At 44.2% G+C, this 117,274-nt stretch overlaps 2 protein-coding genes and 2 pseudogenes across 12 annotated transcripts; 1 reads left to right on the top strand and 3 right to left on the bottom strand.

The window, feature by feature from the left end:
• Positions 1 to 2,963: 2,963 nt before the first annotated feature.
• Positions 2,964 to 19,733, bottom strand: Itga2b (integrin subunit alpha 2b). The gene is given in 31 exon segments (XM_028882606.2): positions 2,964 to 3,196; positions 4,799 to 4,915; positions 5,092 to 5,193; positions 5,355 to 5,471; positions 5,976 to 6,098; positions 6,213 to 6,365; positions 6,466 to 6,565; positions 6,767 to 6,847; positions 7,124 to 7,203; positions 7,412 to 7,504; positions 9,129 to 9,276; positions 9,400 to 9,467; positions 9,804 to 9,929; positions 10,067 to 10,218; positions 10,311 to 10,366; positions 10,455 to 10,559; positions 10,652 to 10,697; positions 10,955 to 11,137; positions 14,449 to 14,660; positions 14,813 to 14,865; positions 15,010 to 15,063; positions 15,222 to 15,265; positions 15,400 to 15,447; positions 15,767 to 15,895; positions 15,990 to 16,035; positions 16,426 to 16,475; positions 16,707 to 16,869; positions 16,974 to 17,071; positions 17,159 to 17,280; positions 19,416 to 19,473; positions 19,476 to 19,733. Coding segments are annotated over 31 exon segments (3,108 nt in total). The 5' UTR covers positions 19,603 to 19,733; the 3' UTR covers positions 2,964 to 3,142.
• Positions 19,734 to 27,936: 8,203 nt separating this feature from the next.
• On the bottom strand, positions 27,937 to 101,687 carry Gpatch8 (G-patch domain containing 8). 11 transcript variants are annotated; one of them, XM_037201041.1, is made up of 11 exons: positions 101,484 to 101,509; positions 82,297 to 83,448; positions 75,754 to 75,771; positions 72,739 to 72,811; positions 64,725 to 64,796; positions 52,958 to 53,002; positions 51,059 to 51,126; positions 50,390 to 50,476; positions 47,169 to 47,312; positions 38,919 to 39,049; positions 27,937 to 34,130 (listed from the first exon to the last, which is right to left on the bottom strand). In XM_037201041.1, exons 7-11 carry the CDS (start codon positions 51,083 to 51,085, stop codon positions 30,248 to 30,250), a joined length of 4,272 nt encoding a protein of 1,423 aa, XP_037056936.1. In that variant the 5' UTR covers positions 51,086 to 51,126; positions 52,958 to 53,002; positions 64,725 to 64,796; positions 72,739 to 72,811; positions 75,754 to 75,771; positions 82,297 to 83,448; positions 101,484 to 101,509; the 3' UTR covers positions 27,937 to 30,247. The 11 variants fall into 11 exon arrangements, with proteins under 11 accessions (XP_037056936.1, XP_028738450.1, XP_028738452.1 ...); XM_028882617.1 differs by lacking the exon at positions 64,725 to 64,796 and adding an exon at positions 53,295 to 53,367; XM_028882619.1 differs by lacking the exon at positions 52,958 to 53,002.
• LOC114702238 lies at positions 57,848 to 58,445 on the bottom strand (annotated as a pseudogene).
• Positions 87,270 to 87,722, top strand: LOC114702237 (annotated as a pseudogene).
• Positions 101,688 to 117,274: the final 15,587 nt, after the last annotated feature.

Genomic DNA, 117,274 nt, shown 5'->3' with positions numbered 1-117,274 from the left:
GTATCAGCACCATTACCACCGCAGCCAGGAGCCATCTGTGGGGCAGAGAGGCTTCGGCCACCTCCGTTCAAGGAACTCCTGACATCTGCAGGCAACCCAGGGTTGAGATGGAGCTGGGACATCCCCGAAAGGACCACCGCCCCCATTTTACCAGACTCAGTCAGGCCCAAACCCCAGCCACTACAATCCTGCTCACGTTTCTCTTGTTTGTAAGGAACAAATGCCGAGCGAGCGCTGTGCTGATCAAGATAGGTGGTCTGGACCAGTCAGTTGCAATGATTGACTTGAGAGGCAGTTTGGCTGGCATTCAATGGTCGCAGCTTAATCTTTACTTAAATAGTCACAGTCACGCACCTAGAAACCTGTTCTGGAACTCGACATGCATGGATGTCAACTCGTTGTTTTCAGAATTTACCATTTACCCCTCTGGGTATGATGGAGTATCGGCTCTTGTGAGGTCAATCTATTCACCCATGGCTTCCCTGGACACCTGACACTTCGTGTTCAAGGCACAGCTGTGAGGTGTGTCTGCTCACCGGCCACCCCTTCCTCTCTCCAGCAGACATGTGCCCCAGGGCCATGCCCAGCCAGGCGCAGCCCCAGCCCCAGTGACCAGCCTCCTCGCCAGAACTTGTCACCAGCAGAAGGTTCCGTTCTGGACCCTCTACCCCATGCACCAGTGTGGCTCACTCATTCCCCGGCTCAGCTGTCAGAGACCCCTCCCTAACTACCTACGTACCCTTCAACTAAACTTTGGAAAGAGGCGACTCTGCCAGCGCTCTGTCCTCTCCTCCCTCCTCCCCTCCCCTCCCCCTTCTCCTCCCCGCTCCTCTTTCTGTCTCTCTCCCTACCCTCAGCACTGATGGCTGAACCCAGGGTCTAGAACACACTAGGCATCTGCTCTACCACTGAACTCAGCTTTTCTTTTTCTTACTTTTTTTTTTTTTAATGTGATGGAAATGGTGACCTTTATTTAAAAAAAAAAAAATGGGGGTGGGGGGTTTGGGAAGATGGCTCCTGGCTGCAGTGGTGGTTAAGCACACTGGCTGCTTTTCCAGAGGTCCTGTGTTCAATTCCCAGCACCCACAATGGCAGCTCACAACTGTCTGTAACTCCAGTTCCAGGGGATCTGGCACCCTCACACAGACGTACATGCAAGCAAAACACCAATGCACATAAAACAAAAGGAAGAAAGAAAGAGACGTGAGACAGTACACCGTGAATAGGCAAACACTCAAAGCCTCTCCTTTGAGACAGAGTCTAATGTAACCCAGGCTGGCCTCAAACTCTCAACCCCACCATGTTGTTGAAGATGACCTTACACTTCTGATCCTCCTGTCTCCACCTTATGAGTTCTGGTATACCCTGCATGTGCTATCACTCTTGCTATACACAGGGCCATGGACTGAACCTGACCAGGGCTTCTTGTATTCTAGGTAAACACCTTGTGCACAGAGCTGCATCTCTAACCATATGATAATAATAATAATAACAATAAATATTTAATAATATATAATAATATTATTATTACTTTTTTTGTTTTTGTTTTTCCAGACAGGGTTTTTCTCTGTGTAGTTTTGGTGCCTGTCCTGGAACTCATTCTGTAGACCAGGCTTGGCTTCGAACTCACAGAGACCCACTTGCCTCTGCCTCCTGAGTGCTGGGATTAAAGGCGTGTGCTGCTGCTGCTGCTGCTGCTGCTGCTGCCGCTGCCGCCGCCGCCGCCGCCGCCGCGCCGCCGCCGCCGCCGCCACCGCCACCACCACCACCGCCACCCAACTATTATTATTTTTTGAGACATCATCTCAAAGTAAGTTGCTGAGGCAGGCTGTGAACTTGTGATCTTCCTGTCTCTACCTCCAGAATAGCTGAGATTACAAGACTGGCCCCTTCCTTCTATTTTCATTCACAGCCGTGGACATCAATGGCTACTCTTTTATTTCTTGGTTTATTTCATTCATCTTCTTGAATATAAGTCCCATGGGATAGAGACTAGCTTTGTTTACTGCTCAGCCCTCAGCCCGCTTTGGAATAGTTCTGTTATTTGCTCAGAAACCATTCCTGGCCAGGCAGTGGCACATGCCTTTAATCCTAGCACTTGGGAGGCAGAGCCAGGCGGATCTCTGTGAGTTCAAGGCCAGCCTGGTCTACAGAGCAAGTTCCAGGACAGCCAGGGCTACACAGAGAAACCCTGTCTCGAAAAACAAAACAAAGCAAAAAACCCCAAACATGTCTGGAACATGTGAATCAACAAACCCCTAGAGGACAGCCTGACCCAACCCTGTCCCCCACTCCAGTCCCCACAGCTGCCTTCTACCCCTCACCCCCTTTCCTGGCAGAAGACCTGTTTCCTCAGAAGGAAGGGCATCAGGATGACTGCAGGGGACATCTGCTGTCCCCCCTGGTGAGACACTGCTCTCCTCAAGCTGAGCTCAGCCAGCTCTCAGCTGCCCCTCTGCCTCCAGAAGATCTCTTTAAAGGAAGGCAGGAATGCCATGTCCCAAGTCTTGGACTATTTTGAGGTTTGTCCCTCCAAAGTTATGCAAAACGCACAGCTTACAGCTGCCCACCAGGGAGCCAGGCATGATGGCTCATGTCTTTAATTCCAACACCTGGGAAGTTGAAATAGATTGATCTCTTCGGGTTCGAGGCCAGCCTGGTCTACACAGTGAGCTCCAGACAAGCCAGGGCTACATAGTGAGATTCTGTCTCAAAAACGAAAGAGATGCAAAACTGCCTACCAGAAACCCAGGCTTCCTTCTCTGGTGCTCCCACCCTCCGTCTCGCTGCCCACTGAGTCTCATGGGAGGCCCTTCCTTCATTCCTTCCCGCTCCCTCCACCCGCTACCCTACTCTCTACTCCATTTGCTACCTTGTTGGTAGAGACTCATTCTGCTCCAACTCTCAGTCCCCACAAACGTCCCTTCACTTCCCCACTTTATCCTCAGATCCAAGGCAGCATGGTGGCTACTGATATCAACCTCTTTATTAGGCAGTAGGAAAGGGGATGTGCCTGCTCTGCTGGGAAGGGAAGACCCCGGGGGAGAGTTTGAACCCGTGGAGTTCTGAGCAGGGCCAAGCGGTGGGAAACAGGAGGTGAAGCAGGCACCCAGCTTCCCCCCATGACTGAGCACTGGTGTCCTCACTCCTGGTCATCTTCCTCCAGAGGTGGTCGATTCCGCTTGAAGAAGCCAGCCTGGAGGGGAGGGGCACAGGAACTGGAGTCAGGCAGAGACTGGCTACACACCCCAGGCAACCACTGAAGACGGCTGCTAGGAACCAGCTGCCTAGAACCCGTGCAATGGAGCTGCAGCCCCAGCATGAGAATGGGGATTTTTTAAATTGGGAGATGTTTCCCCCATAAATTAAAAAAAAAAATCACATTTTATTTATTGATGTGTGTGTATCCTTGGGGGTCAAGAGTAACTTTCAAGAATTGGTTCTCTCCTTCTACTGTATGGATCCCAGGGTTAGAACTCGGGTCCTTAGACTTGTTGGCAAGCACCTTTATCCCCTGAGCTGTCTCAGCAGCCTCCGTTGTGTTTGTTTGTTTGTTTGTTTGTTTGTTTGTTTGAGATAAGATCTCCTTAATTGAAAATTTTCCTAGGTCAGCTGGGCCTGGTGGCACATGCCTTTAAACTCAGCTCTCTGAAGGCAGAGGCAGGGTGATCTCTAAGTCTGAGTCTAGCCTAGTCTACAGAGCTAGTTCAAGAACACTCAGGACTACACAGAGAAATCCCGCCTCAAAAAACAAACCAATTACCCAGGTCAGACTGGCCTGTAGCCAAGCCTTTGAAGCAGTTTCCTTTTTGAAAAATTAATTCTCAAGATGGAGAAGAAAGGAATATAGAGCAATGATTTCCTAAGTACAGAATCTGTTTTGTGTGAGGGAAAAGCCCCACAAATGGACTGCAGTATCAGGACGTAATATCATGAATGTAATAAATCAATACAATTAATGTAATTAATGAATATCATAAATATAGTTATTGAATGAATACTGTGAGTGTAATCAATGAATACCACAAATGTAATATCATGAGTGTAATTAATGAATATCATGAGTGTAACTAAAAAAAGAAAATAAATAAATAAAAATAAAAAAATTAATTATTTTTATTTTATGTGTATGGGCATTTTGAGTTTGCCTGCATGCATGCCTGGCACTAAGGAAACATGAAGAAGCTGTCAGATCCCCTGGCACTGGAGTTACACAGGGTTGTGGCCATGTGGGCGCTGGAACCGCACACTGGTCCGCTGGCAGAGAAGCCAGTACTCAGCCCACTCATCCTTACAGCCCCTGTGAGACATTTTCTTAATTGCTAATTGATGTAGGGGACCCAGCCATCTGTGGGTGGTGCCATGCCGGGGCAGTTGGGCCAAGAAAGGTAGGTAAGGAAGTAAGCCTGTAAGCAGCTGTCCTTCAAGGTTTCGACTTCAGTTCCACTGTGAAGTGTCCGATGAATAAACCCTTTCCTCCCCAAGTTTCTTTTGGTCATGGTATTGTTATCACTGCAACAGAAACCCCAGCTGGGAGCCCCGCCCATAGCAGTCAGGGAGTTCTGATTCTGAGGGCAGGTCTCAGTTTCCTCGGACTCCCTGACAGTGTGGGAGGGGTCTGAAGACCTGAGGATTTCAGGCGTCCTGCTTGTGGGGATGGGAGGGATGGTACGTGCCCAGCACAAGTCCTCAGAAAAATGACGTCCTAATAATGGACATGTAGATGAGACAGGTCCCGTATCCCTGGTCACCTAGCTTGTGACCACCTAGGAACGCTGAGCCCCGATTCCAGCCTCACCTTCCACATGGCCAAAACCAGCAGGGTGAGCAGCAGCAGACCGCCCAGGACTCCCACCAGCACCCACCAGATAGGAATGGCCCTGTCCTCCAAGGCCCGAAGCAGCAGGGTCTGCACCTGAGAGCAAACTGGATGTCACTTCAGGGGGGCTGTGACCAGGGAGGAGGATGCCCAGCCAAGCCATCTCCTAGTAACCATACCTCAGTCCTACTGAGAGCCCGCCCCTCAACCTCAGACAGACTTCCCGCCCCTCGGCCCTGGGCGCGGACAGCGAGAGATCTAGGGTCGCTCACCAGAGCTTGTCCGCTGGGCAAGCTGAGCACCGGCACCGAGTAGGGTAGGGAGGAGACGTTGAACCAGGCGTGCGACTGCAGCATAAACTGGTCCAGCGGCCTCTGTCGGGGGCGGGGTGACAGACGCTTACCGCAGCCACTCCAGTCCAGGAGGTGGCAGCAATCCAAGCCCGGGACTCCCAGCTTCGGAGTTGCCCGGGTTTTGCCCCGCCCCGCCCCGCCCCCGCCCCCACGGGCCCCGCCCGCCAGCGTCCAACCCCCACCTGGCGGAGGCTGGGCAGCGCCAGCATGGCACGCACTGTGACCATGGCTCGTTGCCCGCGCACCATCTCCCGCAGCTCACATTCCACCACCGTACAGGGCGCTGAGTCGTTGCAGCTCTGAGGGAGACGGGTGGTAAGTCCCCAGGCCCTCCTGTCAATCATCCGCCATCAATCAAGGACTCAACACAGAGAGCCAGGAGGGTCAGGGAGCGCCGGTCTCTGGCCAAGCTTCAGATAGTTTCTCTACATACTCTTTGCTCAACTTTCCCAGGGATACTTAGACGAGGCCCGAAGGCAGGGGTCACCCATAGCCTGCAGTGTTCAGTATTTTTGTGATATTGCTTTGGCATTTTTTTTTCCCCGAGACAGGGTTTCTCTGTGTAACATCCCTGGCTGTCTTGGATCTCGCTCTGTAGACCAGGCTGGCCTCGAACTCAAAGAGATCCGCCTGCCTCTGCTGGGATTAAAAGCATGCGCCACCAGGCCTGGCTTGCTTTGGCATTTCTTTAGAAGAAAACTTAAAAAAACAAACACCCACGTGTTCCCCCAGCCCATTCTGCCAAGCGCCAGTCCAGCATCACACCCGCACCACCACCCCTGCCTCCCGCCGAGTCTTCTCACCACCAGAACTGGGTCCTGCTGCCCCAGCGGCTTGGGTCCCTGCAGGAACGCCTGTCTGCGCTCGCGCTTGTGATGGACCGGGCGAATGGGGGAAGGGCTGGGAGTGCGCAGCGTCCAGTCCAGCTGGGGGGACAGGGGTGCAGTGAATTCGCTTCCAGGGTCTGCGTCCACACCCAGACCCTGTTCTGGCTGTTGATCTGTCCCCCTCACGGCTCCCTCCCTTGCCCAGAGCCTCACCTCAAGGGGCTTAGGGGTCGGCTGTGAGGAGCAAAGGAGACCACCTTGGGGCTGCACATCCAGGATGTAGAGCAGGTCCGAGGGCTGGGACTGGCTGGGGAAGTGGATGACAAGTCGGAGGCCATTCACAGCGCCGGGGCCGTTGTTGTGGAGCTGGGGGGTGTGGAGACAGTGGGGTACTGGTGGCTCCGTGGCCAGCCTGCAGCTCCCAGGACCTCCCTCACCCCACTCTTACCCAGAGGCTCCTCCTTACCTCATAGGTGTGTTCCACCCTGGGGATCCAGCTGTCCAAGCCAGGCTGCTCCCTGTCATCTTCTGCTGCTGCCACCACCAGGGAGGCAGGGATGGAATTCCTGCAAGTGCCCAAGCCCCCAGAGTGGGGTGATCCTCCAGGACCCCTCAAACTTAACCCTTTTGTTTTACAAGATCCTGGGGGTGGGACCCAGGGTCTTCCATGTGCTAATCTTGAACTGTACCCACAAACTACACCCCACCTCCTCCTGGGAGCAACATTGCCCCTCTGCCCTGTCCCCTTCCCACGCATGGTCTCTCACCCTCGAAGCTCCACGGTGGCCTCTGCTTGGACTGCCACAGGAAGCAGCAGAGCCTGACTGTTTGGATTCTGGCTGTTCTTGCTGGAGGGGAGAAGGGGAGAAGAAGAAATTGAGGGACACCAGCCCTTTGAAGTGGAGCCAGAATTTTAGACAGCTCAGGGGGAGTTAATTCCACCCCCAACAGCATGCTATACTGAAGTTAGATCGAGAAAGAATGTCCTCTAGGGCCCCGAGACGCAGAAACAAGTCACGGAGGAAGAAAGGGGACAGACTTGGGAAGGCCTTTCCGTTCGGAAGGGTTTCCGCACGAGGGGCAGCTGGAAGGGTGGTGGACAGCCATGTTGCCCAGCTCAGTACCTCCTGATCTGGAGCTGGAAGGACACATACTGTCCAGCCTCTTCCAGGTTCTCCACACTCACCAACATGGTGATTCCTATCTGGAAGAGGGAATCACTGAAGTCACTACCCCAGTGTCCACTCTGGGTCCAGTCCTCCCCCGCCAGAGCCACCATTATTATCCCCCTCCACACCCCCAGGAGCCCACCTACCCTAGGATGTAACTAGAGTTGGAAGACCTCCCGACTCCCACCTGAGAGCCCACACACACACCAGGCTGTCTCCAGGCCCACATCATGGAGGCCTTACCCGGGTGTCCTTCTTCATGGGGTTGCCCAGCTCACACAGTGTCACCTTGGTTTCATTCTCCTTCTTCTGGGTGCAGGTGAGCCTCTCAAAGCCCTGGGGAAGAGATTCACAGTTGGAAGAGAGTAGCCATGGGGGCAGGATGCCCAATATGTCTGCTATAAATGACATTAACAAAATCAAACCAGGCATGGTGACACACAGCCTTCATTACCACTTGGGAGACAGAGGCAGGTGGATCTCTTGAGTTCAAGGCTAGCCTGGTCTACAGAGCAAGTTCCAGGACAGCCAGAGCTACACAGAGAAACCCTGTCTCAAAACAAACCAAATCAAAACAAACCAAACAAAAATCTGTTCAGGGCTGTCAAGATGGCTCAGTTGGTTAAAGGGGCTTTGCCACCAACCCTGACCACCTCGGTTCAATTCCTGGAACCCACATGATAGAAGAAGACAACTGACTCCCGTGGGTTGTCCTCTGACCCCTCTACATGCTCACTGTGGTGAAAGCATGTATGCACGCGCACACACACACACACACACAATGTGTGTATATATAATAAGTGTATATGTATATATACATACATAGTACACACACACATATACATTATACATATGTGTGTGTGGTGGCTCATGCCTACAATTCCAATACTGGGAAGGCTGAGGCAGAAGTATCAAGAGTTCAAGGCTGTCCTGGACTAAGTAGTGAGTTCCAGGCCAGTCTTGGCTTCAGAGTGAGACTCTTTCTCAGAAGATGAAAACCCTGGGCTGAGGAGCTGGCTCAGTGGGTAAGTACCTGCTGCGTGAGCAATGGGACCTGAGTCTGGTCCCCAGAACCCACGGGAAAAGCGGGTGTGGGGGCACATGCCTGTCATCTCCGCGCCAGGGCGGTGGAGAGAGGAGGGTCCCTGGGCTCCTGACCAGCCAGTCTAGCTGAATCTGGGAGTTTCGGGTGCAGACAGTGAGAGACTTGTCTCAAAAAACCAGCAAGCAAGCAAACAAAAACAAAGTGAATGACACCTAAGGCCGAACTCTGGCTTCCACAGGCATGTGCACACACACATCACACATCCTCTTGCACACTGTGCACACACATGCACGCACAAACATTGAATTTAACTTAATTTTAGCAATTTCTGTGTAAGTGCCTGCCATCATTATGGGAAAAGACTAAGTCAGCAAATGTGTGTGTGTGTGTGTGTGTGTGTGTGTGTGTGTGTATGTGTGTGTATATGAGGAGACCAGAGTCTGATATTGGTATTTCCCCCAGTAGTTCTCTATGTTTATTTATTGAGACAGGGTCTCAGGGATGTGGCTAGCCTGCCTGGCCAATGAGCTTTAGGGTTACCCATCATTAAATCCCCAGCACTAGGGTTCCAGGACCACACTGCCATACCCATGGGAATCCAAACCCAGGTTCTCTGCTTGGGTGGCTGGAACCTTCCCAACTGAGCCATCACCCCAGCTCCCCAGTGGATGTTAAAGGGGTTCTAATTAACACTGGCTTCCTGAGCCTTTGGGTGGCTTTGTAACAGGGTTCTTCAGATTTGTACCATTAGCCAGCATTTCTCATCTGCCCGTCGTCACACCGACGCGCATTGCATCTAAAAGCTGAAAACATCTTTATAGGCGAGCAGAGGAGCAGCGAGGATTTGGGTGGGAGGCCGGAGTCAAGGCTCTCACGCCGGCTGCCTGCTGGCTGTGCCCCGGGGCAGCACCTCACCTCAATGTTGCTGAGAGCCCGCATGTAGTGGGCACCGGGAGGTAGGTGCACAGCCAGCTCTGCCTCATAGGCTCCCTCACCCTCATTGGTTGCATCAATCTTCAGCTCCAACACGTTCTCAGCACCAATCAGAAGTGGGGAGTGCCCCCTGTGTGTGGAGGGAGTGCCTGGTTTAGGACTAGAGGCCAGGAGGAGGAGAGGGGACTCAGGGAAGGCGTGGGTCCCCTGGGGCATGGAGGGACAGGGTGGGTAGAGTGGGAGACCCTCTCACACAGTGGCTGTGAGCTGGAGCTGCGGCACACACACGTCGTCTTCCCCACAGTCCAGGATGATCCGGGTCTAGGGAACACAATGGGATGTGTGGGTAAGCGGAGGGCTTGTGGGTCTAGGGATCACCTCAGAGCTCAGAGAACAGCAGTGGTTCCAGGGGTCCCTTCAGACTTTAGGGAGTATGGGATGGAGTGTGTATAAAGGTTTGGAACGATGACCACGTTCTGGGATAGCAGGGTTTACCAATCTACGACAATGTTTGGGGGTCACTGAGATTCGGAGAATTACATCAGGATTTGGGGGTGACTTCAAGGTTTGGGATTCATGGTTACAACCTCTTCCCTAATCTTAATCCCCTACCAGGGATCTTGCCCCGCCCGTTCTTGCTTGTCCCGCTGACCCTACCTGCTCCTGGACATGGGTTTCTCCGTGCAGCACCAGAGCAGGGCCTACTCCAGTCTCTCCTGGGGGCAGCGACACGTTGAGGCTCAGCACAATGGGGCTCAGCTTGTCCCGGAAGTCGGCCTCATCCTAGCAGACGGCAAGAGTCGGGCTAGCCTGCTCCTGCGCCCGCCCACACCCTCTGCTTGAGTCCTCGGCCTGTTTGAACTGCCTGCGGGGAGAACCCTGCACACCCAGCTCCGCCCGTTCTAGCCTGATGAGCATACTCGAAGGAAAGCCGTGGTGGTGTGGCAGACAGTTCTGTTTTTTCCACCCAGGTCCAGGCTCAGGGTGAGGCTCGCCTGCTGAGAGGCCAGCAGCAGGACTCGGCGGGCCTGGCGGGGCTTGTTCAGGTCCAGCTGCAACTCTGCCGTCAGCTCTGCAGGGCAGGCGAGCAGGGAGGATCTAGGTCTCCCTCTAGTGGGCACAGCCAGACCTTGCTTCCTCCAACCCTCCCTCCGGGCCACTCACGCAGCTTCTGAGGAATGTTGTGCCCGGTGGCGCCCACACACATCTGGATGTTGAAGCTGTAAAAGACGAGAGCGGGTTTGGGGGGTGGGTGGGGCCTCTCTGAGGTCCCAAACCCTGCCAAGTCTGTGACTTCCACCTCCTCACCAGCTGACTGGCGTCTGGGTCTGTTCCAGCACGCAGTTCTTCACGGTGGGATTCAGGGAGTCTTGAACCAGCAGCTGGACAGTGGCCATCACCACAGCCTGAGCTCTGATGGGATCAGAGGAGGCTCACCACTGTGTCCCTCCTGACCCAGCCTCCTCTGATGATGTATGTGGTCCTTCCCCCTAGCCAGTGCTCACCTGTACACAGCAACTTTGCTAGCCCCATAGGCTCCCACTATCAGGTCTATAGACATGGGGAGAAGGGTTAAAAGTGGCCATTAGAGCAGACATAGAGTCTTTATCTTCCAAAAAGTTCTCCACATCATCACTGCCCCCCCCCCCCCCCCCCGGAGGTTCTGCCCCAAACCCAGCATCCCAGCCACACAGACAAGTTAGAGCCCACAGCTGGTGTCAGGTCAGACATGAAGCTCCAGCTGCTGGTCTCTCCCCATTCCCAGCAAGTGCTCCAAGGCCTGTCTTGACTGGCTGGATGCAACACACCTGGGTATCCATTGTCATCGACGTCTACGGCGCCGCGGAGGGAGAAACCAAAGCCGGAGCCTGTGGGGAAGGGGCTGTCCAGGACCTGGGAGGGGCGTGGACTCAGCCCCTCGCTCTGACCCAGGAACACCAGCACTTGGCCCTGCCCACTGGGACCCCCATAGGGGGCAGCCACAGCAACATCTGGAAGGAGAGAAAGAGTGTGGCTGTTTGTGATGGCGTCTCCCCAGGGGATGCTGCCAGTCTCTCTTGAGTCTTCTCTAGGGAGGCCCGGGGAGACCAGGAGGGTACAAAGTCCGTATGGAGGAGGCAGGAGAGAGATCAGTCAAGTGTTAACAATTGGTATTAAAGCTCTGACACTCCTCACTGTCCCCACATCAAGGAAATGCACTAAGACTCCATTTACTCCTGACAATTAGGAGTATTATTATTGTTAATTTGAGACAGGTTTTGGTTTTTGTTTGTTTGGTTGTTTGGTTTTTCTGAGATAGGGTCTCTCTGTGTATCCCTGGCTGTTCTGAACCTTGCTATAAAGACCAGGCTGGCCTTAAACCCACAGAGATCTGCCTGCCTCTGCCTCTGCCTCCCTGTGCTGGGATTAAAGGTGTTTGATAGCGTGCCCGTGAGACTGGGTGGTATGTGTCACAAACTGGCCTCTAATTATTCACGTAGCTGAGGATGACCTTGAACTTCTGGTCCTCCTGCCTCCACCTCCTCCGTGCTGGGAGGACTGGTACTGGCGCCACCACACCTGGTTTATGCTGGGTTGAGGCCTCATGCCTGTGAGGCAAGCTATTAGCTCAGCTACAACCCTGCCCTTAATTCCCATTCTAGAAGATTAAATAACTGAGCCCAGACCAGGCCAGCAAACTTCTTAGTTTGTGTGAGGTCCTAGATTTAATTCCCAGTAATGGAAGGAAAAAAAAAAAGCAGGCCTGGTGTGCTAGCGCACATTTTTAATATCAACATTCACGAGGCAGAGGTAGGCAGATCTCTCTGAGTTCAAGGCCAGCTTAATGTACATACTGAGTTCCAAGCCAGCTAGGGCTACATAATGAGACCCCATCTCAAAACACAAAACCAAACTGAAAAACAAATAAAAACTAGCTGAGCCAGGCGGTGGTGGCGCACGCCTTTAATCCCAGCACTCGGGAGGCAGAGACAGGCTGATCTCTGTGAGTTCGAGGCCAGCCTGGGCTACCAAGTGAGCTCCAGGAAAGGTGCAAAGCTACGCAGAGAAACCCTGTCTCGAAAAACCAAAAAAAAAAAAAAAAAAAAAAAAAAAAACTAGCTGAAACCTGTTTTCCAGACGGTAACTCTGTTTCACCTTCACCATGCAAACAAACTCACAGCCACATCATAGTTTATCAACACCAGTGCCTTTAAGACCCTCCTTGAGAGTGTATCTGCTAGCAGCCTCATGACTTTATGAGCTCTTTTCATATGTAACTAACTTAGATCACACGTCTGTGTGTTTTAACTGTCTCCCCTTTATCTTCTGATTTTGTTTACAAAATCAAGGTCTTGATCACCAGAATCATAATTCAAACAAAAGTGTTTAACCCCAGCCTTCAGGACACAGAGGCAGGTGGATCTCTGTGAGTTTGAGGCCAGCCTGATCTACATGGAGAGTTCCAGGCCAGCCAAGGTTACACAGTGAGACCTTGTCTCAAAAAGCAAACAGAGGCCTCTGATCACAATGGTGTCCTGGAGTCCAGGGCCCTGTCTCTGTCCTGGTCTTGGTCTTCATGGATTTACTGACCATTTGATTCACTGTTAATTTTTGCAGCCTTCTTGTCCCATGGCCAGTTTTGGGTCCTCCTGGCCAGATTCTATCCAGAGCTAATTCAGCTCAGGGTTGCAGGAGACAGAGCAGAAGGGTACTGTGGCCTCTGAATCCCCAGCCTTCCTTGGGACCCTTGGGGCCTCTCAACAATCTTGTGGATTTCCCCACAGCACCTGTTTCTGTCTCCTGTTTGCTGCCTGGCTGTCAGCCCTGTTTCCTTCGGTAAGGGACCCACTGTCTTCCTGCTTTCTCCAGGGGACCTTCGAATTGGTATCTCCTGCCTCTGGATGGAGTGTCTGCATCCCCAGGCATCATAGGGACCCTCAGCTGGCTGACCCCTCCAGTTCCCAACATGACTCTTTTTCCTTTGTATTATTACATTCCCAGCTCTTCCTAAATAAAATGATCTTCCCATGGTCCCCATCCTCAGTCCATGATGGCTCCCCTTTCCACAGTCAAATTGGTGAGAGAGTTGTCTGTATTGCCTGCTGAGTGCTTTACTGCTATTCATGCCCTGGACCTGGCCCCAGCAATCTTCTGGGCCCTATGCTGCCCTTCTTCAGTTTTTTTTTTTTTTTTAAGATTTATTTATTTATTATGTATACAGTATTCTGCCTGCATGTGTCCCTGCAGGCCAGAAGAGGGCACCAGATCTCATTACAGATGGTTGTGAGCCACCATGTGGTTGCTGGGAATTGAACTCAGGACCTCTGGAAGAACAGTCGGTGCTCTTAACCACTGACCACTGAGCCATCTCTCCAGCCCTGTTTTTTTTTTTTTTTTTTTTTTGACAGAGAGTTTTTATGTATCCCAGGCTGCCTGCTCTCCAGTCTCTTAGGTAGCAGAGGGTGATCTCTGTTTCTCCTGCCTCCACTTCCTGGGTGGTAGGATTACTGGTACACACCACCATACTCGCCTGGGTTGATCCTTGACACCGCCGCCAAGGAGCTCACCCTTGCTAAAGCCCATGATGTTTTCCCCGTCCCATCTAACTGTACCTTTCAGGAGTGAGGGGGCCACTCGGTCCATCCCTCCCTCCTGCTTAAAGCACTCTCTTAGTTTTGGGCCACCAATCTCCTGATTTCTCTCCCACCTGTCTGAACACTGTTTCCCAGAGCCACCTTCTCAGGGTGTTCCCTGAATGCTCTTTCGCTTCCCAGGCTTCTACACTGGGCCTCCTCTTAACTCCCAGGCTCCGGATCCTATCCACGCTTCCCGGGTCTCCATCTCGCCCTTAGCCCTCTGGAGCGGAAGTGTGCAAAGTCAATTGCGACAGTTCTCGGTTCTCACCATATTTCCGCCCAGTAGTCCCAAGCCCTTCAAAACCAGCTAAGCCAGAACAGAACCACGGACCTCCTTGCTTCCCACTTCCACTCAACTCCCTTCTCATCCTGACTCCATATTCCATTTCCCATCCAGCCCTAATAGTCCAAGCCCTGAATATCTGTGAAGTCACCACATCTTTAACTCCATTCTCCAAATCTGCATGCAGGGGTCATCGTGTTGGGACCTAGACAAACCGGCCTAATTGGATTCCTTGAGCCCTGGTATCCACTTTCCAATCAGCAGTCAAGCCTTTCCTGGCTCCTGCTGCCCAAGGTCTCAGCCTCTCTTGTACTGGGATTACAGGTGTACTCCGCCTTAAATTCATCTTTTTGTTAGGGCTTCTGACCCTCTTAAGGCCAAACACAGCAGCTTTTCCACTCACCATTATAGCCATCCCGGTTGAGGTCACCCAAGGGTGCAATGGCGGATCCAAATCTCCCATAGAGCTGAGTGCCAGTCAGCAGGAGAGTGGGTGTGCCCAGAACATAGGGGCCCTGAGGCTGCAGAAACAAATACACACGGCCCACCTCGGCCAGCTTGCGATCCGCCCTGTGGTCCATAAACAATGGAGCCCCCACCAGCAGGTCGTGCCTCCTGTGGACCAGATGGGCAAGGTTAGGTGCCATTGAGCTAGGAAGGTACTAGGAACGAGGGCAGTTCTGGGCTATCCTTGGCACAGGACGAGGGTAACTCCTGCTGCTGGCAATCGAGGACCCAACTGGGTAAGGGGCATTCCCTCTTCTCACCCATCCCCGTTGACGTCAGTGACTGCCACTGAATGCCCGAAATACGAAGCCACCTATAAGATGAAGAGAATTTTAGTCCGTGCTTCTGAGCTCAGCGTCCTCTGTTAGACATCACCCTCAGATCCTATGAACTATTTTGGGGGTGTGTCTTAATTCCCTGACTTTGGCCACTCCCGTGGGGCCACCGCTGCCCCCACCTGCTCTCCAAGCAGCCGGTGCAGCTTCTGGTAGTAGGAGTCCAGAATTTCCACCTGCACGGAGAAACATACCCAAGTGCGTCACTCATGCTCCCTCTGTGACTTCCCACTCTCATTGAGAAAGGGCAGGGCATTGGCGAGTGTGTGGGGTAAACAAGAGTTCTGGTGTCAGGGGGTTCTGAATGTCAAGCGGTGGGAGAGCCGTCACTCACCGCTCCCAAGGTCCAGCTCCAAGTGGGGGCCCCGAATACGTACTCTGGGAAGAGCAAGGCTCGGCAAATCAGATCCTCAGAAACCACTTACTCCATCCTCACATAGGGACCCAGGGGAAATTGTGCGGAGGTGCTCCTGCCCCAGGGCTCCCCACCCGCCCCGAACTGAACTCCTTACCTGTAGTGCTCAGATCCCCATCGAACTCGCCCACGGCCACCGAGTACCCTGAAAACAGCACAGTGTAGCGTTTAAAGCAAGGAGGAAGACCTCGGTCAGGAAAGGAGGGTCACGAGGACTGACGTTATCAGTACAAACTGCGTTGTGCAGGTGGGAAAACAGGCGTGCTCGAGGTCTTACTTGAGTCCAAGGAGAGAAGGGCTAGCCAATGTGGATGGGAGCTGGACAGGTGTGGGGGAAGAGGCGGGAACCGGGGGCGTGGTGCTTTTGCGCTGGGGACTAGTTAAGATTGGCAAAACACCTCGGACAGGGGTGGGACCTGACTTTTAGGGTTCTGGGAAGCCTAGAAAGGAGATGCCAAGGTTACCCCGGTAGCCGTCGAAGTACACCGAGCTGCCATAGTCAAAGGTGAAGCGCTGGTTGGGAACATGCCACAAAAGGGTACCCGGTTGGTAACTAGAGATGATATTCGCAATTGGAACTCGAACCAGGAGACCTGGGAAGGGCACAGGGACAGGAGGTGTAGGGCCCAGACGCCTGGGTCTCCCCAAATCACGAGACGAGACTGGGTTGGATTACTGGGCACATACCTAAAAAATAGTAGCCGCCAGGAGCCCCAAGCACTAGCTCGCCATCCTGAAAGGGAAGTCCTGGTTGTGAGAGAACCCCCTATTCTGGAACAACCCTAAATCACTTTGCCTGCATGACGTTCTTTTGTTTGTTTTTCGAGACACAGTTTCTCTGTGTAGCCGTAGCTGTCCTGAAACTCACTCTGTAGACCAGACTGGCCTCAAACTCAAGAGATTCTCCTGACTGCCTTCTGAGTGTTGGGACGGAAGGTGTGCGCCACCATCGCCTGCCGGACTGCACGATATTCTCATATTCATCCATTCTCATTCTCCCCGCCACCCCGTCTCCTTTTAAGAGGAGTCTCACTTTGTAGCTCAGGCTGGCTTCAAACTCGCGATCCCCCTGCCTCAGCCTCCAGGCCGAGCTCTCTATTGATTGCTCTTGCCTGCTACTTGCCTGGGTCACCGCAGAGCTGAAGCCGGCCTCACAGTATCGCTTGTCTGGGCCTACAAGAGGCAAGTGGGGGTCAGCCAAGGGTCGGCTCCGGGAGCTCGCTCTTGAGCCAGGAATCCCGCGTGGGCAAGCAAAACTATGCGGGGCGGGTGCGGGGCGGGCCTGGAGGCGGGACCCCAGGGGGCGGGGCGTAGCCGAGGGCCGGGCTCCCAGGGCGCGAGGTCGGCGGCGGGGCGGGGTTTGCAGCTATCAGAGGGCGGAGCCAGAGGCGGAACAGCGCTTACCAAAAATTTCTGCGTAAGCCGAGCTCATGATGTTGGTGCGACAGGGCGAGTACTCTGCGCGGCCGCCGTTTTGTAGCTGAGCCACGAAGCAGCCACCCACTGGCGTCTTCTCTGCCTCGTCGTCCTTTTCTAGGACATTCCAGTGCTGCCAGGGGGCGCAGGCCTAGAGCAGAGTCACAGGAGAATGGGGAAGGGCGCGATATTCGGGCTTCCCCCATCGTGTCGCTGGCCTGGATTTGATCCCTGTGACCTGTCCACAGTGCCTACCACAACGACGTCATTCCAGCTGACGACCGATGCCCCAAGTCCTTGCCCGGTCCTGAAGGTTTGGAAAGACTGCAAGCCTACGTGACGGGTCTCATCCCCTGGAGGACACAGAAAGGGTGGATTTCTGGAGCCCCGCCATCCACTCCCACCTGGCTCCCCCTTTCCCTTTCATGCCGGAGACTCACTCAGTTCGAAGGCCAGTGAGGTGCACTCGCCGCCACTGGCCTTCCAGGGGCACAGGAACACGCCACCGGTCTCCTCCTGACTTGCGCTTAGCGCTCTGGGGGCGCCCACCACGATGGACACGCTGTGTAGGCAAGCTGGGTGAGCAGGGCTCAGGGTCTTTCTATCCTGCCCGGTGCCCGCCACCCACCACCCCAGTACCACCAGGAAGAGGTGTGGCATAGGTCTCCTATGGACCATCTTTCCTCACAGATACCCCATTAAGGCCAACCTCTTCATTGTAGGGGCAGCTGAAACTGTATTCTTAGGAAATTCACCTAGGACTAAACCGGTTGGTTTGTTTTGGACAGGAAGGGTTTAATAATCCTTACTGAAGCCGGGTGGTGGTGGGGCACGACTTTAATCCCAGCATTCGGGAGGCAGAGCCTGGTGGATCTCTGTGAGTTCGAGGCCAGCCTGATCTACAGAGCGAGATCCAGGACAGGCACCAAAGCTACACAGAGAAACCTTGTCTCGCCGGGTGGTGGTGGCGCACGCCTTTAATCCCAGCACTCTGCTGGGAGGCAGAGGCCGGCCTGGGCGGCCGGCCTGGGCTACCAAGTGAGTTCCAGGAAAGGCGCAAAGCTACACAGAGAAACCCTGTCTCGAAAAACCAAACAACAACAAAACCAACAAAATCCTTACTGAAAACACCCGCTATGCTTCATACACTGATGTCCCCCCCCCCACTCCCTCCCAACAAGAACCAGACAAACCGTTTGCCTTGTCTAACTTAATGGATCCCTCAGTGAGAACTTTTTTTTTTTTTTTTTTTTTTGGTTTTCGAGACAGGGTTTCTCTGTGTAGCTTTGTGCCTTTCCTGGCGCTTACTTGGTAGCCCAGGCTGGCCTCGAACTCACAGAGATCCGCCTGGCTCTGCCTTCCGAGTGCTGGGATTAAAGGCGTGCGCCACCCACCGCCCGGCGAGAACTGTTTTGAATGGTGAAGGATGCTGCAGCCTCAGGTGGGGATGTGTGGTGCTGACAGTGTTGAGGATCCTAGCAGACCTAAGTTTCAGTCAGTTCTGCCGTTTGTAAAGTAGGGATAGTATCAAGCAATTATGCTGTTGGAAGAGTAGATGCAATAAATGTATCAGAGGTATTCAGTACGCCCTCAGCCGCATGCTTTTGTGAGCGTGTGTGTTAATAAACAACAGGATGCTTATTAAATTGTGCCCATAGGACCCAAACTTGGGGAAAGGAGTTGAACTGAGCGTCAGGCCCTGTGTGAACACTCAACAGCTCCAAAGACAGGAGATTTTTGTTTATTTGGTTGGTTCATTGGTGTGTGTCCCCCCCCCACCCCCCACCCCCCGAGACAGGGTTTCACTATGTAGCTCTGGCTGTCCTGGAACTCACTATGTAGATGAGGTTGGCCTTGAACTCACAGGGATCTGCCTGCCTCTGCCTCCTATTAAAGGGGAATAAAGGCCTGTGCCACCACACCCAGCTCAGGAGTTTTTCTTTCTTTATTTGACAGGTTCTTGCTATGTGTCCCTGGCTATTTAACTTGTGGTAACAGCCCTGCTTCAGCCTCCCTGGGTTCACAAGCATGTGCCACCACACTCAGCTACAGAATCGTCAGAGTTGAGGCAACCCCACATCCCTTTCCCTTCATGGACAGTCTCTGGATGCAAGCCATCTTGGTTGGGAAGGGGGCCTGGCTTTTGTTGAAATGGCTCTTTTAGGCAGAGGAGATGATTCCTTACACCTGTCCTTGAGAGCAGTCATTACTATTCCCCAGACACTGGGCATTCCAGTGTCCATCACAATAAGTCACTCAGGCTAAACACAGCTGTGAAGATGAGCCAGGAATTTTAGCAGTTTGATCTCAAAGCCTGATCAATGCTGTTAGTGATTTATTACTTCTTTTCAAATATCTGTAATTTGGAAGGAGATGAGGTTCAAAATGGAGAAAAGTGGGCACTTGTATTCCGGCCAGTCAGTTTTGGATGACTGGCTGAGGGTAAAGTGAGTCATATCACTGACCCTAGGGGACAAAGAAGACATAAGCTTTTACCTTTTCTGTTCAGTGTTCATCTTCCCATTGGTATCCTTCCTCGGCACCCTCACTGGAACCTGTCCCTCCCCAGCATTCCTGACAAGAGCTGGACCCAAACAGACACTAGACTCCACCTCGCTCAGCAAGGGAAGGAGAGGCCACAGAGGCAATGATCGGAGGCAGTCTTCTCTCAACACCTGTTTTTCCCCTGGTACTCACCTCCCATGGTTGTCCTTGTGAAAGTCCACAGAAAATCCAAAGTGGCTGCCATTGGGCCTGCATAGATAGTGAGCGTCACAGGGTCCAGGTTCAAGGCCCAGGCTGGAGGAGCAAGACTAGGTCCCAAGAACAGTGGTGTCCACTGCAGGAGCCACAGGGCATGCCATGTACACGAAGCTCTAGCCATCCTCCTCCCCAAACCTCCTAAACAGGAATGGGCCAGCTCTTTCCTCTTCCCTAAAGCTCCCACCACAGGAAGTTTCGGCTTATCAAACTGGAACTCAAAGTAACTGCTGAGCAGCAGGCATGGCAGAGGGCAATAACCCCTAAATCGAATGGTCTGTAGGATTACCAGAAAGGGGGAGGGGCCACTCTGGGGATGGATCTTAGTGCTGAAAGCCATTGCTCACCCTTTTTTTTTTTTCTAGGATAGCTCATCTCCAAGCCTGCTTCATGGATGCATCCCTTGAAATCCTTTATTTCTTCTTTTTATTTATTTATTTATTTATTTATTTATTTATTTATTTATTTTGGTTTTTTGAGACAGGGTTTCTCTGTGTAGCTTTGGAGCCTGTCCTGGAACTCACTCTGTAGACCAGGCTGGCCTCAAACTCACAGAGATCCGCCTGCCTCTGCCTCCCGAGTGCTGGGATTAAAGGTGTGCGCCACCACTGCCTGGCCTTGTTTTTGGTTTTATTTTTATTTATTTATTTATTTTTTTTTTTTTTTTTTTTTTTTTTTTTTTTTTTTTTTTTTTTTTCTTTAGTTACATAATAGCACAGATTCCCTGTCTCCCCTCCCCCCCCCCCCCCCCCCCCCCCCCCCCCCCTCCTCCAGTCAGTCCCCCCGGACCTCGACCTTAGACCAGTCCAGCCAGACCAGTCCCCCCCCCCCCACCTTCCCTGCATATGTCCCATTCCACCACTCATCCACCCAGGACCCGCCCACACCGCCTCCCACAGATCACCAAATGACTGTCTCACCGTTCAGGCCTGATGCAGTTGGGCCTCAGCTTTGTTCATAGATCCTGTTTCCATTCGTTTGGCTATTTGTCCTGTGCTTTATCAACCTGTTTCAATTCTCGCTCATATAACCCTTTTTTTCTATTTAGATATGCTACCAGGGCCAGCTGTTTCATCATTTAGACTTTGGATGTTTATGACTCGGTTTTTTTTTTAGAGAGTTTCTCCATTTAGCCTTGGCTGTCCTGGTACTCACTCTGTAGACCAGGCTGGCCTTGAACTGAGAGACCCACCTGCTTCTGCCTCCCGAGCTCTGGGATTAAAGGTGTGCGCCGCCACTGCCCGTCTTTGGAAACCCTTTCCATCTCCCCGTCACGGTCTCCATGTCACCATGCCAGGCCAACCACTGTGCCCTGCTCCCTGGGACAGTGCGACTGTGAACTGGTCTGTTCTACTTCACCACGGCCCAGAGCGGAACAGCTCTTTCCTCCCCCACTTGACTGTCCTGCCCTTGAACACTATGACTTGGCCAGAGATGGAGGAAGGATTGAGGAAGCTGCTCTCTCCTGATAAGACCTGAGGTGGCCATCATCCTGAGTGTGGTGTTTATCCACTTCCTCCTCCCGGAGCCTTTGGACAGCCTCAGCCAGCAGTATTGGGGTCCATCAGTTCCCGACTTCTTCACCTCGAATCAAGTCTTTGTGTGGCCACACGGATGCCTTCAATATCGGGGAAAGGTGGTGAACGGATCTTGGCCTAAGCGGGGAGGAGATGGGCTAAAATGACATCATCCCAGGGTGTGCTGTTCACAGCCCCTGAAATGAAGCACCAGCTGTTCAAACGGACAGCTTCACTCCTTCTCGGGTGACAGTTGGTATCTAAACATAAACAACTGATTCTGAGCCGAGTGGTGGCGTCACATGCCTTTAGTCCCAGCTCTCAGGAGGCAGAGACCGGAGGATCTCTGTGAGTTCTGGGCCAGCCTGGTCTACAAATCAAGCTCCAGGACAGCCAGGGCTACACAGAGAAACCCTGTCTTGAAAAATAAAGAGACAAGCAAAAGAAGAATTGATTCTGGATGGTGCCCTCCGGTTGGCATCTTGACACACACACACACACACACACACACACACACACACACACACACACACACGGGTACAGCACTGGATGGCCGCGACGATCCTTTTACTGGACTGAGTATTTGAATCCTTTGAGAGCGAGGGTCCTTTCTGCCGTCCCAGGGCCTAGCCAGAGGCCCAGTGTGTGGTGGTGCTGAAGTCTTCCTGAAGAGTGGAAGAAGTGAAGAGCGAGAGAGCGGGAAGGGCCAGATTCTGGTAGAAGGGTCCTTTTCTGTGGACCAGGGAAGCAGAAGAGCACCACACCCTGTGGTCTTGCATGCCTTGGCCCCAAAGCAAAGGAGTCAAGGATCATAGTCACACCCTCCTTTTAGTCTGTATTCCCTCACTCCCCACCCTACCCTGCTCGCAGTACTAGGAATAGCCTCACGCATATAAGACAAGTGCTCTATTACTGAGCCATGTACCCCGGTCTTGATCTTTATTTCTGATTAAATTAACCACTGCCTTATCTTACTTGGCCACCCTACCCCATTTTTGAAGTCCTTTTAACCCCCCCCCCCCCCCCCCCCCCCCCCCCCCCCCCCCGCTTCCTCTCATACTTCATCACCTCAGCAAACAGCTAAAATTTTTATCCTTCACTAAGCAAAAAGCTCCCTGGATTTTATTCAGGGCTTTCTTCACTGGTGTGTTCTCAGTGCCAAATTCATGGTAAGTAAGCAATGCATGCATCAGAATGAATCCTTAACAAGGCCTCTTTCTGCTGACGCTCTGCCTTCCCACTGTTCCCAACTGAGTAGTTCCTGCACTGCTGCTGTATTCCGGGTAGCCTAATTATATCAACTCACATCACATTGTAGTTGTTTTGCTTTAACTTTGTTGTGTTTTGTTTTTTTGAGACAGGGTTTCTCTGTGTAGCCCTGGCTGTCCTGGAACTTGCTCTGTAGTCCAGGCTGGCCTTGAACTCACAGACGTCTGCCTCTGCCTCCCGAGTGTTGGGATTAAAGGCTTGCATTACCACCTGCTTTTTTCTTCTTCAAAAACAGTCTAAAATCTATGGTGTGTGTGAGTGTGGGCTTGTGTACTGAAGCATGAGTGTGGAGGTAGGGAGTAGGACTTTTCTTCTACCATGTGGGTCTCAGGAACTGACCTCCAGGTATCAGGTTTGGCAGCCAAATGCCTTTGCACATTGAGCCTTCTCACTGGGCTTATTTTCCACCCACAACATCCCTTTTGGGCCTCTTTTAAAATCAGGGTCTCATTCAGCCCAGGCTGCCCTTAAACTTTTGGTCTTCCTGCCCCCATTTCTGGAGTGCTGATATTACAGGAATTCCATCACTAACCCTAGTTTATGTGCTAGAATAGTTTTTTTTTTTTTCAAACTTTTTTTTTTTTTCTGAGACAGGGTTTCTCTGTGTAGTTTTTGGTGCCTGTCTTGGATCTCACTCTGTAGACCAGGCTGGCCTCGAACTCAGAGAGCTGCCTGGCTCTGCCTCCCGAGTGCTGGGACTAAAGGCGTGCACCACTGCCTGGCTTTAAAAAAAAAAACTTTTTCAAAAAAGATTTAATTATGTATAGTGTTCTGCCTGCATGCCAGAAGAGGGCATCAGATCTCATATAGATATCATAGATGGTTGTGAGCCACCTTGTGGATGCTGGAAATTGAACCCAGGACCTCTGGAAGAGCAGTCAGTGCTCTTAACCTCTGAGCCGTCTCTCCAGCCTGTTTTGTTTTTCAAGACAGGATTTCGCCGGGCGGTGGGTGGCGCACGCCTTTAATCCCAGCACTCGGGAGGCAGAGCCAGGCGGATCTCTGTGGGGCTACCAAGTGAGTTCCAGGAAAGGCACAAAACTACGCAGAGAAACCCTGTCTTGAAAAACAAAACAAACAAATAAACAAACAAAAAGGACAGGATTTCTTTGTGTAAATCTGGAACTTACTGTGTAGACCAGGTTAATCTCAACTCAAGAGATCTGCCAGCCTCTGCTTCCCAAGTGCTGGGATTAAAAAATCATGCACCACCAAGATTTTTTTTTTGTTATTGTTAACTGTGTTCTTCATGTGTGTGTGTGTGCTTATCTGCATCATGTGTGTCAAGTGCCCATGAAGGCAGGAGGGTTTTGGAACTCCTGGAACTGGAGTTACAAGCAGTTGTGACATGGATGTAGACAACTGAACTGGGGCCTCTGCAAGGGTGGTAAATGCTCTTAACTGCTGAGCCGTCTCTCCAGTCCCATGCACAGGAGGTTAGTCTTGTTTTTTTCACCATGTAGCCCTGGCTGTCCTGGAAACAGCTCTGTAGACCAGGCTGGCCTCAAACTCCCAAGAGATCCACTTCTTCCTCCTGAGTGCTGCGATTAAAGATGTGTGCCACCACACCCAGCTCCCACGCACTAGTTTTAAAAAAGTACTTACTTCCTGTTTGATGTATAGAAGCTACAAAGACAACAGTCAAGGATCCTCAACTTAGTCCAGAGACAGCAAAGCCCAGGACACTCAGGACTGCCACCGGGTGACAGCAAGTGACCTTGGGAAACAGAAACGAGGAAGCAACTCTACGAAACGGATATGCTAGGACTATTTCATAAGGGCAGAGTTCTGGGTAAAATGGAGAATGTCAATGGGCAACAAAAGTAGGATTCAAACCCAGGTTCCCTTGTCCTGCTGATGCTGGTAACAGTGTAAGCAACCAGGGCAGGAGAGGGGTCAGGAATGAGGAAAGGTTCGTAGAGGGCTAAGTGAAGGGCGTCTATTGAAGGGTGCTTAAAGGGGCAGGTGGGCACGAGGGCAGGAAAGGCAGGCAGGGACTCAGATCACTGGAGGGCACTTGAATGCCACACTAAAGGAATTTGAACTTTGGCCCATCGGAGATGGAGAATCCTAAAGATTTTTCATTTTGGTTTTGAGACAGGGTCTTGATATGTAGACCAGTTTGGTCTGGAATTCAAGAGATCTGCCTGCCTTTGTCTCCTTGTGCTAGGATTAAAGGTGTGTGTCAACATGTCCAGTTGTCTAAAGATTTTAAAAGTAAGAGATCAAATCAGTTTTAGCAAGTTAGCTCAATAGGGGAAGAGGCAATTGCTTTCAAGCTTAACGATGTGCATTCCATCCTCAGGTTGTACAAGGTCCTAAGAGACCAACTCCTCTGACCTCCACATGCTTGCTAGCATTTAAACACAAAATAAATTAAGAAGAGATTGTGCTGGCTAGTTTTATGTCAACTTTACATAGACTAAAGTCATCTAAGAGGAGGGAACCTCAACTGAGAAAATGCCTCCAAGCCAGGTGGTGGTGGCACACAACCTTTAATCCAAGTACTGGGGAGGCAGAACCAGGCAGAGTCCAGCCTGGTCTACACAGCCAATTCCAGAACAGCCAGGGCTGTGGTGGTATTGTGTCCCCCAGAATATTGTGTGTGTACCCTAAGAAACTTATCTGGGGTCAGAGAACAGAAAAGCCACTAGATACTTAGGATAGGCAGTGGTAGCACACACCTTTAATCCTAGCATTCCAGAGGCAGAAATCCATCTGTTCATGGACACAGCCAAGCATGGTGACTCACGCCTTTAATCCCAGAAAACAAGCCTTTAATCTCAGGGAGTGATGGTAGAAAGCAGAAAGGTATATAAGGTGTGAGGACCAGAAATTAGAAGCATTTGGCTGGTTAAGCATTCAAGCTTTTAGGTTTTGAGCAGAAGAGTTCAGCTGAGAGCCATTCAGATATGAGGACACAGAGGCTTCCAGTCTGAGGAAACAGGATCAGCTGAGAAGTTGGCCAGGTGAGGTTAGCTGTGGCTTGTTCTGTCTCTCTGATTTTCCAGCATTCACCCCAATACCTGGCTCAGGTTTGATTTTATTAATAAAACCTTCTAAGATTCCTGCTACACAGGGCTATATGGAGAAACCTTGTCTTGAAAAACAAACAAACCAAAACACCAACCAAACAAAAGAATATGCATCTATAAGATCAGGTTGCAGGCAGGCCTGTAAGGCATTTTCTTAACAGTGATTGATGAGGAAGGGCCCAGCCCATTGTGGGTGGTGCCATCCCTGGGCTTGTGGTCCTGGGTTCTATAAGAAAGCAGGTTGAGCAAGCCAATAAGCAGCACCCCTCCATGGCCTCTGCATCAGCTCCTGCCTCCAGGTCCCTGCTCTGACTTCCTTTGATGATGAACTGTGATGTCTAAGCTTAAAAACCCCGTTCCTCCCCAAGTTGCTTTCGTCATGGTGTTTCATTGAAGGAGCAGAAATCCTAAGACAGAGAGTCAATGATGAACTGTGCTCCAATTTAGAATACGACACTGGCTGCCTGTGGCTACAACAGACTGGAGCAGGGTCATTGTGGAAAGACCAGCTGAGTAGGTCAGCATTCTGGGTTAAAGGTGGTGATGCCTGAACCAGGTACTGGTGGGAAGAAAGAGACAGCAGAGATGGGCACAGTGACACAAGACTATAACCCAGCAGGATGAGGCAGGAAGAGATACATCAAGTCTGAGGTTAGCCTGGGCCATACAGCAAGTCACCAAGGCCATCCAAGGCTACACAGCAATGCTCTGTCTCCAAAAACCAAGAAAGCAGCAGCAGCTAAGGACAGACTCAGGAGTTGAAGTGGCCAAAGGTAATCCAAAGGTTTGGTCCCCAGTTAGCTGGTGGACTATGATAGTCATTAAAAGCAGAAACCTGAGGAGGGAAGGTAAGATCTGGGCCAGGGAGAGGACTGCAGACTGCATTCCTTTGGTGTCAGAACTGGGTTATCTCCCTGCTGAAAGTGGATAGAGGACTGGCAATATTCTCACTTTCTTATTCCATCAGTCTGAGGTCCCAAAATCCCTCAATGAACCTACCTCTGTTTCGGCTTCATTTAGTCAGCAACCATCAAGCTTCTATCATGGTTTGGCATTGAGCAAGGTAACAGAGAATGCCTGAAGGAGTTTTGTTTGTTTTAAAGGAGCTATAAGAATTAGCTTATCTTCTCAGAGCTCACAATTATACTGGACACAGTAAATATAAAATGAATGGTACTCAGGTTCTGAAAAGCTGATAAACGTACTTGGGGCAGAGTGTTAGATCCTAGTCAGGGAAGTCAGCCAGGAAAAAGCTGCAATAATCAGATAGGAGCTGGTATGGGTGAGGTGGAATTTTCTGTGGCAACAAGAATAGAAATGGTTGACAAGGTCTGGATTAGTCATCAAGGGTGTAAAAGAGGGAGTACTTTCATGTTTCAAGCCTAGATGGCTGAGCCCTTATCAGAACAAAACAATTGACTTCACACAGCACAGGCTACCCAGGCAGGCAGACTGACTCCACACAGCACAGGCTACCCAGGCAGGCCGACTGACTCCACACAGCACAGGCTACCCAGGCAGGCCGACTGACTCCACACAGCACAGGCTACCCAGGCAGGCAGACTGACTCCACACAGCACAGGCTACCCAGGCAGGCAGTCTGACTTCACACAGCACAGGCTACCCAGGCAGGCAGACTGACTTCACACAGCACAGGCTACCCAGGCAGGCAGGCAGACTGACTTCACACAGCACAGGCTACCCAGGCAGGCAGACTGACTCCACACAGCACAGGCTACCCAGGCAGGCAGACTGACTTCACACAGCACAGGCTACCAGCAGCACTGACTCCACACACACACCAGCACAGCGACTTCACACAGCACAGGCTACCCAGGCAGGCAGACTGACTCCACACAGCACAGGCTACCCAGGCAGGCAGACTGACTTCACACAGCACAGGCTAGGCAGCCCTGTCTCTTCTGCTTGCTGCCTTCCTTGCTCTCAGAAATTCACTTCATTAAAAAAAAAAAAATTAGATTTGTATTTACAATTTTTATGTGTATGAGTGTTCTGCATGCAAGTATGTCCGTGTACCACATGGGTGTATGCCTCAAGCCCGAGGCGGTGGTGAGCCTCCATGTGGGTGCTAGGACTGAAGCCAGTCCTTTGTAACAACAGGTACTCTTAACCACCGAGCCAACTCTCCAGCCCTTTTCACTCTAACGTCCTTTCTCAGAACACAGAGCTTCACTATTTCAAACAGTTCTGAGCACTCAGCTAGAGTGCTAGAGATCACACAACTACATAAAAGGAAGGAGACAGCCATCACCCAACTCTGAAAGGCTGAGGAAGCGGAAAACTGTCACTGCCAGGCACACCTTCCAAGGCTCTCCTGAGGTGACTTCCTGGTGTGAGGTGGTCAGGGGCTGAGGACAGTAATTCAAGCCTGGTAATTCAGTTACACCTGGAGGGCAAAGGCCAGAGGAATCTTGTAAAGAAGTGCACATCGGCAGTCATCTGGCTACGACTGGGCAGAACACACACGTCAGACCCTCAGGCAACCCAAGCTCCCAGAAGCACAATTCCAAGTATCTCCACCTGGTTTAGAAGGATCTATTATTTAATTCCTTCCAACCCACATCTCCAACCTGCCCCAGCCTGAGTGGAAGTGGGAACAATGACAACGGACTCTGCTAATTTTCCACAAAGCATTGGTTTATTAGAAAGTTCCTTCCCTCATTTTACAGCATATATATCTCTATCATATGTGATAAAGTTAAATACAATCTGTTATGCTTGTAAGTAAGGATAGGTTATTTTGTTTTTCCTTTTTTTTTTTCTGAAGTTTTAAAACTACTATTCTGGAAGTTAAAGAGAACTGCCTCCAGGAAGGCAGAGGCGGCCAGAGTGCAGCGCCATCTACAACCTAATGGGAAGCAGCACAAAAATGTTAACACTGTATTGTTTGTTTCAATATTTACATGGGCTGAAAGCAAGGAAAGTGAGTCCCTTCACTTCAAATCCATGATTTCATTTTTCCAGGGCTGGTTATCCAAAAAGTGAGACTTCTGAACCAGGCGAGGCCTGAGCAGGCCGGAGGGGCTCAGCCAAGCGCCTCGTTCGCCCAGCACTTGCTTCTCACAAACTCAAAACCTCTCCCTACTGGGGACTCTAGAAAGCATGACTAGAGAAGCTTGGCCGAGGCAAGTCGGGTTGTTCACCTTGTCAGCTGACTGCTTACCCAGTTCTAGTCCCAAGAAGAACACTAACAACAGAGGAGATGAGACCTGCATGACAAGCACCTTTGGGTCAGAGTGGTACCTAGGGCTGAGAGCCTGGGTGAAGGGAAGGCAAGAGGGAAGAGGGACTGATGCACTCCCGGTCAGTGTCACGGGAGAAAAGAAAAAGGAGCCTCTACTGCTGAAACCGAGCTGGGCAGACGGCACACAACCGCAAAGCCAAAGACCTCCAAGTCCCTGTAAACGCGCTCACCTCCCAACAGAAGGAGGAGAAAACTGTCCCAACTCTATGTATTATCCTCTGGTCTACTTCTATTTTAGTTTCTAGCCAACCCAAAAGGCACATTAAAAAAATTGTCAGAGGGGGCTAAATACTAGGAAGGCAAACAGACTGTCCAGAACCAGGTCCCAAGGGGAACCAAGGGACCTCTCTCAGACAATCACCGAGTGTCACTGCTGCCAGAGAATAAAGCTGTTGAATCAATCTTCCCCTTCTCACGGAGTCCACTGTTTCTCTGTATAACAAAGCATATCAGGGAGACCACTGAAACTGAGCATCCTCCTGATGCCTGCAGCTGCTTGCTGCCCATTATCTCAAAAATCCCAGTGCAGGATGAACCAATTACTGCAAATTACTTAACACTTGTCCCAGCAAAAAAAAAAAAAAAAAAAAAAAAAAAAGTCATAACATTTTTATAGTTCATAACTTCAAAAAATACAGGAGCTTGATAAAATATACATGCTTAGTCATTTTTGCATCTAGCAGAAAACAAATACTTTATTTTTTTTTTAACTTTATAACCTTTAAAGTTTCTTAATTCAACTAGGGCAAACATATTTACAGAAAGCCACCAGAACAAGGATCACTTAAAGAGCTGGATGTAAAAAATATTATTGCAGTATACTACAAATACGGAACCTTTTTAATATGGGCTACAAAAAGCAGCATTTACGTTTATAGAGTTCAGTGCAATTTTACATTAAAAAATCCTATAAATTAAGAAGAAAAACATCAACATAACAGAAGAAAATATACCCTCCGGACATGAGCTCCTTTCTGGGAAGCACATGGTGACTCTCTGTTCCGCATAGCTTCTACTCATGATAGGATCTTCTTTTCTGGGATATGTAGATGCCTCTTCTGAGACGAGGGGCAATGAGGACAGTAGTGCCCAATGCGCGGCTCCGTTTGTAAGGAAAGTAATTAAATTGCAGCCTGAGTTGCTTTTGGTTCTAGGTTAGACTCCCTCTTCCACCTCACCTGGGATGACGTCACCAAACGCTGTTCAAAGACACTGCCCAAAGTGGCGGAGTTTCCACCGCTGAAGAGACAGCCTGGCCTTCCTCGTGGCACTGAGGAGGGCAAGGCCAGATGGGCCCAGGGCAGGCAGGTGCTTTGGTGACAACCCATCAGAGGAGGAAAATGTTTTAAACTTACAGAGGGAAGAGCAGAGGACTAGAAAGTAGAGGGAGGCAGGAAGTATCTATACTTGACAGTCTGCTGCAGAGGAGTGTGGGTAGCACTTACTGGTGTTCCCTAGCGTAGAAACAAGGGAGGGAGGAACTAATAGAAAGGGGAAAATATCCCTGATAGTAAACCCAAAGCAAACCTCGAATCTAAATCCATCCCTGCAAGCCAAAACTCATTTCTTTGGCTGTCAAGACACTGCCCATTCCAGCTTTGACTTGCTGGAATAAATGGCTCAACACCCCCAGGGAAGAATAGGTCACCTTCCCTAGCCCAACTGAAGCTTACAAATTCCCACTCAAGTACCATGGCTGGGAGGGTGCTGCAGGTCCTGACCTGAGAAGATGGGGTGAAGAAGAGGGTGAAGATGGAGGGCAGTGGCAGCTGCTGCAGCAGGCCGTGGTGCAAGCAGGGTAGGGTAGAGGGCAGCGTGTGGGACAGGGTGGAAAGTGAAGGGCCCGGGATGGATGGCTGAAGCAGGGATTATATGGATAGGGTGGCTAGCAAGAAAGGTGGCAGGGTGGCCAGGGATGATCGAGTGAGTGAGATGGGACAAGGAAATAGGGGTCAGATGGGGCTGGGGAATATGATGTACTTGGGCAAGTGGCTGGGGGTGAGGATGAGGGTGAATGCCAATGGCAGCGGCAGCAGCCGCAGCATGGTGCTGTAGGATGGCATGCTGAACAGTTGTGATGGAGGTGGCAGAGGCTGTGGCTGGCTGCTGAATGTGAATCGGCTGCAGGGCTGGTGTGGCCGGGGCCAGGGCTGCTGAGGTTGGGAAGGCCTTTACTTGTTTGGCCAGAAGCTGCTGCTGGATGTGCTGCTGTGCAGCCTGCTGGAGCTTGCTGTACTTCTCCATCTCCTCAGGGGTGAAGGTGATGGGCTGGCTCTCTAGAGGAGCCAAGGAAGCATCCTCAGTCCCATCTGTCGACTCAACACTAGGTTCTCCACTGGGAGGCGCGTAACTGGGGAAGTGCTCAAGGTCTGGGGCTATAGGTAGCAAGCTGGATTCCACAGGGCCTGGTTGACTGCCACTATCCAGAGACTCCAGGGTATCTCCATCACTGGGGTCAGGGAGGTAGTTATGGGAGATGGCTGGATCCCCAGGGTAGCAGTCAGTGTGTGCTGGGGTGCCTAGCGGAGCCGCAGAGTGATCAGCAGTAGCTTCTTCAGACTTTGGCTCTTCCGGAGGAGGGTCTGATAAGGGACCACCTGTTGCCTCTGAGAACTGATGCCCAAATGGAGCATCACTACTCCCTGGGGACTCTTCTTCTGGCTCAGACTGCTCCTGCTCTTCACCCCTTTCCAAGCTAGACTCTTCACATTTCTTACTGGGCTTCCGGGTAGCTGGAAGCTTCCCTATCAGTGGAAGGACAGGCTTATTACCAAGAGAAGGGGGGAGCTTAGGCCCGAAGTAACCTTGTGGGGGGTTCTTGTATTTGAGCCCAGCCTTATTAGGGGTGGCCAGCACCTCCTCACACATATTGGGTTTCCTCTCCACTTTCCTGGACTGGATCTTCTCTAGCAGCAGCCGGGCAGTGACAGAGTTCTTATCTTCAGGGCTGCAGTCACTTCCTGTGCCGGTACTGCTGTTCTGGGAGGGCAGGCCTGCTCCCTTACTGTCATCTCCTCGGCCATCGTCTTTCTTCCCAGGTCCTTCTCCCCGACCTGATCGGAAATAGTGGGGAGACTGAGAGCGGTAGATCTTTGAGCGAATGAAGTCCCGTCGGCCAGAGCGCCTCTCCTCCGGGCTCTCATGACCCCACGACCCCTTCCTGGAGCCTGACCTCTGGGAAGGACTCCTGGTGCTGCGGCTGCGGTCCCGGCTGTAGCTCCGGCTCCGCTGCCAGCTGTGGGCTGTGGTGCTGCGACTTCTCCTCTTGCTTCGGCTGCGACTACAGCTGCTGCTGCGGCTCCGGTCCCGGGATCTTGAGCGCTCCCTAGTATGACTCCGAGATCGGCTCCGGGACTGGCTGCAACTGAGGCTATAGTCATCATCGGAGGATGAGTATTTGTGTCGTTTGGACCTGTGTTTGGAGCTGGCATAGTCTGAATCATCTGAATCATGAGAGCGCTTGGAGTGCCTTCGGGACCGGTCGCTATAGTCACTGTAGCTGTCGTCGGAGTAGCTGTGCTGTCGACTGTAGCAGCTCTGGTCTGAGGAAGCATCCGAGCTGCTCGAGTAAGAACGCCGGGAGGATCGGTGTGAGGAATGGCGACGGCCAGATCGAGAGCGGCTACGAGAATGCTCACTGCCCGAGTCTTCATCTTCCTCCTCCTCTTCCTCTTCTTCTTCTTCCTCCTCCTCACTGTACTGGGATGGAGACTGCTGGTGCAGCCTGTGAGAAGAGGCCTCATCACTCTCCTCATCCCCACTGCTGGGCTGGCTCCGATGGCTGGAGCGGCTGCTCCGTTTGCCGCCAGCTCTCCGACGGCAGGATGGAGCTGGAGGTTCCCCTTTGTGTTTCCTTCCACTGTGCTCTTGGGAACTGCTCCCACCTCCCCCATCATCCTTCCTGCCACTGTTTCCTTCTTCAGCAGGAAGGGACCGTCGCTGGGAATCATCTTGAGCACGGCGGCGTCTTCTTGGTGGTGCAGGGCTACCACTCCCAGGGGGTTCCGGTTTGGGTCCTCGTTCAGAATCAGGTGGGGCTGATGACTTGTTCTTCTTTCGTTTTCGTTTTTTGCGCTTCTTAGATTTCTCTCCAGACTCTGCCTTAGAACTTTTCTCTTCCAAGTCTGCCTTGTGTTTCCGTTTGTGTTTACTGGATTTTTTGTGTTTCTTTTTCTTTTTGTGTCTGTGGGACTTGCCTGATGGTTCTTTCTTGCTAGGATGGCTTCTTCCTGTGTCTTCAGTCTCTGACCCATGGCTACCACCAGGTTCCTGCTTGTTCAGGCTGCTACAGGCAGCCCCTGAAGCAGGTTCATCCCCTCTGCCTTCTGAGGAGTGCACTACATCCTGGTCCCCGTCCTTGCTTTTACTCAGCTCTCTAGGATCAAGGCCCTGGAGGTGATCCTTTGAGGAGCCTGCACCATCTTTTGGTTTTTCTGTCCCCTTAGCTCTGGCATCTCTGTTTCTGGAAAGTTTAAAGTCAAAGTATAAGGGGTTACAACTGTAGGAAACGGAGGGTTCTGCTTTGGTGAAAATTAATAGTTCCGATGGCCACTGGAGGGCAGTGCTCTCATCCTTGCTCAACACAGGAAAGAACGGACCAGTGGGATGTTTGGGTCCTTGGCCTGCTATTGCTGCAGAGGTGGCCTGAGAAACTTCTTTTGGATTGGATTCATGCATCTGGCTCTCTGAAGTCTCCTGACTCTCCATACTTTGCTCACCTATAACCCCTCCTGAGCCCTTCTTCGTCTCAGTTTTGTCTCCAGGTTCTGAAGGCTCAGCCACAGTGGTTTCCTTTTGTGGCTCAGAGACTTCCCTAACTGTCTTTTCTGCTCCGTGGCTTGCTGCTGCCTTACTGCAACCTTTAGGCTTGGGAGAATTGCTTTTTTTGTTGTCTGCAACATTCTTTGAGTGTGTACTATGATCGCCTTCCATTTGTTCACTGGCTCTCATAAAGAGTAAGAAGGGAAAATTAGGTTTGACTTTGCAGTGTGCTGGGGGGATGTAGTGGTAATATTCTGGCTCTGTAGCTCCAGTTCCTTCTTCCCGCTTCATCCTTTTTAACTTGGACAGTGTTGAGGCAAGGGACCCTCCATCTGGAGGATCTTCATCTTCTTTCTTTCCATCAAGATTTCCACTCCCATCAGTATCTCCCACCTTCTGTACCCCTTGGTCAGAACTCTTCTCATCAGCTTTTGTTCCATCTTCAGAGGTCCCTTCCTCTGCATGGTCCTTGAAAACAGATGCTATCGATTCAAGTTTGACGGGAGCCTTTTTGGCAAAGGAAAACGAAACTCCCAATTTCTGCAGTGGGGGCCCCAGATTATTCTTAATGCCAAAGCTGATACCTTGGGAGGCCGACCCAGGAGCCTGTGCCAGTCCAGTGGTACTGGTGATCTGTACTGCAGTGAAGGAGCCCCCTTTGTCTGTGGGGAAGTCAGGTCCAAGGCCACAAGAAGAGACAGCACTTGCACCACTGTTTGCGGACGACTCGTCTTTATCCTCATCGCCACCGTCTTCATCTACGGCCACTGTGGTTGGTCTGAACATGGGGCCGCTTCCAGGTGCACTATACAGTGGTTCAGAAAGTGAAAAAATAAGAGTTATGATATATCTTGTAAAACAGTCATCTTCTTTGTCCTTCCATTCATCATAGGTAGGTCTCAAAGATTCAGAGTAGCTGGTCCCTACCAATGTGCTGACGAATGGAACCTGTTGAGCATAGCTGGTTGATTAAAGTACCACACTAAATTACCACGGCCAGTTAGTTATTTTCATCTCTTAAGCTATCAGCCCTACAAAAAGGCTTATCTCACAACTCAAATTCTTTTTAAAACAATTTAATTTTATGTGCGTTATTGTTTTGCCTACATGTATGTCTGGGAGGGTGCTCCATCCCCTAGAGCTGGAAATATAGGTAATTGTGAGCTGCCATGTGGGTGTTGGGAATTGAACCCAAGTCCTCTGGAAAAGCAACCAGTGTTCTTAATCTCTGAGGCATCTCTCCAGTGCCCCCAACTCAAATTCTTTACCAATACCTTCTCACAGATTCGGCTTTAACCTGTTACCAACCTTTTTTTTTTTTAATTATAATTTTAATTTTCATTTTATGTGTATATTTTGCTTGTATGTGTATGCCTGTGAACTGTATGTGTACAGTGCCTTTGAAGGTCAGAAGAGGGCATCAGAATGTCCTGGGATTAGAGTTATAGAAGATTGTGAGCCATCATGTGGGAGCTAGAAACTGAATCCAGGTCCTATGGAAGAGCATCTAGTGCTTTTAACCACTGAGCAACCTTTTTAGCCCCTCTACTTTTAAGATTACGATTATTTATTTACTGTAGGGGGTGGGGGGAGGTGCATGCCAATGGCCTGTAAAGAGAGGTTGGAGCTGGTGCTCTCTATCTACCATGTAGATTCTGGGGTTTGAACTTAAGTCATTAGTCCCAGTGGCAAGAACAAACTTTACCCACTGAGCCATCTCACTGGTCCTTCCCATCTTCCTCCCCGCCTTCTTCCTTTCTTTCTTCTAGACAGGGTCTCTCTGTCTATCACTGGCTGTCCTGGAACTCAGAGATCTGCCTGCCTCTGCCTCTCAAGTGCTGGGATTACCTCCCGCTCCAAACATATTTCTTAATGTATCTTCCTACCAACTGGCATACAATCAAATATATGAATGTACAACTATCCCAAAGGGTTATTCCACAGGGCATGGTGGCTTAAGCCTGTAAGCACAGTACTTAGGGGAGAGAGACAGGAGAATTACTACTGAATTCAAGGTTGGCCTGAGCTATTCAGGGAGTTCAAGGCCACACGAGGAAACGAAGTAAGACCCTGTTTTACCTCTCACCACAGAAAAAAAAAAGGACTATATTTCATTTAGTTGTAGAAAAAGCTTTAGGACTGGAGAGATGGCTCATCAGTTAAGAGCACTGGCTGTTCTTCCAGAGGATCTGAGTTCAATTCCCAGCACCCACATGGCAGCTCACAACTGTCTGTAATTCCAAGATCTGACACCCTCACAGAGACATACATGCAGACAAAACACCAATGCACATTTAAAAAAAATAAATTTAGAAAAAGAAGGAAAAAGCTTTCATTTCCTCTGTACTTTCAAATTTACATGAAAAAACTCTCTTCTGCATGCATGTGTGTGTTTATTTGTGCCATGTAGGGGTCAGAACCTGAGAGTGGGTTATTTCCTTTCATGTAGAGTTGGTGGCCAAGTGTCTCAAATTTATTTTATTTTTTGAGACAGGGTCTCACTATGTAGCATCACTGGCCTAGAACTCACTATGTATACTAGGCTGGCCTTCAACTAAGAGATCTGCCTGAACGTTAGGATTAAAGGTGTATACCACCATACTCGGCTCAAATTTCATTAAAAAAAAAAAAAAATGTACATATTGGTTTGTTGTTTGTTTTGAGAATCTAGTTATGTAGCCCAGATTGGCCTTGAACCTATGTGGCAATCCTAGTTCCTTGGCCTCCAGAAGGCTGGTATTACAAATATATGCAGCAGTATATATTCTAAATTAAACATAGCCGGAAACCTCCATTGGATTACTCTGTGGTTATAGCTGTCTTAGAAATTAAAAAGTCTGCCTTATGTCTTGGGCACCACATCTAAATTCATGCTTTGTTTCTGTGATGTGTTAGCATTCTCTTTAGTCACATGGTAGATATTTATAGACCACAAGTGGATACATGATATTGTAGATTGTACTGAAACTCCCACCCCCCACCCCACCCCCAGCACATTATGATTAATTTATAAATTTATAATTAATTTATAAATTGACACACCAAGAGATTAACCACAAGAACAGAGGAGTTATTACAATGTACTATAATGCAAGTTATGGGAATATATATCCCTTCTGCCCTTAAAATGGATGGGGAGCATGGACATACTAAATAAAGGGATGATTCATGTTTCAGGCATTATAACACACATCTAGCATACAACTTAAAACTTACTAATTACTTCCATAATTTTTGTTTGTTTTCTTTTTCAAGAGAGGGTTTCTCTGTGTAGCCCTGGCTGTCCTAGAATTCTTTCTGTAGCCCAGGCTGGCCTCCAACTCACAGAGATCCACCTGTCTCTGCCTCTCAAGTGATTAAAGGCGTGTGCCACCACACCCAACTATAATTTTCTTTTTAATGTATTTCTTGTTCCATTTTATGGTGTGTGTATATACATACAAGCCATGGTACATGTGTCACAGTCAGAGAACAACTGTAGAACTGGTTCTCTCCTTCCACTGTGTGGGTTCTGGGGACTCTGCTGAAGCACCCTCTGGCCCCCTTTTAATATTTTCATATCACAGCTAATTGAGTAAGTGAAGGCACAGAAAACAAATCCACAGGAACTATTATACTTTCTGGGTGCCCAGAACAATAAATACCTGTGACAAGCAACCTTCCAGCTCCCACAACAGGACTAGAGAAGAGCTTTAAAGCCTGTGTTTACTACATAGCCTTGTCAACAATTTTCAGTGTGGGGCATTTCTTGAATTCTGAACTCAATAACTAAAGACACTTAATAATATATTCACTAGCTGTAAGCTGTTCTGAACTTGGGAGTCAAAAAACCCAGATACCATGGTATCTAGATTTTGCTGTGCATGCTGCTGCTGTTCAAAGATGGAATCTAAGCAGATATGGAGAGTAAGACATATTTATATTGTGTTAGTCTACGTCACACTAACAAATGATGGTGCTTGTCAGGGTGAGTGCCAAACCAGTGCCCTACACAACTATCATCCCTACTTGGTCATCTTTTAACTGGTAATTTATAAAATGATAACTAAAAGACGCTTCTGAAGAAAAAGATGTTATTATAATATGTCCTGAAACAGAAAGTAGCCTGATGTGCATCTTCCAAGGAGATATTCTTGGAACATGCCCAAGAGAGAGCTGTCGACACTATGAAGAGTTGCAAGCTGGGTTGGTGAGGTGGTTCAGTGGGTAAAGGTTTGCCTTGCAAGCCTAGTGAACCCATGTAAAGGAGGATGAAGAGAACAGACCCCACAGAACTGCCCTCTGTCTTCCATATGTATTCACATGTGTGCGAGCACACACACACTCACACAGCAAATAAAATTTAAAACTCTATCAGATAAGTAATTTCAATCATTTTATAAGTAGTTTAATTCAACATTAGCGCTCATGGGTTCTTTAAGTGCTTTTTTTCTTTCCCAATTCTCACTTATTTTTGGCTCCTTTTCAGTACAGAAAAAGAAAAGCCAAACAAAATAAACACAAAGTAGAAATTTCAAGTCTAGGACAACAGCAAACCGAGGGTATATGGGGGCAGGATGGCAAGAGCAACTGTCCCCTCCTCTAGGGAGTGACCAAACACTCAGATGCACACCTATCTCCTGTGCCAGGACTGTCACACTTCTGAAGGTAAGAGTAGACGTTCACAAGCCAAGGCTCTGTCCTCTCTCCTCATTTTGTTTCCTCTTTTGATGTTTTGGGAAAGGATTTCTCTGTAGTCCTGGCTGTCCTCGAACTCACGGAAATCTGCCTGCCTCTGCCTCTCTGAGAGCTGGGATTATAGGTGTGTGCCACCACCACCTGGTTCTCCTTTTTTTTTTTTTTTTTTTTAAAAAGACAAGTTCTCAGGTGTATCAGGCTGACTTCAGACTCATTACTCAACCATGGATGGCCCTGTATTTCCTGAGTGCTAGGATTATAGCTATGTGTCAACACGCTTATATGGTACTGGGGATCAAACCTAGGGCTTTATACATCCTTAGGTAAGCATTGAGGTACACACCGAGTCCAATTTAAAAATTGTTTTAAAGATTTTTTTTTTTATCTATGTGTCTGTGTGAGTGTACGCCATGTGAGTGCCAGTGCCCCTGGAGGCCTGATAAGGACACTGGGTCCCCTGGAGTTGCAGATGGTTGTGAGCCACTGACATGAGTCCTGGGAAGTGAACTCGAGACCTCTGGAAGAGCAGTAAGTGCCCCTAATTTAAATATTTTTTTTTTGAGATGGTCTCACACTGTAGTTCAGGTTGGTTTCAATCTTACAGTAATTCTCTTGCCTCGGGCTCCCAAGTGCTAGGTTTATAGGCATGAGCTACCACATCCAGTGTTTGAATTATAATTTTAAATCTATAAACTTAAATCTTAAGGATTTTGTTGTTGTTTGGCTTTTCCAGATAGGGTTTCTGTGTAACAGCCCTAGCTGTCCTGGATCTCACTCTATAGACCAGGCTGGCCTCAAACTCACAGAGATCCGCCTGCCTCTGCCTCCCCAGTACTGGGATCAAAGGCTTGAGCCACCACCACCCGGCCTAAGGATTCTATTTAACCACAAAACACTTAACATGAAACTTCCCTACCATTCAGCTTGTTTTCTCTGCTCTGCCAACTCATGGAGCCTCCGAAGGGCTTTCTCTTGCTTCTTTTCATCTTTGCGGGATCTTGAAGAGACATTTCGAGCAAACTCTCTCTGCTTGAGATCTTTTAATCTCTGAGTTAACAGAAAGGAAGAAACAGAGGGTGAGTAATTTTAAATGACATACAGATGTGAAGGAAACACCTTTAAAATATTTACCCTCAACTAATGTTATAATACTAGTGTGGAATACACTATTATATTTATATAGTACCCAGAAACAAAATGGCTAATTACTTTGAGTATGACACTTGAATATGAGCATTTGTAATTAGGATATAGCATGGCATTTGTCTTATTGTACAAAACAAAATGATTTCAGAAGCAACAGGCAAATTTTAGAGTATTGGGAAGAAAGAAGAGAGACCAATCACCTGCTCTTCCAGGATGCAGAACCAGACAAACAAATGTGAGATACATTGTAGCAACACAGGCCGAAGAGACCAGAAAGGGGTTAGGCTGGTACAGAAAATCACCCAAGGTGTAAGATTTTAAAAAGCAATGTACAGCTTACATGGGGGGAGGTGAGTAAATCAAAATCAGAACAAAATACTTTTTTCCCCACCATAAAATAAAAGGTGTGGGTTTTGTTTGGTTTCAGCACTAACAGGTTTCCTGTAACTCTTAAAGCCAAGGGAGGTTTCTAACCATAGCATGCTTAGAACTCAGCCTGACCACTTTCACCCAGCCAGTCTGCTGAAACGAATTTCATTCCTTCGCAGCCCTGAGAGGAACACCAGGGATGAAGAAGGAGAACAAAGGAAAGAAAGATTTTGTTACTTAAACTTCAAGTAACAGAATGGGTCTTTTGTTTCCAGATGCTACTGCGTAATTTTCCTCAAAACAAAAGAAACGAACACTAAAGAAAGGCTTGTCATGAGACAGGCTGGTGACAGAGTCCAGACATACCCATCTGCAATGAAGACAGTGTGACATAATAATATAAAAAGTGAAGCAAGGCCTACCCATTAGCCTGTGCTTTTCCAACAGTTTAGGAAAAGGGAGTTGACCCAATATAAAGTGGACATTGCTTTAGAAAGGCATGGTGTTCAACAGACAGGAATTTTCTTACCTAATATTTATGAAATGTGTTTCAAATCTTTTAGAATTGGGAGGGGAAGGGAAGAAAGACATACACACAAAAAAGATAGACAGCTAAAGACACTATAGAAAAACTCACTCTTGTGATCTGGGCTCCCAAATTAGAAGGATTTGCTTTCAAAACATCAGCTGAAAATGTCACATCACAAAGAGGAAAAAAAAAGTAAAAAATAAACAAGAGTGGAAGAGAAAAAAAATAAGGCAAGCATTACTACATAAGCTCTCAGTGAATCTACAAACGATTATACTGAACAATCAGGGACAAAACCATACACTCTACTAGGACTGGGGAGAAGCAAAGAGCCTGAAAACACACGTGTGTACACACACAGACAAACATAGTAATCACTTCTAGATAAATGAAACCATCCTTCTTTTTTCTGTAATCATTTCCATTTCCTCAAGAGAAATGATTGTAGAACTTCGGGGATGACTGCACGGCCTAAAAGTAGGGTCTGTGCTCAGTTATCTTTACTTTGGAGAACTTCAATTAATCAGCAGCTAACAACAATTACTGGTGTAGGTCCTGCACACATTTTTATAAATTCTCTCTTCAGTGCTAAACTTTTCTTTTTAGCTTGAACTTAGGGTCTCACAAAAAGCAAATAGGTGCTATACCACTGAGCTATCTGTATATCCCAACCCTCTTCTATTTTCAGTAACCTGCCTGGACTCACCTTAGTATGTGGCTCAAGCAAGCCTTGAACTCCTGCTGCAGCCTTCCAAATAGTATTACATGCCTGCACCACCAGGCTCAGCAAGGATCAACTATTTTAAGCAAATATAAATTCCAACTTTTTCCTTTTGAGAGCAAGTGGGCAGAAAGGATCCACTATGACCATTACACCATTTTTAATGGATAAATCTTTTTTCCTTCTAAACACGTAATAGGCTCTCTTGCCAAATCTAAAAAGAATGTGATTTTTCCCCCCAAATTTGCCATCTTTTCCCTATATACCTCATTAAGTTCTTCTATGCACAGTCATCTCTTTACTTCTTATAAACATTTCATCACTTTCAGCAGACATTTGTTGAACTACAGGACATTGTTCAAAACAATGATCATTTTTATCAAAGCTGGAGCCTCCACACTGCCTCAGATAAGGATTAGGTTTTCTTCCCCCCTCTTTTGTTGTTTTTTGAAACAAAGTATCATTATGTAGCCTTGGCTGGCCTAGAACTAAGAGATCCACTGCCTCTGCCTCCTGAGTGCTGGGATTAAAGGCGTGCGCCAACACGCTTGGCTCTGTCCATTCTTGGAAGATGAAGGAACAGAATCAAGCCCACAGCATTCTCAACACAGTCTACTCAAAAGTCTCGCCACAGGTATAAAGACAGAGAGAGACACAACAAAATGTTGTCAAGGCAACAAATCTAAATTGCAAGTGTCCTTCTACGTAAAACCTACCTGGGTACTCTATAAAGTCCAGCAAATATTCCTTCATACCCTTACAAACTTCAGTCAAGCCTGGAGTCTTAGGGTAGAAATTAGACCTTCACAAGTCTAAGACACACCTGAGAGACAGTGTATAACCACCCCAAACCCAGCACACACAGAGCTACCTTTCAGATGGTGACATTCTGACAGGAACGGAAAAGCATGGCCTTTTTTCTTTAAGACAAACGTTTATGTATGTATTTATTATGCCTTGGTGTGTATAGGCCTCGGCATGACTTGGCTCTGCCCTTCCTCCTATGGGGTCCCAGGGACTGACTGTGTCATAACCCTGGGCAGCAGCCCCTTATCTGCTGAGTCACCTCACTGGCTCCAAGACGTAGGTTAAGACTCATACTTTCCTTACATGACTCCAAGACTCTCTTCCCCACTTGAGGTTAAAGAATTCCTTTCCCCAAGTCTCTGCTGGCCCCTCCTCCTCCTGAGACCCAGACCAGCCCTCCCCACTGCCAGCACCTTGTCCTAGTTCTCATCTGTGACGGTCAGATGCTGTTCTCAATACAGCTGCTCCTGTCTTTCAGAAAGGTGCAAGTGTAAAACCTCAGTAAGGGCCGGGCGGCGGCGGCACACCCCTTTAATCCCAGCACTCGGAGGCAGAGCCAGGCGGATCTCTGTGAGTTCGAGGCCAGCTTGGGCTACCAAGTGAGTTCCAGGAAAGGCGCAAAGCTACACAGAGAAACCCTGTCTCAAAACACCAAAAAACAAAAACAAAAACAAAAAAAAACAAAAACACTTCAGTAAGGAAAACCTAGGTCAATCCACGAATCACTAGTCAACTGAGTTTCTATCTCAGAGCCTCAGCTGTCATCATTATAAAATTACAATGACGTATCAACAGGTTTATGAGATTAATTGTCAAAATAACCTTTTCCCTTTCAGTATTTGACCTCAAGGCTTCACTCATGATGGGTTAAGTGCTCTACAACTGAGTAGTTGTGTCTGCGGCCTTCTTTTTGCTTTTTGAGAGAGGATCAAAACCAGGCTGGCTTTGAATTTACTCACTACTTTCTCAGTCACGAAGAAGCATCTAGTAGGTCACAACTGTTTATACTGCTTCTCTTCTGCTTACCTTTAAAAAAATTATTCTTCTATTTTATATGGATGTGTTTTTGCCTGTGTATGTGCACCATGTGTGTGTAGTGGAAACTTGGAGGCCAGAAGAGGGCTCTGGGTCCCCTAAAATTGGAGTTGTGTGTGGTTGTAAACTGCCTGATGAGGGTGCTAGAAAGCAAACCTGGGTCCCATGCAAGGTTGTTCTGAGTTTGAGGCCAGTCTGGGCTATAAAATAAGACACTGTCTCAAACAATTTTCTTTCTTTTTTTTTTTTTAAATTTATTTTTATTTTATGCGTGTTGATGTTTTTCCTGCATGAATGTGTAAGTGAGGGTGTTGAGTCCCCTGAAACTGGAGTTACAGACGGTTGTAAGCTGCCATGTGGGGGCAGGGAATTCTTAACTGCTGAACCATCTCTCCAGCCTCATTCCCCAGCCCACCACCCCCTCAAAACAGGGTCTCACTATGCAGTCTTGGCTGGCCTGGAACACACTATGAAGAACAAGCTAGCCTTGTACTCACAGAGATCTACTGCTTCTACCATGCTACCAAGTCTGGCAAAACAGTAATTTTTAAAAAGACATAGGCCTTCATCAGTCAGGTTTTCCAAAACTCAGGTATTACCCAATGGATTATCAGGCTTGGCTCATTTGCCACTACATGCTCATATGAAATTCTCTTTGTGAACTTTATTTGTTCCTTTCCCTTAAATTCTAAAGAGGAGCACAATTTTACAAAAAAAAAAATAAAGGAGCAACATACCTGAAACTCAGAAAAAAAAAAAAAAAAGAGTTTTTGTGAGAAAACCAAGAAAATGCAGATAGGCCTTCACTGCAAACTCTTGTCAAGGACTTTGCAAAGTCTACGCTGCACAAAAATCCAATATAGACTCCCAGCTGGGAGATACATTGTAACCACATGGATATACTGGATCATTTAAAGTGACTCAAAAGCATGCTTTACCTCTCAAAATTATAAAGTATATCTTCTGAAGAACTGAAAATAAGGTAGGTTATTTTGCTGAACTACTAATATTCACAGAAATTCAAGCCACATTCCTTATTTAGTGAAAAATATTTTAATTGAATGAAAGAAAGAAAAAACCCAACAACTGAATGCTACATTAGTTCTCAAAATGAAAGGTTCATGTACAGTGGTATGTGTCTACAGCCCCAGCTCTCTAGAGTTCAGCAAGAGTAATAAAAAGAACAAAATGATGGAAAGAAAGTAGGGAAGGGGAAGGAGACAGGAAGAAGGAAGAAGGGAGGGAGGGAAGGATGATTTGAAGATCTTGTTTTCCTAAAACAATGGTAGTAATTTTTCAAAGTGTGCATTTGCAGCCCAGTACAGAACACAAGAGACATTTTCTGTTGACTATTACATGGCTGGCCTTTCCCTTAAACTTCCTGAAACACCTGTGCAGGGAAGCCCTCAATGATGAGCCAGTAGTTGAAGACCAACTAAATTAACTGTACTTCTCTGGGTTAAAGGCTTTTCTAATGAAAACGCTACTATAGTCCTTACAAAGAAGCTTCAGAGAAAACCCTATTCCGTCTGAAGGTGTGGAGGCTGCTGCTTCAGTATGCCTGGTGTCAGTCAGAACTGGGAACATAGGAAGGAAGCGAGGAAGCCTGAGTCACAACCTCAAGTGTTTCAAGAAGTCTGAGTAACATGACTCACAGACTGTAAAAGATGATGTGAAGCCCACAGCTACTGGAGAGTGAGCAAGAGACACCAACTACTTGGCTGTAATCAAGGTTTGTTGAAATATAAACTCAATGTCATCAGATAGTCCAAGACAAGCCAACAGTTGACTTACTGAGCAGTTGTAGGTATTTTAAGAGGTGGGCTTTAAAGCATGGTGGGTTCATATCTGTAATCCCAGCAGAAGGATCAGAAGTTCAACTACATAGCCAGAACTCTGTCTAATTAAATAACAGCAACAACAGAACAACTAATACACAAATCAAACAGAAACCTGGAAGAGGCCTTACTGCCAGGCTGCTGTCCCCAAGTTTCTGCATCAGTAACTACAAGTGTGTGCACATGACTCAGACTTTTTTCAGTTGAGAAAAACCTACACCAGAAAGACTAAGCCCAACAGTCTGTGGAGATTAAGTTGTAATCTTCAGCTCACTGTATTCTAAGGCACCCTGGTGACGCAAATAGAGGGTAAGATGGGGAATCCCAAGCAGGTTAAGGAAAAGCGTGTGACAGTGAGAGACTTGACTTTTGTTGTTTGTCGGCAGCACTGAAGAGCAAACAGAGGGCTCTGGACACAACACTTGCACTGGGCTGCCCTCCACCCCATTGATCACTAGTGAGGCGCTGCTACAGACTCACTCTGGGAAGAAGATCCCTTGCAGTCCAAATTTGAGGTTTTACATCTATTAGCAGACAAACATTTTTAAAAGATATGTAAAATAATTAAAAGGGCAAGGAAGGGGGGCTGGAAAAATCTCTAGTTTTGAATTTAACTGTAGCTTGCAACTAAAACATCGAGGCTCAGACATGATCAGTGTTGATGTTTCTTGAGCACTCAAACATGCCAGAACTTTTTTTTCTTTTCTCCTCCTCTTTTTTTTTTTTTAGATTTATTTATTTAAGCTGGGCGGTGGTGGTGCACGCCTTTAATCCCAGCACTCGAGAGGCAGAGCCAGGTGGATCTCTGTGAGTTCGAGGCCAGCCTGGGCTACCAAGTGAGTCCCAGGAAAGGCGCAAAGCTACACAGAGAAACCCTGTCTCGGGGGAAAAAAAATATTTATTATATATACAGTGTTCTGCATGTATGCCTGCACGCCAGAAGAGGGCACCAAATCTCATTACAGATGGTTGTGAGCCACCATGTGGTTGCTGGGAATTGAACTCAGAACCTCTGGAAGGAGCAGCCTGTGCTTTTAACCTCTGAGCCATCTCTCCAGCCGCGCATGTCAGAACTTAATAAGTAATCATATATTGGGTTATTTCTTCAAGGATGGCTGGCTTCATCACTGGAGATTTCAAAGGTGATAAAACAGAGCACGAGAATTAGAATCACAATGCCTAACTTTTACATGTAGAAATTTTAAGCAGAGTCTCAACATTTATGTACATCACAAAATCTTAGAAAATTTGAGAAGAGCTAGCCAACAGAGGCATTTAACACCTCCTCTTCCATTCCTTAAAAAAGATCACAAATGAGAGTAATCATGCCTTTTCTTTTTTTAGAAATTGGACCTTACGAAAGGTTAAAGCGGGGTTGAGGATTTAGCTCAGTGGTAGGTGCTTGCCTAGCAAGGTCAAGGCCCTAGGTTTGGTCCTCAGCTCCGAGGGGGGAAAAAAAGGTAAAAGTATTTCCCAGGACCTGCCTATTTTAGTTCACCATTAATAAAGCTTTTCTCCAAAGTTTTAATAGTGAAAATTTGATAGAAGATGCAAGCTAGGAAAAATTAATATGGAGTAAAGTACTTACCTTTGACCTCAGCGTTATAACAATCCTGTGTCTTGCTGGAAGGCAACAAAGGGTGCCTTTATAATTTTAGAGCACCAATTTGTAAAAACGCAGGCCCAATTGTAAGCTCATGCCCACTAAGGAGGAACAGAATGCAAGATCCTATCTCCTATCAGGGGTTATTTAGCTGGGCTGTACCAAAGTCAACTAATAGTTCTTTACAAAGTTTAAATACAGGTCAGGCAAGGCAAGGTAAGCCTTTAACCACAGCACTCTAGAGGCTGAAACAAGAGGATCACAAGTTCAAGGCCAGCATTGTTTTACACAGTTAACACCCTCTCTCAAAAAGAGAGAAAAGGAAGGAAGGAAGGAAGGAAGGAAGGAAGGAAGGAAGGAAGGAAGGAAGGAAGGAAGGACGGACTTGAGTAGAGAACAGCTGGAATTATAAAATAAAAATTTAAGAAACTCTAATTAAGACGAGGGTTTGCTATCTAATTTTATTATTCTTCAGGATTTAGTCACTTTCCAAGGTATATGGAATAACAAAATGACTTACTGACAAAAAATAGTAGCCATTAAAACTTGAACTATTTATTTATTTATTTATTTGTTTATTTGTTATTTATTTATTTATTATGTGCATTGGTGTTTCTGCTTATGGAACTGGAACTAGAGTCACAGACAGCTGTGAGCTGTCATATGGGTGCTGGGGATTGAACTCAGGTCCTCTGGAATAGCAGTCCATGCTCTTAACCACTGAGCCATCTCTCCAGCCCCCAAATTTGAACTCTTACATTCAGAGGTTCAGAAGACCACCAGTTTAACATGTTGAGAAAAGGAGAGAAACTGACATAAAGCTCTTTCAGTGGTCCTCAGCTCAACCGCCTTATTAAAAAAAAATCTGAAATTGATCAAAGTCACAAATATTACCTAAGGTTTAAGAAACTCACAATTGATTATTCTACTGAAAAGGGTGATGGAGTGGCAGGGAGAAGAGGGAGTCTAGGTTGGGATAGTTCCCATGGGAAAAAAACCTAGTGTATCAGGTGGCCAAAAATAAGGACTGGCTGACACAAGAAACCAGTCACACTCATAAGCATCAAGTTATAACCATTAAGAATTTTTTTTCTTGGTACCAAGTAGTTATCCCTTACCTGCTTGTGTGCGTGATCGTAAGAGTTAATGTGGTTGTCAAATTCCTGATGTTTCTGATACTGTTTATCACAGAGTTCACAGTAAAAGTTGGCTCTAAGATCTTCTAAGGCTTTTGCGATCGCCTTTTCTTTGTCAACATAATCCTGTTAGAATCACAAAATACAAACAAGAAATAAACTCAGTGGGATTTAGACAGTTATTGCTCAAGTAGAGAGAAAAATAACTTTCCATAAAATTCAATGACACTGGATAAAACACAAAGGGCAATTTGGTAGGGTAACAATTTGTATATGCACTAGCAAGTGTTCAAGCGTGTGTAATTTTATTTCCCTTTTGGCAACAGTAAACAAGACCATTCCCCATTTTGTCTTTGACCAAAAACCAACTAGATTCAATATAAGGCACAATTTTAACCAGGCATAGTGTTGGTGCATGCTCATAATACACCTCAGACTGACAAGGTTGCCTTGAGTTCAAAGCTATCCCTAGTACACAGGGCCAGGGCCTAGAGAGTGAGTTCAGATCCCCTGGAAATGAAGTTACAGGCAATTGTGAGTTGCTATGTAGGTACTGGGAAACTGAATCCAGGTCCTTTTTGAGAATATCAGGTGCCCTTAACTGTTAAGCCATCTCTCTCGAGACCCATTATGCCACTATTTTTTACTTTTAAACCAGCAGCTGGAATAGAACATATACTAAACAAGATTACACACCAAGAGTGAGGTCTATCCAAAGGACTCAAGGTTAGGTTCAACATTAAAAACAAACAAACAAACAAACAAACACCAACCAACCCACCCACCCACCCACCCACCCCCGGACAGCAGTGGCACATACCTTTAATCCCAGCAGTCAGGAGGCAGAGCCAGGCGGATCTCTGTGAGTTCGAGGTCAGCCTGGTCTACAGAGTGAGATCCAGGGTAGGCACCAAAACTACACAGAGAAACCCTGTCTCGAAAAACAAAAAATCAAAAACAGACAAAAAAAACCCCAAGACATATTTAATATCTTTTTCAATTAATTAATTAATTGGTGTGTGTGTGTGTTATTATTGTTTAGAGATTGCCACTCACACTATAGCCCAGTCTGGCCTAAAATTGTATAGCTAAAGCTGGCTTTGACCTTGAGGCAATCATCCTTGAGGTAATCTAAATTTTTGGATTACAGGTACATGTTACCATGCCTGGTTCAGTATCTGAAGACAGGAAAAGGGACAGTTGCCACCAGACCTGAGTGTGACCCAGGGGACCTACACAGTATCAATCATTTTATGGCTGCGCTCTGACCTTCACAGGTATGTCAGGGCATGCACATGGACAGACATGGAATTGGACTTGGACAGGGACAGAAAGACAGACACAGACACACACAGAGCAAGTACATGTAATTTAAAAATCTCTAAAAATATTTAAAGGCATGAAAAACAGAATGAGCTATAAAGAGGATCAGATAGGCAAGACATATAATTTGGAGGGAAGAGAAAGGCAACTGCCTAATCATTTTGTTAAATAAATAAACCGTACTACATAGATGTGTACTACAATTTTTATTCATGACTGATTAGGTTCTAATAGTGAGCAGTGAAAATCCCAAGTTCTTTAAGAACAATCATTTTAGAATTTTACAACAGATAAAATAAACTGTAGATTTGTAATTCTTCTGCAGTTTCTATTCATTTAAAAATGAACCTAGTGAGGTAGGGGATTTAGCTCAGGGGTACAGTGCTTGCCTAGCAAGCACAAGGCCCTGGGTTTAGCCCTCAGCTCCGAATTAAAAAATAAACAAATAAATAAATAAAAATAAAAATGAACCTAGCCAGGTGTGGTAGCACACACCTTTAATCCCAGCACTCAGGAGGCAGAGGCAAGTGGATCTCTGTGAGTTCGAGGCCAACCTAAGCTACAGAGTGAGATCCAGGACAGGTTCCAAAGCTACACAGAGAAACCCCGTCTCAAAAAACCAAAACATCAAACCATATGTTTTGTTTGCATATATGTGGAGCATGTTTAAGTATGTTGAATACAAGGAGGTCAGAGAACAACCTTGGATGTCTATCCTTACCTTCCACCTTGTTTGGGACAGGTTTCACACTTGCCACAATGTACCAGGCTACACGGTCCACAAGCTTCCAGGCATCACCTTGTCACTATTTCCTATTTCCCCACAGGGGCACTGAGATCACAGACATGTGCTGCCACATCTGCACATCTGGCACATCTGGCGTTGGTAAGCGCTTCACACACTGAACCATTCCTAATCCCTCCTCCCCTTTTTTTTCTTTTCTGAGACAATCTCCTCCTGGGAGTGATCCTAGGTGTTGCGGGATTATAAGTGTGTGCTGTCATGTCTAGAACCTTTCCTTGCCTCTTCTTTTTGTTCTCCCAAGACAGGGTTTCTCTGTGTAGTTTTGGAGCCTGTCCTGGAACTCACTCTGTATGTAGCCCAGGCTGGCCTCCAACTCACAGAGATCCACCTGCCTCTGCCTCCCGAGTGCTGGGAAGGCAGAGGTAGGTGGTTCTCTGTGAGTTCAAGGCTAGTCTGGTCTACAAAGTGAGTTCCAGGACAGTTAGGGCTGTCACACAGAGAAACCCTATCTTGAAAAACAAAAACAAACAAAAAGAAAAAAAGGAAAAAGAATTCAACTTGATGTCCACATGGAGAGATAAATCTGTGCTTTAGTATTGAGTATAATTAACAATGAAAAAGAAAATTCTTAATTTGTTACAATAAAATACCTCATTCAGGGTTGGTGAGACAGCTCAGCAGGTAAGGCCACCTGTTGCTAAGCCAGAGATCTGAGGTTGATCTTTGGGTGGAAAAAACCAACTCTTGATAGTTGTTCTCTGATTGCTATGCACACTGTGGCATTACACAAAATGAATGCCAGCCCCACAAAAATACCATCATCCATTTTTCTTTTCTTTTCTTTTTTTTTTTTTTTTTAAAGGAAAGCATTCAGGGACTCTTCATCATTTTTCTGCTGCTACTATTTGATTTTCTATGTATTGTCTGGGACTAGTATTTTCAAACATAATGCCATTTGTCCAACACACATAATTTTTACTATAGTAGTAAATAAAAAGTAACTGCAAATTGAGATTAACACAAATCACCACCAAATGTAAATAAATGCTGTCAGTCAAGGAGACCCTTTTCATCAAAAAAGACCACCTCTTCTCTGTATGACATTCTCAAAGAGCAGTGCTTGTGTTTACGGTACCTTGTACTTTTGTCTCAGCTCCTCTGTGTCTTCTTTTTCTACTTCTAGGACACGACGCCGTTCGGTAGCATCTTCGGCATAATCCAGCTTGACAAAAATAAGACATATTTATTCTTATTTCCTAAAGTACCCCAGAATTAGTGCAATGCTGTTGGAAAGCAAGAAGCTTGTGTTTTTTTCTGCTAGTTTTTGCTTCACTGTCCTGTCACAGAAAACAGCAAGCCAAGTAAGTTCCTTAATCTCTCTCCAGACAGTCCTAATAGACCCAACTGTTGATAACAAGGCGTCAGTTCAATATTCATCACCAACATTTCAGACAACAGAAAGAAGGTATCTCGGATAATAGCTGTATATAACTCTACATGGACAGAGTTTCTAGTGTTTTAAGCACAGAACAACACTATTAAAACAAGTACCAGAGCCTGACCTGGTCTTTCTGTATAATACTGGGAAAACTCAATGTTTACAACCCAGTTAAAACAGGGGCAGTATTTATATCTTCTGTGCTTCAAAAATAGCACAAAATGAAAACATAAAATATATTTTTAATTGACCAAAGAAAAATTAAAATTATGTTCATCTGATAAATAAATGCTTACACTGATATCTAAGTTTGAAGTTAATGCCAATTTTATACATCCCATAAAATGCTTAATGAGACCAATTTACCTCCATTTCCATACGACCCATGCCCATGACATCATACTTGACAACGATTGGAATAGGGTCTGTTCTCCCTGTAACAGGAACACAGAATCAAGTTGAGACACACAATTAGACCAACAGTCACTTTAACACTAGGTTTGGGTGGTTAGATCTTGCCTTGGAGTGCAGAGACCAGAAAGCTACAGTGAACCAAACAAAAGCCATTCTCACAGCTTCCATCCAAGCCTTCCTTCCCTGGATTAAACTCAACAAATCATGTTGGTTGACCTCCTAGCAGGAGAGAACTCCAGGTAACTATGGCAAAGCAAAGGGAATGGATGTCATCCCTTAAAACTGGTGATGGATATATCTTAACTAACTGCTTGAATAGGGGGAACAATAGAGTGCATTTCAAACAGAGGAAATTGATACAATTATAAATCAGTATGCTTAAATTTTTGTTTTTCAAAAGACTACTTTATATCAAAGGAAAACTTTAAATGAAAAAGCAACAGCTACTTGCCCTTAGGGACAAGACTGGTTTTATTTTAAAACTGGTGCCTAAGGTCTCATTTCCTAGAATGAATTTGCCACTGGCTTTGGATGGTAACTGGTAAGCTGTGAAAAGGACTAGTTGCGAAGAAAATTGACTTTCAACTAATTGATCTATACTGGAGATTTTTGGGGAAATAAATTGATATTTAATCCACTCATAACCAGCCAAACAAAGCAAATGGGGCAGACAAGCACTTTACTACCACAGCTGGTTTACATCACAACTTGCGCTGTTCATTGTGATGTAACTGAGAAGGACTTACCTTACCCAGGGTACACCTTTAGTGAAAAAACACAATGTTTACTTCCCTCATCATTTCACTCAGGCTGGTGTAAACAATTGTTTTTCGTCTTGTTTTTGTTGTTGTTATACACACACACACACACACACACACACACACACACACACACACACACATATATATTATTATACCTTTGGGCAAGAAATTTTAGTTTTGTCAGGTTAAATCTTAGGTATTATCAAAGAAAGATTTGTACTTTTTAATCTTTAAATCATACTGAAAAACAAACGCAGAAGTTTAACTGCTTATCAACAAGATCCCATTATTGTTTTTAAACAATAAGTAGATAGAAAACAAGCAATTGTCATCATAGTTAAAAACAAAACAAAAACCCCACCCAATATTAATGAAAATCTTTTGCCAGGAAAACAAAAACCTTCTAGAAGTCTTCTACTAGATATTCCCAAGGCTGCCAGTCAAACAAGATGAAAATGTAGTGTTCTCTTCTGCCCAATGGTATAATAAATAAGCAGTGACTGCAATCTTTAGCAAAAGGACCAAGGTAAAGAAGACAGGTTATAAAAATGACTTCCTAGGTGCAATATCACTTTCATAACGTCTCATTCAGGGATTTACTGGTAAAAACAAATAGTCCAATGAAACAATTGAAAAGAAACATCAAAGAAATTTATTTTAGAATTTTTTTTGGATTGGTCAGAATTTATTTTGGAGGAATCAACAAAGTTTGGTACAGATTGATTACCTCTGTAAACCCCTGTTTATAAATTCTGCGTTAGTGCTTTTGCCTTCTAAGGCAGTCAAAGTTTGTTTTAACTTATTTGTAAATTGCAGTAGCAAGTGCTAGTGCCCATTACACTGGGGGTGGGGAAATCAAGTTTTTTGACAGTATTAGAATTTAATATTCTAGCTGATTCTTGGCAGTTCTAACATGGATACATCCCTTCTTAACAGTACCCTTTAATGAACAGGTATCAGACAAGTTGCATAAGGAAAGGAAAGGAAAATGAAAAGACCAAGCAGAAGGATGAGGCTACAACAGAGAGAGGAAGCCTAACATTGGTGCGCTGATGACAGAGGAGTAATTCATCTGAAAATACGCAATTACCACTGCTAAGTTTACCATCACCACAACAAGTCCAGGGTCATAACGCTGTAAAAAAGAAACACCGTTTGTTAGGCAGAGACCATCAGGGGAGGAAACAGGCCTTCTAGCAGGCAGACAGGGCCAGGGTGAAGTACCGTTGGGCTTTGTCCCTCCCCCAATATCAGTGAGGACAGAGGAAGGACATTTTGTGCTAGAGCAGCTGTTTCTGTACTGGTCAGGATGGGGTGTGAGATTTTTGTAATGCTACTTGAGAACATGAACAATCTAATCTCCTCTTCAACAAGGCAGGGATGGGGGATGGGCTGGGATGTCAGCTGTTTAAAGGGAGAAAACTTACTCTAGCTTCCTTCCAGTCTTTCATCTAACTTATTCGTTCTGGCAAATCAGTATTCAGGTCCAAGATGGGACTCCTTAAATAAATCACAGTAAAGACTGGATGGGATCAACCAGACTCTGACCAAGTCATTTCTTTTCATAAAAGAAGTATAAGGAGCCTGGCTGACGGGGTTTCAAGACCTTTTTAAAATAGTTAATAATCAGAAGTCTAGAAAACAACTTTAGATGTCAGTGTTTAAAGAACTATGTTCTGTTAAGAATGAGTAAAACTAAGCAGCTCTACTCAATCTTTGCTTCCTATTAAAAGACTTTGTCACCAACATCTATGCTTCTGTACATAACTAGATCAATCTTTGAAAAAGAATTCAGGAAAAAAAAGCCTCAAAAGAAGTATCATTTATAATTTCTGCAAAGTTAACTCACAGAAAAGATCCAAATTACAAAACAATCTGAAGATGAAATCACTGCTTACATGAAGCAATAATTTCTTATTATTAAAGTGACTATACAACCAAGGGAAAAAATCACAGAAGGAAAGAATATATACAGGAAGAGATTGTACCATGTTTTTTAAAAAATCCCCTTACTTATTCATTTCCAATCAATGATTGATCCTATCATAAAGAATATCACTGGATATGGCTGGAGAGATGGCTCAGCAGGTAAGAGCACTGACTGCTCTTCCAGAGGACCTGGGTTCAATTCCCAGATGGCAGTTGTCTGTACACACACCTGTCTGTAACTTCAGTTCCAAGGGATTTGAGTCTCTCACACAGACACACATGCAAAACACCAATGCACATAAAATAAAAATAAATCATAAAAAAGAATAACTTAGAATAAGTAACAATTTGAAATGATCAAAAAAAAATTTTAAGACAAGCAGCAGTAGTTAAAGTGTATATTCCCTCCAACAGCCAACTTCTTTATACAACACTGAGCTAAAGTCAAGTCACTTCCTTATATTCGAAGTGTGGAAATTTTTATTTAATTTCTACTAAACTATTAAGAACATTTTTGTTATGTCTTTCACTAGGCCCAACTTACGGAGATGAGCTGTAGGGCAGTTAGCTGGCTTATTTGCCCTGCAAGCTGGCCTTATGTGACTATCTTTAATCAAAGAACTGCAAAACAGCCAGGCATGGTGACTCACGCCAGGAAGCACCGTGGAAGCTGTGGGATGAGAAGTGCAGCAAACCTGAGACCAGCCTGGGCTACACAGTGAGTGCTAGGTCAGTCAGAGTTGGAGAGTGAGACCTGATCTCAAAAACGAAAGTGATGAAAATCACCATCACTACAACAAAGAATGTGCATACACAGTGACAACCTTAAACTCCATGGATCAGAACTATAGTTCTATAATTAATTCAGCATTGAGCACAGTACATGATTAGCTCACAATCCAAAATAAAGGCATTATAAAGATTTCAACAGTCTGTATGCTTTACTTCAATTATTGTTTTGCTTTTTGAGACAGGGTTTCCCTGTGTAGCTTTGTGCCTGTCCTGGAACTCACTCTGTAGCCCAAGGTGGCCTCAAACTCACAGAGATCCACCTGCCTCTGTCTCCCAAGGCTGGGCTATAAAACCTTAGTTCTCTGAGAGGAGATAACTAAACAGTTAGTGTCTTTTTACAACCACAGGAGATTATGAGCAGATGGCTATTCTCTATTTTCAGAATGGTCATACAGATCGAAAGTGGTCACAAACAAAGCAAACTTTATGAATTTAAATCACTATACAGAAGACTGCTGAACTCAACACAGTCATTGCAAGGCTTCAAAACCATCTGTGTGTGCAAGTCCAAGGCTGCATGTGTTATGTGCAGGTGCACATGTCTAAAGCAGCCACAGGACACCTGCTGGTATTATTCCTCAGGTACTATTCAACTTGGTTTTTGAGAAAAGGTCTCTTATGGAGCTTACCATGCAGCCCACCTAGCTATTCAATCCAAAGGATCTACATGTTTGCTTCCCCAGCACTGGGACTACAAGGATACCCAAACCAGTTTTCTGTAAGCTGGGTTCTAGGGATTCAACTCAGGTCCTTCAAGTACTTTACTGAATCAGCTATATCCCATGCTCAGAAATATTTCTGAAAAGTGATCCTTCTCCAGATATGGTGGCACATGTTTATAATACCAGTACCTGGGAAGCAGAGGCAGGAGGTCAGCCAAGAATTACAAGTCAGCTAGGTCTATACATAATAAGTTTAAAGTTGTCCAGGGCTATACAGTGAAACCTTATCTCAAAAACTAACAAAAACCCAAAAACCATAATAGGCATAATCATCTAGGAAGTGTTTTCCCAGGGTCAGCATACAGTGAATACTACAACTGTGGTCCAAGGGGACAGGCTGCTTCCCAAGGTAGCAGCCGACCTTGTCAATATCAACCACACAGTACGTGCTGTGCAGGCATGAAAGATAATATGTTGGGTAAGTAACAGTCCTGTGTCAAGGTTTCATGGAGAGAGCTGCTGACACCAGGCAAGGTGTGGCAGATTCAGAGTCCCTGCAAAGAGTCCCTAAGAAGCCACCACATGAAGGTGAAGTCTAAGTTGCAATGGAAACCACAGGAAATCCCTAGAGGAAAACTGCAGGTATGGAATGGAGCTGGCCCAGAAGGGCTGTGTGTGTTCTCTAAGAGGCAGACCTACAGCAAGCAACAAGTTACTCAAGCACTCTGAAGCCCAGATGATTCTGTCATAAGCCCCAGGCACTGGACCTGGAGCTGCATCATTTCTTCCAGTCTTTCTGTGCTATGCCCGCATTTCTTAGTTTGGAATGGTTTGGAACAGAACTGTTTACTCTGTGCCACTGTATACAGAAGTATACAAATCTGACTTTGTTTCATGGGGTTTCTGTGCAGAGACCGCCTTTAGTCTTGGAAGAGCCTTTGGACTTTTGAACTGTGGTGAGACTGTCAAGACTATGGGGACTTTTAAGAGATGAACTAAATACACCTTTGATTATGAGTCTTTTGGAAACAAGGTAGAATATTATGATCTGAAGTGATGTGGTTGTGGTTGGACAAAATAGTTCTTCAGAAGGTAAAATGCTTACTGTGAAGCCTGACCTATGTCAAAGTGAAGGGAGAAAACTACACCAAGTTGTCCTCTGACCACACACATGCCACGGCATTCAAACATACACATCACACTCCTGGTCAGGCATAATGGTGGTGCAGGCCTTTAGTCCCATCACTCAGGAGGTAGAGACATAAACAAACAAACACAAAGAGTGGATTTCTAGACTTTTAAAAATTCAGATTGGCTGGGTGGTGGTGGTGGTGGTGGTGGTGGCGTACGCCTTTAATCCCAGCACTCGGGAGGCAGAGGCAGGCGAATCTCTGTGAGTTTGAGGCCAGCCTGGGCTACAGAGTGAGTTCCTGGACAGGCTCCAAAACTACACAGAGAAACCCTGTCTCAAAAAACAAAACAAAAAAATCAGATGTGCAGCCTTAATCCCAGCACTCAGGAGGCAGAGGCAGTCAGAGCCCTCTGAGTCCAGGCCAGTCAGGTTTACACAGTGTTAAGGGGGGAAAAATAAAATAAAAATTATATATCACTTGGGAGGCAGAGGCAGGTGGATGTCTGTAAGTTCAAGGCCAGTCTGGTATATTTAGTGAGTTCCAGGACAGCAAGGACTACATAGAAAGACCCTACTCAAAAATAAATAAATAAATTGGATTTGCAGGGTATGGTGGCATATGCTCAAAATCTCAACACTCTGGAGGCTGGGGCAGGAGGATTTTGATTTTGAGGCTATTCCAGAGTACATAGTGACACTGTTCACCCCTTCAAAAGGAAAAAAAATCCCTATGTACATGGGAGATATTACCATGGGAGATATGTTTTCTTTTCTAAATAATATCCCCTGCTGTTTATGTTGGTGGTAATCTCTCCGTTCTTTGTGGTTGGAGACAGTTTTGCTATGTGACCCATACTGGTTCTGAGTCTTTGATTCTCCATGTCTCAGTTTCCCAAGTACTGAGGTTATGTTTGCTTTTAGCTTCTTTATAAAACAGCTACTAAATAAATAAGCTCTTTTTTTTTCTTTGACACAGGGTTTTTCTGTGTAACTCCCACCCACCCCACCCCCCATATCCTGGATCTCACTCTGCAGACCAGGCAAGCCTGGAACTCAGAGAGCTGCCTGCTTCTGCCTCCCCAGTGCTGAGATGTGTTACCACTTCCCCAGCTGAAATATACTTTTTACTTGGTGTTCTTATAATCTTCCTTAAGTTGGGGGTATGGTTCAGCTGGTAGAGCACTTGCCTAGCACACACAAAGCCCTGGGATTATCTAATTGATTATCTAGGTTGCAGTTTATTATTAACTTAACACTAGAGATGATAAGATAAAAAGGTAGATTCTTGGGCTGGAAAGATGGCTCAGAGGTTAAGAGCACTGACTGCTCTTCCAGAGGTCCTGAGTTCAATTCCCAGCAACCACATGGTGGGTCACAACCATCTGTAATGAGATCTGGTGCCCTCTTCTGTATACATAATAAATAAATCTTTAAAAAGAAAAAAAAAAAAAGGTAAGTTCTTGAATCTACTTTTAGAAAGCAACTACTAGTTTGCTTGTTTTTTTTTTTTCCCCCAACAGCTAATATTTTATTCAGATAGCAGTCTCATTATATGTGGTCAAAGAACATTCAAATAGGAACTCAAATAAAATGAGATGTTAAAGATCAGTCTTCAAACATAGCCAATGATGCCACATTTGCCTAGATCTCTCCGATATAAAACCACATCCACACCTCAGTGGCCACCAAATCATTCAGCATAGCTTCCTTAACTGTAAGGTGCTTAAAGCTACCAGTTTTAGCACTTTGAATTATTTTTTTTTGCACTCTGAATAGTTGCAGGAAATTCAGTAGGAGTTGGGGGAACCATCTCAACCTTGGTGTACTGCAAAACGTGGCCAATTGAGGCTTCGAGTTAGTCACGGCAGCGGTTATTAGTCCCGGGGCCTTCTCCACGAAGTTACGGATGAACTTGGCCATGGTCTAGGGTGGAAGGTCCATCCCCTCGAACTGCCAGCTGAATGTCACCCTTGGAAGGACCCGTGGCAGGCCCCACAACTACTAGTTTTAAGTATTTCACAATGGATTGGATTTTTGTATATTGTATATGTTATGTGTATTGATACAAATTTGAGACTTTGTTAGAAAATATTACACATATATTTCTAATCTTGTTCAAGGTATTGTACCTATACAGTTCATTTAACAATGTAAAGCAAATTGCTAGTCCTTGAAAGCTATTATTACCAATTAATTAGGATATAAAGAAATGCAAGTTAATATTTAGTCACCTATCACAATCAAACTTGTAGCTATATTAGGTATGTTTTCAAGGTCAAAAAGAAATATATTTTAGATAGATCATCTTCAAACACTTTAGAGATCTACAGAATATAGCATTCAAGATATTTTATTAACATATTCTTTTTTTTATGATAATGAGACATGTCTGCTCCAGGCAGCTCAAATATACTTCAGAGAAGATGATATGCATTGAAGAAACTCCATATGGAGTTTACTTTCATTGTGGCAAGTTAGTCACTGGGCAAGAAAATGCCCTTTACCTCAACTGCTGACAGTATGCTGTCCAAAATGGACAAGCAGAACATGAAAGGATTGCTGAATCTTTCAGACAAGGTAGGAAGGCCCTTCACAAAATCTTGCTTCACAGATAAGTCTGTCAGATATGCTAGGCCTGTAGGCCAAAGGTGAATGTCCCAATATTGCAGAAAAATCTTGGGTGACTGTCCAGGCAGTCAGCTGTTTCTGTCATTTCTCACAAATTTTTCGGAAGTAGCTTGTTTGCACTTCCTGCTTACTTAGGTAATATTATTTCATTCTCGGGTCTCTGAGGGAGTTGAAGATTAGACAGTTATAGTTACAGTTTTCCTTGTTAACAAATTCAGAAAAGAAACTCACTAAAGATGTGTAAAATGTATAAGTTTGAAAGACATCAAGAAATAGTTTTCACGGGCTGGAGAGATGGCTCAGAGGTTAAGAACACTGTTCTTCCAGAGGTCCTGAGTTCAATTCCCAGCAACCACATGGTGGCTCACAACCACCATCAGTAATGAAATCTAGTGCCCTCTTCTGGCCTGCAGGCATATATGCAGGCAGAACACTGTATACATAATAAATAAATAAATCTTTAAAAAAAAAAAAGAAATAGTTTTCAATTGGTAATACAAGTTAGGATAGAAAGTAAATTGAGTACAACACTTTGGATGCACAAAACTAGAATAGACAATGGAGTATTTTCTCTGAATTTGTTAAATGTTTATGGACTAGACATTATTAATGCAACTCTTGGTTGTATATATTGTATATAGTTTTTCTTATATTAGTTATAACCTTCTTTTATTATTTTAGACAAAAAAGGGGAAATGTGGTGATACATTGTGTATCCTAATAAACTTGCATGAGGATCAGAGGACAGAGCCAGCCCCTAGATTAGACATAGAGGTCAGGCAGTGGTGGCACACACCCTTAATCCTATCACTGGGGAGGCAGAGATCTATCTGGATGTCTGTGAGTTCAAGGCCACACTGGAAACAGAGCCAGGCAATGGTGGTACACACCTTTCATCCCAGGAATGTCTGGGCAGAGAAAGGTCTATAAGGCATGAGGAAATAGGAACTCACTCTCTATAGCCTGAGGATTTCGTAGTGGTAAGAACTAATGTCTGGCTGCTCTGCTTCTCAGCTCTTTAAGCTTTCAACTTGATATCTGGCTCTGGGTTTTTTATTATAAGACCATCTAACATTCAAACAACAAAATTCTAAGTTAAATTGTTCAATTCTCTAGTATTACCATTTTTTGCCCCCAGAGCTGAGGAACGAACCTAGGGCCTTGTGCTTGCTAGGCAAGCACTCTACCACTGAGCTAAATCCCCAACCACTAGTATTACCATTATAATACTCATATTTGTTCTATGTTTCCCCATTAGTCCTAAGTAGGCATGGGTTATAATTTATAGTTTTATTCTATGCACCCCCAGGTTTTGTTATATAGCCCAGGCCAGCCTGCTTATGAACCTCCTGCCCCAGCCTCTGAAGTGCTGGGATCACAGGACCACCCCCACCTGCCCAGCTCCTAACTCATCCTCCTATTTCCCCCCTCCAATCTACATGTATTTATTTATTTGGTGGTGGTGGTGGTGGTGAATGTCGTGGTGTGCATGTGGAGATCAGAGGTCAGAGGACAACTTGCAGGAGTCAGTTCTCTCCTTCCACTATGTGGGTCATGGATATCAAACTCAGTTAGGCTTGACAGCAAGCACATTTACCTACTGAGACATCTCACTAGTCCCTATCTTTCTTGAAAACATAGTGTAGTTCTGGGGTATTCTGTCAGTAAATATATATACAATAAAAACCACGAAAAGTAATAACAAAGAATATGCAAAAAACATTAATTACTAGTCTTTAGAAACACATAGTTTAAGAAGGGCAAACAAAATACACAATAAAAATTATACATGGTAGAAAACTAAAAATTCCACAAAAAATAAAACGTAAGAAAAAAAATCAAGGGGGAAACTAGGCACAGTGGCCCATACCTATAACCTCAACACTCAGAAGATAAGGCAGAAAAACAGCTCAAATTTGAGGCCCACCTGTCTACACAGCCAGATCAGGTAAAGGTACTTGCCACCAATCTGACAATCTGAATGTGATCTCCAGGAGGACCTACATGGTAGGAAGAGAACTAACTTTCAAAAAGGTCTCTGTTTCACAGAGAAACCCTGTCTCAAAAAACCAAAAGAAAAAAGTCTATGAAAAGTTTTTACTACCTAACTTAGCTTCTAGTTTCTAGTGAATTTATAGTAAGTATGAAGACTATATATGATTACTTCAAGTTTCTAAAGAAAATATATCATATTCAGAGCCATTTCCAAATTGTTGGAGAGCAAGGTAGACAACTGTCCTGTATTATAATTCTATCAAAATCGAAGGAGCCAGTAAACTGTTTAGGCATACCATACAGCACACTGATTAAAGGCTCAGATTACATACACACACACACACACACACACACACACACACACACACACACACAACAACAACAACAACAACCCAAAAAACAAACAAACAAAAACATACTTATGAAGATTCTGCTAAAACAGAAATAAAACATACACATTTTAGCACAATTCTACTACTTATTTGCTAAAGGATCTTGGACAAATTGTTGTTTGGAATGGGAACTTCCTGTCAAGTATGGTGGTGCATGACTGTAAAGCAAGCACCCAGGAGGTGGAGGCAGAAGACTCCCAGTTCAGGGCCAGCATGGTTAACATTGAGCCATAGGAAAACCTTATCTCAAAAAAATAAGAGTCAATTTTCTGATCTGAAAAATGGAAATTTTATCTCAGAGACATGAAAACTGTACAACAACTACAGGCTAGCTAGCCTGGCATATACAGAGGCAGACTATCTCTGACCTCCATACACAAGCCCAATACATGGCACATAACACACACATACACCATCGTTATCATCCAAGATTTTTCTAAAATTAAACTAATAAAAAAAAAACGATCTCTAAAAAAATATTTCATTTATGTTGGGCATTGTGCATACACCTTTATTCCCAACACTTGAGAGGCAGAGGTGGATGGATTTCTTTCAGTTTGAGACTAGTATGGTCCACACAGGGCAACCAGGCCTGCATAGTAAGACCCCCACCTCTAAAACAATGAATGAACAAACAAACAAACAGAAAAGATGTTTTTCATTTAGTTAGCCAGTGCATTGGTGCACACCTGTAATTTCAGCATTTGGAGGTAGAGGCTTGGGGATCAGGAACTGAAGGTCATCCTCTACCACACAACAAGCTTTGAGGCCAATCTGAGCTGTATGAGACCCTGCATCACCCCATCACCCTCTCCCACCCCCCAGCACTTGTGTGCACGTCTCACAGGCATCAGAGGTAAGCCCCAGTTGTTCCTCAGGTACCAACTGCCTTGTTTTGATAGACAGGGTCTGGGTCTCTTTGGCCTGGAGGCTGCTGGTTTCTGTCTCCTCAGATGGGGGTACAAGTATGCACCACCATGACTAGCTTTTTTCATGGGCTCTAGGGATCAAACTGAGATCGTCACACTTGCATGACAAACACTTTACTGACTGAGCTACCTCCCCAGCTCCACATTCTTTTCTTCATAACTAAAAAACAGAAAGTAAAATGATAAAAGGAAAAATTGCCTTCAACTTTCACTTGTTCTCAATTTTAATCTGAAATTGTGCTAGGATTAAAGGCATGCTCTACCATTGCCTGGCATATCCTTTAAATTTTACTATTTTTGGTTACTTCTATCTGTGTGGGGTTATGTGCACATGAGGCCAGCAGTGTCTAAATCCCCTGGAGCTGGAGTTACAAGCAGTTGTGAGCCACTTGACAGGAGTTCTGGGATCCAAAACCGGTCTTCTGTAAGAGCAGTATATGTATTCTGTTAACTGATGAGTCATCTCCTTAGTCCCAAGATGTACTCTTTAAATATGATGCTCTTATAACAAAAACCAATTTTTTCCATTATATTCTTTTTCTCTACAGTTCACCACTCCTTTCTATTCTTCTCCAATCCCTTTCTTTCTTAATTTTATTATTATTTTTTGCTGTTGTTTTTTTGAGACAAGGTCTGACTATGTAGTTCTGGCTGTCCTGGAATTCACAGTGATCCACCTGCCTCTGTCTCCCAAGTGCTGGGATTAAAGGTGTGTGCCACTAGGATGGACCCTTTCTTTTTTAAATTTATATATTTTTAAGATTTTATGTGTATGAGTGTTCTGCCTGAATGTACCTATGTGTACCGGTGTCTGTACAAGTCAGAAGAGGGTGCTGGGTCCTTGGAACTGGAGTAACAGACAGTCATTGGGTGCTGTGAACTGAACCCTGGTCCTTTGCATGGGCAAAAATGCTTTAACTGCTGAGCTATCACTACAGCTTCCCCTCACCCTTTTAGCTCTAAAATTTAGACCTCTTGGGACTGGAAAGATGGTTCAGTGTTAAAGGTGCATACTATTCTTCCAGAGGACTGGAGGCTATAATTCTAGCTCCAAGGGATCCAACACCCTCTTCTGGTTTCTACTGGGAGCCCTACACATGTGACATATAGTCTCAAAGAAACACACATACAGCCAGGCAGTGGTGGCACACGCCTTTAATCCCAGCACTCGGCAGGCAGAGCTAGGCGGATCTCTGAGTTCCAGGCCAGCCTGGTCTATAGAGTGAGTTCCAGGAAAGGCGCAAAGCTACACAGAGAAACCCTGTCTCAAAGAGAGAGGAGAGAGAGAGAGAGAGAGAGAGAGAGAGAGAGAGAGAGAGAGAGAGAGAGAGAGAGAGAGGAAGGAAGGAAGGATGGATGAATGGATGGATGGAAGAAAGGAAGGAAGGAAGGAAGGAAGGAAGGAAGGAAGGAAGGAAGGAAGGAAGAAAGAAAGAAAGAAACAGAGAGAGAAAGAAAGAAAGAAACACACATATAGGCCAGGCGGTGGTGGCCCATGCCTTTAATCCCAGCACTCAGGAGGCAGAGGCAGGCGGATCTCTGTTAGTTCAAGGCCAGCCTGGTCTACAGAGTGAGATCCAGGAAACCCTGTCTGGAAAGAATTTCTTTATTTTATATGTATCAGTGTTTTGCCTGAACATGCATGTGCACCACATGTGTGCCTCGTGCCTGAGGTCAAAGGCGTTTGATTCCTCGGATGTGAAGTTACTGATGGTTTTTACCACCATGTAGATGCTGGAAAGTGAATCCAGGTCCTCCACAAGAGCAATGAGTGCTCCTAATCACTCAGCTATCTTTCTTGTCTCTAAAAATAAATCTAAAAAAAAAACCAACCAACCAAACAAACAAAAAACCCTGCACACACACACAAAACAACAACAAAAAATTGACCTCTTACTCAAGACTGAATTCTAATTTTTATTTACTTCCTGGGATTTATCTTTTTAACCTAATTTTATAAATTAAGTACAATATCTGTATTAACTAATTTCTACTAAGAAGATTAAAGATAGCTAGATGTTTTGTTTTTCAACTATAATCTTAGCACTCCAAAGGCTATGGCAAAAGGCTACAAGTTCAAAGCCAGCCTGGACGATATTGTAAGACTTTGATTAAAAAAAAGTTAAAGGCTCTCAGAACCGGAGACCTTACTAAACGTAACTCAGAAACTACTAAGATTAGGCTTGTCTTTGACAAATGTACTAAAACAGACTTACTTAATCATTAGGGAGCAGAATTGGTGCTTCCTAAACTATATGAGCTCTGTGTAAACTAAGGTTTGGAGACAACACTGGTCTCAAACTATAGACCTCATACTGGGAATCTTGACTCTTACTTCCAGAAGCTTGGGTCACAAACACACCCCACACTAGGCACAAGCCTTCCTGACAATCCATACCTTGCTTTGTGATTCAGGAGCTATGTTTCCTGACCTCCCCCATTCCATTCCTATTTTCAGTATCAGCTTTTTCTGAAAGGAAAAAGGGTATAAAGTAGATTTAAAGTCATGTTTATACTTAAATGGCAGATACTCAGTAGCTGTGGGACTATTCTAAAACTGTTTCAATTTATAAAATGAGCATACTTAACTTGGCCTGGTCACTCATATCTATAATGCCAGCACTAGGAAGATAGGGCAGGAGGATCACTGAGAGCTGGCGGCCAGCACAGGCTACACGGTGAAACCTTATCTCAAAACAAACAAATGAGCCAAGCACGATGATGCTTACCTAGGATCCCAGCATTCAAGAGGCTGGCCCAGAAAGATCAGGAGTTCAAGGCCAGCCCTAGCTATGAGAGACACTGTCTCAACTTACCCCCTCTCCCCCCAAAAAATACTAGCTATATATTTTATTAAACAGGACAATGAGAAACATCTAGATCCTAGATCAATATTTGGCCTATAATACGTACTTAATATTACTTCCATTTTCCTAAACTTCACAGGGGAAAATAGAGACTGTACTTTTACAAACATGCCACTCAAAAAAACTGTATCTGTCACAAGAATATGTAAAGAAAACTGATCAATAGGGCTGGGGCTTGTAGAACTGGTGAAGTGCTAGTCTAGCATACAAGAAGTCCTGGGTTCATTCAATCCCTAGCACCTATAAAACCCATAATCTCAGTACTCTGGATGTAGAAGGATTATCAGGAATTCATCATCCTTGGCTACATAATGAGACCAGACTCTATGATACCTTGTCTCAAAAAAGTGGAAGGAGGGAGCTGGAGAGATGGCTCAACGGTTAAAAGCACTGGCTGCTCTTCCAGAGGACCTGGGTTCAATTCCCAGCACCCACATCACAGCTCATAACTGCCTCTAACTCCAGTTCCAGGGGATCCAACACCTTCATGCAGACAAAACATGCAGGCAAAACACAAATTCCCATGAATTAAAAATAAATGATTAACAAAGTGGAAGGAGCCAGGCGTGATGGCACCCATCTTTAATCACAGCATTTGTTCTTAGCACTTGTCCTTAATCCTAGCAGAGGCAAGCAGATCTCTATGAGTTCGAGGCCAGCTTGGTCTACATAGTGAGTTCCAGGACAGCTAGGACAAAAAAGACCCTGCCTTAAAAAGAAGGAAACAAAGAACTAATTCCAGAAAGTTATTCCCTAACCTCCACGTGTGCCGTGTACAACAAAACTGAATATGCACATGTGTGGAAAAAAGTTCCCTAGTGCCTGTGCCAGTATTGCTAACTATCCAGGAAGCTAAGGAAGGAGGATCATTTGAACACAGGAGTTCAAGACCAGCCTGGGCAACACAGTAAGATCCAATCTCACTATTAATTACTTTAGAATTTTTTTTTCTTTTTCTTTTCTTTTAGATTTATGTATTATGTATAGAGTGTTCTGTCTGGAGGCCAGAAGAGGGCACCAGATCTCATTACAGATGGTTCTGAGCCACTATGTGGTTGCTGGGATTTGAACTCAGGACCCCAGGAAGAGAAGCCAATGCTCTTAACCACTGAGCCATCTTTCCAGCCCTACTTTAGAATTTTTAACTAGTTAGCATGAAGATCTGGATTCAACCACCAACACTGCCAAAATAAATAAAAAATTACATGTATGTGCATGCACACCAGCACAAGTGTTTCAACTTTTAAAAGATGCATAAAAGAGCAATCTACAACCTCTTCAGAGTCTCCTTCACAAACACAAATTTAGAGGATAGCCATGTGTTACCATAGAATGTAGAATGTCTCTGTTTAATACCTAAACTGTAGACAATGTTCCCTTTGACAAGGTTTCAGGAACCATGAAATTCCAACACTTCCCTTCCAGTGCTGCAACTAAGGCATGCACCACCATTCCTGACTTAAACACAGGAATCCTTGGGCTGGTGAAGCTCTGAAACAAGCCAGGCATGCTGGTACTCATCTGTAATCCCAGTACTTTGGGAGGCTGAGGCAGGAAGACTACCCCAGGTTTCAGGTCAGTATGTACTACACAGTGAATTCCAGGCTAGCCTTGACTATAAAGTGAGACTCAGAGGTTAAGAACACTGACTGCTCTTCCAGAGGTCCTGAGTTCAATTCCCAGCAACCACATGATGGCTCACAACCATCTGTAATGAGATGCCCTCTTCTGGTCATACATGTTGTATACATAATAAATAAATCAATCAATCAATCAATCAATCAATCTTTAAAAAAAGATAAAAACTTTAAGATTAAAACCCATAGAAGAAGATTAAAAAGCACAGACACTAGAGTCTAGTAGTACTAATATATACAATGCGTATTAGATGCTAGTGTCCTATACTGGAAAACAGATTAGTAAGATGAACGTAACCCAGTTTATAATGTTTGTAACAGGCCTGAAATTGATTACCTCTAATTCAGTTAAAACATCTAAATATGGAGCTAGAGATGATTTGGTGAAAAAAGTGCTTGCCACTCGCCTGGTGACCGGAGTTTGATCTCTGGGATCCATAGAGTGGAAGGAGAGAACCGACTCTAGCAAGCTATGCCCTAACACACATGCATGCAGGCACACAGTGCAATAAACAAATATAATTTAAAAAAAAAGTCTAGGGGCTGGAGAGACAGCTCAGCGGTTAAGAGCACTGCCTGCTCTTCCAGAGGTTCTGAGTGAGTTCAATTCCCAGCACCCACATGGCAGCTCACAACCACTTATAATGGGGTCTGATGCTCTCTTCTGGCATGCAGGCATACATGCAGATAAAGCACTCATAAAATACATACATAAGTAAAAGAAAAAAAAAAGTCTGGCAAGATGGCCCTGTGGGTACAGGCCCAAGGCCAAGCCTGACACTGAGTCTAGTCCCTATGGTCCACATGGTAGAGAGAACCAACTCCCACAAGTTGTCCTCTGACCTCCATATGCATATGTACCCGCCCACTGTCATAGATAAATGTACTTTTTTAAACATTTAACGTATCTAAAGATGGATCCAGACAGGAGCATCGATGTGTGCTTGTAATACCAGCACTCAGGAAGCAAGGACAGGAGGATGGCCACATCTAAAGCCAGCCTGAGCTACAGGGCAAGACCCAATCACAGAACCAAACATAACGGAACACAACACTGCTTCGTACCCAAAGAAGTACTTTTACACAAAAGTAACTGAAAATCCTTATTCTCAAGAAGACCAAAGCAATATTCAGGACAGTCACGTTCTTGATTTTGTTCAAGAAGGGAGTGTACAATGCCAGGTATAGTAACTAACTCCTGCAATCCCAACACAGAACTTGGCTGGCTGAACCAGGATGACTGGTGTGAGTTAGTAAAAGAAACTCTTCCCTCTGCCACCCTTCAAAAAGGCCCAGTGACATGGCTTGGTGGGTAAAGGCACTGGCCACTAAGCCTGATGGCCTGAGTTCAGTTTCCTTTCTTCCTCCCCCTGCCTGCCCCCTCCCTTTTTTTGTTTTCTGAGACAGGGTTTCTCTGTGTAGCTTTGGAGCCTTTCCTGGGAGTTCAGTTTTTTTTTTTTTTTTTTTTTTTTTGTTTTTTGTTTTTTTTTGTTTTGTTTTTCGAGACAGGGTTTCTCTGTGTAGCTTTGCGCCTTTCCTGGAACTCACTTGGTAGTCCAGGCTGACCTCGAACTCACAGAGATCCGCCTGGCTTTGCCTCCTGAGTGCTGGGATTAAAGGTGTGCGCCACCACCGCCCGGCGGGAGTTCAGTTTTTAAAACCCACATAGAAGAAGAGAACTGGGGCTGGAGAGATGGCTCTGTGGTTAAGAGCACTGACTGCTCTTCCAGGACCTGGGTTCAAGTCCCAGCACCCACATGGCAGCTCACAACTGTCTGTAACTCAAGATCTGATATCCTCACACAGTCATACATGCAGCAAAACACCAATGCAAATAAAAATAAACAAATTAAAAAAAAAGAGAACTGCCTCCCAAAAGTTGTCCTCTGACCTTCACATGTACACTGTGGCATACATGTACCACCAAACAATCACACACATATATATGCACATAAATAAAAGTAAATCTTTAAAAATAAATAAATAAATAAGGGTCTAGAGAGATTACTCAACAGTTAAGAACACTGGCTGCTCTTCCAAAAGACACAGCTTCAATTCCCTGCCCCAACAGTGCAGCTCACAACCACCCGTAACTCCAGTCTCAGAGGATCCAATGCCCTCTTCTGGTCTCTGTGGGCACCATGCATGCATGTGGTGCACTGACATGCGTGCAGGCAAAACACTTAACACATAAAATAAGTAATAATAAATTTTAAATAATAATAATAAAAATTACCTAAGACAGAAAGTCACAAAAAATATAAGGCACAGTATGGTCCCTGGCCTAAAGGTCTCAAGCAGTTAAAAGGAGCAAGTTTTTGTTTTTGTTTTGGGGGGGGGTGTTGGGAAATAAGCTTAAAAGGCAGAAACAATGTCCTTTTGAGACAGAGTCTCATTATGAACTAAAGGTAATTTACCAGCTTCAGCTTCCTGAATTCTGAGATTATAGACATGGGCCACCATGCAGAGCCAAAAATAATATCCTAGTAACTCAATAAATATGTTAGCTGTCTAATTCTACTGTTTTATCTTTCTAGAGTTCTGAAATAGTATCAGACTCCATTCATATTTCCCAAGACTGGAACTTTTAGTTTACAATCAAAACAAAACAGCCAAACCAACAAATAATGTAGACAATGTAACAAAGGAAGTTTAGGCACCACTTCTGAGCTAAACCTACTAAGGAAACACATCTCACAGCAATATAATAATTCAATTTCAAGGCCATAAAACGTTATAAAATTATTTTCAGAAATGCATCCAGTGTAACGGTCACAAAATACAATCAAGTCATTGTTTTGTTCTGAATTAATTATATCCTCTGATTCTATGATATATAATGGTGCAAAATGTTTTTCACAGGCTGGGCTCTCTCGTTCAGATGACAGATATCAACATTACTTTTCTGCAGGTCTTTATTTTTAACAGTAACAATTATCTGCCATATACAATAAAGATTTTTAATAAGTATTTACAATATTATAATGAACATAAGGAAAGATAAATTAATAATAAAACTCAAATACAAAAACGAATATCCAGCTTACAAAATGCAATTTGATATCTTGGCACAGAGAACTTTATTTTAGAGTCAACATGCCCTATCCTCAACCTATCCAGTGTCCACTACCTACACTGGAGCCCCAAAGAGTATGGCGTCACCTGTAAAAAGCCTTGCATGGGCTGAAATAACATTTCAACTTTTGACAAAAAAAAAAAGGCTTAACGAGATCATGTTTAAAATTTAGTGAATGGTTGTATATTCAATATGTTAAGTGTCCTAATTTCATATAAGAATGAAAATTTACAATAACGTGTGAGCCTAGAATTATCTACAGTAAAAGTATGATACCAAGAAGTCATTATCATTTTTATCAAAGTAAAAGGGCTTTCTTCTATAATTAATCATAGCAAAGACTTAGAACAGTGAAAAAAAATTGTTACAAATTACCTAAAAGTACCATTACTATGGTCTATTCTAGGTCAAATCATGTGTTTATTGGAGTAAGTTACGTGACAAAATCCAGCATAATACCTGCACAATGCTGAATCTGAAAATAAGAAATAAAGCTATTTATAAAACTAACTTGACCCTTAATTTCTGTTTTGTTTTTTGAGATAAGGTCTCTCTGTGTAACAGCTCTGGCTGTCCTGAAACTTGCTCTGTAGACCATGCTGGCCTCACAGAGATCCACCTGCCTCTAATTCCCAAGCACCGGGATTAAAGGCATGTGCTACCACTGCCTGGCTTTGACGCTTAATCTTTAAAAGATTTTTTACTAGCTATTTTTAAAAAGTCAACAATGTAAATATACTTAACACTGCTGAACTACACCCTTAAAATAGCCAAGTAAAGCCACCCAAGCAGTCAGAGGCAGAGGCCATGGCTACATAATGAGCCCTGTTTCCAAAGAACAAACCAACAAAAGCAGAAAGTAGCACAGAGAAGCATTGGGTGTAGCTCTACAGCAGCGCACAGACACAGGATATACAAAGTCCTGGGGTGGATATTCAGAACACAAAGCAAAGAAGGGGAAAGAAGGAAAAAGATAAATTAGTCATATGATTTATCACAACTGGAAAATAGGCTGGGCGTGGTGGCAAAAATATGTAATTCCTATAATTAACAGGCTAAGGCTGTGGAGTCATACAGTTCAGGGCTAGCCTGGACTAAAAGGAGGCCCTGGTCCATCCTCACCCCAACCCAATAAAAAAACAAACAAGGAACACATAAAAGCTGTAATCTCAGAATTCAAGAGACAGAGGCAGGAGGATCAGTACAAAAATCAAGGCCAGCCTGCTACATTTCAAGTTTCAGGCCTGTCTCAAGAAAATACAACATAACTAAACTAAACTGCAAATAAGCTCTAAATTTCCCTTGTACTTTTAAGTAAAGGTATTTATGAGTTACTGTGGGTTCACTACGTGCATGTTACCATGGAGCTGGAACTATAGCACCAATAAAACTTAATTCATTTTTCTCAAAGACCACACTGAGTATGGTACTGTACACCTATACTCCCAATACCTGGGGATATGAGGCAAGAGAACCATGGAATTTTGAAGCTACCTTGAGTAATACCTATTTCAACAAAACAAAATAAACAAAATACAAAACTCAGACCCCAAAGACCTTCTTTTCAAGAAAGTAATAATTTAAAGAAAATCAAAATTCAATAGAGTTCTTTTTTAAAAACTGAGATTGCAGGGTGGTGGTAGTACACACCTTTAATCCCAACACTCAGGAGGCAGAGGTAGGTGGATCTCTGAGTTTGAGGACAGCCTAGTCTACAGAGCAAGTTTCAGGACAGCCAGGACTACACAGAGAAACCTTGTCTCCCCCCCTCCCCCCAAAAAAAGGAATAAAAATAAGAATTTTAAAAGTAGGGCTAGGGATATAGCTCATTGGTAGAATGTTTGCCCAGCATGCCTGAAGCCTCCAGTTTAATCCATAACACAAACAAACCAATAGTTGTTTGTTAGTAGTGTTTTGGTTTAGTTTTTGAGACAGTCTCACCAGGTAGCCCAGGCTGACCTCAAATTTCTGCTTCCACCTCCCAAGTGCTAGAATTATAAGTGTGCATTACCTCAGGTGCCTGGCAAAAGCAAGTTTTACTAAATGGAATAGTCTAGCACTCCCTGTTCTCTTGCTTATCTTAACACACTGATTAGACTTCAGCATTCATGTGAAGAGCCATTTCCAAAATTCAAAAGATTCTTATTGGCACAATTATCTTTAAACCTCCCTTTATATAAGACCCTTTATGGTCAAAAGCAGTTTCCCCTGTTTCTGAGATAGCATTCACATCAAATCTGCAACCATCAATAGTTTCAAACCATGTATTTTTCAGAGCTTGATCTAAATCTGAGAAATGGCCTCTGCTTGGACAGTCCTAGGAAATATCTTCTTTATTTTACATTTCATGGAGGTTAAATTTCCTCTCTACCACTACATCCACTCTGATCACAAAGCAAAAGAGCCACAGGAAAACCACTGGCTTCTGGGAGAGCTTAGAAGGACCCAAGTTAAACCTGCTGCTGAAGAACCTCACACTCAGTAGGCACATAAAGCACCATGGAAGGAAGGCATGGAGACCACTCGGAGTGACAGATTTCCTTCCAGCATAGTCATCACCTCCACACACACAAAATGCAAACAGCTTGGGCCATCCATACTATGGATGTTTGTTATGTTTTAATGACACAGCAACTTATGCTCACCAATTATTGGCAAATATGGAGGCTATATAATGACTTAAGGTAAGGTTGTAGGAAAAACAGACTATTCTAGTCGGGAAGAAGATGGGGAAAAGCCGAAATTCTGTTTAAAGGACAACAAATATATCTAGGAACAAGATTTGTTTCACAAACATTGTTTCATTCATTTTGGTAAATTTAAAAAACTTACCCTGAAGAGATTTTCCCAATCCCTGGCCCAGCTTCCACCCATGTTTCTGGAGTAAGCGGTGTCCAATATTATCCTGACAGACAGAACAGAGAGACAAACCAAAAATATTCCAATAATATATTCTTCCCTTCCTAAGTGACATTAAATAGGTGATGACAAGAGATAATTCTACATATATGCATGCAAAAAAGGTGCTAATAAAAGGGTAAATGTGCCCAGTAAAAGGGACATTAATGTAAAAAGAAATGCTGGCTAGTATTTTATATGGGAAGAACATATGGGGAAAGGGTCCTTTCTGATAGTGTGCTGGGCAACTTCTGTACATAACACTTTAAAATGAGAAAGGGGGGAGGAAAAAGGGGGAGAATCCACTTATGAAGTTTTAAAACTAACATTAAAAAGCATAAAATCAAGGTATTTATACAATCATATCCACCACCTAGACAGCACCACTTTAAGATTTTTTAAAAGAAAAGAAAAGAAAATCTGCATTGTGTTTAGTTATTTTGTTTATGTGTCAGGCTTTCATGATATAAAGTAAGTTGTAAGTGTAAGGCTACCCCAGCACGAGAAATGGAGACAACCACCAAATCCAGGCTAGGCTTGATTGGCTTTAATATCTATAACATATAAATATAACCAGCATGCAGCCAATATTAAACTGAAAACATTGAGGTTAGTAAAACAAGAAGTTAAATTGAGTAAACAAAAAATAAAATGAGCTCAAGCACAGACTGAGTGATGCATTTCAACGTGTAGTCTAACAAAAATGCTAAGATGTTAGAATGAAACAGGCCTAGCAATAAGTCAACAGTAAAGAACCATTAGTGCATGTGGGGTCAACATACATAATGTCTCATCTGGAAACAGTATTTCAATGTAAATAATATGAAAGATACTAGAAACAACAATTAAATGTCAGCTACTGTGTGGAGAGTCAAGAAATCAGAACTTCCATAGCCCTCTGTTTAATACTCTACTTTAAAACTACTGTGAAGTAACAAGACCAAGCTAAAGAACTACTAAACAGGAAAAACATGCTACCAATCCAGAAAAAAGCTAAAGGCTGAGCTATAGCTCAGAGGAAGAACAGTTGCCTAACATGCACCAGGCTGAGCCCAATCCCCAGCACCACACACACATTAAAATAAACCAAAAAAAAAAAAAAACCTTCAATATGTATTTCATGTAATTTATAAAAGTAATCTAATATTGTCATCTGGAATCAATTTTACTATACCTGAAATCAATTAATAAAGACTCATAAATTATCTACTTGCTTTTCTTTTTCTTTTTTCTTTTTTTTTTTTTTGCTCCCTTCAGTTTTTGGTGACAAGGTTTCTCTCTGTAGCTCTAGCTGTCCTGGAACTCGCTCTGTAGACCAGGCTGGGCCTGAACTCACAGAGATCCACCTGCCTCTGCCTCCCAAGTGCTGGGATTAAAGGCGTGCGCCACCACCACTCAGCTTGTTTTTGTTTTTCCTCAAGAACAATTTCCTTCCACAAGTTTAGGACAACATGCAGTTGAGTGATAGCTTTTTTACTGGTGGAAGTGAGAGAAGACTTTCTCAGAAGGATCTCATCAGCTTAGGCCTGTCTTAGACTTGCTATATACCCAAGGATGACCTTAAACATCTGATCTTCCTGCCTCTACTTCCCTAGAGCTGAGATTACAGATATGCACCACCATACCTGCTTTATATAATGCTGGAAAGACTGAGCCTAAAGCTTCATGCACACTAGGCAAACACTCCACCAACTGAATGGTTGGTAGGCCCCCCAAAATACTTCTTTTGTGGTTTTGCTTTTTCTAGACAGGTCTCCCTATGTAGCCTACCAGGCTAGCCTGGAACTTGTGATAATCCTGCCTCAGCCTTCCCAGGATACCACCATGCCTGGAGTACTTAATTTTATGGAGCTCCAAGGTGTTTTGAAAAAACAAAAGGTACTTAGAGTGATATATGGTACCCCCCCCCACATATATGGTATATTAAAAGGTCACTAGAAATTATTTTTGCTAAAAATTGAAAGATTTAGGAAACACAAGGCTGTATGCAATCCCAAGTGATACTCACATTATTAAATATCACAAAACTTCACTGAACACTGTTTCTGTTCTTCTCTCCTACATTGCTAAGAAAAGCATCATCTCACCCAGTACTGAATATGCCTAACTATTTATAAATAACGTCATTATTTTTTAAAAAAAGGGCCAATCACATTGAATCATCTATAATCCCAGGGATTATATAGCAAGTCTAAGACAGGGAGGTAGAGGCAGAACTCAAGTAGTAGATAGTGAGTTCAAGGTCATCCTTGGCTACATAACAAATCTGAAACTAACCTGGGCTAAATGAGACAAAACAACAAAAAAGTCCTAGGGATTTAGTGTAGCTGTACAATACTTGCCCAGCAGTGTGAGGCCCAGGTCTGAGCCATACTACTTCAAAAATTTTTAATTAAAAAATAAAACAAAATTATATGAAAGCTGAGCACAGCAAAAAAAAAAAAAAAAAAGCTCTCATTTTTCCTACTATCAAAAAAAATGTATCTAAGTATGAGTGTACCTCTAGAAATGACGAGGACAGCTAAATGATTCTTAGAGTGTGTTGCTGAGCTTGAGATGGTGGCACACTCATAATTCTAGCAACAAGGAGTCTAAGGCAGGAGGATCTCCTTGAGTCTAACGACAGCCATAACTAAACGACGAGTTCTTATCTCAAAAACACTGGATAACTAAACCACTTCAGCTCGTCACTGTTTACTCTCGGGCGCACTAATGCTGTAACTGTATCTGGCACAAAGATTAATGCATTAAATAATGCTGACAAAAATTGTTGTCCCTCCCCCATTTGTCGTTTTGGTGTTTTTATTTCTACTTCAATCTCTGGCCACGTGAGATGAGACATTATGCTGACTGGGTTATATTATGAATGCACTAAAATAAACAGACAGATGAAGCAGTACGCTATTTCCAAAAGCAGTGCAAGTGGAGTGAAAGCATTTCCATACGAACCTGGCTTTAAAAACTGGGCTGTCAAAAGAACAGTTAAATGTAACACAAAGTAAGAAACTGTCCGATCACTAATGGTCGCTTTATTTTTTTATCTTTTTTTTTTTGTATTGTTTTCAATTCACTGCTTGCAAGTAATGTATTTATTAAAGAAGACTGAAAGCATAAGTAAAATCACAAGTCAAGAGCAGCTGAGAGATTCAAGAGCAGTGTGTTGTGACTGACACAGTGAAAGGAAAAGCCAATGTTAAGGGGAGAAAAAGAAAAGTTCAGGTCATACACATTAGCACTTTGACAACACCACTCAAGAGGCTGACTGTCACCTCTGAGGAAAGCTACTGTATGGAATGCTAGTGGTATTACTCTTCTAAAACCTAATGTTAAACTGCTCTAACTAAATACTCTTTTCTCGACTTTGCTGAGTAGGAGCAGAGAATGGAATGTTCGAGCCTATGAACTATCGAACATGCCACTGAGGCCTTCTGACTAAAATAGGCAACAACAAAGCTGTAGACATGCCTCCTCACCAGCCTCAAGTAAACGAGTAACTAATAAAGAAATCTGGGCCTCTCCTATCATTTCAAACTACCTGCTTTTGAAAGAAAGGCTGCTGTGTGGCTCAGCAGTATTCAGTACAATCTCCTACCAAAAAGTAAGAGGGAAAAAAAAGCAAGTGGTGGCTATGATGAAGAAACATTTTATACCTGTAAGAAATTGACAAAGAATAAGTTTTTTTTTTAAATTGGTGTGTGCATGCACGTGTGTGTGTGTGTGTGTGTGTGTGTGTGTGTGTGTGTGTGTGTGTGTGCGTGCATGTTCCTGAGTAGGTCAGGGGTGTCAGATACCCAGGAGCTGGAGTTAACAGGTACCTAAGAGCTTCCCTAATGTGGATGTGAAGAATCAACTTGGTCCTCTGCAAGAACAACACTCACTCTTAACCACTTGGTCATTTCTCCAGCCCACAGAATAAATTTAAAAAGAAAAGAAAGAAGAGAAGTAAGGCCAGGTGTGGTAGCACACACTTATTCTCTCTCAGCACTTGGGAAGCAAAAGCACCCAGATCTCTTCAGTTCAAGTATAGCCTGATCTACAGGACATGTCCTGTTCCAAAGACAGCCAAGGCTACATAAGGAGACCCTGTCTCAATAAAACAAAATAAAGTAATAGACAAATTGAAGGAAGGAAAAAAATTAAAAGCCCCAGGGGACTTGAGAATGATGGATACAAGGAAAACACAACAAAACGCTTTTATAAAAAAATAAGACTTGTCCATCTCTGAACTATAAAAATTTTCACCATCAATAAACAAGGGGTTCAATTACTATCCTGCAGAAAACAAGTAATGTATTTTATTTAGGACTGTGATTCTGTGGTTTTCTCATGATAGAGTCTCATGGCTATAATGGTAGATTGACATAAAAACTTAAACTTTCAACAGGTAATAGTGACAGAAAATAGAAAATGAGCATTAAATATAATTCTAAAATTGTTAACTACTGGAAAAAATCAGCAACTCTTTACTATTTTGTCACTACAATAATTACAAAAGTATTTTTTAAGTAATAAAAATAAAATACATAAGGCCAGACATAGTGGCACATATCTGCAATTCCAGCACTTGAGAGACAAAAACCCACCTAGTCTACTCAGTGAGTTCCAGGACTACAGTATGGATTAGACTTAAAAAGAATAAGAGCCGGAGGTGGCAGCGCACACCTTTAGTCCCAGCACTTGGGAAACAGAGACAGGAGGATCTCTGAGTTTGAGGCCAGCCTGGTCTACAGAGCTAGTTCTAAGATAGCCAAGGTTACACAGAGAAATCCTGTCTAGGAAAAAAAAAAAAAAAAAAAAAAAAAAATTAAGAGAAAGCCAGGCATGGTGGCTCATCCTTTTTATTCCAGAAATTGGAGACAGAGGCAGGTGGATCTCTGAGTTCAAGGCCAGCCTGACATCAGTTTCAGGACAGTCAGAGCTACATAATAGGGAGATTTGTTTCAAAAAACAAAAAACGAAAGAAAGAAGAAGAAAAAGAAACAAAGAAAAGGCTATGGGGTATAATGTCATGTGCCTATAATCCCACTGAGAGATGGAAGGAAGATCAGAGATCCAAATCATCCTCTGAAGCCAGTATAGGCTACAAGAAATTGTCTCAACAAGATAGCCACGTGTGATAGTTCACACTGAAATCCTAGAACTTGAGAGGTTAGACCAGTATTGCCATGATTTAAAAGCCATCTTGAGCTGTACTGGCATGGACAACAGGGAGACACTGTCCAAAAAGAGAGAAAAGAAAAAAGTTAATAATGTCTACATACGAGTTTTAAATTTATTTTACAAAAACAAATTTTAATCTTCTTTGTTAGTCTTTTCAAATAATGCAATTTACAATCACAAAGATGTATGGTGGTAATAGGCTAGGCTGTTTACAATTTAAATGTACATGTAAGAATTACAAGGAGGGGCTGGAGAGATGGCTCAGAGGTTAAGAGCACTGGCTGCTCTTCCAGAGTTCAATTCCCAGCACCCACATGTCAGCTCACAACTGTCTGTAACTCCAAGATCTGATACCCTCACAGAGACATACATGCAGGCAAAACACCAATGTACATTAAAAAAAAAAAAAAAAAAAAAAAAAAAAAAAAAAAAAAAAAAAAAAAAAACAAGGAATTTCTATTTTAAGCTAAGAAATAAGTCAAAGGAATTTTTCTTAAGGAGGATACACAAAAATTATTTTCTACCTTATTCAGTTTCCAGAGCTGAGATTCAAAATGGCAGCTCTATGTTCTTCAGCTGAAAATGAAATCCTACTGTGTTCAAATGAAGCTGAGCTGAAAATCCATTTCGGGGGGTGGGGGTGGGGGTGGTAGAATTACATCAATTGACTTGTTTTGGCTTTCTCTTTCTAAAATTCAAACATAAATTAAAATCATGTATTACCACCAAGCATGGTGGTGTGCATCTTTAATACCAGCATTCAGGAGATAAAGGCAGGCAGATCTCTGCAAGTTAGAGGCCAGCATGGTCTACAAAGTGAGTTCCAGGACAGCCAAAGCTGTTACACAGCGAGATCTTGTCTCAAAAAAACCACAAACATAAAAGAAAGAAAAAAGAAAAAAGAAAAAAAAAATTCCATACTACCAACATGTGTTCTTGTCTATTATGTGGGAGTTTTCAAATAAGAAGATCTTCAAAAGCTAGAAGTGTTTTATAAGTAACCACCAATAATGCTTAAAATGTAATACCAATATTAAAAAAGAAAACAAATAAAAACATCATTAACTATTTTAGATGGTCCTTAACATTTTTATCTATTAATTAAACACTAAGTAGAAAACTTTCCCAGGAACTACTCTCTGCTCCATGTAACTATATACTGCCCCAGTAACAAGGACCATTTGGCAACACCATCATCATGTATGATGGGAGCCTACCAAAACATAGATAAAAAACTATTTTAGCTAAAGGAGCTGGCTACAAGTTTTGACACTAGAAAATAGAATCTCATATCTCAAGAGAAAACTACACTTCTGATATATCAGTGACTAAATAAATATTAATCCCAGACTCAATTTTCTTTTAGTTGACAACCAACCACATTCAATTTATAAAATTTGGCCCATTTTCAGCAGGACAAAAATGGTCTCTTGAGTGGGTTGTAAGCTTTGCTGATTGTGTATTAGAGAGACTCTATAAGCAAGAACCAAAGCTACCAGGTGAACCCATGCAAAGAACAAATTTGTAAAAATTCCCCAAACAAAAAACATCTACAGCTCACTACAGATGACAAATGAAGGCTAGAGAGAAAAGCCATAGAGTAATGCTACACCATTCAGCTCCAAGAAGCACATTGTTTGTTGTGCAGTCCACATAAAGTCACTGCTAAGAGTCAAATCAGCAGTCTCACCAAGTTACATTTTGGAACTAGTGGAGTCCACAGATCTAAACAGATGTGCAATATAACAAAACTCCAGCTATACATGTGCTACTAAATCCTTAGATAAGTAAGCTAAACATTGACAACTAGAGTTTGAAAACTTAACACTAATTTTTAAAACCCACTCAACCTGACAATTCCTAAAGTCAGGATTTTAATCAGTCAGGTAGAATGAAAAAGCAACTAATGGCTGATGGACAGTTGTACTTGGTACATTAGTACAACTGGACCAATGACAGCATCTTTTCAAATCTATGATGTAGGCATTTGGTCTTTTGTTCAACTTTTATTAGCCTATCTGATTTATCATCTTCAAACTAAGATAAAGGTCACAAAAGATCATATCCTAAACCATAACAACCAATTCTTTTAATTATAATAGAATCTAAGATTGTGCTACGGCTTTAGATTATATTTAGTTTTCCAAATATTTTAAATGCATGGAGGTCATAATTGTGGCTTGGACTTCAAAATCTCATAAACTAACAACTTTTAAAGTTCAAACTAAAAAAGTTGTTTGTGGTAAAGAAAAAAATGTTAGATTTTGTTCTCACCATAATTCAGATAATCAAATTACCTGCCAATTCTAATGTAATTTTCTTAGAAAATGTTTTACTCTTGATCAGAAGGGTATTTTGTTAGTTGAAATAAAGTAAAACTTTATAGTAAATATTATCAAATACTTTATGAATCTTAGATTTTTGTTTTTAACATTTGCCTACTAAAACTGAACAATTGTATCATCTCACTAACAGACTTCAGAAGTTCACTTAAGGTATAATTTATTAGCATCTTTGAGTCTCATTTCACGTATTGCTGGTTTGTATCAAATATGCTCTATTATGAATCAAATAGCTTTAATTCCATACTTGTAACAGCCCTTCATACAGGCATATTCTTGACCCAAACCTGGGCAGACCTCCACAGCTATCAGCTGCTGCAGGTCACCCTTCTTATTTATTTAAATGGCTACAATTTTAGCTCCTGCAATGATCTGTAGACTCCCAAAGCTGTGTATTCCCAGCCACTTTTGAGTTGCATGCTGTAGCAAAACAGTCAGCACCTCTCAAGATATTGCTGCAGAGAAAGATTTTAATTCAGCAGAGGCTCTTTCTGTGTTAGAAGCAACATTTCCCCCTTAGAACAAAACAGCTCAAGATAGCCAGCCAGCCCTGTAAGTAAATATATACTTATTATCTGGTGGACATTCAGATGATAGGGGACTTTTGCCTTTGGATAAGAAGGAACACTACCTACTTTGATATCAATCACGTAGGAGTTCTTTTAAAACTTCAAATTTTTTTTTTTTTTTTTTTTTTTTTTTTTTTTTTTTTTGGTTTTCAAGACAGGGTTTCTCTGTGTAGCTTTGAGCCTTTCCTGGGACTCACTTGGTAGCCCAGGCTGGCCTCGAACTCACAGAGATCCGCCTGGCTCTGCCTCCCGAGTGCTGGGATTAAAGGCGTGCGCCACCACCGCCCGGCTTAAAACTTCAAATTTTATTTCCAAATGATTACATAGCAGAACTAAAGCCCTTTGTTTTCTGGGTCCCAACTTTTCTTTTTTTGAGTCCTACTTCTATTTAACACAATGCATCCTACAAAGGTCTTCTGCTATTACTTAAACTACCAATTCACAATTAATATGTATGTTTATGGATTCCAGCAATAATTTTCTATTAGAAATATAACTTAATATAATATATTCATCTCTGACCACACATTTATTTTAAAAAGTAAAGATGTGGTCTGAGCACAGTATCATTTGTTATTTTAAACGGAGATTAACATTATCTAATAAAGAAGACTTAAGCCAATTCTACTCTTACTCACTGAGATTACTGGGCAATGATTACACAAGCAGACTGTCTTGTCACAGTGCTTTGCTTATGAATACGACATGTCCAAGAAAAAAGTCCTGGGCACTGTGAGGAAACAGAATCATTAGTCTCATGTCACAGGAATGGCTTAAAAGAATTATAATGTGGACCTAATACAGGATTTAAAAGTGCTAAATGTCAATGCTTTAAAAAAAAAAATATTGAGTACATTGACAATGAACCAGGCTCCAGATTCAGACTAATTAAACTTCCTGATACTGACAAGTCAAAGTACTCAACGGAAATAGCTTATCCGTGTGCCTCACAGAATACGGTACTAGGGAGTTGTTACTAGTGGTTTGTTCTTAAAATTCTGACACAAAGAAATATTTTTAAATTAAAATGGGAAAACTAAATCATTTTCTATTACAAAACCATGTATCTTGCCTATGGATTTCATTATAAAATTCTGCCTGATGATAATCTCCAAAACAGAACAAGGCACATATCTTGGTGATTTTTAACTTAGCAAAATGGGCGTGGCATTTTAATCTTCTGTTAAAATATAAAACTGGACTTTCAGCACATTATCAGATATGAACTCTCCCTCTGCAGCATTATCACATGCGTCATCAATTACTGCCATGCCTAGTCTAGCATCATGCCAGCACATGAAGACAGAAAGTACTATATGCAGTGTTCACTGGACCAGAAAGACAGAAATAAGAAGGGGAGGGAGGGGAGAAAGAAACCCTAGAGAAGAAATTAAAAAAAAGGCAGACCGTGCAATACAAACCAGATCATGGCTGCTTAGCTAATATGGGCCAACTGCTGTGGAAGAAAAATGTCGAACACCCCAAGTTGTGTAAATTTCTGTAAACATCTAAACACACACACAAACACACACAACACCAACCTAATTAGGAACATAAATATATGTTGATCCTTTACTATGTTAGTTTTGAAAATAAGAACTAAATTATCTATCTATACTTTCTAAGCCTCCTTGTTATCTCCCAGAAGAAAAGGCAACCAGTGTTTCTTCCATGGAGGGGGACCTATCTTGACTGATATAAAACTAGGACTCCCTTTCTGACCTTTTATCCATTCCAGCTTTACCAATGCTTCAAAGAAATCCTTTGAAGTATGTATATATATAAGCATAAAGCATATGTATTTATATAAGCATAAAGTTTTAATACTGACAGTAACAAGTTTAGACACTTTAACAATGGATAGTTATTCAAAAATAATGTTTTCTTTTTTAAGTGCTCAAAACATAAGACTTTTTTTTTTTTAATTAAGAGACAGAGAAAATAAATTTCCTTGTTCTATGACTTGGTATCATTGATGTCATAGGTTAAGAACTGCGAAAGACAAAAATAAATAACTTTTGACCTGGAAACAAAAAACAAAAACAAACAAACAAAAAAACCACCAAACATTCCTTAAGCTACAGAGACTAAGCTTACCATGTCTCCTTCCAGGGGTCTAACAGTTTGCTACTTAACTGTTTCTACTGGAACATTTCACACATGATTATACTGCCCAGAAAAGGTATTAAAGGATCAAAATACATTTTACTCCTTTATTCAATTTATAAAAACACTACACCCAACTTTCTGTCTTTATCAAAGCTTAATATGGGCCAAAATGACATTTTTCCCATTAAATCCTGACTTTTCTGTGTTCCACTGACTTCCCAACACTATAAAACCACATCCAAAGCTCACCTAATTACACAGGGCATGCAGGGTACTGGCTCCAAACCGTACTATTCCTTCTACCTAAGTTTAACTTCACTCACGTCACTGCCACACGAGCTCTGCCTAACTAACTGACTAAGACCCAAAGTGAGCACGGGTCATCTTACCGATTCTATAGGCTTGTCAAGGGATGCTTGCTCAATCTCCAAATGTCCTTCTTCATACTGATCAAAGTGATTACCCTGGAAAAAAAACCCTGCAGTTATTTTTCAAAAGTAATTAATATTAAAGTGACTGATAATCCAACCAAGTACAAATTATTTTTAGTACTCTTTTTCAGCAGAAAACCAAAACTGTACCACAAATTGAGACTCTTAAAAAGAAAAAATTCTATAAGGCCCAGTGAAATGGCTCCGTACTGTAAAGGCACATGCCACCAAGCCTGACCACCCAAGTTTGATCCCTGGCACCCACACGATGGAAGAGAACCTACTTCAGCCAAGTTGTCCCACGATAGCCTCATGTGTGCCATAAAACACACAAACCCCACATACTGCTAAATAAAAAAATATATTTTTCTTAAAAATTGCCACCAGATGATGCAGCTCAGAGTTAGAGTTCTTAATCAGCACACATGAGGTCCTAGGTTCAGTCCTGGGAGACAGAAGGTATGCACTCACCCATAAAATCAGTTCAGGATAGGAAAGACGGCTCAGAAGGGAAGTATGCAAGCCTGGTAACCTGAGTTTGATCCTCAGAACCCATGTAGAAGTGGAAAGAGAGAAGAACTCCATAAAGTCATCCTCTGACCACCACATGTAATAAGCTATGCCATGTGAACACAGACTCTTCACGAGAATTTAGAGGTATAATTTGTTGCGGGTTATTTGATCGCACTATGAAATTCCCAAACTGTGTTAATAAAATTAACCTTGGGTGGGGGGCAGAGCCAGCAACTAGTTGACAAAAATTAATCATAGAGAGAACAGAGGGCAAAGGAAGATGGATAGAGACACACCGGAAGCAATAGGGAGAGACTTAGGAGATTCTCAGGTCTTTTTGGTTTGGGATGGAAGGAGAGACACTCTCTTGTGTGTCTCTGACCAAAAAGTAAGGCCAGCTGGTTGCTTCTCGGCTTCTCTGATCTAGCAGGTTTTCACCCCAACATCTGACTCCCAAGTCTTTATTGGTAAATAGAACAACTTAGATAAAAATAATAATTCACTGGTAAACAAGCTGACGAGCAGGCCTGGCACACACCTTTGATCCCAGTACTTTCGAGGCAGAAGCAGGTAGATCTCTGAGTTGGAAGTCAGAACAAATTCCAGGACAGCAGTGCCACACAACAAAAAAGGATGGGGGGTGGGGTGGGGGAGACGCATGAGGACAGGGACACGTTGCTTACTATGCACAAGACTCTAAGTTCAATCACCAGCACAGGAAAATAACAAAAAGAAAGGAAGAAATAGTGAAAGATGGCAGGCAAGCAAAACAAAAAGAAAAAGCGTAAGTGTCTATATCTGGAGCTAGAGAGACAGTTCAGTGGTTAAGAGTACTGACTGCTCTTCCAAAAGACCCAAGTTTGATTCCCTTTGCTGACATGTTGGCTCAAAACCATCTGTAACTCCAACCCCAGGGGATCTAAAGGCACCAAGCATCCATGTGGTGTGCTGTGGGATGGGCTGTATGTCAAATGCTCTGATTGGTCAATAAATAAAACACTGATTGGCCAGTGGCCAGGCAGGAAGTATAGGTGGGACTAACAGAGAGGAGAAAGGAGGGAACAAGAAGACAGAGGGAGACAATGCCAGCCGCCATGACAAGATGCATGTGAAGACGCCAGTGAGCCATGAGGCAAGGTATAGATTTATGGAAATGGATTAATTTAAGATATAAGAACAGTTAGCAAAAAGCCTGCCACAGCCATACAGTTTGTAAGCAATATAAGTCTCTGTGTTTACTTGGTCGGGTCTGAGCGACTGTGGGACTGGAGGGTGATAAAGATTTGTCCTGACCGTGGGCAAGGCAGGAAAACTCTAGCTACAGTGGTGCACAGGTACACATGCAGACAAAACACCCATACACATTTTTTAAAAACATCTATGACTGGGAGCCTGGAAAGATAGCTCAGCAGATAAGAGAGAGCACTGGCTACTCTTGCAGATCTGGATTCAGTTCACAGCATCCACATGGCGGCTCACAACCCTCTGTAACCCCAGTTCCAGCATCCTCTTCTTGCCTCAGGCACTAGACATGACACAGTAGACACACATGCATGCAGGCAAAACATTCAAACAAATTTTATAAATATATAATAGAGTTTAAAAGAGTCTGTGTCTGGGAGCTAGAGATGCTGCTCAGAGTAAAGTATTTTCCCAGAATGCAAGAGACCCTACATTCAATCACAAGCCCTGGGAAATTAAAAAAAAAAAAAAAAAGGACTAAATCTAAAATTCTGAACTCTTTTTCCCCCAACAAATGTCTAAATTGTTAACTAAAAACATTATCAACATCCACGTGACATCTATGCTTAAACTGACTGCATCAGGAAGACAGCATTGCTTTTTAACTATTTTTATTATATTTACTTATTTATATGTGTGCTTGTGCATCCATGAATGTGCCAATCCACCATGAGGAGGTCAGAGGTCCACTTCATGAGTCAGTTCTTTATTCCAATATGTGGGTCCCACAGATCAAATTCAGGTAGTCAGGTTTGTCTGCAAGAGCCGTGGTATTGGCTCTGTATTCTTTTTTGTTGTTAAGATTGCCAGATCATGGTGGGGCATGTCTTTAATAATCCCAGCACTCAGGAGGCAGAGGCAGGTGGGAACTGAGTTCAAGGCCAGCCTGGTCTACAAAGTGAGTTCCAGTACAGCCAAGGGTACACAGAGAAACCCTTAATTATGTGTGAATGCAGGTGCCCAAGGAGGAGGCCAGAGGCACTGTATCTTCTTGGAGTTGTGAGCTGCCTGATATGGGTGCTGGAAACTGAACGCAGGTTCTCTACAAGAGCAGAACTTTCTCTTAACTACTGAGCCATCTCTCCAGTCTTAATTCATGTTTCTTTATGCTCTAGAAAGTAAGTCATAGCGAAGTATGGGGTAGCACATCTGTAATTCCAGGACAGAAGCAGAAGAATTGATAGTTCTACCCCATCATCCTGGAGGGGGCTACCCAGAAAAATGCTGTTCAAAACAAAACAAAATGTCACACTAGAAGAACATACAGAAAAGTTGCATCATACTGAGTTGCCAACATTGTTTTTTGTAGATGATTTGGTCTGCTGAGAGATAAATGTGCCTGTACAATGTTATATGTAAGCATAATCAAACAAATTGTCATTGAAACAAGAAGACAAAGCAGTTAAGATTTCTAGGAAGTTATTTCTAACTGCAGTTTTTTTCAGACCTATCTTTCCTATCATTAGGAAAGAATAAATCATAAGATAGCATTGAATCAAATATTAATTTTCTGGCTGGTTCCCTCTTTTTCCTGTATTGAGGATATATATGTATTTTTAATGTTTTGTTTTTGAAAAAGAAAGAATGAATGTTGTGTTATGGTTCTGGGGAAATCTATCCCAGGCCTTGCACATTCTAAACAAGCACACTCTACTATTCAGTTCCATCTCCACCCCTAAAAACACTTAGGAGGACTGTCTTGATGGCTTAGAGCAGTGTTTTTCAACCTGTGGGGTCCAAACCCCTTTGGGGGTCAAACAATCCTTTCACAGGGTTGCCTGAGACCATCAGAAAACACAGATATTTACATTACAATTCATAACAGTAGCAAAACTAGTTATGAAGTAGCAACGAAAATAACTTTATGGATGGGAGGGTCACCACAACATGAGGCTGAAGCATTAAAAAAGTTGAGAACCACTGGCTTAGATGGCAAAAGCAGTTGGTGAGCAAGACTGAAAACCTGAGTTCAATCCCCAGAACATGAGGTGGAAAGAGAGAACCACCTCCCAAAACAGTTGTCCTCTGAACTTCCACTATCTGCTGTGGCACACGTGCCCCCACATATAAATAGATAGATAGCCCCTTCCCCTGGCTGGCAGCGCGGAGGCCGCACAATGCCTGGAGTTACTGCAAAAGATGTTAACCAGCAGGAGTTCGTCAGAGCTCTGGCAGCCTTCCTCAAAAAGTCCAGGAAGCTGAAAGTCCCCGAATGGGTGGACACAGTCAAGCTGGCCAAGCATAAAGAGCTTGCCTCCTATGATGAGAACTGGTTCTACACACGAGCTGCTTCCACAGCAAGGCACCTGTACCTCCCAGGTGGTACTGGAGTTGGCTCCATGACCAAGATCTATGGAGGACGGCAGAGAAACGGTGTTAGGCCCAGTCACTTCAGCAGAAGCTCCAAGAGTGTGACCCACTGTGTCCTCCAAGCCCTAAGGGGCTAAAAATGGTGGAAAAGGACCAAGATGGGGGCTGCAAGCTAACACCTCAGGGACAGAGATCTGGACAGAATTGCCAGATAGGTGGCAGCTGCCAACAAGAAGCATTAGAACAAAGCATGTTGGGTTAATAAATTGCCTCATTCATAAAATAGATAGATAGATGATAGACAGACAGACAGACAGATAGATAGATAAACAAATAAATATAGTAATGAAAATGTTACTTATGCCAGGCAGTGGTAGTGCACGCCTTTAATCCCAGCACTTGAGAGAGGCAGAAGCAGGTAGATCTCTGTGAGTTTGAGGCCAACCTGGTCTACAAAGTGAGTTCTAGGACAGCCAGGACTGTTATACAGAAAAACTATGTCTCAAAAACCAAAAACAAACAAAAAAAAAGTTAGTTACCAAATTCAGTGGGCTCAAAGTGGGTTTTTTGTTTTGTTTTTGCTTTTTTTGAAACAAGGTCTATTTAGTCTTGGCTGTCCTGAAACTCGATATATAGACCAGGCTAGCTCCAACTCACAAAGATCCTCTTGCCTTTATTTTCTGAATGCTGGGTTTATTAAGGGCATGAGCCACCACGACTGCCCCCCATGTGGTTTTTCTTTTTCTTTTTCTTGGTTTCTCGAGACAGGGTTTCTCTATGTAGCTTTTGGAGCCTATCTTGGAACTCGCTCTGTCGACCAGGCTGGCCTCGAACTCACAGAGATCCACCTGCCTCTGCCTCCTGAGTGCTGGGATTAAAGGCATGCACCACCACCACCACCACCACCACCACCACCACCACCACCACCACCACCACACCACCACCGCTGGAACTCCTTGTAGTTTTTATTTAGTAATTTAACTTTAGTTCACTTTATTTATTATTTGGGTATGCATGTGTTTGCATTCACTTGCAGGTATGATGTGTGTGTGGGCAAATACTCATGGCCCTTGTGTGGAAGACAGAGGATAACTGGAAGCTTGTTCTCTTTCCACATTTTTGTAGGTGCTATAGAATATTTTAACTATGTAAAGATGTGTTACATTTGTTTATGTTACATTTGTTTAATTATGAAAGGATGTGTTACTGTTTTACCTTGTCTGCCTAAGGCACCTAATTGGTCTTAGTAAAAAGCTGACCAGTCAATAGCTAGACAGAAGAGGAATAGGCAGGGCTGGCAGGCAGAGAGAATTAATAGGAGGAGAAATCTAGGTTCGAGAAAGGAGGAGGAGAGAACAAGGGAGATGTCTGGAGCCAGACAGGCAGTCACCAAGCCAGCAGACACAGAGTAGGACACACAGAAAGAAAGGTAAAAAGCCCTGAAGCAAAAGGTATATAAACAGGTTAATTTAGTTGAAAAGAGTTAGTCAGAAATGAGCCTAAGCCGGGCAGTGGTGGCGCACACCTTTAATCCCAGCACTCGGGAGGCAGAGGCAGGCGGATCTCTGTGAGTTCAAGGCCAGCCTGGTCTCCAAAGTGAGTTCCAGGAAAGGCGCAAAGCTACACAGAGAAACCCTGTCTAGAAAAACAAAACAAAACAAAAAAAAAAAAAAAAAAAGAAAGAAAGAAATGAGCCTAAGCTAGGACGAGCATTCAAAACTAATAATAAGTCTCCATGTCATGATTTGGGAGCTGGTTGGTGGCCTAAAAGAGAAAAATCTGGAATAGTAGGTTCTGGGGAATCAGCTCAGGTCATCAGGTTTCTCAGCAAGAGCACTGGCTTAAACCACATTGCTGGCCCAGGTCTTAAGTTTCTGATGAATGATCATATCAATTAACAAAGCTGTAAACATGACTTTTTTCCATCTAGATGAGGTGTGAGCCAAGCTTAAATTGATTTTAATTTCGACATGCCTCTTAGTCTACCTTTAACTTAATTCTGGCTAGTAAATATATTAAGACACGCCTCTGTCTTTCCCTGCCATCACCAACAAAAATTCCTTTTTTGTTTTGTTTTTTCCAGACAGAGTTTCTCTGTGTAACAGCCTTATCTGTCCCAGAACTCACTTTGTAGGCCAGGCTGGCCTCGAACTCAGAGAGATCTGCCTGTTTTTACCTTCCTAGTGGCGGGGACTAAAGGCATGCACCACCATGCTTGGCATTTGTTTGCTTCTTGTCTCAGGTAGCCCATGCTGTCCTTGGACTCACTATAAGGAGCTGAGGACACTGACATACACTGCCACACCCAGCTTTATCTTTTCTACTCCATTTACCAACACTCCTTAGAGACTGTCTAATGTCTCTGAGCAAACTTAGTACTGTGGCCCTACCTCACAACTCAAATAACATATTTATCTATAATTAAGGATTTTTTTCACTATTACAATTATGTGTATGCATGTGTGTGTACACATTTGTGCCACGGCACACATATGGAGGTCAGAGGACAAGTTGTGGGAGTTAGTTCTCTCCTCCTACTATGTGGGTCCTACAGATTGAACTCAGGCTTTTGGTAGCAAGCACCTTTAACCATAGCTGTTTGCTGACCTCAATTTGGACTTCTAAATTCAAATCATATAATGATGTTGGGTATAGGCATAGCTCAGTTGAAAACTATGTTTGCCAAATATTCACAAAGCTCTGGGTTCAATCTCCAACATCACACAGACCAGGTATGGTGGCATACACCATCCCAGCCAGCACTTAGGAGACAGAGGCAGGAGGAACAGAAATTCAACATCATCCTTGGCTACACAGCAAGTTCAAGACCAGTCTGGGATATATGAGACTGTCTCAAAAGAAAAAGTTACAAAATGACTTTGTTTCTACCTTCCATAGATAAATGGATGGATGGATGGATGGATGGAAGGAAGGAAGGAAGGGGAAAGTGCAGTAAGTGATTCCTATAATCACATGGTAAAGGAGAAAACTATCACAACTGTCCTCTGACCTCCACAAGCACACTGTGGCACTCACAGGCCACGCTCATCCATACAAACACAATAAATAATAAATGTCCTTTTTGGGGGGGGGCAGTCTCATTATTAGACAGGCTGGCCCTGAACCCACAAAGATCCACCTGCCTTTGCTTCCTAAAAGCTAGGATTATATATGTATGTGCCATCATACCCTGCTAAACTTCAAATTTTGAAAGAAGTGGCATGAGGCAGACACAACCATACAAGACAGTCATATTTATTTAATCTATTAACAAACACAAACACATTCCAAATGAATAAATTTTACTATTGAAAGGGAATGTATCAAGAGAGAGAAGAAAAAAAACTATCCTTGAAACGGAAAATCAGGCTGGTCAATGGTAGCACACGCTTTTAATTGGGGGCACTCAGGAGGCAGAGGCAGACAGATGTCATGCGTTTGAGGTCAGCCTGGTTTACAGAGCTAGTTCCAGGACAGCCAGTGCTACAGAAACAAACCCTGTTTCAAAAAAAAAAAAAAAGAAAGAAAAAGAAAACTTTTCTTTTGATATTTTTATTAAGTAATTAATCAATTAATTAATTTTTCCCAGCCAGATCACAGGGCATTCTGGATATTAATAGCATCATTTTTTACTGCAATTTTAAAAGTTAACAGAAGATGATTGGTGGTGGTACATGCCTTTAATCCCAACTCTCAGGAAGCAGAGGTAGGTGATCTCTGAGTTCCAGGACACCTTGGTCTACAGAGCAAGCTCCAGGACAGTCAGGGCTAAACAGAGAAACCCTGTCTCACAACCCACCTCCCCCCAAAAAAAGGCCTAAGGGGAGCTGGAGAGATGGCTCAGCGGTTAAGAGCATTGACTGTTCTTCCAGAGGTCCTGAGTTCAATTCCCAGCAACCACATGGTGGCTCACAACCATCTGTAGTGAGATCTGGTGCCCTCTTCTGGCCTGCAGGGACACATGCAGGCAGAACACTATATATATATATATATATAGTAAATAAACCAATCTTAAAAAAAAAATTATTTAAAAAAAAAAAAAAGCCTAAGAAGCGAGGTAAGCGAGGTGTGGTGTCATTTGTCTCTAATCCTAGCACTCAATTCAAGTTGCAAAGGAAAGGGAGTTAGAGTTTAGGACCAGCCTGGACTACACAAGAAGTTCCTATCTCAAGAAAGACAAAATCAGCAGAAAAAGGTAAGGGGAAGGGAAGGGACCAGAGCTGAGAGAAGAGAGAGAAAAAACTCTTCTACAGTACTCTAGTCAGAATGTTGTAACAAGACAATAAAAGCACACTGCTAGATAATAAAAGCCCTTGTCTCAACCATTTTGCTCAAAAAATATGCAGAAAAAATACAACTGTTTTCCTCTGATTTTGATCATGCAAGAACAGCCTTGAAATAAGAATCAGATTAATAATACAGTTGTCCAAATCCATTCTCGGACTCTACACTATGGTGAGAAAAAAAAATGCACAATCATATGCAGCCTTGTAACCACACTTCTTTCCAACGCCATCCTTCCACCAAAAGATCATTATTCATTTATTTATTTTGGTTTTTCCAGACAGGGTTTCTCTGTGTAACAGTCCTGGCTGTCCTAGAACTCGCTCTGTAGACCAGGCTGGCCTTGAACTCACAGAGATCCACTTGTCTTTGCCTCTCCAGTGCTGGGATTAAAGGTGTGCACACCACCAAATAGCATAAAAGATTTTTTTTTCCAAAAGATCTTTTTTTTTTTTTTTTTAAGATTTATTTATTTATTATGTATACAGTGTTCTGTTTGCATGTGTCCCTGCAGGCCAGAAGAAGGCACCAGATCTCATTACAGATGGTTGTGAGCCACCATATGGGTGCTGGGAATTGAACTCAGGACCTCTGGAAGAACAGCCAGTGCTCTTAACCTCTGAGCCATCTCTCCAGCCCCCAAAAGATCTTTTTTAATGAATGTCTTTCTCTTTGTTATTCATATGGCATTGGAAATATGACTTTCATATAAGCCATGTTTTAAAATGTTTTTTGCTGAAGCTGGAGAGATGGCTCAGAGGTTAAGGACACTGGCTGCTCTTCCAGAGGTCCTGAGTTCAATTCCCAGCAACCACATGGTGGCTCACAACCATCTGTAATGAGATCTGGTGCCCTCTTCTGGTATGCAGGCATACATGCAGGCAGAACACTGTATATATAAGTAAATCTTTTTTCTTTTTTTTTTTTAAGGTTTTTGCATTATATATCCTGTGCCTTTGGGAGTTTTTGTTTTTGTTTTTCCTTCAAAAAAGCATTGGTAGTACACGCCTTTAATCCCAGAACTCAGGAGGCAGAGGCAGAGGCAGAGGCAGAGGCAGGCAGATCTTTTGTGTTTGAGGCCAGACTGGTCTACAGAGTGAGTTCCAGGACAGCCGGGGCTACACAGAGAAACCCTATTTTGGAAAAAAAAAAAAGAAAAGAAAAAGAAAAAGAAAAACAAACAAAAAGAAAGTTTTAATATTTGTATGTGTCCTTAGAGGCCAGAAGAGGACATTTGTTTGGAGAATAAGATCTCAGTATGTGGATCAGGTTGGCCTCTAACTATAGCCCAGACTTGCCTCAGCCTCCTAAACACTGAGATTCCAGGGTGGGACACCAGCATAACCGGACATCCTTTACTTTTTTAATACTTCTAGAGAACCTTCAGCTGATATTCCTTTGGCCTCTATTAGTTTTATCCCTGAATCAAATCCTTTCCATCTCTCATACTATGGGAATGTAAATGGTAATGATTTTATCTAAGTTTTAGTATCCCGAGCATAGCTGACATTGACTTTTTTTTTTAAAGATGTATTTATTATGTATACAGTGTTCTGCCTGTATGTCAGAAGAGGGTGTCAGATTTCATTACAGATGGTTGTGAGCCACCATGTGGTTGCTGGGAATTGAACTCAGGACCTCTGTAAGAACAGCCAGTGCTCTTAACCTCTCAGCCATCTCTCCAGCCCTGACATTGACTTTTATAGCTTATGACATTTGTTCCAATTGAAAGGGAAAAAAAAAAAAAAAAAAGAATAAAATCTGAGTAGGAGGTACTCTTGAACGCATTGGCACAGGAGATCACTTCCTAAATATAACACCAGCAGCACAGACACTGAACATAACAATTAATAAATGGGACCTCTTGAAACTGAGAAGCTTTTGTAGGGCAAAAGACATGGTCAATAAGACAAAAAGACAGCCTACAGAATGGGAAAAGACCTTCACCAACCCCACATCTGACAGAGGAATGATCTCCAAAGTATATAAAGAACTCAAGAAACTAGACATCAAAATACTGAAGAATCCAATTAAAAATGGGCTAAAGAGCTAAACAATTCTCAAAAGAATCACAAATGGCTGAAAGACATTTAAAGAAATGCTCAACATCCTTAATCATCAGAGAAATGCAAATCAAAACGACACTGAGACACCACCTTACACCTGTCAGAATGGCTACGATCAAAAACACTAATGACAGTCAATGTTGGAGAGGATGTGGAGCAAAGGAAACACTCCTCCACTGTTGGTGGGAATGTAAACTTGTACAACCACTGTGGATATCAGTATGGCGGTTTCTCAGAAAATTGGGAATCAATCTACCTCAAGACCCAGCCATACCACTCTTGGGCATATACCCAAGGAATGCTCAATCATACCACAAAGATACATACTCAACTATGATCATAGCAGCACTATTTGTAATAGCCAGAACCTGGAAACAACCTAGATGCCTGTCAACTGAAGAATGGATTAAGAAAATGTGGTACATATACACAATGGAGAACTACTCAGCAGAGAAAAACAATGACAGCATGAAATTTGCAGGCCAATGGATGGAACTAGAAAATATCATCCTGAGTGAGGTAACACAGACCCAGAAGGACAAACACGGTATGTACTCACTCATAAGTGGATACTAGATATAAAGCAAAGAACAATCAGACTGCAACCCACAGAACCAGGGAGGATATATAGCAGGGGGGACCCTAGGATGACTGTGGCTTATAATAAGCTTTGATTTTACTCAATTACTGGGCAAGCCTCAGTGAAACATTTCACTATTAGGATAAGAATTTATACTGTATCAAGCTGATAATAGAAAAATAAATTTAAAAAAAAGAGAATAAAATCTGTCCATTTGTTATTTCTTGCAAACTTGCATTAGAATAGCAACTCTCTTCCATAGTACTAGACAATGCACACACACATAGACACAAAACCTGTTTCTGGGACCTGAATATCTTAAAACTATGAGCCTCTTTTCAAGTAAAACTCTTCTGAGAGTCCCATTCTGTTAATCACCAATGGTACATAAAAGATTCAAGGCACAATTCAATGGTAGAATACTTGTGTAGCATGATCAAGCCCCTGATTTTTGATCCCCAGTATAAGGGGAGGAAAAGGGAGAAAAGGGACCTAAAAAGGAATCCTATAAACATACTACATAAAAGTGACAGATGGCTTTCTTACTGCGGTTTAACACTGTGATCATGTAAACGGATTCTAGAAAGTCCTTGAGCAAATGTTACATTTTTATTATGTTCATTACAATATTTCCCCATGCTAGGCAGAGAAGGGCACCCAGGCTAGGTCTGCTCAGTAAACACCAGGCTCCCAAAACACTCCCTTCTGTCTAAGCCCAGCACTGAGGAGGAGAGGGAAGTCTAGGCCCTGATCCGGCTGCTGACAACAGGTCTTCCACATTTTATCTAATGATCTCAGCTGTCACAGTTCAACTGCCTACAAAATGAGAGGTGCACAGCTACCACACCAAAGTGAAATACAGACTACAATGCCAGATAATTTTCACTTCCTAGGGAAATCCAAAATCAAGCGATGACAAGATGGCTCAGCAAACAAAGGCCCTTGTTGCCAAACCTGCTATGTGCATTTGATCCATGAGACCAAAATAGTGGAGAGAACGAACTCTCACAAATTGTCCTCTGACCTCCACACATGCAACATGGCACCTGGGTGTACACACACATACACACAAACTAATAAATGTGAAAATAGGGAAAAAATACCCCCCCAATAAATAAGTAAGATGTAAAACAATAAAGGATGACACCGACCATCACCTTTAATCACACCACTTGGGAGGCAGCGGCAGGTGGATCTCTGTGAGTTTGTCCAGCCTGGTCTACAAAGTGAGTTCCAGGACAGCCAGAGCTACAGAGAAACTTTTTTTTTTTTTTTTTGGTTTTTCGAGACAGGGTTTCTCTGTGTAGCTTTGAGCCTTTCCTGGAACTCAGTCTGTAGACCAGGCTGGCCTCGAACTCACAGAGATCCACCTGCCTCTGCCTCCCGAGTGCTGGGATTAAAGGCGTGAACCACCACTGCCCGGCCGAGAAACTCTTAAGAAAAACAAAAAACAAAAACAGCCTGAGCCAAATGTGGTGGCTCATGCCTGCATGCAATCCCAGCACTTGGAGACAAATGCTATGAGTCTCAGACAAGGGTAGACTAAAGGTAAGGCCCTGACTTGGAAAAAAAAAAGAGGTATTAATTTCTTTATTGCTGTAATCCTTTTTTTCTTAAAAACTCAATGCACTACTGGCAGTGGTGGCACACGCCTTTAATCCCAGACAAAACAGAACAGAAAACCTGTTAACTGTCTAAAAGGTTCCATTACCTGTGTGACCTATAAGTCTACCTTCCATAATTGATGATCCAATTATATCTGTGTAAAATATAAAAGTCAGACTCAGCTGGTAGTATCAGTCCTGTGCACACAAGACCCAGGGTTCAATCTGGAACTACAGTACAACTGGCATGGCAGAGCATGCCTTATAATCCCAGCATTTGGCAAGCAGAGGGGCAGAAAGATTAGAAGTTCAATGTTAGACTCAGCTAGTAAGTTTGAGGCCAGCCTGAGCTATGTGAGCAGCCCATATCTTTAAAATAAATAAATACACATAGATAATGGATAAAACTGCTAGTGGAAAAAAATGGTCTTGAATACAGGTTCAGGAGCAATGTCAGGCAACAAGATGGTCCAGCAGGTAAAGACACTTGCCTTGCAAGCCTGGTTACCAGAGTTCAATTCCAAAAGTCTCCAAAAAGGTAGAAAGAGATAACTGTAAGTAGTGATCTGACCTTATTTTCATACAAAGGCACTGTGGCATGCCCCCATACACCACACCCACACCCACAAATACTTTAAGAAAAAAAAAAAAGTTAAAAAAACCAATCTAAGGGCTGGAGAGATGGCTCAGAGGTTAAGAGCACTGGCTATTCTTCCAGAGGTCCTGAGTTCAATTCCCAGAAACCACATGGTGGTTCACAACCATCCATAATAGATCTGGTGCCCTTCTCTGGCCTGAAGGGATACATGCAGGCAGAACATTGTATACATAGTAAATAAATCTTAATATATATATATATATATATATATATATATATATATATATATATATATATGGGTTAGAGAGATGGCTTGGTAGTAAGAACATTAGTACTCTCAAAGAGGACCCAAATTTGGCTCCTAGCACCCATGTGAGGCAGCTTACAACTGCCTCTAACTGCACCTTCACAGGATCTGATGCCCTCTTCTGGCTCCTACAGGTACTGCACTCACAAGCACAAACCCCTCACAGATACACACACACTTCATTTTTGAAAAATAAAAATTGGAAAAGCCAATCTAAATACAAGCCCTACAACGTAACAGATGTATTAACCAAGTTACTGAACTATTTATGCTGCAATTACTTCATGTAAAAATGGGAATAATAATAGCAGCTACTGGGGCTGGAGAGATGGCTCAGTGGTTAAGAGCACTGACTGTTCTTCCAGAGGTCCTGAGTTCAATTCCCAGCAACCACATGGTGGCTCACAACCATCTGTAATGAGATCTGGCGCCCTCTTCTGGCCTGCAGTCATACATACTGTATACATAATAAATCTTTAAAAAAAAAAAAAAGCAGCTACTTCATAAGGATTATTGTGAAGATAATATATACAAAACCTAAAGAATAATGCTTTTTTCTCATTTCTTTTTTTTTTAAAAAAGATTTATTTATTTATCATGTATACAGAAGAGTGGGCCATTACAGATGGTTGTGAGGCACCATGTGGTTGCTGGGAATTGAACTCAGGACCTCTGGAAGAGCAGTCAATGCTCTTAACCTCTGAGCCATCTCTCCAGCCCTTTTTTCTCATTTCTTAACATTCTAAATTTTATTTGTCGTTTGTGTGTGGGAACACACACGTGGAGCTGGTCAGAGGACAAATTGCGGGAGTCGGTTTTCTTCAAGCATGTGTGTCCTGGGATTAAACTCAGGCAAGTTTGGTAGAAAGTGACTTTATTAGCTGAACCATCTTACTGGCACCTCATTCAGTTTTTGAAACAGGGTTTCACATAACCCAGGCTGGCCTCGAACTAGCTTACTGACGATATTATCGAAGTCCTAATTTTTCCTACTTCTAACTAAAAAATTCTGGAATTACAGGAGCACACCACCAGAACTGGCTCGCTCGCTCTTTCTTTCTTTCTTTCTTTCTTTCTTTCTTTCTTTCTCTCTCTCTCTCTCTCTCTCTCTCTCTCTCTCTCTCTCTCTCTCTTTCTTTCTTTCTGGAATTACAGGAGCATACCACCAGAACTGGCTCGCTCTTTCTTTCTTTCTTTCTCTTCTTTCTTTCTTTCTTCCTTTCCTTCCTTCCTTCTTTCTTTCTTTTTTTTAAAGACAGGGTCTCGTTATGTATCTCTGGCTGGCCTCAAACTCACAATCTTCCTACCTCCGCCTCCCAAGTGGTAAACATATAAATATGCACTATTTTGCTCAACTCCTTAAAACCTTAAAAGGAGGCTACATTTAACTTGTGAGTAATCTAAACTTGAAACATATTTCAGATACATTACTCAGAGTATTTTACTGTTTCATTTCCTCTTCAATGACTTTAACCAAAGGACACTACTGACAGTGGATCAATGTTTTCTTTTTCTTTTATTAAAACATCCAGGCGGGGCGTGGCCTTGGCATTAATCCCATCACTCAGTAGGCAGAGGCAGGCAGATCTCTGTGAGTTCCAGGCTGGCCCAGTCTACAGAGCAAGTTCCAGGCAGGCTGCAAAGCTACATAGAGAAATGAAACCTGTCTCAAAAAACCAAAAAATATGTGTGTATATGTGTGTGTGTGTGTGTGTGTATATTGACTATTTTCTCATTTTATTATTTTATTGTTACTGTTATTACTACCACAGTACTAAGAATCAAATCCAGGGCCCTTCACAAATTAGGCAAGTGCTCTACCACTGAACTTATTATACCCTGAGCCCTTAAGTTTTCTGTTTGTCTGTTTCTTTGTTTTTCAAGACAAGGCTTCTCTGTGTAGCCTTGGCTGTCCTGGAACTCACTCTGTAGACCAGGCTAGCCTCCAACTTAAGATTGGCCTGCCTCTGCCCTTAATTATTTTTAAAGTAATTTTTTTTTTTTAAGAAACAATAGCATAATTTACAAAAGGGACTGGGAATTTAACTCAGTGGTTGAGAATCTACTACGTATACATACCCATTATACACACAAACATAAGTAAATAAATAAATAATTTTTTAAAATGTAATTTTTAAAAAAAAGAATTTCATTTCTGATTGGTTATTTAACTCAGTGGATAAAGTGCTTGTCTAGTACCAGGAGTTCTAGGTGTGGAAGAGCACCTGTAATCCCAGCACTGTTGGGGGGGGGGATCACAAATTAAGATCATTCCTGGCTACAATGCAGACATAAGGCTAGTGTGGGATACATGACACATGTTCTCAATAAATAAATAAATAAATATTCCATTTCCAATATTCTCTTTACACAAAATACTAGGAGACTCAAATTTTAAGTGGGTTATTTCTGAGCAAGTGCAGAAAATACAGCTAAAAATGTATGTAGTAACATCGAAGAACTAAAAAAAAAAATAATAAAACAACTATGAAGCATCCCTTTTTTTAAATTTTTTTAAAAAGCTGTTATATTTACTTCATGGGAGGTGTCAGAAAACAACCTTTTCTGTTTGGTTCTTTCCCTCCACTTGTGGATCCCAAGAATCTAACTCAGGTCATGAGACTTAAGTCCCTGAACCACCTCCATAGCTGCTATTTTTTTAAATTTACTTTTAATTTCCTCTTCCTTTTTCAGCCATCTAAAATCAGGTGTTTTGTGACTTCTGGAATGAAAATGTATTTTTAATTTGTTATGATCTTGTGTGAGGGACACACATGTGGGGGTCAGAAGACATCTTCTTGGGGTCGGTCTCTCCTTCCACCTCCCAGGGGTCACAAAGGTTGTCAGACTTTCTGGGAGCACAAGGACTTCTTACCCACTGGGTCATCTCACTGGACCATGAAATCAGATTTTATATGAACGCAACTAAAGCATCAAAAAGGGTTCCTACTTAGTTTCTGAGTGACAACACTCACATCCTGATACCCAGTTTTCACGGTCTTCATTCAAAATCCTGTTTGAGCCTGCTGGAATAGTTGAGGGCCATTTTTTCCTCAAAACTTAACTGTCCACACTGTCTGGTTTCAATTTTACTAGGTCACCTTGAATTCTCTTCTCTGAAAAGCATTCAAAGGTTTTCATCATCAGTAATGTATGTCTCTTTAAGTAATCTTAAGTTAATGAAATTAATAAAGCTCATGTACTTTGCACCTGCTTTATTGGGCTTACTATACATGTATAAAGCCTTCTCTGGTATCAACCATCCAAACTGAACCGAATCAAACTTCTGTGGACCTGCGACACATTCTGAAAACACCTTGAGATGCTGTGCTGCAGCCTATACAGCAGGCACATGACCACAAGGGCTTTTCGGCAACCCCCAAATTCCTTACTGCTGCAAAACTTCTCATAGCATTCTACGCACAAGACTGAAACAGTGTTGATTTAAAAAACTGTTCAATTATTTTGTCTATTTACCAACCCAATCATTTCCAAGACTCCAAACCCTTCCAATCGCCTTCTGACACACAGCTACACTATTCCTGTGTTGCTTTGAGTAAGCTCCAAGGAATAAAAACTTGAGTTCTGAGGCTCATCCCTTGACCCAAATTGCTGTTGCCAGAAGATGCGGTAGTAATGCAGTGATTTGCAACTCTGAGGATGTATTTTACCTAGAAATAGCCAAAGGCTACTAAATCCTTTATAGTTCCAATTATTTCTGCAGTAACAATTTCAACAGCTAAAAAAGACGGATTATTCTAATTCGGCCCTGGGGTCCCCCCACCTCAAATGCCTGCCATCACAAGGACATCTTTTCCAGATCAACATTTGCAAATGAAGAAAGAAAAATCAAGGTTTAGGCACGCGTTATCTCACGCTTGGAAAGAAAGGCCATTATTATGCTCCTTATAAATCTTGGTAAGATTCGAAGTTAAGTTTACACCAGTCCACAATCCTAATACCTTACTGTTTCCCAAGCCCAATTAACGGCCTGAAAACAACAGTAGTATTTATACCCAGAGAAAGCTCAATGCTCGCCTAAACAAAAAGGCGTCTGATAAGTAAGAGTACCCCTTCCCGGGGCGAGGACAAGGTTAGACAGACGATAAAAGGTTTGTTTATCACAACGAGGAGAAACGAGAGAAGATTCCCGAGATGATCGGGGCGAGCAGAATTCAAGGGTTCGGAAGCCCTGGCCTGAAAACCACTGGCCCCCAGCCTTCCCAAGCCCAGCCCTCTCCCCGGAGGGCCAGCCCGGCGCCTGCCTGCACAGGGCCCCGGGCCGACCACGGCACAGCCCCACAAAGCACCCAGCCGGGGAGCCGAAAGCCAGCGCCAGCCAGGAGGAAGCCCGCGTCTGAGAGGCGAAGCGAATGGGGGACGGAGCCGGAGACGCGGCCTCGTCGCAGGCTGGGAGGCCCCTCGAGAAATGAGAGGCAGGAAAGGGAGCCGGGTGCAAGGCGGAGCCGAGCGCAGGAGGCCAGGGAGCCGGGAGGCCGGGAGGGGGCGGCCCCGGGCTCGCTGCGAGCCCGCCGCGGGGGTCCTCGGCGCCGCCCGTGTTTACCTGAAAGTCTCTGTCCTCGTTGAAGCGGGAGAAGCGGTCCGCCATTTTGCCGCCTTCACTCCTCCTCAGGACGACGCTCTCCGGTTCGCTCCTTCCCTCCCGCGACACCCGCCCCCTCCCTGCTTCCACGCCTCCTCCCACGCCCACCGGGCGCGCGCAGCTGCGGGCTGCGGGGGGAGGGGGCTGGGAGGGAGGGAGCAAGAATGCGTCCCGACGGGAATTCCGGAGGCGCAGGCGCTTTGTGGGCCCAGAGGCGGAACCTTCGCTCTGCGCCCGGCTTCGCGCACGGCCCGGAGCGACCCTAGGGGGCCGCGCATGCGCACTTCCTCCCGAGCGCCAGAAGCGCTTCCGGAGGGAAAGATCAGCGGGGCCGGGTGTGCGGGGTTTGGGCAGCGTCCTCTCTGCTGCAGTTTACTGGTGGTCAGCAGCCTTTCTCCTGCTCTTGTTCACGTTCAAGCCCAGGCTGTATTTGCCAAGTAATCGTATACAGTAGCACGAGATAGGACTTTAGAGCCGGAGTACTTTGAAGTGTTTTTGTTGGTTTTGGACAGGGTTTCCTGGAGCCCAGGCTGGACTCTAGCTCGCTATGTGCCGAGGCTCCCCTCCACAGTCCAAGGAGAGTCCTCTTTTGTTTTTTTTGTTTTTTTTTTTTTGTTTTGTTTTGTTTTGTTTTTTCGAGACAGGGTTTCTCTGTGTAGTTTTTGAGACTATCCTGGAACTCACTCTGTAGACCAGGCTGGCCTCGAACTCACAGAGATCCGCCTGCCTCTGCCTCCCGAGGGCTGGGATTAAAGGCCCATACTACCACCACCCTGCTGAGAGTACTTTTTAAATTGATACATAATAGGATTACTTGAGAGGTAGAGAAAAAAAATCTCTCTTCTCAAAGGGCTTCCATTCCCGGCAGGAAGTCAGATAACCAGTAAAATGACTTAATAGTTGTAAATATGAGCAAGTGTCAAAGACTAAAACTAGGTACAGCCACTGTTGAAGCTGAGGGAGAAGGATCAGAAGTTCAAACTCATCCTTGGCTACATAGGGAGTTCAAAACTAACCTAGGGTAAACAAGACCTTGCCTCAACAAAATCTAAGTGAAACTGCAGGGGGAGAACATCTTTAATGAAAAAGATGACCTATCTTAAAGCTACCTGTAAATCAAGGCATAACAAGGGATTCACAACCTTGGAGAGGAGAGAATATTAAACACATGTCTGCAAAGAGCTTGACTTTTTTTTTTCTTTCTCACTTTTCCTTTCATATTTGTTTGAGGCTCATGTATGAGTTATAGACAGTTATGAACCACCATGTGGGTGCTAGAAACGAACCCAGGTACTCTGTAAGAGGAGCAAGTGCTTTTAAGATTTTAAGAGATTGCTTAGCCATCTCTCCAGCTCCTATTTTCTTAATGTTTTTATGGGGGAGGTTATTTAACTTTATTAGACTTATTCATCTTACTTGTGTGTGACTGTATTGCCTGCATGTACGTATGTGTACCTTATATGTGCTTGGTGTCTAGGGAGGCCAAAAGAGGGCATCAGATTCTCTGAAACTGGAGTTATAGGCAGTTGTGAACTACCATATGGGTGCTGGGAATTGAACCTTGGTCTTCTGTAAAAGTAAGCACTCTTTGTTTGTTTGTTTTTCAAGATAGGGTTTCTCTGTGTAGTTTTGGTGCCTGTTCTGGATCTCGCTCTCTAGACCAGGCTGGCCTCAAACTCACAGAGATCCGCCTGGCTCTGCCTCCCGAGTGCTGGGATTAAAGGCTTGCACCACCACCGCCCGGCGACATTTTATTTTAAAGATATTTCTAGTTTTATTTTATGTGTGTGGGTGTTTTGCCTGCATGTATGTCTCTGCACCATGTTCAGGCCTGGTGCCAGAGGAGGCCAGACGAGGACATCAGATATCCTGGAATTGGATCTGCAGACAACTGTGAGCCTCTGTGTGGGGGCTGGGAATTGGACCTGGAATTGTCTGCCAGAGGAAGGAGCCAGTGCTCTTAACTTATGAGCATCTCTTAAGTCCCCTCTTTTTTTTTTTTTTTTTTTAGACAGGGTCTCATATACCCTAGGCTGGCCTCCAACTCATTATGTAGTGAGTTTATATTGAACTTCTGATCTTCTTGCCCAAGATCTGGGAGTACAGGCATGCTCTACCACATCTGTTTTTGGAATCAAACCCAAGCCTCCATGCATGCTGGCAAGCACCCAACCCATGGAGCTACATACCAAGCCCTCAGCCTCCTTTCACTTGCTGTCGTCTGTCATTCACTGATGACCTTTGTGTGAATCATTTACTATAAACAACGCATATAAAATGATGAGTCTCAGCCAGTGGGAGTACTGTGTGTTGTGGAATATTTAACTGTGTAAAGATGTGTTACACTTGTTTATGCTGTGGAATATTACTTTAACTATGTGAAAGTGTGTTACAATCGTTTCTGCTGCCTTTGTTAGCGATGCAAAGATGAGTTGCAGAATAATTGTTTAACTATGTAAAGATGTATTGCATTTCTTTATGCTTCGTTTGTTTAGCTGTGTAAGGATGTGTTGCTCTTGCACCTTGCCTGCCTAAGGTACCTGACTGGTCTAATAAAAAGCTGAATGACCAAAGGCTAGACAGGAGAAGGATAGGTGGGGCTCGTGGGCAGAGAGAATAATAAAAAAAAAAAAAAAAAAAAAAAAAAAAAAAAAAGAAGTAGAGAATAAGAAAGAGGAGAAATCTAGGCTGGAGAGAAAAGAAGGAATAGAGAACAAGGGAGAAAGAGAGGGACACAATGGGGCCAGGAGCCAGGCAGCCGCCAGCCAGACATAGGAAGCCAGAAGGTAAGACATACAGAAAGAAAGAAAGATAAAAAGCCCTAAAGCAAAACATAGACAAAGAGAAACAGATTAAAATAAGAGCTAAGATAAAGCCAAGCATTCGTAACTAATAAGAAGTCTCCATGTCATGATTTGGGAACTGGTTGGTGGCCCAAAAGAAAAAGCCTGGTACATTACAGCAAGTCAGAGGCCAGGCTGGGCTACACACTGAGTTTCAGATGAGCCTCAGAAGCATAGTGAGGCCTTGTCTCAATCAGCAGGTAAATAAATATCCTGATGCCTACCATTTCTACATTTATTAGTAGGAACTCTTTCAGGATACCACTGTGGTGCTGCATACTCCTAACTGCTGATAGTCAGTCCTCTTTGGGTTGACATCGATACACTGTGAGCTTTTGTTTTTTTGAGACAAGAGTCTCATTATGTAGTGCAGACTGGCCTTGTACTCTCTATTAACCCCCATCTGACCTCAAATTCCTCAGCTTCCTCGATGCTAGGATCACAGGCATGTGTCACCAGGCTCACTTTCATTATCTTTTAAAAAAATAATTTATTCATTTTTATTTTATTTGCATTGGTGTTTGCTTGCATGAATGTCTGTGTGAGGGTTCAGATCTTGGAGTTGCAGACAGTTATGAGCTGCCGTGTGGGTACTGGGAATTGAACTGGGGTCCTATGGAAGAGCAGCCAGTGCTGTTAACCGCTGAACCATCTCTCCAGCCCTCATTATTGTTTTTTTCTTTGGTTGGTTTTTTGTTTTTTTTCTTTGAAACAGGGTCTCACTGTGTAGCCTTGACTCTCCTGGAACTCACTACATAGACCAAGCTGACATCGAACTCACAGAGATCTCCTACTTCTGTCTCCCGAGCCCTGGGATTAAAGCCGGGGTTAAAACACCATCACTGTTCATTGTAATACTCAGACTGCCCCATACCTGACCGCGACAACACCTGTTAAACATTTTCAAATTGCATTGCTAATTATTATTGTAACTGAAAGCTGTTTGGTTCTTGTTTTTGTTTTTGTTTTGAGATGGGGTCTGTGGCTAACCTCCAACTTGGAACTTGGAGTATGGAGCTAAGGGTGAACTTGAACCCCTGATCCTCCTACCTCCAACCTCAAAGCAACTATTTTTTAAGATATTCTGTATGCCAGACACCATGCTATGTTTTTAAAGGAAGTGAAATTACTCATTTATTTTTATTTGTTTTATTTTATTTGTCTGCATGTATGTATGTGTACCACATGCCTGCAGTGTTGAAAGAGGCCAGAAGAGGGCTTCTGATCCCCTGGAACAGGAAGTACAGGCAGCTGTGAGCTAATATGGGGGTACTGGGAACCAAACCCAGGTCCTCTGTAAAAGCAGCAAATGCTCTTAACCACTGAGCCATCTCTCCAGCCCCCATGCTAAGATTTTTACTTGAATTATCCCACTCAATGGTTATGGCTACCCAGAGGTAGGGACAGCAATTGTTTTCACACAGTTTCCAAGTAAGGAAACAAATTTATAGGACTCTAATTTGCTAGTAAAAAAAGAAATAGAGCCTATAGGCTAGGTGTGGCAGCACACAACTTTATTCCCAGCAGTCAGTAAGCAAAGGCAGAGAGATCTCTGTGAATTCAGGGCCAGCCTGGTCTACATAGCAAGTTTCAGGCCAAGCACAGCTACGTAAGTGAAACTTGGTCTTAAAACAACCACATAGGTGTGCTGGAGAGATGGCTCAATGGTTAAGAGCACTGGCTGCTCTTCCAGAGGACCCTGGTACAATTCCCGGCACCCACATGGCAGCTCACAACTGTCTGTAACTCCAGTTCTGGAGGATCACACAGGCGTACATGCAGGCAAATGTACATGACAGACATACACTCAGGCAAATGCACACCAATGTACATGAAATAAAAATAAATAAAATTAAAAAAAGAAGAAGAAAGTGGAACCTGGGGCTGGAGAGAGAGCTTAGTGGTTAAGAGCACTAGCTGCTCTTGCGGAGAACCTGGGTTCAATTTCTAGGCCCCACAGGGCAGCTCACAACTGCCTGTAACTCCAGCTCAAGGGCATCCGACACCCTCATACAGATATACATGCAGGCAAAACACCGATGTACATTTTAAAAAGCTTTTTATCAACAGGACAAAAAGGGTAACTTTCTTACTGTTTTGCAGAGAGTGGAGTAGAAATATCTCACATATCTGTGGACTCAAACTTTTGTTCTTTTATCATGGAGAGCAGAGGCAGAGACAGTGAATCCAAGTTCTGTCCGCCAGGGCCCTGTGTATCCAATTGTGTCCCTGGGGATCTGTTCTAGTTAGGTTTCTATTGCTGTGATAAACACCACCTCCAGACGTAACTTGGGGAGGAAAGGGTTCATTTCAGTTTACAGCATACTTCATGAAAAGGAAGTCAGGGCAAGAACTCAAGGCAGGAACTTGGAGGCAGGAGCTGATGTGGAGGCCTTGGAGGAGGGCTGCTTACTGGCTTGCTCCCTGTGGCTTCCCTAGCTTGCTTTCTTATAAAACCCAGGACCACCTGCCCACAGGGGAACCACCCAGAGTGAGCTGGGCCCTCCCACATCAATCATCAGTCAAGAAAAGGACCCACAGGATTGTCTGTGGCCTAACATGATGGAGGCATTTTCTCAGTTGAGGGCCCTTCTTGCCAGATGCCCCTAGCTTGTATCAAGTTGAAAAATAACAAAGCTGGGGGGGGGGGGGGGGGGGGGGGGGGGGGGGGGGGGGGGCGGCGGCGGTGCACGCCTTTAATTCCAGCACTCAGGAGGCAGAGGCAGGCAGATCTCTGTGAGTTCGAGGCCAGCCTGGTCTACAGAGTGAGATCCAGGACAGGCACCAAAACTACACATAGAAACCCTGTCTTGAAAAACAAACAACAAAAACAACAAAAACCTTGACTGTGCAGAATGAAACACATTACGCTGGCCCATCTAGATGATGGACCTGCAACACTGATTTAACCCCATGCATTCATGGGACAGTCCTAAATTCAGGAAAGGGGTGCAGTATGATAGTCCAGCTCTTCCCCAACCGCTCTTAAGGTGGACAAAATCATCATCCCCAAGGACCCCCAGACACACAGCACACATGATTGTGTCCTCTCTCTCTTTACTTGTAGAGGCGGGAATGAAGAGGCCCCCTTAACGTCAGTGCAGCCATGACAGGCTACAGACTAACAACACTGGGACTAGGCCTCACCATTACAACAACCAGGAAAAGCCACAAACTGTACCTTGCCTGGGGGGCAGGTGGCAATCAGAATTGAGACAAACAAGTACTAGATGCTTCACGACATGAAGGAGAGCTTACACCATTTGTATATAGGTTGCTAATTTCTTTGCAGCAACACTAGTACCAATCCCTGTTTGACAAGACTTCCGTTACCTCACTCCTGCCCAATCAGGAGTTCAACCTCCATCTGAATCTGGAATCCCCTACCCCCCATCCTTTACTCCTTAAAAACCCTGCCATGCCGGACGGTGGTGGCACATGCCTTTAATCCCAGCACTTGGAAGGCAGAGGCAGGCCAGCCTGGGCTACAGAGTGAGTTCCAGGAAAGGCACAAAGCTACACAGAGAAACCTTTTCTGGATAAAACAAAAAACAAACAAACAAAAAAAACCCTGCCATAACGGAGCTTGAGGCTTTCCCTGATCCAGCCGCTGTGTTGGAATGGGTGGGAGGCCCAAGCTAGAGCTTGCAATAAAGGCCCTTTGCCTTTGCATATGAACTCAGACTCCTAGTGACCTCTGGGGGGCTCATGACTCGGGCATAACACTGGCATGCTTTCAGTTTAAACAGAGGGCAAGAGGTACGTATAACAAAGTAGATCTGGTCCTGCCTATCACTAAGCGATCACGGTCTGAGTCCCACACTCTCCTACTGGGTGGTCTATGGTGGCATTAAAAAAAAAAAAAGTAGGAAAAATTATGGGGACTTGGAAAGGCATAGTGGTCTCTCACTCTGGGCCTAACTGAAGCCTCACACTGGCTGTGAATGAATAGTTCCAGTTTATTAACGTTTGCTTAATGCCAGCCAGGCCTAGTGGCGCACACCTTTAATCCAGCACTTGGAAGGTAGAGGCAGGCGGATCTCTGTGAATTCAAGGCCAGCCTGGTCTACATAGAGAGTTCTTGGAAAGCCAGGGTTACATAGAGAGACCCCGTCTCAAAACCAAAACTAAAAACGTTTGCTTAATGTCTTCCTCCTGTCTCAGCTGTAAACGTTCAGTTTCCTAAGGATCTCACAAAACCCATTTGCAGAACAAGCCGTGTCCTTAACTCCTTCTTCAGCTCTGGTGGCTCCAGGTTTTACTGTACCAGAGTATAACCTCACCCAAGGCGCCTCCAGCACTACCCTTAAAGATCGCACTTGCTAAAAGAAAGATGGTTGGGGCCTGAGGAATGGCTCAGTGGTCAATAAATAGCTCAGTGACTGCGCTGGCAGAGCATCCATATGGGTTGAGTCTGTCGCCCTCTGCTGGCCTTTGTGGACAACTGCACTAAAGTGCACACACCACACAGCCCTACATTCACGAAATGAAAAATAAGTCTATAGTTTATCTTTTAATTTTTATTTCACTTTTTATTGCAAGATGTGATGGCACATGGCTTTAATCTCAGAAATTGGGAGTCAGAGGCAAGTAGATCTCTGATGAATTTGATGTCAATTCAATTTGATCTACATAATTCCAGGCCTCCCAGGGCTGCATAGTGAGACCCTGTCTCACTAGAGATGGCCCAGTGGTTGGATGGCTGGAAGATGGCTTGAGTTTAGATCCCTACACTAACTTCTGGTGACTCACTGTGAAACCCCGTCTCAAAACATTTTTTTTGGTAGATTAAATTTATTTATTTTTGCTTGCTTAATCTTTTTTTTCCCCCCTCGATACAGGGTTTCTCTATGTAGCCCTGGCTGTCCTGGAACTCACTCTGTAGACCAGGCTGGCCTTGAGCTCACAGAGATCTGCCTGCCTCTGCCTCCTGAGTCTTGGGATGAGGTGTGTACAACCACATCTAGCCTCTTTTTATTTTATTTTGTTTTGTTTTTCAAGACAGAGTTTCTCTGTGTAGCCCTGGCTTTCCTGCTCTGTAGACCAGGCTAGCCTCAAACTCAGAAATCTGCTTACCACTTCCTCTAGAGTGCTGGGATTAAAGGCATATGCCACCGTCGCCCGACCTTAGCCTCTTTTTAATTAAAAGAAGAAATAAAGATTCATTTAAAAATTAACTAAATTGGGCTGGAGAGACTGCTCAGAGGTTAAGACCACTGGCTGCTCGTCCTGAGTTCAATTCCCAGCCACCACATGGTGGTTCACAACCATCTGTGGTGAGATCTGGTGTCCTCTTTTGGCCTGAGGGATACATGCAGGCAGAACACTGTATATGTAATAAACAAATCTCTTAAAACTTTTAATTAATTAAATTAATTTTTAAAGATTCCTTTTTTTTTTTTTTGAGACTATCACAGTCTGTCTTGGACTCGCCATGTAGACTAGGCTAGCCTTGAATTCATGTCCCTGTGGTGGTCTGAGGACAGTACCCTGTTTGTCTTGGAAGTAGGTATGTAGGCTAGGCTGGTTGTGAACTCAGTGAGGGCTGTCCTCGGAGAGTGGGGGTGGGGTGTGCAGTTATGGCGCCCCGGTAGCCTCCAGCTCTCTCATTCTCCTCTGTGGCGCCTAGGATCGAACGCGAATCCTCAGGGGACTCCAGGGATCGAACTCGCACCCTCTGACTTTCACAGCAAGCCCTTACCCACTGTGCCATCTGCCCATGTCGTCCATGGAGAGTCTGGAACTCAGTTCCGGAACCACTAGTCATAATTGGCTCCTGTCTAAACTTTTAGGAGACTTTATCAGCCCCGTCTAACAGCAAGACACGGTGGCTCATGCCTACAATCCCAGCAACTCAAGGTTGGTGCAGGCCAGCCTCCCTGGGTCTCAGGCTACCCCCTGTGGATGTGGTCATTGAGATCCTGCCTCCTTTTTGAATTTTTACTTTATTTTGTTATTGTAATGTTTCTGAGAGAAGAATGGTCAGCCCACTGTCCTGAGAGGGCATTTCAGAAACTGGTCCAGCACTGGGTGGAGGAAAGCGGCGAAGAAATGCCATATTGGATGGGAAACTAGAATTTGATAGGGTGCCTGATCCAGGGAGAAGGTTGGAGGGGAGTCTCCACGTGTTCTGCTTCGGGTTTGAGGAACCAAAAGGCTCTTCTTGGGGTAGTCAAGGTCTGACCTGATCTCGAAGCGTGCTTGCGGAACTCCGGGTCCAAGGAGACTGGCATGCATATGCTGCCTCCTACTGGACAGCCTGAAGCAGTGCAGTCACCTTCACTGCTTTCCTGCTTAGGTAGAAGTCTGAAATAAAGATTTCGTTCAAATTTACACAGAGAAACCCTGTAACGAAAAAACAAAAACAAAAACAAAAAACAACAACAACAAAAAACCCAACCCCCCAAAAAAAACTGAAATAGGGATTCTGTTCTAACTTCTCTCATTGAACAAGCGCCCTACAACCAATTCGCCAGCCTCTTGACTCTTTGTTTTTGTTTTGTTTTCTTGTTCTTTTCGTTTTGGTTTTTACCGAGGTGGATGTCAAGGTACAGGCCTTTAATCCCAGCACAGAGTTTGATTGGGCTACATAGTGAGTTCCGGTAAGCATAGTGGGATGCTGCCTCAAAAGCTAACTAACTGAATTAAGTAATAAGTAAATAAATAAGGTTGTGTAGAGGACACAGGTCCTTGTGCTCACAGACAGGCAGGAGAGAAACCGGAAGTGTTAAGCACACAGGGTTGTCTCTTCAACAGAAGGAATGTGTATACCTACTTTCCGTCCAGGAGGCTGGGAGCGGACATTGTGTAATGGCCTGGTGACCTTTTGCTAAACTGTAAGGATGGGACACACCATAATCCAGACCATTACATTTATCCCAAGTTCTTCCTCCTTAGACCTTTATCTTGAACATCACTTCTCAGTCAATAAAGCCCAGCCTTCGGGGAGATGTCACCTGTACTTTGTAAAACAGTTTCGGTATAATCACGCCTTAAACTTTATTGTGCATATGGGACTGAGGTACTTGTTACCAGGAAACTTTTTTTTTTCCAGAATTATACTGTACTTGAAAATGTTTAAAATAAATGGCCTGGTGTCAGACTCCAGAGTTTGGACCAGCCCACCTAAGTCCTACTGAACCAGGTTCCCTTCTTGCCTCTCTGCTGGCTCCAGCCCTTGCAGGGACCTCCACAAGCTTTCCAGAGCCTGTGGAGATGGCTCAGCACTTACGTGTGCTTGCTGCTCTTCCAGAGGACAAGAGTTTGATTCCCAGCATCCATGTGACCTGGTGGCTCACAACCAACAGTAACTCCAGCTCCAGGGGGTCAGAAGCCCTTTTGTGGCTCCCATGCCTGCACACATATGGTATACATTCACACAGACACATAAACATATATAAATACAACTCTTTAGGGTCAGAGCTCAGCTGCTAGAATACTCGCCTACCAAGCATTAGCTCTTGGGTTCCACCCCCCAAACCACAGAAACTAAACGGAAGTTCAAGCCTGTAATCCAGCACTTGGGAGGTGGGACAGGCAGAGTTAGAGGCCAGCTTGGGATGACCTTGAACTTCTGATCCTGGCAGAGAAGTCTTCACCACCACAAAAGCTTCAGCTACTAGTGAACCTCAGTTTTTCCCCATACACATCCCTGCAAGGCCCCCTTCCACCATACCACCAAAATTCCTGATATGCCAGGATTTTGAGCTATTATTGATAAGGGCATTCCTGCCTTTTCTGAGCTGGCCATCTACTGTGGAAAACAATAAATCAGTCTCTACAAAATGTAAGAGAAGTCCCAAGATGTGGCCACTGGACATGGGACAATCCGTTCTGTTCTGAGCAGGAAGTTCCACAGGGAAGGAAGGAGGAGTATCAGAGGCCGCCCTTGGCTTCGATTTGGTTTACAAGGGAAAGAGTATTCATGCCAGGTGGAGGGGATGAGGAGAGAAGAACTTCTGTTTCCTTTAGCTAATGGTAGACCAAGTTGTTTGTTTGTTTGTTTTTCAAGACAGGGTTTCTCTGTGTAGCCCTGGCTATCCTGGATCTCGCTCTGTAGACCAGGCTGGCCCTGAACTCAGAGATCCATCTGCCTCTGCCTCTGTAGTGCTGGGATTAAAGGCCGCCCCGGGACCCACATGGTAGAAGCAGAGAACTGAGGCCCACAAGTTGTTCTCTGACTGTCACTGGTGCAACACACACACACACACACACACACAAGTGTAATGAAAATTTTTAAATAAAAAACAATGTTCCAGGACAGCTAGGACTGTTCTACAGAGAAACCCTGTCTCAATTAAGAAAGAAAGAAAGAAAGAAAGAAAGAAAGATGGTTTGAAAGTCAAACTAGAAGTAAAAAGGTCTAGATTCATGAACAACAGGATCCACCCTACCTCAGGTAAGAGAAAATCATATAGATGTATCTGTATAAATATATAAATGAAATATATATACATACAGATGTACCTATATGATACGTCTACATATATGTAGATGTATATGCACACACACACATATATATATTTCATGTGTGTAGATAGGCACATATGTGGAGGTCAGAGGACAACCTGCAGGAGGGCGTTTTCATAGCGGTTTTGAGAATTCCTTCCGACAACCCGGTGCTGGAGATTGAGCTCGGGTCATCAGGTTTAGCAGAAGGCTCCTTACTCACGGGCCTCTTGAATACATTTTTAGAATTTTTAGACATTTTATTTATCTCCATGCTGCATGTATGTATGATGCGTGAGTTTGAGTGCAGGCACCCACATGCCACAGCTCCAGTAGAGGTCAGGTTTGGGAGTTCGTTCTCTCCATCTACCGAGAGCCATCTTGCTGGACCAGATGTGACTATTTTAATGGAACAGTGGGTCTCTGGGTGGTTCGATGCTGCTCAGTTTATTCTGGCTCTTCTAGTTGTGTGACTTTAGGCATGTGACCTAAATATGTCCCTCAGTTTCCTGGCATGTAAAAGGAACAGATAGTACCTGGCTGTAGAGTTCTGTAGGTTTCAGCTTTGATTGTTAATTGTTTTTAACTTACAGCCCGGAACTCCAAAGGGCTATGAGGGAAGGTGCGTGTCATACATCACGCGTTTATTTACGCCAACTGTGAGTAATTAAAAAAATAATCAACTAGTGAACGAATTTCATGGGCTGCTCATTTTGTATACATTTTTTTTTTTTTTTTTGAGAAGGTCTCATTCCCAATGTAGCCTCCTGCCTCCGCCTCCCAAATACAGGGATCACAGGGGTGCACCCCCACCTCCACCCCCTGTTCCTGAGTGCGTGGTCTCCCAAAGAATGCAGAATGGGAAGAACCCCATACAGCTGTGACTGAACCTCATCAGCTCACCCGCTTCCCAGCTCACCCTGCATGGTCACTCTTGCGGCTGCCCTCCAGGCCCATGGTCCAGCAGAGGGCGCTGTAACCTCAAAATGCAGGTTCTCCACCTCCACCCCCTTTTTTGGCCGAGGCATGTGGATGGAGAGAGGGCGAGGGGGAGGGTACCCATTGGGGCGTTTTGGCTCCACTCCCATCAGACCCTTTGTCCCGACTGACGCCTTTCTCCAAGCACTCGGCAAACCTCACGCAGCCACGCAGCTCGCTGCTGTGTGAACATCACCTCGCTCGCTCTACGGAGCGATTGCTGAAAGTTCCCAGCCCCTCTGCACCCTTTTTCTTCTTTAAACCCTAGAAGCTTCGTTCCAGGAGTGAATCATCGGCTTCATGCTGCTCTTTTACTGTTCCAAATTCCACAGCAACAACCTCTGTCTTAGCCGTCTGGCCACCCGCAGCCATCTTTACCCAAGTCCAGCTCCTCCAAACAAAATCCACTCTCTGTCCAGCTCTTGTCGCTTCACTCCGCTGCGAGATAAAAAGCCACTCCTTCTGGGCGTTCGCCAAACAGTTGTTTGGCACCGAGATTACCAACTCGCACAGATGACGAGAGTTAACCGTCATTGAACGCACACTAAGTGCCAAGCGCTCCTCCTCATCCTCTCAATAACTCTGAGAAGTTTCAGGCCCATTTATTAGGTGAGACAGTTAAGGCACAGAGTAGTTAAGGGACCTGCCTAACATCACACAGGGTTGAGCTAATACTCAAACGCAAGCATTTTCTTTTTAATTTAAAATAATTTTTGGAGGGGCAGGAGGCTGGAGAGATGGCTCAGCAGTTAAGAGCACCCGTTGCCCTTGCAGAGGACCCAGGTTCGGTTCCTAGCACACTCATGGCAGCTCACAACTGTCTGTAACTTACACCTTCTAGCTTCCTTGATACACATATGGTACACAAAACATGAGTGTAGGGAAAACACTCACCTATGTTTAAAAAAAACTTTAATTTTTTTAATTAATGAATTTATTATGTGCACACATGTACAGATCATGGTGTTCCTGTGGAGTTCAGAGCAATATTCTGTGGGATCAGTTCAATTCTTCCACCAGGTGCTTTGTGGAGTAAACTCAGGCAAATACTATACCAATGAGCACAGCCCTAGCCTTTCAATAACATTTTAAAAAAATATTTATGTATGTATTTTATGTATATGAATGCTCTGTCTACACACCAAAAGAAGGCATTGGATCCATTACAGATGGTTGTGAGCCGCCATGTGGGTGCTGGGAATTGAACTCAGGATCTCCGGAAGAGCAGCCAAGGCTCTTAACCACTGAGCCATCTCTCCAGCCCCCAACAGTTTTTTTTTTTTTTTTTTTTTAATTACATTTATTTGTGAGATGGGGGCATGCGTACACCACAGTGGATATGCGGAGGTCAGAGGACAACTTGCAAAAATTGGTTTTCTTTTTCCACCGTCTGGGTCCCAGGGAATGAATGCACGTTATCAGGTTTGGTGTGACTGGAGTCACAGATGGTTGTGAGCCACTGAACCATCTCACCAGCCCAGGAATTTTTTTTTTTTTTCATAAAAAAGTACTTTATGGGGTTGGGGATTTAGCTCAGTGGTAGAGTGCCTGCCTAGCAAGCACAAGGCCCTGGGTTCGGTCCTCAGCTCTGGAAAAGAAAAAAAAAGTACTTTAGCCAGGAGGTGGTGGCTCATGCCTTTAATCCCAGCACTTGGGAGACAGAGGCAGGTGGATCTCTGTGAGTTCGAGGCCAGCCTAGTCTAGAGAGCAAGTTCCAGGACAGGCTCCAAAGGCAGAGAAACCTTGTCTTGAAAACAACAACAAAAGTATTTTATGTGTATAACTTTGTTTTGTCTGTGTACCATGTGTTTTCAATGCCCATGGAGGCCAGAAGAGGACACTGGATTCCCTGGAACTGGAGTCACAGATGGTTGTAAGCCACCATGTGGATGAGGAGAATGGAACCCTGGTCTTCTGGAAGAGCAGCTGGTGTGCTTAATTGCTTAACCATCTCTCCAGCCCCTAACAATTTATTTTATTTTATTTCATTTCACTGAGGCAGAGTCTCACTATGTAGCCTAGACTAGCCTGGACTCACTATGTAGACCAGGTTGGCCTAGAAATTACAGCCATCTGTCTGCATCTGCCTCCAGAGTGTTGGAGTCAAAGACCTGGGCCACCAGGCCCAGCCCAACAATTAAAAAATAAATAAGGGGGCTGGAGAGATGGCTCAGGGGTTAAGAGCACTGCCTGCTCTTCCAAAGGTCCTGAGTTCAACTCCCAGCAACCATATGGTGACTCACAACCATCTCTAGTGGGATCTGACACTCTCTTCTGGCATAAAGTTGTACATGCAGATAAAGCACTCATATACATAAATAAATAATGAAATCTTTTAAACAAACAAACAAACAAATAAAAAAAATAGACATTTTAAAAGAGATTTCATTTTTTAAAGAGACTTCATTTTTATGGTCTTAATTATGTTTGTGTGTGTGTATGCATACATGAGTACAGGTCTCTTTGGCGGTCAGAGGCATTGCATCCCCCTGGAACTGAAGTTACAGATGGTTGTAAACAGCCATGTGTATGCTGGGAATTGAACTCAGGTCCTCTGGAGGAACAGCCAGTGCTCTTAACCACTGATCCATCTCTCCAGCCCTTCCAACAACTTTTTAAATGGGCTGTTACCTGGAGTTTTTGATGGAGCCAAACAGGTCCCACACATTGTTCAATATCCTTTTTTAGTTCTTAATTTTTTTTTTTTAAAGATTTATTTATTTGGGCTGGAGAGATGGCTCAGAGGTTAAGAGCACCAACCGCTCTTCCAGAGGTCCTGAGTTCAATTCCCAGCAACCACATGGTGGCTCACAACCATCTGTAATGACATCTGGTGCCCTCTTCTGTATACATAATAAATAAATAAATCCTTAAAAAAAAAAAAAGATTTATTTATTTATTATGTATACAGCATGTATGACTGCAGGCCAGAAGAGGGCGTCATATCTCATTACAGATGGTTGTGAGCCACCATGTGGTTGCTGGGAATTGAACTCAGGACCTCTGGAAGAGCAGTCAGTGCTCTTAACCTCCGTGCCTTCTCTCCAGCCCTAGTTCTTAATTTTACTGTTATCGTGTGTGTGTGTGTGTGTGTGTGTGTGTGTGTGTGTGTGTGTGTGTGTGTGTGTGAGAGAGAGAGAGAGAGAGAGAGAGAGAGGGATGCATGTGCGTAGGTGTGTACATGTCACAGCATGTGGCTGGAGGTTATAGGACAACTTGTACAGTCAGTTCTCTCCTTCCACCTTTTATGTGGGTTCCAGGGATTGAACTCGGGTCCTTAGTTTTGCCTGGCAATTGCCTTTACCTGCTGTGCCGTCTTATAAGCCCCACGGGTCCGTATCTTTTGTTGTTGTTGTTGTTGTTTTGAGACAGGATCTCACCATGTAGTCCTGGCTGGCCTGGAACTGTCTATGAAAAACAGGCTGGCCTTGAACTCAGAGATCCGCCTGCCTCTGCCTCCTCAGGACCGGGATCAAGGCAGGT

The sequence above is a fragment of the Peromyscus leucopus genome, chromosome 8b, assembly GCF_004664715.2.
Source record: "Peromyscus leucopus breed LL Stock chromosome 8b, UCI_PerLeu_2.1, whole genome shotgun sequence".
Classification (NCBI taxonomy): Eukaryota; Metazoa; Chordata; class Mammalia; order Rodentia; family Cricetidae; genus Peromyscus; species Peromyscus leucopus.
This window is presented reverse-complemented; position numbering and strand designations above follow the sequence as displayed.

Bases quoted from the DNA above. Each gene is read 5' to 3' on its own strand.
- Gpatch8 (XM_028882608.2), bottom strand. From the start codon at position 101,528: ATGGCGGACCGCTTCTCCCGCTTCAACGAGGACAGAGACTTTCAG. The intron at 72,812-83,373 runs GTAAGATGACCC...TCTGTCTGTCAG, and splicing joins TTGACAAGCCTATAGAATCG to GATAATATTGGACACCGCTT. The intron at 34,131-38,918 runs GTAGGGAAGTTT...ACCACTGTATAG, and splicing joins CAGAGAAAACAAGCTGAATG to TGCACCTGGAAGCGGCCCCA.